We start from the raw sequence: 105153 nt of genomic DNA on the forward strand, positions 1-105153 counted from the left end.
AAACATTCTGTCAGTGCAGTATCATCATATTTAGGGAAATCTAAATACTTTACTGAATGGCAATTGGGAAAAATGGATCACTCAAAGGAATAAGCTTGCATAATTTATATGTTTGACTATCTTTCAATTACTAATTAATAATTAATTCATGCTCTAGATTTGATCGTTCGATTGGTTCGTTTCTAAAAAATCATTCCAATCGTCCAGAAAAAAAATGAAAGGAGCGATCAAAAATGTTCATTTTATTTTTGAAAATTGACGATTCATGATTAAGTATTTATTAATACCATCCGCACCGACAGTAAATTGTTGCTGTATGTCTAGCAACACGGTTCCAGTGAGCGAATCACATTCATTTCTCCTCCACTGCAGGAGACTGCGTGCAGCACGAATCGCGATTGCGGCCGACTGGAGCCAGTTGAGGATGCTGCCGAGCACGTGCACCAGTTTCGCTCTTGGTAAATCGATAAGGGCGTGAAACTGGTGTGAATAAGAATGGCCAAACTTATTTTCGGTACCAGTAGAAATTGTTCGCCAAAAATAGCCCTATGTGTACTCTATAAATAAAGCTGACACCGCTAACGTGCTAACGAATTAAAGACGTGAACGAATTGACTAGTCAAGCAAAAATGTACTTCGCAAGGTGTCCATATTGGAAGAAATTTAAAGTTGGTTCTGCATTTCATGCCAACAATAAAGCGTTGTTCGATCTTTGAACATTGCAAAAGAAAATGAAACTATCGTTAATTTAACATTAAGCAATATAATTAAGTATGAATTATTGCACATTCGGACATGATCGCCAAAATTATCTTCAGTCGTCGGTCTTCACACTGCTACAAGAAAAAGACATTATTCCGGCTTGATCATTGCCATTACTTGCGGTTAGTTTTTTATGTCTGCATAACTATAATGAGGTAATCCTGATTTGTGTATACTGTACATTGCAAGCCGGTTTAAAGAGTAGCTCACCATAAATGGAAACAAAATACGTTCGTGCTATTCATGCTGAAGGTATCTTACGCGTAATGTTAATCATACTCCTGTAAGCCACAAAACCATTTACGGAATTGAAAGTAGGGGCTTTGGCTCATTAATACACTCATCGGTAGGCTCTGGAAACAGATGTTCTGAAGAATTGCATTAATAGCAATCATATTTTTTATTTCAAGCAGCTACGAAACATTCGAGGAAGCTCTAAGGAAGAACGCATGAAAATTCGATTCATTAGTAATATATTGGATTTATTTGCGTGATCTTGAAAATCAATCTAAATACTCGATCATTCGAAGTATTTCTTGCCACTGTGTTACTGTCTTTTTCGTGCACATGAGTTACTGCACAGATTCAAGAAGAGAAGAAATTTCTCAGCTCAGGTTTTAGTGGCTTATGCTTTATGGCAGTTTAAAACAAATTGCTTTCTCCAGATATGTTAGGTTCAAATATAATATGTGTTCCACAGATTCTGAATATACTAACCACATTTAAAAAGTGACACACACAGATTTCTGAAAACAACCACAGACTGACAATGAGTTCCTAAAAGTCTTCAAATTTCTAGGGTAAATAAAGTGTCCTACAGAGCGTTCAAAAGTGGTGGAACCTTTTTTTTTGCTGACTGATTTTTGGTTCGAACACAAACATGACCTGACATCCTTGGCTGTCTCAGTTGCAACGTTGAACGTTTTATTGAGTACATTATTAACAGATTTGCTCGACGTGCAAAGCGTCGAATTCTTCTATTGTATCGATGATACGAAAGGAGTTCAATAAAAAAAAATCCCATCCAAAAGTATATCGTTATTTCAATGTGTTGAAAAGCACAAACGAATATCCATTCCTCAATCTTTAGTTTTCACTTACAACGAACAGTTACATCTGATATCATATCATATAATCAGTGCACAACCCGTACATTTCGTCACAAGATGCCACTGCCTGCAGGAAAAACGGCTACAACACACCTATAAACACGACAAAGTAATTTAGCAACGTGACAATGCTCGCCCACATGTTGAACAGTTAGTAAAAACATACTCAGAACCGCTCAAATGGGAGATCCTCTCGCACCCGTCGTACAGTCTAGATATTGTTCCATCCGATTACTATTTGTTCGGTCGATGCAGCATTACCGAACTGACCAGCAAAGCAAAGTCTTGGTATTATATTCCTTTTGTGGAATTTAGCCTTTCTATTTCAAACAGACTTTTCAGCCGTTTCAAAGCGTACAGAATCATTGCATGGCTAGTACTGCGATCCTACTGACACTAGGAATCCTTCCAGGTCGGGACTCGAACATACGACTACTGGCTAGTAATACCAGCGATCTATGCATTGAATTTCCAATCCGACCTTACCAGCACTTCTCCAATAATAATGAATTCAAAAAATCTATCAATTCGTTGATTGTCAGAAAGGTGGTAAAATAGTGACTAGCGATGGGCAATATTTTAAATATTGAATTTGTTATGTTATTTTTGTCAATAAAGATTCAAATTCTGAAAAAAATATTAGAAATGCATAAATCGTCAAAATCTAGTGTCATTTTGAAAAAAATTAATTTTGCAAAAAAAAAATCGACTCTGGAACAGGTAAAATTTTTGTATTTTGATAGTACTGGCTTGTACTGGCCAATTCTATGTCAGACTAATCCAGTTCCTGATTCGACTGATTTTGCTAATTCAGTTTAAACAATAAGGAGCATAAAAGTTCTTGTTGGGCCAAAGTATAAGAAAATCAAAGCCGTGTTGAACAAAATGTACACTTTCAATTCGTCATAAGGTTCTAATGCAAAATATTAATTGTATTTAATTTCTTGAAATTTTCTAATAAATACTATTACTATATAATTAAAGTATCCCCCTTATGGAACAAGTTTACTTTTACATTCTTATTGCATACACTTGCTTTTAGATATGTAGATTGAATTCATTTTCATTGCAACTGTTGGATTTACAATTGGATTAACATATAAAAATGGTGCTGATTTTTTTTTTTACTTGAATAAATGTATATGAACATATCTCAACCGTTGCGTGTAGTAGCCCTTACACGAAAGACTCAGGTTCTACACGATTACGACAAAAATGAATCGAGTTCATCTTTGGCAGCTGCCGGTGTTTTGTTTCGTTTTGCAACTGCAAATTAAAAATTTAAAAATGACGAAAAAGTGCCTGTTAAAGACGTGTTACACAGTAAAAAGAACTTAAAAGATTGCCGTATGAAGAAGATTGTATGCGTTTCCAGCATCAAGGAGCGATATTTGTATAAATCTGCTTAGTGTGAGGCGGCTTGCAATTTTTAAATTCAAACGATGAACTTCTAATGATCTCTTAAACTGTAAACAAACCACCGGCGGTTGTCAAAAAAAGTTCATTCTGTTCATTTTGTGAGGTTTTGTCATATTCGTGTAAAAACTAATATTTTTGTCAACTCAAAGACATTATGAAAAGAAAAAACTTTCGCAGGGCACGCGAGCAATGATGCCAAGTATGAAGAAAATCAGATAAGTTTCATAAAATTTATAATTTTGGTTCATCAATAAAAATGAACATATTCAAAGAAAGTTTTTTCAACCTCATCTGTAATAAATATTTGTAGTCGAAGACTGCGTAGTTACAATCAGCATCAAGTCGTTTTTCTTTTTAGCGAATCAAAGTGTTATCAGAAGAGATCTGGTAAATTATTGGTAATTCGAAAGTGTGTTTATTTTTACGAGGAGAATGAAGTGTTGTTGTCGCATTAAGCATTTCTTTTCAAACTTGACTTTTTTCTGGCATTTCTTTTCAAACTTGACTTGGGTCTGATTTCGCGTCCAACATGAAAGAGAGATATTTCGCAGGAACGAGAATTTGTGGCGTAAGTCACTGTAGGAATGTTGATGAAATATAATAACTAGGTTTTTTAAGTTGTATTTTCCAAATAAAAAAAAAAATCTGATGGTTTTTTTTAATGTTCCATCGATAAATATATTATATTATATGGTGATTAATACGATGAGGTGAAAAAAATAGACAACAATTTATTACTATCTTCTATGCCTGAGACTGTTCGAATAATGAATCTTCCTTTGAAAACCAAATTTAACATTCTTTAATCAAGCGATTTGTAGCTTTTCGTTTGAAGACATAAGAGCATAAAAAACAACACAAAAAAAAATCAACAGCAGAAGTATTTTCAATTCTGTTGTTTTCAACGTTAATTAATAATAAACAAAAACACGTTCATCAAAACATTTTTTACGTTTCTTTCAAATCAAAAACCGAGTCTAAAAATTAAAAAAAAATCAATATTTTTTCTCAACATAAAAAGTTATTAAAAAATCTGTAAACATGGCAACACTGTTGCCGATACGTAAACAGGCAGTTGGTATTTATTCAACAGGGCGAAAAAGACGAGAAAGATGATTCGGAAGGAAGAATATTATACGATTCAGACAGTCTGTCTCCTTCCGTTACGTGTGAATATCTCCATAAGGATGCATTTAACTAATTTTGACGGTGACGCTGACAAAGGTTGACGGTTACGGACCGTCTGAATCATACTTAAGAGAAACCAGTTGTCAGGTCTTGTCTTAGGCGGCCCCTTACATGACCATTAGAAGTTTCATTACTAAAAAGTAATGTCATTTATAATGAACGTGTAAGGGCAGTAATGACGAATTCTTCATACAAAATTTGAATGACATTACTTAGTAATCATTGAAAATGACATCAATAAATCTCGTATAGGGGCCGCTTTACACGATCATTGAAAGTGTCATTACTAAAAAGTAATGTCATTTTTAATGAACGTGTAAGGGCAGTAATGATGAATTCTTCATAAAAAATTAGAATGTCATTCTTTAGTAATCAAGAAAATTTTCTCGTCCTGGAGTGAATCCGTGTTACGACGCCGCGAAACTGTCATCGGGAGTCACTGTAAAACCCTTTACAATCGAAAATAATAACATAATCGAACACATAACCTAACAATAAACGGGCGAGATAGATCTTTATAGGTTCCAGCCCTATCGAGTTGAAATCCAAAAAAATAGTTTTTCACACATTCTTATTTGTCAATTTTTAATCGTAACGCCCTTTAAAAGGTTGACGGTTTTTAGAAATGTTCTATTCAGTTTGTCAAGATCACAAATCTCTCTCGTTTTTTTTCAAACGGAAGGAAAAGTTTAAACCAAAATATTTCGGTATTTCGCGAAATTTTAGATCCAAAAATGTTCGATTCGTTTCGAAAGTTTAGAAGAAAAAAATCATAAGCCTCCTGTCCTCAAAAAATTGCATATTTCGTTTACCAACCTTACAGATAAAGCATCATACACATTTCGTCACATTCACATTAGGTTTTTTACCGTCACTGCTAACCTCAATCAAATGAACACATTTTGACAGTTCAGCAGTACTGTTTGTAAACATAGATTTTTTGGTTTTTCTGTTGACAAATTGGATGAGACCATTTACAGTCCATATCGCCTAAATAGAGTTTTAAAACAATTGTTCACGATTAGATACGGGTTGTTTTTGAGATTTATTAAATGAAAGTCACTAGTTGCAAAATGTAAAGATGATTGTTTGAGATGTGTTCTTCGATTTTTGTTTAAGTTTGTTTGTAAACAGTACCGCTGAACTGTCAAGGATGAATTCTTGTTCATTTGTGACGTCACGATAAAAAATCTAATAGGGACTGTAATAGCATAACACCTTTTGGTGTGTTACTACGGGACTCTAAAAAAAGGCCGAAATACGAAAGTCGGCCCCACGCAAGCAAACCGTTTGCCCGGTCTGCCCGTTGAAAGAATCGTTTCGGCTTTCTGAGTTTCGGCCTTCTGAGGTTCGGCTTTCTATGACGTACGCCTTTTTGTGTTTTCGGCTTTTCGTTTTTCGACCTTTTGTAGTACTCCCGTTACTACACAGTTTATTGAAGGTAACGCGATGCTTTATGGTTACCAAATGGTTGTTTTTAGAAAGTTATTAATATTGAACACAATTTATTCACATATTTGTTGTGCAATAATTTTTATTCGCTACATTATAAACCTATACACTGTACAGGTTTGCCAGGTAGACGCGACTCCACTGGGTTCTTTCCTGAAACATGGGGAAAATGAGCTCAGTACCATATCGCATTACCGAACTGCGGTTCAGATCGTTGCAGGGTTTCTCACGCGTATCGCGTAGAGATTAAAAGAGAAAGAAAACTAGAGAAAAGCAACTGGCCTTTCTAATGAAGTGAATGTAATTACCACTGTTCTTTCGTTATAATTCTGGATGGATTCATATAATTAGATGTATCTGTAGCTTTAGGTTCTGCTGTGTAAAAGTAAAACGTGGCATATCAAAGGCTTCCGCGTAGCTTTGACTGACCATCAATGGGTTTGAATTTGTTTATATCATAGTTACTATGAATTGTTGCAATGTATTCTTTATATTTGTACCAGTACTCTCTTCTTGATTCTGATTGATCCGAAGAACATATTCTTTTCCGTATACTACTACAAATATTAAGAATTAAAAACGATGTTTCAGTTTTTCGGCTACAGTTCAAATAATAACATATCAGCATAGAAAAGACTCTAATGTATCTCTTAAAAATTGGTAAAGAGCATACAAAACTGGTCTGGTATCCTGTCAAACGCTCTAAACAATCACTCGAAGTTGGATGGATTTTCAACATTGTATTTTCTTTTTAAAAGCGTATTTCATTGTGCTTCAAATAGGACTATGCAACAAATTCCCAAAACGCAATATATCATAAGATATCGAAGATTTTATTCAGTTATCAAATCACAACCAAATTATTTGCACGACTTTAAAATCGTATGTTCAATCCACACTGTTCAACGTCGTTTTGATACACGTAGTTCGAACAGATGGTGTGTCACAGGATGACGTTACTTATTAAAATTGCAACTCTTCGATAGCACGTAATACCTTAGATTGAGCAACTGCAATTTATTATAAAATTAAAACCAATCACCATATCATCATACTATTTCGATAGGTATGTCATTTATTCATCAGCTAATTCGAATCAGCAAGATGCACTTTTTGCTTGTATTCAATTGAGTGACGTTATAGAAAAACGCAGCTGAGCATTATATGGGTGGGGTTAACCATCAGAAGCAGAGTTGTAACATAATCTCTTGTTAATTGTACTCAAAATTGTTCCATTTCAATGTCACTGTTCAACTTACGAACTAATTTACTAGATCGTTGTCTATTTACTAACTGACTTCCACCAAAGCTATTGCATCTGACTCATCGTACTAAAAAAGATGAATCATAGGACAACGTCGAAGAGTGATCATCATACAAACAGCTCACCTTGAATCAAAATTTATATTTATTCTTTTTGATGATGGAACTAGTATCATTCTTAACGTATTACATGTTTCCTACGAAACACCGGCCGTCAAAACAAAACGTTAGACAAAGAATAGTGGAAACGTAGTGGCATAACGCCAGCGAAACATTTTATCCAGCTGAACATGGTAATAAGAGATTCACTTACCACTGGATTTATTGCGATCCGGATGGCTTGCTCGTTCCGCACTGTTTCAAATTGGTGCACACTAATAACAAAGTACAATGAATTATCACAATTTCACAAACAAATGCGTATTAAATTTTCGTGAAATTCTACAAAGTATGCACAAAACGGTAACCTGTCTTCACCGACTCTCTGGAAGGAATCCTGCTTTTGCTGTAAAAAACTGCTTCTTCCTTTCTTCTCTTTTGTGTTGGATCTTTATTCACCAACACATCACTACAAGCCGAATATTTTATGACATTTTATTTGTCAGTAACGCCAGTGAGGGGTATGAATGCGATGAAAAATATTTCCTTTAAAGTTATAATGGAATGGACACGATCCGAGTAGAATGCCGAATCTTGAGTGCTTTTCTTCTAGTAGACTGGTTGAGTACCAGAACCCAAATCACAGACTAACAGACAGGACACTCAAATTAGATTCTTCAATCATTTTAACGGTCATTTCGAATATTCCTTTATTTGGGACAGTACTCACATGTGTCATGATTCTTCTTCTTCTTCTTCTTCCTTTCTGGTTGGCGTCACCTCACTTGAGATGACGCCGAATTGATGGCACAGCAACTAAGGCTATATTGCCAGTTAATTTTCGTTTATAGTCCAGTGGACTTTCTTTTCACTTGACTACAAGCGAAAATCTCGCTGTGTGGCTGCGTCGAATCGTCAAAGTACGGCTGAAAATCCTTTCTTTCTTGCGAAATACTCGAATTTTCCCCGGACTAACACGATGCAACGTGCTCACCCGTTGAGAGTTTCACCGGAAGTGCATGTGTCATGATGGCGCCACGTTACCCTATCAAAAACATCCTGTCTGTCATCTAGACTGTGTTTATTTTTTTCATTTATCAACAGAGTTGCCATTCATACAGAATTACCTGTATTGTATACGTCCATGCGAATTTCATGCAGGATACAGATTTAATACATAATTGTGCCTACTTCTCATCCTTCAACGCAATACAAAATCGAACCCGTTTTGTTACAATATTTACTTGCTTCTGGTCTGCCCAACCCATACACAACCTGACAGAAATAAGCCTGTTTCATATGTGTTCCACTAAATTCAGGACGGCACTAGTGTACCTAAACAATACGGGTGCAATGAATTACGAAACAAAAAGATTACAAGAGAAAAAAGTACTTCATTACGTTATTTACGTTCACTGTGTATGCGTCCAGCAATATATTTAAAAGGAGTTTAATTTTCATATTGTGACTCACGCAAGAACTCCTGAATGAAATGAAAATATTGCGATTTTTTCTAACAGCGCTGCATTACACCAAACTCATTAATAACACACGTCATAAATCTCCAAACATGCGTATTTTCTAATCTTTCTATCTTTTAATTTACTCTGCGCAACATCTTCCCTTTGGTCTAAAAAGATAACTATTAATAGTAATTGATAGAGTTAGAAATGAACTGTTTTTTGAAATGTGGTGTGTGGCTAAAGAGTATCTAACGTATTTAGTCTTGTCAATTAAAACGCAAGGAATTAGTAGCCATTTGTAGGAGTATTTGTTATCATTGGATGATCTTCTAACGACTCGAATGCAGATAAGGGAACCATAGATTTAAGCTTGGTTTGCAAAATAGTAGTATTGTTCCTCAGGATTCAGTAGAATACATTACTTTATGTTCATTGTTCATTGAAATGTGATGAACTACTGTTAAACCTTCTATTGATGAAAAGAGAAAAATTATACTTATGCTAAACCATAGTAACTTATCATCATAATTATTTTATTGGTATCAGGAAATGCTAGCAAAATTTATTTTACTTATTTAAATATTAAAATTATTATACTCGAAAAAACAGATACGTTATTTCCAAATATTATTCTATTTACGACGTCATTGTGGAACCAGAGAACCAAAAGTTTTACTTATATTCTCGATGTATGGGAGCTGTCAAGTTGTCCACTGGTTGGGTCTGCCGCCACTTAATTTCGGGTGAAACTACCAACACAATGAAAAATAGTCTAGATGAACAACGTTGAGTCAAATAAATGGTTACCTTCCAACATCGCGAAAATGTTAAATATATTATCAACGTAATCCAATATTTTATTGTGACGATTCATTTTCAAATATTTTGATGAAATCAGGCATCCCTGCAAGCAGCTGATCGGTGTTGACAAACGAGGGGAATCCAACTAGTAAAAAACTTTTACATAATACAAGGGGTGTACAGATAGTGAATAGTTCGCGCAGTACAATATAGGTGGAACTAGTGCATCACGAAAAATTATTTTTATAAGAATTCATTCATACTGTCATGTCTGTTAGTCTGTGCCCAAATTATCAGATCCGAATGAATTCCGAATCGGCGAGAAATTCTCATTCGGAATTCGATGTGGAAATCATAATAAATTCCAACTCCAGGCAACAATCGATTCCGAACGAATTTCGCCTACAACCGGTTGATTCGGAAACCTGTCAGAATAGAGTGAAAAGATGCGGACTGAATTGTCAATTCGTTTTCTTCTTATTCTTCCCGGTTTTTTACGTTTTCGTGCTGATTAATACCGTTTTCATGAGTTGTTGTTTAGGGCGCGTACCACGTGTTTGTTTTACTCGGAGTCAAAGTCGCCCGCGTCTTGGTTTAAAAACGAAAATGGTATAAGTCGCCTGACTTTTACACTAACACATTCATAAAATGAGCGAATATTCAATGACATTTATAATGTCACTGTCAATTGGGTTGATCGAGAATCCAACTCAGGCAAATATTCTAGCACTGAACCGATCGAGCACTGAAAAATCATGGAGTCGATTAAAAATTCATTGCTGATTCCGTCAATGTGGAAATGTGGGAAGAAGTCGATTATTTCGATAGTTTCACGACAAAAGAACCTGCTAATGAAAGCCTCTCTTTAGCGGCCCTTACACGAGTCATTAAAAATGTCATTACTAAAAAATAATATCATTTTAATGAAGTGTAATGGTGCAGTAATGACGAGATTTCTATAGCGGCCCTTACACGTGACAATATTATTGTCAATCCAAAGTATTGTCAATACCCTCAATCCAATTGACTTGGAACTTGAGTCTGCATTTTTCGAACAAATCAAGCGTTTGAAGCTTCAAATATTGCAAATGAACATGGAAACATTGAGAGAAGAGTTCATTGCACATATTTGACAGTATTGTCGGATTGATGAGTAGTTTTGATTTTTTGACAATATTTTCGTCAATCCAATGAAGTTTCCATTACACGATCAAAAGTATTGTCAATACTCCTTGTATTGACAATAATATTGTCTCGTGTAAGGGCCGCTTATCAAATTTGAAATACATCATTACTTATGTCGTTTTCGTTTTTAAATTGCGCTACACTGGTGTAGCGAAAGCTGCACTGAAATCGTTCGTTTTTACCAATTGCACTACACCAATGCTACACTTTTTCTGCACCGATACCACTGGTGTAGCACTCATCAAAAGTTTGGTGTAGCTCTGTGCAATGGAATCGTTTATTGTAGTCAATGGTTACTGTTTATGTTTTCGTCATTTTTGTTCGTTTATTGATGCCTCAGTGCAGCACTGCACCGGTGTAGTGCAAATTAAAAACGAAAACGCCATTAGTCATCATTAAAAATGACAAAAATAATGATCGTGTAAGGGCCGCTTTTGTTTACTTTCTCTTTTGATTGTCACGGAGCCATTACTGCAATTTCATGATAGTTTCCAATATAAATCGAAAGCGTGTGGTCTTAACTTGAAAGCTCTGTTAGGGATAAGTCGATGATAGACCAATCATCCAATTGAAAAGTTGATGAAAAATACCGAATTCTCCTTAGTATGCAGTGAAGATATTCTGAATAATAATTTGTAGGGAAGTATGGTAACAGGAATGTAGATATAAATAATTAGAAAGTAATATCACATTTTTATTCGTCATTCTTCGCTGTTTTGATCTTTGCCGAAAAATGCTTACCACAGTAACATAGCTTCCCAGCAGGATGTAGGAATTCTTTTTTTCTCGCGAAACACTCAAAATTTCACCGTACTGAATTCGAAACGACGTGTCCATTGATTGATTAAACTGACCAATTTTTCATACACCTTAATACAAAATAATTAGAATATTTTTTTCGTTAGTTCGCTTTCACATCTCAACCAAGTCAGTCGATAAAACAATACCGCTTACGTTTGGGACGGAAGAAACCAAGTACAGTATTGTGAAGTAATCGCTTTCGAGAACAATCTCGAAACGAGTGAGCCAAACGAACAAAAGCTACCGCCGCTACGGAAGAATACAATTACTGTTGATTTCAGGCAGTGCAAAATTCGACCTTCGATACGAGAACTTGAAGGTTTGCTTAAGGAGCAAATGCAACTTGACATTAAACATGTGCATTTACTTCAATGCAATAAGACAAATAATGTAGTTTACATCCAGTTTTATAAAGAGTTGGATGAAATTTAATTCCCAAAATATAATAACAATGTGCCCTATGTGGAGCACGAAAACATTAAGTACAACATTGCAGTATATATGGAAGATAGTGCTATAGAAGTGCGTGTGCATGATTTTCCCTCAAGCGTCATCGATCCATATATTCGCAAAATTATGTCTCAATACGGAGAGATTCTCTCTATTGAAAAATGAAGGTGGAAGAACTTTTTTCCCGGTATTCTAAATGGCGTACGTTTGTTACGCATGCGCTTGAAGAGGGCTATACCTTCTTATGTGACTTTCGGTTAGGATACAAGAATTCCGTTCAAATTACTTGTTACCTATGACAATCAGATGGCCACATGTCATATTGCCAAAAAGCTGTTCACTACGGTTACCCATGCGATAAACTGGACAAGGAGACAACTACACCAAAGGACAACGGTGTTTCCTTCACACCAACCCCAGTACTCCTGCGACAGCCACCAACAACAATGAAGCATCCCCCTCAACGAAACCATCAGTATCCCCTATAGAACAAAGTACACCAGCTGCAGTTTACAACATACCCAACACCTGTGAAATAAGCAACGATTGTTCCGCCAATAACAGTGATGCCGAACAAATGGACCGGAGCGTGAATAGTGAATCACTGGCCCTTATTCTGCGAGTCGAGTGAGGTGAGATAAGTCGAGTCACCCGAGTCACGCGATTCTGACAGTCGAATGAAGTGACAAAAGTCACCAGGATGAACTCTCACCGTATTCCTGCAGTCGAATATGGGTGACAAAAGTCACCAGGGGTGAGTTTCAGAGTCGATACCTGTGAGTTAAGTGACAGCAGAAACGAAAAATCGAGATTTTCAAAATTTCTGCTAGAAAAAGGTGAATGATGTACGGAAAAGGATTTAATTGTTTTTTTTTTTTTCAGGCAGAAAAACCGAAATTGGTAATCTTTCTAGCTATTCTCAAAATATGAGCTCGATCGGAATCGCTTGCCTAAATCGACTAATTCAAGTCAAATAACATATTTGACTGGATATTCTGAGAGGAGGAGTATTAACTATTCCCATTTTGTTATGAATAAAAAACGGCTATCAATTCAATTTTGTTTTATTTGCAATGTCCCAACAAAATAGAATGTATTATGTATTGCCATTGAATTTTATTGATAAGCTTTGTAGTTATACCTGACTATCCTTGTTCGCTTATTTGTGATAGTCAAGTTTGGTATATTTTTGCCTTTCTCATACAGAATGGCTATGTAATCACTTTGAAAACCGACTCAGAAATCTTGAAATTTCAAAGTCGATATCAGTAGGTCTAGTACGAAAAGATATTTTGAAGAAAAAGATTTATGCTAAAACGTATGAAGATTTGATTCGAAAAAAGATTTTGGGTTCTATATCGGAAATAAAAAAATTGATATCCATTTATATTCAAAAATAGAATAAAATATAAAAAAAAAAATGTTTGAACCTATCAACTAAAATGTGTGTTAAATTCACACTTCTACTTTATATCACATGATAATTGTTAATTTAAGTGTGAGGTAAATTCAATGAATTTTATTTTGAATTTTTAAATACACTGCATAATTATTGTCAATTGTAATTTATGTTTTAATGATAAAACATAAAGTTCTAATTGGTCATTGAAAAACAACTCATGTTACTCATCGCCAACTGTTTTATGTAAACTTTATATGGCGTAATAACGTACGGAATAACTTAGTAACTGGTGATGCGGTTACAGGTTTATAATTTTTGCCTTTCTCACATATTTAAGGGCTATACAATCAATGTGAAAATGGGCCTTTCAACCAAATTCCATATACCATTCGATTCAGCTCAAAGATCTAAGCAAATGTCTGTGTGTGTGACAAATATTGTCACTCAATTTTCTCAGTCACAATAGTGAGATTTGGACACACACATAAAAACGACGCAGAGAATCCAAACTAGGCGTACTTTGATATTGATATATTAAGATTAAAAAGTACTTTTTTACATTGTCTTTCAGAACGGAACATAGATCCGGATGCGATACAATAGCAGGCTATATTGAACCATGAGACTTTTCATGATATCCAACATTTGTGGAAATCAATTCAAAAGTATTCATGCAAATTGAGTCCTAATGTGATTTTATTATACATTGATCTAGTGAATCAAAAACCATTTTGATCTAGATTCAATTTAACAGTACACTATGTTACTACACGATCTTATCATTTTATTCATAAATATTTTTGGAATACTTATGATTATTAATATCAAGACCATTAGTATTATTTCATGCAAATAACAAATCCTGCAAAAATATAAAGATTTTCATTGAATAAGTTTCAATCGAAATAAATAATTTATTTACCTCACAAAAGGTGATTCTTCAATTGTTTTGACGTCATTTCAATTGCTTTGACGTTTGGGAAATGAATCGTTTGTCGCTTGAGGTACAGCTTCTCACTCACCATGGAATGAACCTCTCACGTCACCCGAGTCGACTCGTAGAATAGGGTGACTACAGTCACGTGACAGCGAGGTGAGATTTGTCGAGTCACCTCACTCGACTCGCAGAATAAGGGCCACTGCTCCCTCTTCATTCGCTAGAAAACAGTGAAAGTGCCTCTCCTCCAAGGAAAAAAATTACAAAATCCAGCAAAAAAAAACTATTTTTTTATTGTAAAACGGCCACGTTAAGCTTAAGTGCAAAAGAGCCAAATAAAAAAGAAAACTATAAAAAAATATATTATTTCCGTTAATCTTATTAATGATTTCAATTTATTTCATAATGAATGTATATCTAGTGTTAAGTTTTTAGTTATAGAAAGGATTATACGTAACCCAATGAGCTCTCTTCTGATCCTGTTCACTTTCATGGGTTGTGAAGAGTGATTTATAAACTGCAGTAGCGCTGGGGTCCTTCGCTACACTGTAATCTTGTTTAGATTTTTTGAATAAAGGCCCATCACCTATTTTATCGCTTATTAGTGCTCGCTTATTCAATACTATTGGTTTCTTGGACGTACATCCTGGCATACCAGCAACTACTGCTTTCGACGGTCCCGCTTCTGCTTCAGTTGCATCCGAAACTGCAGCAGCTGCAGTTGGAAGTGCTTTCGATTTTCTTTCTGACTTGGACTTCTTTTCCGCTTTAAGACGTGCTGCACGATGCTCCATTCGGGTACGCATCAAATCGATATCCTCGTCTGAACCATTCAAAATTATTACATCTTGATCAGTGAATGGTTTTTGGCACTAAATATTGACGAAAAGCATTAAAATAAAAAAATATGCTGTTACGTAAAACGTATGTAAAACTTACCACTGAACAAACTTTGTCCTTGATTTCTTTTAGTGCACGCTCCGAAAACACACATCCACATGTCCAAAGGGCAACGAACCGAAACTGACCACTCATCTCCAATCCAATTAAAGCACAAATGAATTCAGAGCTCTTCCCATCTTGGCGCTCCTCATAAACTGGGTTTGCAGTCAAGTTCAGATCCTTAATATCTTTGAGCGATTTGATGTGTGCACTTGACTCAGGCATTTTACTTTTTTCCAGTAGATGTTCGATAACATTCTGCTTCGAATAAAGTCTACCAAGGCCGCACATAACTATAGGCTTTTGTAAACGTTCTTGAGTAAGTGTACAATGTTTCCAACGGAACTGTCTTTCTGCATCTTTGTCTTTCTGAAAATAAATGCTTTTAAGTGTCGTTTTCATAGATTTATATTGTTCTGAGCGAAACTCAATTACCTGTTCCGGTTTCTTTTTTAACCGAACTAATTCGTCCCGTCGAGGAATAGTTCCACCGTCGCATCCCATGTTATATTTTAATGAAAATAGTTAGAATTTAGCAAATTGAAACCAAATGGAGTTCATGAAAACAAAACTTTCTCGTATTCTGACGTTTTAACTTTAACCAGCGCACTGACAAAATGTATTTAACCAGCCCACTGACAAATGTAAGTATGAAATATGACATATATAATTTTCTTTAGATTCTGAACAAACGAAGTGTACAATTCCTAGTCGATCATTGATTATATCTGACATTTTTGTAAGTTTTCCTTAATAAAATCAAATCAACAAATGAAAATTTATGTAGTCTGTTGTTTTTATATGAAACTAAATTATTATTTAGGGTAAATACAATTATTGTATAACTGTCGGCCAGTTGGTTTTGACAGCAGATTCTAGACAAGGATGCTAGCCGTTTTTATCATGTGCAAGTACCGCGATTACACGTTAATCATTTATTCAAATAACAAAACGATAAGTAATCTACGCCTGTACCCAATACCAAAATATTTTTAAACTCTTCTTCCAAATGTTTATATTCTTGAGCGCCTGAATTAAAATAAATGGGTAATAAAACATAGGTATTGTAGCTCTATAAAAATCGAACATTAGCAACTAAAACTGACTGATGCTAAAGAATAATGATTTGAAATGAATCCAGTAAATAGTTTTGTGTATCCGGATATCCCCGATGATCTGAAGTAAGTGGTAAAATTTATGGAAGGCATTTGTTTGTTGAATAATCTTTTTTTTAGAAAAATTATCTTCAGAGATGACAAACAACGAATGGTTGTCGGTGTTATAGGTAAATCATCGACTCCAGATTGCAATAAACTTGTTGGATTCAATTTACTTACCATTCATCCGGCTCTAACGGATTCGAAATGTTGCGAGGTATTCTCTGGTTTTGTGCATAAAACATATATACTAATACGTCATGTCCATAGGGCCGAATCAAATTTTATTTCGAGAACGAAGGCAACATTCTGTTCTTGCATTTCGAAACTACTTTCGACCAGTATGTAATGGGAGACCTTTTGATGAAAGCTGCACAGAGTGGGAGTGACTATAACTTTGTAAGTTTCAACAGTCGTATAAGAACACGATTCGCACGTATGCTACTGTTTGCGATTCAGGTATGCCACATGATTGTTTTAGTAGAGCCAACATCCGTGTTCGACTCGAGTTATTTATCAATTTTCAAATCATTGAAAATCATTCGCGAGAAGTACGTGCTAAAGTTTCTACCCAAACTACTGAAAAATTCTAGCGTTGGAAATTATATGGGCAAAGAAGTTCGATTGTGTAGTCCGCGATTTTTATTTTTCTTCGAGGGAACTAACGATATAAAACCGGAAGATGTTGAAAAGTTGGATGCATTGGAAAATTCTATTGAGAATGAAATTTTTAGAATGCTGAGAAATGAATTTATTATTACAAATAATAGTGCAATGTCACTGTTTTCGATACCGAGAAGCAAAAAGTTTGTTTTCTTCAATAGCGACAGTGGAGCAAAAACAGATCCATTGAATGAATCGATAGATTTGTTGACGCAGTACTTAGATAAACCATCTGGGCAGACTGAAGCGGATGATGAAGAGCTGATGAGTAGATTAAGACCGTATGATGGTTACGGAATGTCCGCGTGGAGCGTGGGAGTCAGTAAAAATAATAATCATAAGAGAAGCATATTAAAGCTTTTGAAAGAGCACGTCGCAGAGGCATTTGAACATGGTTTTGACGATAGTATGTCGAAGTACAGAGGCAGAAGTCATTTTGTTGTAAGCCTAACAACATTTGAAAATCAAGATGAACAAGTTGTAATTGGTTTGTACTATATTCTCATTATAGATCCCGGACATTAATACTTGGTTCGAGGGTTTCAAGTTGTTACATAAAATTTTCATTGAAAATCCTGATAACAGTAGCTACGAACCAGATGATGCGGATTACGTAAGTTATCCATTCTTTCTAGAAACCATTCTCTCTCTCTAACGAGGTTTTTATTCCAGAGGGCATATTTGGAAAATTTCCACAAGATTATAGACATCGATGAACGGTTTTTCTTCGAAACTTGTGAGCATGGTTTGGAGCTAGCCATGGTTAGTTACAAAGAAATGTTACCTCATCATTATAGTAGTACTTTTCACGAAAAGAAATACCAACAATCCCATGAATTGTTCATGGAATATGCGAGAGGACCTGAGGTAGAAAGACATGAAAGAAAACTAAGGGATTATTGCGATTCTATTTGGTTGAATGGCAAACAGCAGTGCGAGTACCCTAGTTTACGAGGAAATCCGTGTGCTTTGGGTAAACACAAGGCCAATGATCCAACGGAACACTCCAGTGAAGTAGTGTTTGTGTCTGCTTGTAATTGTGGTCGTACACAAGGTCATCGTGAAGATCCGTATACGATTCGACAAGCCAACTACGAATTCTACCAGATCATTGCAAAAATTTGCAGTAATTGCAATGTTCTAGAAAGAATAAAATTCCCGATTTTCGAACCTTCGAGTAATGATTTCAGAGCGGCGGAATTTGTCAACAAGAATTTCTCGAATCTTATGTCATTCGAGAACTCCAACAAAACCCCCGACACATGTACGCATCCGCCATTGACAAACGATCAATCCCCACATCTTTCTGGGAGCCAGAAAAGTCAAGACGGAGCTTCAAATCTCACTTTCAGTTTAGACGATAAAGACGAGGAAGAGAATAGTCCGAAAACATACACAAGTGAAACTGAGCAAGAAGATGCATTGCAACAAGAATCAATTAATGAAATCGTCATTAAAGTAGGAGAGCATACCACAGAGATGGAGAAAACTATTCTCAGACAGCCTTCTACAACGGAATACCTTCCCGGCATGCTTCATGCTGCAAGTCCCGCTGGATTACTTCCACAGTTCCCATCGTGGTCTTTGGTATGTCTAGGACCCAGTTCAATATATACTCATAATAGTGGCATGCCAGAGCATATACAAAGTGGATTCCTGTCTGGAACTAATTTCTTGCTCCCATGGGATGTCAGTGTTCGCCTCGAACATGCTCAGTCATGGGCAGCATCATATGAAAAAATAAGAAATCGAAAAAAGAATCCTTCTCAAGCGAAATCGATTGAGACCAGTAACAATTTTACATTGAAAATCTTTATCGGAATTGAATACGAGTGCCTTCGAGGGCATCGTTTCATTATGAGTGGCCCTGATAGTGTACTGCGGGGCGGTTCCGGTATCGTTCGGGACAGCGGCAGCAAAGTCGTTTTCAATGATATGCCAATTTATTTTCCTTGTCCGTGTCGCAGTTCCAACGTAGCTCAACTTATGCGTATCCACATTGTGACACCCAAGGCGCCGGTGAATGTAATTCTAGAACCAAAGGTCAAAATTTTTCAAAATCATATGCAAAATAGTCTCACATTCACCACTGGCCTGCCGGAGCCGATCAAACTTAGCCAAAGTGCGTACTGGATTCTACGATTGCCATTCATCTACGAGGGTGAAAATGGACCGTTAATGCCTCCAACAGAGGTGAGTCCGACCAATTCTGCGATCCATGGTGTTCTATTAGCGGGAGTGTACGGAATACGCGAGAGTGAAATCAACGAAGATTTACCCTAAAAACTGTTGGCATCTGTGTGTGACACCGTGTTGAATAAATCTATGTTACTCATGAAATCATACGTACTCACTAAAAATTCCGAAATTTTTCCAAGCTTCTACCAAGATTCTATAATTTATCGGAGAAGAATTATTATTCGTTGGCTTGTCATTATCAGATACCAAATGTTTTTCCCCAAGTGCACTTGGGATCGATCCAGATTTCAAGATATTTGAAAGCCATGGTTTGTACAATAATTGTTCATTTCCGACAACTGAACCTGAGCGGGATCATGCTTTCTTGGAAAGACAACTACAAATTATCCAAGGTATCTTGCAATGGCTTTTGTAAATTGCTAGCTTCGGATCCAGATGCAAAACACACACCATAGAGAACATGTTAGGCCTTGTTGATTATTATAAAAGGACAGTTGTAAGTTTCAAGAAATTGTCAGTGCTATGGACGGCGGACGTGCTACAATAAGCGGTAGTAAGCACATGTGAACAGTGGCTTCAATATGAATCATCAGAATAAATGAAATGTAAAGCATTCTTGAAATTATTTATTTATTTATCTCTTGAACAACATTATTTGTATTTGCTAACAATACGCTTTAAAAAAAACTGATTTACTATTGAAGTTAACTGTTTTTCTTCTCCGTGATCTTATGTAATCATACAATTAAATATGTACAACAAAGATGATTTGCTTCTCCAGAGAATCATTTTAATTGCATTTTATTCATTTTCACTCATTTGGACAATTTAAAAGTATAACTACGGAAGGTCTACAACTAAATATCCGTTTGTGCGAGGAAGTAGAATGTTAAATGGTCTATTCCATTAGAATTCTAGTACTGCTTCAATACTCAAAAGTCGATGCTTTTGTGATATAACATACATATATACATGCTTGACAAGTTTGACAAAGGTTTGTTTTGGTAAATATACAAAACGCCGGTTCACAGTAGTGCAATAGAAGAACATTCGAATCGAAGGTTCCTTTTCATTTGATTTACTCTCAGTGCAATGGTTGATAAAGTATTATTACGTTCGAAATTTCGGGGAACCCTTCTCGGCTCCTTAATTGGTGATTGTTGTGGAGCCCCGTTTGAAGGTCAATTGATGGACAGTGGATCAAAATTGGTGTTGAAGAAAAACCTTGATACGTTAGAAGGACCGTTTTTCAAAGGTTATACATATTTTTATTTGTTTTCCTTATATTGACATAATTTTATTTTAGCCCCGTACAAAAAATTCACTGACGATACTGCAATGACAAGATGTGTGGCGAATACTTTGCTGGATCCAAATGGTTTCTCCCAGAAGCTTCTGGCGAAAAATTTTGTTAAAGAATATTACAAAGATCCTAAGCGTGGTTATGGAGCAGCAGTTGTGGACGTATTTGCTAAACTTCGCATGAGTAAGCTTTCCGATCCACTTGGACCAGCCCAAGCACAGTTTGGTGGAACAGGATCATATGGTAATGGGGCAGCGATGAGAGTCGCACCTATGGCATTATTCTGTGTAAAACACGAGAAAAATCAATTAGTGGAATTAGTACAGCAGTCATCTTCAGTGACTCATACACATATACTTGGAATCAACGGAGCAATTTTGCAAGCATTAGCTATCAAACAGTGCCTTCTACTAGATCCACGAGAAAATCTGAATAAAAAGGTATTTCTTTCATCTTTGAAGAAGGACATAAAAGAGTTGGAACAAGTCAACGATCCTGATTTAGATGACAATTGTAATGCCTATGAAAAGCAACTTAATGCAATTGAACAACTACTGGACGGAAAAATCGATCCTAGTGATGAAAATGTGTTGAATATGCTTGGCCACAACGTTCAAGCCTTATACTCGGTTCCCACTGCAGTCTTTTGTTTTTTGAAGTGCACAGCAGAAACATTGGAAGATGTAAGTATAAATTCACCAACACTTTGCGAGTGAAGTGATTTTTACACCCATTATTATAATAATTAACAAATAATTAGTAGAGTCGTCATGTTATTTTGTCCATTACTCAACTTTCAATCAATGAATGATGATAAAATCGGATACAGAATTATTTCTTTGGTCCTAAGAAGCGATATGACAGAAGAAACTTAAACATTGTGCAATAGTACTGTTATAGCGGTTATAGCGACACAAATGCTCGAAGTGAATGCACCTATTTTCATCTTATCCTTAAAGTCATTATATCGAACACCTAAAGCAGATCTCACTTTAACTAATGATATGAAATGACTGCTGGAGCAGAAATTTTTTAAACGTATTGTTTAATGCAATATGAATTTAATTTGAATTGTTAAGATTTAAGTTGGGTGTTCAATCACAAGTGATGACTTTTCAGCCCTATTATATACATGATTTGGTTATTACCATTAGGACATCATATGCCTCCGCAATTTTGCGTAGGGAGAGTTGTAAACGTACTTGTAATATGTAATGGGAAAAGAAACTTTGTGAATCGATTCAATTGAAGATTGCATTGATTTTTATAGAAATTTGCTTATAAAATTTTCTATATTTTTACACAGACTATTGCAAGTAAGTGAAAAAAGTCAATACGAAAGTTTTGACAATTGTTGTTTTATTGGATCGAGAATGTTCAAACAAACACACTGGTGATCAAGAGAAGCATATTTATGCCCTTGTCAAACTCTGGTGCATTTATAATAAAAGATACTCGACTTTTTCGTTAATAATTTGGTTACTACAAAGAAATGTGTCGCCTGGGTAACATGATGGAGGGAACCTATGACCCGGTTTCCAGCAACGTTTCTAGGGTTATTTGGATGTCGTAGTCTAGTTCGCTTGGTATGGAATAATAATAATAACGAATTCCAGGCATTCTTTGGAAGAGATGTTGTTTGAGAGCAAGCAATTGTTTGAGATTTTGCAATCCAATTGATTGTACCAAATTTTGAAAGTCGTCAACAAATGTTTTATTTTTATAGCGTTTAAGTTATCCATGAATGCAAACTTTCCTGATCCTTTTACTGAACAATATCCCGTAGATGTTTTACGATCCTTTGGAGCAATTTGTCTATGGGTGTGATCCAGGCATGCCTGATAATAGGAAAAACCCAAAAAGAAATTCATCGGTGAGGATAACATCCAAATCAATTAAATTGTCTTCGAACATTTTCGTATGATAAGTTTACAGGGTCCGGCACTCGAAGTGTAACCAATTAAAAAGGCCATAAATTCAGTTTGGAAAATTACTTTTACTTAATTCAAAGTACAAAATGTGTAAAAATAATACAAAATTCAGAATCAATTCACTTTTGCTCGATATGACCACCTTTTGCCTTGACTTGATGACTTGAGAGAGCGAAGGAGTTGCTTCGTTTGGCCGAATGTGACTTGCAGGTATTTTGGCCCACTCGCGGACAATAACTTTTTTCAGCGCCTCGAGACTGGTGTATCTTTTAGTTCGGACTTTGCTCTCCAAAATGGCCCAAAGAGAACCCTATCGTTTTGAGAGTTTACGAATTGCTCAATTGGAAAAATTTTCTCGTCAGAAAATACAATGTTCGGAAATTGACCGCTTTCGGCAAAACGAAGCAACTCCTTCGCTCTCTCAAGTCATCAAGTCAAGGCAAAAGGTGGTCATATCGAGCAAAAGTGAATTGATTCTGAATTTTTATTATTTTTACACATTTTGTACTTTGAATTAAGTAAAAGTATCAAATTTTTCAGACTTAAGCTTTAAATTCGAAATTATTTACTATAACTAGAGCATTTCCGCTAATTAATATTGAATTATTGCAAATACCTGTGCAACTGAGGCAAGCCACAACTTGTCGTTTCTAAATGTTGAGATTTTGGGTGTAAGTTTCTCCATGTTTCCATTTGGCTACGTGTTTGTGATGTAAAAGCAATCGATCCTTGAGCTTTTTTAGTACTCTTGAGACGGTTGAATTAGTCCTTTTCTCGAAGTGTGATGGAACATTTACGAATTATCTATACGGGCGTACAAAATTTTTCACACATCTCTACTTGTATTCAGGTCGGCTCAGCAATATTATCCATGCCAATTCAAATACACAAATTACATTCTAATGTCACACGAAGCTATAAATATAATCTGAATACATTTACCATTTAATTTATTTGCAGACTGACCAAAACTCTTTCCGCAATACACTAGAGTACGCTATTTCCTTAGGAGGGGATACTGACACAATCGCTAGTATGGCATGCGCCATCAGTGGAGCTTATTTTGGAAGTACTGTTATATCAGAAAATCTTATCCGACATTGCGAAGATTCAGAAGGAATAATTAAATTAGCTGACCAACTACTAGAGTTATGAATGTAGCATTTTTTATAGTTATAGTAATGAAATATATTGAATATCGTTAGATTACGGATTGTTTTAGTATAACTACCTAAAATGTTCCTGACAACGTTAGTATTAGTACAGCATATTGCAAATTTTAATCTGATTTGTCTAATATGTAATTTAAAAAATCTTTTTTAATCCACCTAGTGGTGTAATATTACTTATATTTTCAAAAATATCACTACAAGATTCTGTCAAGAATTTTTTTTCAATCTTGAATCAAATAAGAAACTTTCTTTAGGTATGAACTAACATAACCATTTCATTTTTTAAACAGTTATGTCAAGGTTATAAAAATTTTTCTTTATTTTGCATCGTCGCACTGAATGATTAAACACACTTAACTCTATAGTTTTGGAACCGGAAGTCGGACCCAGACGATATTAAACAGCAACCTATGCGACTATGGGAACTTTTATTTGAGCCTAAGTTTGTGGTAATCGATCATATCATCTCTGAGAAAATTGATTCTCGTTTATGATCGGTACTTATGGAACCGGGAACTGGAAACCAGAATAGCCGAATTCGGTTCGTTTAGTAAGTAACTAATATAGCCTACAAATTAAATCTGTTTTGAGCCAAATCTAGAAGAATTTTATCCTTTTTTGCATCATCGCTCTAAATAACGGTGTGCAATTTTAAACCTACTTTACCCTATGAAAGCAAGATGAAATCCAATAACAACCTATGGAACTTTGAGATTATTATTAGTATGGGAAAGTGACATTTTTTATTTCATGAGTGACATTATTTGACATTTTACCTGAAAAAACCTGAAATGTGAATGTGGCAACGCTGCACGAATTACGAAACTGGACAAAGCATACTGTGAACGGATCAAAGCCGGTGGTGTTTTCTTCTTTCGTACCGCACGTACCGACGCGTACCAGTTTTGCACCGTCATTTTGAATGACGATTTTAATGTTTTGAGACTCATCGCCCTATAATTTCGGAACCGGAAGTCGGATCTGGATGAAATTGTACAGTATCTTCTAAGACAACGAGAGCTTCAATTTGAATCATGAGTCATGAAAATCGGCTTAACCGTTGTTGAGAAATGGAAGTAAATTCGTAAATTTGGAGCTTTTCTTCATTACTATCAGTGCTTTCGGAAGCGGAAACCGGGGAATAGTGGTTCTAAAATAGTTTTATATATTCACTAACTAACAAGATCTGCCAACTAGATGAATTTACCTGGAAGTTTTATAAAAATGTACACCTCGTTCTGCCATCGTTTGTGAAAAAAATCTCATGAAATTGAAAGTTTTCGCTATTAGCACTGTAATATCGGAACCGGAAGACGGATCTGGATAAACTTTTCGGGGACTTTTTAAAGAATTTCAAGACTTTATTTGCTTCATAATTTATAAAATCGGTTAAGAAATTTTCGAGAAAATAGAGTGCGCATTTTGATGTGGAACACATCTTTATTTTCTATATAGGGGTGCAAATCAGAAACTCTAAGAAAAATACACGTAGAAATATGGTCATGTTTTAAACACTTACAGCTCAGTATATTTTGTATAAATTTTTAATATTATTTTATTGGAAATATTTCTAAGATTCGATTTGAATGTATCAAGCCACGTATTTTCAATTATAAATGATTGAAATTTTGATTAGTAGTGAGCAGTATCGTATTTTGTCTGCTAAAAATCTCCGGCATATCGGATTTCCCTGCTATTTATGACGGTTTTGAAGAAGTAAGCGATATATCAAAGGGAATGCATCGCTCTGATTGGTCAATCGATGCAAAAGTGAAGCCGTTGGAAGCACGCGAATCTATAAATAGAAGCGAAATTATAGCTAACGTTTCAGTCCTACGCGTAGCATGCTAGAGGTAGGTTGTTGCTAGACAGCAAGACAAAAAGTGCCATAAAACGATTTGAAATTTTAATTGGTATGCTCTGATCTTGTGTCACGCAAGCTCGGATGAAATTACATGTTATGTCGTTTCGCCTGAGAAATTGACAACTACTCCACGGTAAATTTTGAGTGCTTAAGATTAATTTCTAATTTATATAAAGTGAACTCGATTGATAATGAGAAAATGTTTATTGCTTCAACCGAAATCGCAGAATGGTAGAGAAACTTAATGCTATAAAAATAACTGCTTTCATACAAAACTTGAACACAAGCTTGGCGAAAAGAAGCCTAAATATCAAAATCGTATCGCAAGTATGGTCTAAGATACAATTGCATACTTGGATATTGGTGTAATTTCGTCGGCCATAAAACAAACAATGTTTTTTATTTTATTTTATTGCAGATTCAAAAGTGTGACGATTGATTAAACTGTTTGATTGTAGATCATTAGAAATTTTGGTTGCCTTGTTCCACATCAATGGCTCGAACAACCCTATGGGGCTAATCCTTGTAGTTTTTTTTTTATAAATTTGCACATATTTCCTTGTAATTCTGGAACCGGAAGTCGAATCCAAATGAAATTCAGGAACTTTGTTTGGGGCCATAAGACTTTTCATTTGAATCTAAGTTTGTGAAAATCGTTTCAACCATCTCTGAGAAACGTGTGTGACTATTTCTTTCCTTTTTTGGCCCATATCACTTTGTAATTCCGGAACCGGAAGTCAGATCGGGATAAAATTTAATAGTAGTTTATGGAACCATGAGACCTTTCATTTCAATCTGAGTTTGTGAAAATCGGTGCAGCCATCTCTGAGAAAATTGACTGACATTATTTGTCACATACACACCTGCATACACACACAGACATTTTGTGATCTCGGCGAACTAAGTCGAATGGTATATGACAGGCCCCCCGGGCCTCGGTTGTAAATTCGGTTTCCACAGTGATTGCATAGTCTTTCTATATGAATAGAAAAAAAGTGGTTTGTCGATTACGTTACCTCCGGAAAATAAAGGGTCAGCAATTTGACCTTCCGGCATGATTAGTGACCCGATAGTAGTCTTCGAACGAGCGTCTGAGGTTGTTGAAATCGGTTTGAACATTTCCAAAAAATCTGAACGGATAAAAAAGTGTAAAACAGAACACATACTCATACCGATATTTTCATATCTCGTCGAGCTGAGTCGAATGCTATACAACACAAGGGGCTGGTGATTACATGAGGTACGAATACGAGTCCCGTTTCTGGTGATAGAAAATAAGGATAACTTCATTTATATGGGGGCTTGAGCTTGAATGACCACGCCCTGGTTGCTACTCCGTTACTGATCGGGACTAACAGAAATTGTACAGGGGTTTTCTAGATGATCATACCTAGGAACTGGCAAATCATCATTCAATGCACTTACTGCTTACCTCAGAATTCATTGTACGTAGATTGTGTAAGGGATGGAAAGGGATGTTAGTCAAACACTTGTTATTACTAGAGGCCGTATATACTACTGCGCACTCCACAAGTGTCAAGGGAGCAGGATACTTGTTGGAATAAATTTCAGCTATGGTAGTATTCGCACGCGACTCCGGTTTTAAGGTGCGCGGATGCACCTCACAATCAGTGGCTCATCTAGAAGGAGGTGAAGGGGGTACTCGCCCTGGGAGCAACTTTTTAGAGGGTGGTAAACCAATCCTTTGAACCTTTTTTTGGTCGACCAAGTCATCTTTCCGGAGATGGAGTTCAGCTTTTTTTGCTCACTAAACCAACGAAGGGAGCGGCAAATCTTATTTTGCCCCGGGTGCCACAGTCTTCATTCACTGTTCTTATTCGTGGAAACTGAAGGAAAATGTTAAACGCTATCGCGGAGCGAATAAAAAGTTTCCTAAATTTTGTCGTGAATACGACTTACTTTACTATGGGGTGCCTTTTCAAAATTAGCCATATGAAAGAATGGGCAGAAGTTAATCGTGAATATCTCGACTTGTATTAATGGTAACAACATAATTCTTTCACCATTTCATCAAAAATATGATCAGGAATTTAGAAAAATATTTTGAACAGTGTGCGATAACCACAAACAACTCAAAACTTGAAAACAACGCGGAAAACTCTTTACTTTCGCTTGGGTTTTTCGCGCAAGGACGACGATTTTGAGCTAGTCAGGCACATATTTTCAACTGAATGCGTATAAAAAAGGAACCGTGGTCGAAAGTCATTTCTTTATGTGCGTTGGATGGAAGCAGACGTCGTGGGAATGATTTAATCATCCAGCAGCGACGGAGAGTGCACCTTATGCGTGGTTAAAACCTCAAACGCTCAGGTCGCAACTCTCATTCGCTTGCTGGCTATCAGAGCGAGAAGACTGCCGCCGAGGGACCGAAATAATTATCCACCAGCAGCGACGGAGAGTGCACTTTTTGCGTGGTTAAAACCTCAAACGCTCAGGTCGTAACTTTCATTCGCTTGCTGGCCATCAGAGCGAGAAGACTGCCGTTGAGGGAGTGCAAAACCAGCAAAATTCATAACCTGCGTACTGAAACTGGATTCTGGAAAAAGATTCCGGAACTGATTTCAGTTTCGAAATTGTAGATCTAAAACTAAAATCCAACTGAATTCCGAGTCTGTTCTAAGTTCTGAATTTAGTTCGTGAACTCGGGTCTAGTTCCTAATTTCAGAATTCTTCAAATCGGTTCTTTTTAGAGCCATAATAATACTCTAAAAGAATTATACGAAAGGTTACTTTACTGTACTCTATACAGCCCATTTTTATTATAAAGAACTCTCTAGTTATTTCATAATATTTAATTGCGTTTCAGAATGTTTAATGTAACTAATCTGTAATTTAGTCTAGGCGCATCGTTTAAAATTCTAGTAGTGAAAAAGGGGAAAGTTGCACAATTCACACAAACGATCAACTACCAATTCGAATTAGGAAGTTTAAAGAAAGCGTGTCAGTTTTATTCGTATTCACGACATCCAGTTATGTCTCTGACATTACACACCCGTACTTTTTTTAATTGAAATTGATGTTCGACTTATACGGTATAAACCAGTGATGAGGATTTGAACAAGATAGTTGATTCATTATAGTTACATATTGAAATCAACTGAAACCTCTATTGTAACTGATGGCCGGCTAGCCTCGTCACGAGACCCTTCTCGTTGTCACAGGGTCGGCAACCGCGATAGGGAAACTTACGAAGACACTCCAATCTCAACTTGGCCACGACTCGACAGCAATCGTACGGGACACGCAAGAAATGTGGCAACAGGACAATATTACGTACCGTTGAATTTAAGAATTTATTCAGGATATATGAAGCAATTAAAGAAATAAAGAAATTATAAAAACTTGACTCACTGGTCGTCGCGTCGATGATGGTGGATTCCTCGTGATAATGTCGAAGAGGCTCAATGGCTGCCGACTACCTCTGGTCGGACTCCTCGTGGTTTTTCACCTAGCACTATCTCCGATGGAAACGGTCGCGGATGGAGAGACTCACTTTAGAGCGGGTTTCACTATTGGCCCGGATTATAAATCTCGCGTTTCCGCACTTTAATTCCGTACTTCCCGGCGTTAACAAAGGCACTTTTATCGCGACTTTTATCGGATACCCGTCTCTGGGGTGACGCTTCTGTACACCCAATGTTATCCCGCACTTCCGAGCTTTTTTTCACCGGACAGAACGATGGCACTTACGAGGTGTTGTTTTATTTGAGATCACTAACGATCGACCTCCGCGAAGAATCACACACTTATTTTTTCAAATAAACGGCGCCTTTAGCAGTCGGACTTTTAGGGTTTCACTTAATTGACTTACTTTCAATTGGTCTCCAGGAAAAAACAGGACGCGAATTAGGCAGAACAGGGCTTTAATACCCAGTGAGTTTGCCCTTCGGATGTTGGGCCGACACAATAGCCCTCGCTCGGCAAACAAAATTTTATTTTTCGGCAGATCATGCGATCATCCGAATTGCCGCTCGGTCGTATATTTCGGCCCGCGTATCGTACAGGTTGGAATCTTCGATGTTCTCAATACGTCTCAAACCAGAGAGTCCCCTACCGTCCCTAATCTTACAGCTTCGAAATTCGAAGTTAGTTACTCACCTAACTAGCTCCTGATTGGCTGTTGGTATGAGCAAATGGTCCCACTTGACGACACATGGAATATTTTTGCCGCTCTGCTTGCATTCAATTTTTCTCGAACTAGCATGATAACGAAATACTTATACCAACGCCGTATGCTTTAGATCGTATGAATGGTCTTACTAGACGGTACAACAGTTCTTTTTACCGTTCTGTCTGCAATTTGGATCTATTGTTATTATTTTTTTCCAAATGCGACGCTACGACGACTTACACGTTCTCGAGCAGATATCAAAATTTAATTCAAAATAAATTGATACTTTGTCTTGAATTTTATCTTTATATAAGACTAACTTGCGTGAAATTTACATTTGCCAAGAATAATTTTGTTTAGCGAAACTGACACCCGGTCAATTGCTATAGGGTGGAACCTTGCCAAAGGTTACACTATTTAACAAATAAAGAACGTGTATTAAATATTTTATCAAATCATTTAAAATTGCCCAACATAGGTCAACAAATTTCACGCGTGTCTTGTTTATTAATATCACTATTCACCACGAAAAATGGGTAATTAATTACATTGGTTGTTCTGGCAGCCGGATATCGAAAAAACCTGTTTTAATCCACCTTGTGGTGTAATGATGCCTTTCTCATATCAATCATACTATCATATATAATACTGTGGTATTCTTCAAAATAATTTTCTTCGATTCTTAAAAGAATAACCGAAATCGGTTTGTTTGACCGTCTACTGATAAAAACTATCAATTGGACAAGATTTGAGGTCGATTTAGAAATTTTTTTAAGGTTTTTCCCCATTTTCAGTGATGGTATACAATTTTTAGCCCACTTTACCCTATATTTCCGGATCCGGAAGTCGGATCCGCATGAAATTCCATGACCATAGGACCTTTCATTTGAATCTAAGTTTGTGAAAATCGGTTCAGCCATCTACGAGAAAAGTTAGCGCAAAAAAACGTTACACACACACACACACACACACACACACACACACACAGAGAGAGAGAGAGAGAGAGAGAGAGAGAGAGAGAGAGAGAGAGACGTACTGCGTACTCGACGAACTGAGTCGAATGGTATATGAAACTCGGCCTCGGTTCAAAAGTCGGTTTTCACAGTGATTGCATAACCTGTCTATATGAGAAAGGCAAAAATATATAAATTCATTTACTTTAGTTCTAGAGGGTGACACGTAACCTCTTATCGGTTATCAGGAGTCAGGTGATCAAACATTTATGGGTGATCAAACAAACAAGTATTTTTCTACTATTAATTCAATATACGTTATTTCTGTTATTAATATTGTACTATTAACGGATTTTCGCAATATTTGAATTTGATATCATACAATTTATAATTTTGAATGACAACCAATAACTTGCAAGAAACATAATGACAAATAAGATAAGATAGATAGAGATAGATCAGAACCCATTTTGTTGTAAAATTATGAGAAAATATTTTTGAAAATTTTTTGTTGAATGAAGACGTAATTAAGTAAAGTAGAGCGACCAGATGTAAATCGTTGAAAAAATCTGATAACAGAAGAAAAAACGCAACTCCGCAACTAGTCTATTCTTTGCATATCCTTCTAATAAACGTATCCGCAAAATTCCATAGCGATCGCTCAATTATTGAACATTGTAAAGGTTTCACGAGCACAACCAGCTACCGCTGACGGGCCGACTTGGTTCCCCTCAACTGTTTTTTGCATTCGACTTAATTTTGAATTTTTACATTTTTAAAAACCTTACCTAATGACAGTGCAAAATTTAAGCTGCGTTGAATGAGAGCAACCGTTAAAATAATCTACAAGCAACGAATTCCTATCGCAATGTTTTGTTTCGTCCAACATACAAGAAGAAAAGATCGAACTGAGATCATGTTTTCAACAGTTTCATACATGCCGTTTAACTTGACACTGACATATCGTTTAGTTCACCGTTGATCGAGATTCAGACAGTTTTTCATCAATTAGGAAACTTTGTAGATTCCAAAAGTATTTCAATATGTCAAATCTGACATATAGTTGACCTGTCCCGGAACTGAATCTGGAATTCTAGTCGGGTGAAATTCGAGTTTAAAAATTTGCATACCTGACCATATCTACTAGTCCATTGGTGAATTACTGCCTTTTTTTTGAAATTATCAATATAATTATAATTATTTTAAAATCACATCATCAAATTGACATTAGAGTATGACAATTTCTTGGCGAAAAGTTATCAATAGGATTTGAAGTTATCCTACTTGAGAGAATCTTATTTATAGTAAGATGTTAAACCTCTCGACAATATCTGTGATTCATAATGCTCTTCAGAATGAATAGATTCGTTTGAGGCCCCGTTTTGGGCGTTATGTAGTTCAATAGGTGATCGCAGATAAGTTTCGCACAAAATAATTTGTTCAACATAGGGGAGAGTTGGAAAAGAGGATTTTTTGTTTGTTTGCAATTTAGTTAATCAAAAACTACATTTATCTCCCGTACTCATGAAATTGCATTTTAAATTAATGATATTAAGGCACAAGGGAATGACTGCTAATTAAATTCCGCGATAACTGATGATAACTTTTTTCTAAGTGAAGGTACGGTTGTAGGAAAATGAGAAGATGAAAACCTGAAACACATGATTTTTCGAGCCCACCTGTCGAATCGCGTCTAATTGCAATTATCGAAAACAAAGTTTTCATTTCATTTCTATCATGTTGGAAACACCTGTAAATAGAAATTCCTTACTCGAAAACACCACCTAGTGCACTCTGCAATAAAATTTCTAATCATATTTCGTTGTTTTCATTCATGCTACATGATGCGATTTTTTCTGTCATAGCTGACTTCATGAAAAAATGGCCAATATAGCAAAATAGGCGTTGGTGATCACCTTATACAGAACATCGTGCTTCGAAATATTGTATAATATGTATGTACATTTTTTCATTATTGGATTACAAACGTGTTCATAATTTCAAATTGATGAAAACGTTTGAAAAGCTGTATGTATTTGGATTTGTGATTTAAAGTATTCATACATTTACTATTAGTTTGATTTGAACTAAAGCACCGTCAAGGATCATACGTGCCTACTCTCTCCTAGCATTAATATTAAATAATATAGGTATTGATAATGATAATGCCTCTTATTAAATAATATTGTGTCGAAGTCGTATCACAGTCCTGTCAGTCACCAAAGCCGTCTACAGAAGAGTAGTCTAAAATCTGGGTGTGCGCTCGAAATTGGGAAATAATTTTAAATTCTATTGTAGATGTTAAGATCTGTTTGAAGTGCCGCGATCCGGTGTTGTATTTGGAAAGTGCCAACATGGCTGTATATGAGTCATTGAAGTCAGCTGCAAAAACATCGTTGTTCTTTGCATTATTCTGTGCGCTACTGCCAGTGTTCCTTATCAGTTATGCAAGTGAGTTTTCGGTAGTTTGTTTACAAGCAATCCAAATCAAGCAATACAGTTGGTAGTGATTCTGATGTGATTGTTACGTCTCAGCGTGTGATCAGACGACACGTTTAATCTATGAAGGACGATCAGCAGCATCGGTGTTTTATATGAATCACGTCAATGGGCATGGGTGATGTCAGATGAATCCGTAGCGTGCACCTATGAATATGCTACGTCCGAAGTATCAACGAAGGACATATAAAGAGAATTGAGCTAGATAAACTTTCTCGAACCGTAAGCATCGATAGAATGCTAACCAATGCAGTACATAGTGAACGATACTGATTCTTGTTTGAAGAAATGTACAAGTCGCGCGCAAAAGGTGTTCTGTGTCTGAACTGAAACAAAGTAGGGTAACGGCTCTAGTAGTCATCCCATATATGCACATAAACCATTAGTTTTAGTGAGATCTACTGTCGATACAACTGCAGTATTGAACAATTTTAGAACTATATTTTCTGCGGTTTTGCTTCTTAGAGCCGAAGCAAAGATATTGTATCCAATTATATCACAATTCACTGATTAAAAGTCGAGTAATCGGCAAAATAATATGGTCACTCTACTAATGAGATGACTATTGGTACAAAAGCCCTATATCATCCTAAGGCAATTCAATATCGAATCGATTTGAATATTCCCGGCTTTCAATATCGTTGTTTCGGTTGTATATATAATTATATATTTCTGATATTACATCTTTTAAGATTTTATCTGATCAACAATTCTTCTCCATGTAACTCGATCCATGGCTGCTTGCCTCCAACCACGTCGGCGCCCGATACTATCCAGGTTTCGCTCCACTTGGTCCAGCCACCGTGAACGCTGCGCTCCTCTTTGTCTTGTACCTGCCGGATTAGAGGTGAACACCAACTTGGTGGGGCTGTTGTCCGGCATTCTCACGACATGCCCCGCCCACCGTACCCTTCCAGCCTGGGCTACTTTCCGGATACTTGGCTCACCGTAGAGTTGCGCTAGTTCGTGGTTCATTCTTCTTCTCCACACTCCATTCTCCTGCACACCACCGAAGATCGTTCTCAGCACCCTCCTTTCGAAGACTTCGAGTGCTTGCAGGTCCTCCTCGAGCATTGTCCACGTTTCGTGCCCGTAGAGAACCACCGGTCTTACCAGTGATTTGTACATGGTGCACTTCGTGCGGGGGTGAAGTTTCCTGGATCTCAATGTTTTGTGGAGTCCATAGTAGGCACGACTTCCGGATATAATGCGCCTCCTGATCTCCCGGCTGGTGTCGTTGTCCGCAGTCACCATTGAGCCAAGATAGATGAACTCGTCAACCACCTCGAACTCGTCGCCGTCGATCGTAATACTGCTGCCCAGACGTTGCCTATCGCGTTCAGTTCCGCCAGCCAGCATGTACTTTGTCTTAGACACATTTATCCTCAGTCCTACTCGTGCCGCTTCGCGCTTTAGTCGGGTATACAGATCTGCTACCGTCTCCTTGTTTCTACCGATTATATCCACGTCATCAGCGAAGCACACGAATTGTCCGGACCTCGTGAAAATCGTGCCCCGCATGTTGAACCGCGCTCTTCGCATAACTCCTTCAAGTGCGATGTTGAACAGCAGGCAGGACAACCCATCACCTTGTCTTAATCCCCTACGTGATTCGAACGGTTCAGAGAAACCGCCCGCAATCTTGACACAACACTGTACACCATCCATCGTAGCCTTAATCAGTCTTGTCAGCTTCCCAGGGAAGCCGTTCTCGTCCATAATTTTCCATAGCTCTACACGGTCAACCGTGTCGTATGCGGCTTTGAAGTCGATGAACAGATGATGCGTCGGGACCCGGTATTCACGGCATTTTTGGAGGATTTGCCGTATAGTGAAGATTTGGTCGTTTGTTGATCTGCCGTTGATGAACCCGGCCTGATAACTCCCGACAAATCCATTTACCAGTGGTGATAGGCGCCGGAACAGGATCTGGGATAACACTTTGTAGGCGGCATTTGACACTGTGATTGCCCTGTAGTTTGCACAGTCCAATTTGTCACCTTTCTTGTATATCGGGGTGATGACCCCTTCCTTCCACTCCTCCGGTAGCTGTTCTCTGTCCCAGATCTCTTCGATTATTCGGTGCATGCATTCCGTCAGTTTCTCCGGTCCCCTTTTGAAGAGTTCTGCTCCTAGACCATCCTTACCAGCTGCTTTGTTATTCTTGAGCTGTTGGATAGCCTCCTTGACCTCGTTCATAGTGGGCACTGGTACATCTCCGTCGGCTGCAACACTGACATAATCTTCCTCCTCCAACGCCTGATTGTCCGCCTGTGCACTATTCAGATGTTCATCGTAGTGCTGCTTCCACCTTTCGATCACCTCACGTTCGTCCGTCAGGATGCCACCTTCCTTGTCTCTACACATTTCGGCTCGCGGCATGAAGCCGTTGCGAGAGTCATTCAGCTTCCTGTAGAACGCCCGTGTATCCTGAGAACGATATAGCATCTCCATCTCCTCTCTCTCCGACTCTTCCAGGCGGCGCTTTTTGTCCCGGAAAAGGCGAGTTTGCTGCTTTCGTCTCTGTCGATACGATTCCACGTTCTGACGGGTGGCTTGACGCAACATCGCTGCGCGTGCTGCATTCTTCTCGTCCAATATCTCCTGGCATTCGCCGTCGAACCATTCGTTCCGTCGACTCCTTGGCACGTATCCCAGGACGCTCTCCGCAGCATTGCTGATGGCTGCTTTAGTTCTGGTCCAGCAGTCCTCCAGGGGAGCATCATTGAACTCCTCCTCCGCTAGCAACGCTGCTTCGAGATGCCGCGCGTAGGCAGTCGCGACCTCGGTGTCCCTCAGTCGGTCCAGATTATACCGCGGCGGGCACCGGTACCGTACGTTATTCACAACGGACAGTTTTGGACGCAGCTTAACCATCACAAGGTAGTGGTCCGAGTCGATGTTAGCGCCCCGATAGGTTCGTACATCGATAATGTCCGAGAAATGCCGTCCATCAATCAGGACGTGATCGATTTGTGTCTCCGTTTGCATGGGTGATCTCCAGGTGTATCGGTGCAAGAGGCGGTGCTGGAAAAAGGTGCTTTTTATGGCCATGTTCTTGGAGGTGGCAAAGTCGATGAGTCTTAGGCCGTTCTCGTTCGTTTGCTGGTGGGCGCTGAACCTTCCAACTACCGGTCTGAACTCCACCTCCTGGCCAACCTGAGCATTGAAATCGCCGATGACGATCTTGATGTCATGTCTTGGGCAGCGATCGTATTCACGTTCCAGCTGCGCGTAGAATTCGTCTTTGTCGTCATCGCTACTTCCGAGGTGGGGACTATGCACGTTAATTATGCTGATATTGAAGAACCGGCCCTTGATCCTCAACCTGCACATTCTGTCGCTGACCGGCCACCATCCGATCACACGCTTTTGCATCTCCCCCACAACCATAAAAGCTGTTCCCAGCTCGTGTGTGTTGCCGCAGCTCTGGTATATGGTGTGGTTCCCGCGAAAGACCCGCACCGTAGACCCCTTCCAACACACCTCCTGCAGCGCTACGATGTCGAACTTGCGGTCTTTCACTATATCGGATAGTATACGCGTGCTTCCGATGAAGTTGAGAGACTTACAGTTCCACGTACCGAGTTTCCAATCTCTTGTCCGTTTTCGTCGCAAAGGTCTGAGCCGATTAGATCCATCCGAATTTTCTTGTTGAACTTCCTGAGCAAGTCCTTTTTATGGGCGGCTAGCTAGGCCTGCGCCAACCTTGCAGTAACGCTGAAGGACCGCGAGAAGAGAGAGATTTGGGCCAGGTGCATATTGAAAGGCGGCGCCAACTCGCCTTGTCAGGGCCAACTACTTTAGGTCTTGTGGTTTTTAGGCCTAGAACGTGTAGGGCCCACTACCTCGTCCTACCCACACCTGCAGTCAGCCCCCGCTACATGGTTCGGGTCGCGAGTCACAACGAGTTGCTATCGCGACTAAGCATTATCCACCACCTATGACCCGCCCGGTTGCTTGCAGCTCAGCTTCCCTCATAGTGCTCCTCCTCCACCACAGGGCCCGTTTGTTTCGGTTGTACATCTGTCGTATTGGACTCTAAAGTGTGATTATGAATTTCTGCAGTTGATGGTCTACATCGCATTTTGAACTTAAACATATTCGAACAATTTTTGTGTCCCGATATCAAAAATTTTCCGGTCAAAATGAACTCTTTCACTGAAGATAGCACGAGTGGAAATTCTTCGATATCAAGGTTGTGTAAATCCTCCAATCAATACATCATCAGGTCATATGAAACGGCGTTCGATCCATTGATCTTAAGATGTCGGTAACTGAAAATACTATGAGAAGATTATTAGTCATTATTACAGGGAATCAGGGATAGTCATCCATATGTAAGCCGATAGTGAATAACTCAAACATAGAGATGAATTCAGCATGCAGAAAGAAGTGTCATTTTATTCATGCACAACATTGCCATATAGAAGAGGTCGCCATATATAATATTTTATCAGTTATCATCATGAAGACAATTTCGTACTGAAAAATGAATTTCCTGATTTCGGCATTGGAAAGAGTTTCGTAATACAACGATATATACATATTCATATGAGGCTCTTGAATGTTCATGTGGAATGCTCCGACACAAGTAGGTATAAACTTATTTCAATAGTCCTCGAGGAGATATGTATAGTCATTATTCCAAAATAAGTGCTAAGTACGCAAACCTGTCGAAAACGTATTTCTCTGCAAACTACAAATCAATGGTACACTGCTTGTTAATCTTCCTGGTTGTTGAAAAATGCCTTCCTCTCGTCGTCTAAACAGTCCGATTATAACATATTTTTAATTTAGATAATTTTAGACAAAAATTTAGATAGGTCCAATAATTTCCAGATTGATTCGGGTAGTTCACAAAATTGCGCTTCAAATTGGTAAAACTCTCGGATCAACAACCCCTCTGTAGCTTTCAAACGAACCCTAGTATGACGAAATCGATCAGTATGATTAGTCAGTTGCGTCCTTTTTTCAGTTATAACTACGAAGCCGCAAGTATCTGCCATGATCAATTGTCACTGGATCCGTGGTCACATTGTAGCTTGCAAACAAATCTACAATTGTCAAAAAATGTGTGGACAGGTCTTGCGCTGTCAACTTCATCATTCAATATTTTTGCGACAAATCCTACCTGTTGGATACAACGACGCCGTTGAAGGATCTCCATAAATGCTCATTTTCAGCAATTGGCATACGGTAGAAGGTTTTTATTGGCCAAAGTAGGATCCGTAATGCAAATTTGATAAACTTACACTCCTACCCTCAAGCTCCAGGTCAATTGATTAGTATGACAAGCAATTGAAGCATTCTCCAGTATTGGCCGAAAGAGTGAACTTTCAAATAGGGCCAGGGAAATTTTTCGATATCTTCTTGATAAACCCAAATTTTCGGTTATTTTTTTGTGACAATCGTAAGGCAGATCAATACAACTTGAGCTTTTGGTTGAGCAGCACAAGCAGCTCACTAAATTGATGAGTTCTTTGTAGAACTTCACCAACAATACAGTCGAACTTTATTGGCTGTTTGATACGGATTAAGACAAGACAATGCATTTGAGAACATTCGCTGTCAGCATTTTTCGATGAAATCGACGCACGTATCCAATATTGTTTGAAAGTATGCTCACTTAGAGTCCCTTCATGAAATTTTTTCAACTCACGCGCGTCCAATCGATGAAATTTTAATCGTTGGAGACTTAAATTTTCCCAGAATCAAATGGCAAGGAACTTCCGGAGGATTCTTTTTCGCCGATCCCACGCTTTCAACATTCCATGTTGGCATTACGACCTTGCTCGATGGTTATAGTGTGAATTTACTTCGCCAATCGAATCCTGTTGCCAACGAAAACGACCGAATGCTGGATCTATGCTTCTCGAGCAGAGCAGATGTTGCACCTATAATTAGTGCCTCACCGTTTCCTTTGGTCAAATCTGTTCGACATCACCCGCCACTTCATATTGTGCTCAACTCTAATCTCCCACCAGATGGCTACAACACGACCGACATCATCAGCTATAATTTTAATAAAGCTGACTACACTAAAATGACCGACTTTCTAATACATATTGACTGGGAGGAAATTCTCGACAATGATGATGTCAACGCTGCTGTACAAACGTTCTCTAACGTCATGAGCTACGCGATTGACTTTTTTGTACCAAAAAGATCCAAACGGCTGTCCCTGCATCCACCATGGCAGACCACCGTAGTGAGACAACTGAAAACGACTAAAAGAGCCGCCCTAAAACGGTATTCAAAACACGGAGGATACACACTGCGTAATCAAAGAAAACTGTCAAGCGTTGTCATGTCAACTACTTGAAAAATGTACAACGGAAATTGAAATCCAATCCGAAGTCTTTTTGGAAACACGTGAACGAGCAAAGGAAGGAGTCTGAGTTACCTTCTATAATGAAGTTTGGAGAGTTTACTGGTTCGTGTAAGCGGGAAATCTGCCAGCTTTTTTCGGAAAAATTTTCTCGTGCCTTTACAAACGAAGCCCGCAACAAATTACACTCGCCGCGCTCAACGTTCCAGAATCTAATAATTCTTTAAATCTCATTCATATTGACGAGGATTCGATTCGGACGGCAATCGCTTGCATGAAGTCGTCTACCTCTGGCCCTGACGGCTTACCGGCAGTTATATTGAAAAATTGCTCGACTGGTGTAATTGCTCCCCTTTGTCGACTATTTCGGATGTCACTCTCTAAAGAAGTTTTTCCCAACTTATGGAAATCTACTTTTATGTTCCCAGTGTATAAGAAAGGTGACAAAAAAGACGTGAACAATTACCGTGGCATCACATCGCTTAGTGCAGTTCCTAAACTGTTTGAAAAGGTTATTCTGGCACCGATTTTCAACCACTGCAAGCAATATATTTTTAACACTCAACATGGTTTTATGCCCAAGCGCTCCACAACCATCAACCTATTGTCATTCATGTGCTACGTGACTGATGGTATGTCAAAAGGTTTACAAACAGACGCTATTTACACCGATCTCTCTGCTGCCTTCGATATAATAAATCACAATATAACAATTGCTAAACTGGAAAGATTTGGATTCGGCTCTAACATCCTTCGGTGGCTGCAGTCATATCTTATAGATCGTCGTTTAGCAGTGAAAATCGGCGTTCACGTTTCCAATGAGTTTATCGCTTCGTCCGGAATTCCGCAGGGTAGTCATCTCGGGCCTTTAATATTTTTACTGTATTTCAACGACGGAAACTTCACTCTAGAGGGCCCTCGTTTATCGTTTGCCGATGACGTTAAGATCTACTATTACATTCGTAGCCCAGAAGATGCAGGTTTTCTTCAACGACAGTTGTTGAGCTTCGTCGAGTGGTGTAAAGTAAACCGTATGAAATTGAATCCTGACAAATGCTCGACCATCACGTTCTCTAAGAAGAAAGAGCCATTTCATTTTGATTACTTTCTGGAAGGATCCCCTATAGTCAGAACGACGTGTGTTGAAGACCTTGGTGTCTTCCTCGATGAGCAACTGACATTCAAGCAACACATCAGCTATATCGTTTCTAAAGCTTCTCGCAACCTAGAATTTGTAATGAAGATGGCTAAACATTTTACAGACACGTGCACTGTTTAAAATCTCTGTTTTGCTCGCTTGTTCGTTCATCCTTGGAGTACTGTTCTGTCGTTTGGAACCCTCACTACATATACGGAGCTCATAGAATCGAATCGATACAACGCAGATTCATTCGCTTTGCCCTACGGCGCTTACCGTGGAACAATCCTCACCAACTACCAAGCTACGAAAGTCGCGGGTTATTAATTAATTAATTACACTACAAGTTCGTCGAGATGTTGCACGTGCTTTATTGATAGCAGATGTTCTGACCGATAGGATTGACTGCCCTGCTTTGCTCCGCGAAATTAATATCAACGTCCGACCCCGGGCCCTTCGCAACAGTGCATTTCTTCTACTTCCTTTACGACGAACTAACTACGGTGCTATCAATGCTATTATTGGCTTGCAGAGATCATTCAACCGCGTTTCATCAGCATTTGACTTCAATTTATCACGCAGTAGGATACTTGGAAATTTTTTATATATTACTAGAAATTATCATTAGGACCATATTGTGTCTGTTGATTATACCTAAATAAATAAATAAATAGTAAATCCAGTCATCAATGAATCGAACAATAACGTAGATCTGCAGATCATCAGCATACACTAATTCACATCCAGGCATCAGAACATACAATATATCGTTGAAATATAAAATGAACAACAGCAGACCAAAATGACTTCCCTGGAGTACTCTGGGTGCGCTAGTGAAGCTTAATAATGTTGCTGAACTAAGCTTAATATGTAAAGTTCTATCAGTCAAATAATCGTGATCAATCGTATAAATCTGTATAAATAACATCAACATGCGCTCCGTATTCGTTGTGTTCAAGTTGTAGAGAATTGGAGAAGATTTGTGGTATCTGATGGCCCAGCCAGACATGAATCCATGTTGATCATTCGAAATATAGGATTTGACTTTTTGAGAAAGAACACTTACAAAAATTATATTTTTTCTATCCACCTAGTGGTGAAATGATGCACTTCTCGTGTTTTTAATAATATTACCGTGGCATTTTAAAAAAACTGCTTATTGAATAGAAACGGGAAAACTAAAAAACGCCTGAACACATAATAGTTATATCATGTTAGTTGCTTCGTATAGCCGGCAACTAAAATGACCTATAAATTGGAATATTTTTGAGCCAATTTAGAAGAATTTTTCCTTTTTCTGCATCATCGTTCTATACCACGGCTTGAAATTTCAAACACTCATCACCTTGCAATTCCGGAACCGATACACGAAAATCGGTGGAATTTTTTATCACAATTCGGGTACTTCGAAGCCGAATTCCGAGGACCGGTATATCTGATGTGAGTTTGGGTGGCCATCAACTTACAAAACCTGTGAACTAGAGGAGTTTATTTACTATTTTTGAAAAATTAGCTTTACAACTTTTTCTATTAGAGCAAACTATTGAATTTGCGGTTTTTTCACTAATCATATTGTAATTCCGGAACTTCTATTGGGCAAGGGTGCTTTTTATTTGAGCATAACTTTGTGAAAATCTGTTCAGCAATCTCGGAAATAGACCAAAATTACGTGATCTCGACATACTGATCCAAATGGCATAAGACACTCGGTCCTCCGGGTCTCGGTTCAAAAATAGGTTTTCACAGTATTGCATAACTTTTATGAGAAAGGCATATAGTAAATGTGGCTGAGATACAGCGGTAATTTGTAATATTTCATTATTTTGAGCAGGAATCATACAGGATTGCTTTCGTTTTGCCAGACCTCAAGATTCGATAAACGATTGGTTTTATTTTCTGCAAGAACTCTAACGTTACGGGAAAATATTACTGAACGTACACTGTTATGACCGGGCGTGCAAGTACCTTTAAGTTCCCGGTTAACACAAAACCCAAAAGAAATCTTTGAAACAAACACGGTTCGATTCATCTGTAAACTCCAGAGCAGTTTCACGGTACGAAAAAGGTACCGAATATACGATCCTCGAGAAATACTTCGTTTTGAATGATCTGATAATTTAATAAAATACTGACTTAATGCAACTAACATAATGTTTGAGGAAATATCAAGGTTCTCAAATTTTATAATGTAATATAAACAAAATGTATTTTATTTTTCCAGTTTCCGTAATTAACGCAATTAATAAAGTCTCTATTTTCAATAGTTGTTTCAACGACAAGGAAATTATGGATTGCGTTTTTGGCAAATCGATATCCCTACCTTAAATTCGCTAAAACAAACAACATTCGAAGTTTAGTTGACACCTCACGGAATCCAGGAGTATTCCACGTACTATTACAAGTTGAAGGAAAGTATTACTATAATTTTTATTGTGACATAGGCCGTAAACAAAAGTTTAAAATATATTTAAATAGGATATTGCGATACACATGCGATCAAAGCGAAGTTCATCGATCACGTGCTTGGTAGACGAGACCAAGCCAATCGTTTGTGCTTTCCACGGTTGAAATTTCCACTTATTTCTTGCTGGGGACAATACGCGTTTGTAAAGAAGACTAAGTATGCTTCAAGTAAACTTAACTCACTAACAGATTTTCTAGTATTAAGTAATTGTAGAGATTTCAACATCGACAATCACATAATTCTGTCTCCATCTTTACATCGAGGTAGACCGCTAACGGAAGCGAATTTGCAGGATTATGTGAGCGAGATCATTTCTAAGTACATGCCGCCGGATATTCCACCATGGCAGATATTCTGCATTCCTATGATTTCTGGAAATCCTGCTAGTGGTTCAGCAGAGTGTGACAGTGGAGCCCCCTATTATTATCTCCTTTATAGAATACACCATTTACTTTTGGAAGAACAGAACAGTCTCAGGATTTCGGATCTGCTACTAATCGATGCTCATAACAGTTTCGGAGTAAATGAAGGAACAGTTTCGGAATGTAATTCGATATTCGCTAATTTGATGGAAGGACCTGTTCATTTACAACGAATTTGGAGAGATTTATGCAGTACGATTACTAACAGATGGAATGAATTCGTGTACCAACATGATCCATTGGAATCACCGGACATTGAACGCAAACATATTGCCGGTATCAAACAACTGATTTCGGTTATATTGATAGGTGCGGTGAACGTGGTTTCTGATTTTTGGAAAGTTTTTTGGAAGATCTCGGATAGTCCTTTAATGAAAATTGATATCTTAAAATCATTAATCGATCGTGAAATTCAAAAAAGAAATCTCAATCTAGGCACAATTTGGAATGCCATCATTCTTTCGTTAGATCCTATCAATGTGATAAAGGAGTTGACATTTATCATATGGAAAATTGGAGCTACACTGACGCTTATGGTGCCGTGGTACGTGTTTAGAGAAATCGAAGCAGCAAGGATATATATTTTGATGAAGAAACTCAAACGGAACACTCTGGTTGGATTTCTTCTCGAATATGTGCCATTTTTTTGTGGCGGATTAATGGAATATTGGAAAGGATGTAAACTATTGTACACAGCTCCCAAGATTGTATACGAAGAATTATTCGAGTACCGATCTAGTATAGAACATTATCTACAGAATGTATCACTTTGTGGAAGAAAAGTTGTCTCGTGGTCCGAAAAGATAAAAACCGATGATCTCAGAGTGAACTTTGTAGAACAAGTAACAACCAAAAAATCAGGTAAAATTTATCTTTTAGAATCATATATAAATTTTTAACGAATTCGTTCTCAGGAACAACACACCAGAAAGTTATATCCCGACCACCCAGTGAAACCGAAATTCTTTTAGCCATCATGTCGAAATCGTTACATGCGCTATGCCAGGAAGGTGATGGAAAAACTCCTGCTCAGGTCCAAATTAGTGCCCGTTGCATGGTGGAGGATTATTTACTTGGATCTACGCATTATTTTGCCGGAAACAGTGGATTTGTCTCGTTAAATTTGCCCATGGTGATGGACAACAGGAAACTTCTCCGAGCAATTCGAACATCTATAACAAAGATGCGCAAGCAGCAAGGCATGCTCAATTTTTTAACCGTAGTACAACTGAGAAACGACTTTCTGACAGATGCTCTTCCGGTGGTTGTAATGAAACTATTGATGAATTTTCTCTCCAGACGATTCGCTTTGACAGTCACGGAAGTAATCGAAAACTATCCTGCTGGCGAACGAAAGAATTTATTGGGACATACTATAAAGGATTTAATTTACTTTAGGCCACCTCAATCGAATACCAGTGTTTCCATTACGATACAAACATTCAACGGAGAAGTTCGGTTTGCATGTATGGCCGATTCAAATATAAGTCCAAAGCACCTTGCTTTGACTTCCAGTTTTCGGAAGCATTTGAATGATTTAATTTGAAAGGATTACAGAACGGATTCTTTATTTTTAAACCAATAAACAAAAAAAAACATGAATCAAACTTACTCACTAAAGAAATTAACCCGTCCGGTACATTTCGCGGCAGTTGGCCAGAAACGTGCAGAGCATATTGTGTCCTGCTACATCGAATTCTTCCTCTCCTTCAGATCCTTGGTAGGTGATAATCTGTAACAAAATGAGTGTTTGTAAATTGAGGATATTTATCCCAAAACGAATGTCTTACTTCTTTGCAGCGAACGCTATCGTTCGAACCAGCCATACCAATAACCTCAACCCAGCCGTGCAACAAACTGCTCAAAGGCTCACCCAAGAACACATTAATTGGAATTCCATCAGTCGATCGAGCTGTGAAACTACGCCCGTCCTTATCTGCTCGTTCTACGTATACATGAATGCTTATTGGTTGTCCGGAATGGCGTTTCAATAACGATCCATTCACAATTGCACGAGGTTCGAATTCCATTTTAAGACACAAATTTAGATTGATATTTTTCACACCAAGTTTTTTCTCCTGATAGGATAACGTGAAAATTCACGAAAACAAAAATCTAATGAATATTTAATTCGTTCGTGTTTGCGCGCTTTACAAAATTTTAATCGTATCGCAACTGTCATTTCGGCACACTCTCAACAAAAACACTTCCTAACTTTAGTTGAACTCAACACATATGTTTTAAATGAACTAATTTTGAGTAATGATAAATCTGAATATCAGCTGTTTTTTTAAAGAAAGACCGAACCGACGACACGACCTGCCACTCGTCTATCTAAACAGAATCGAAAATTTAACTACCCCTCAGTAACTGGTAATGTCAAAACGAAGTTGCTTGAAAATCTATTGAAACTGGCAACAAAAGTCGAAAACTGTTGATTTTATGTCGTTTTCGTTTTTAAATTGCACTACACTGGTGTAGCGAAAGCTGCACTGAAACCGTTCGTTTTTACCAATTGCACTACACCAGTGCTACACTTTTTCTGCACCGATACCACTGGTGTAGCACTCATCAAAAGTTTGGTGTAGCTCTGTGCAATGGAATCGTCTATTGTAGCCAATGGTTACTGTTTATGTTTTCGTCATTTTTGTTCGTTTATTCATACCTCAGTGTAGCACTGCACCGGTGTAGTGCAAATTAAAAACGAAAACGCCATTAGATAACAGTTACCAGAACCATGGCTACGAATGTTTTTTTTCAATGGAGCGTACTATATAAATAATCTCAAAACAAAAACAAATTGTTTCTGTGAACCAGAAGAAATGCGGATTTCTGTGAACCAAAAAAAAATAGGACGAGCTTAGCATTGACTTTCGCCCAAAACACCCTGAAAAGGCAGGACATATAGCAGCTATTTGACTAGATGTGCGTAGCGCATGGTGAACTGGCGGTAGAAAATCGGGGCGCGGATTGATTAGAAAAAAGTTGCTAGCAGGGCATATTCGCTTGTACTAGCTAAGAATCATCAATTTACCAAGGACATTAACTCTATTTTACCCTCCATTGCAGATCAAATACTTCGGTATACATTAATCCGTTGGTCTTATTTCGCTCGCCGAGAAAAGCGAAGGAATATGCGGAAAATCCCTATTCGAAACATCTGGTTATCATGACTGATCGCGAATCGCATCAGCTGATTCAAACGTATTCAACGTATTCAACGTATTCAAACCGGGAACTCAAGCGGAATTCCTGCTCCTGAAGGAAACCCTTAATTACGACTAAATAGTCGAAATGAATCACGCCGATCGATGCGTCTATCTCTTTTGAAGCCGTAGCAATCGTACACGTTCTACCCTGAATAACCGTCGTACCGGGACCTTCCCGAAATTTGAGCACCATTCTACCGAACGAGAATTGTGGCACCTATGTTTGAATCAGGGCGCGGGCTGGCCTCGATACATTCAAGAATTCAATCCACACGGAAAATAAAAACTACCTAATATTTGACTTCTTTTTACTTAATTTTGTGTACTTCCTTTCATTCGCTCCTTCAATTGTTGTCAAAATACAAAGAGCAAAACCACCCAAAAGCGAGAGTTTCGTTCAATAAGCTAAAATTAAGTAAACCGTATTAACTTGAAATTGAGTCAATATGACTCAACTATAGAGTAAATATAACTCATCTTTGAGTATTTTTTTGCCCGTGTCTTACGAAAACTACCTAGAGCCACTTTACCTAAAATTAGGTAATTGAACGAAACCCCCAAATTGGGTGGAATGTACTTGAAATTAGGTAGATTTGCGGTTCCGTGCAGACGATCGGGAACAAATTTATTTTTTATTTTTGTATCCGTATTCTACATCATTTTTTTAATTTTGTATTCGTATTCTACATCATTACCGTTAGAACATTAAAAAACGCTCGATCGATAAATTGTTTATATTTCTCGATTGTCGATAAATTGTTTATATTATATATTTGATTTCTTACGAAACCATTTGCAACTCCTGTCTTTGCGAGTCCACCACCGCATGCAGCTAGAACATGTTGACTGGTTAGGTTTCACAGTAGAAGTTACTGAAATATTGAACAAAATCTGTAAAAATGTGTACCATTCGCGTATCTTTTGCGTTTTTTTAAATTGTTTGTTTATTTACTTTGGAGCTCCTTGGTAACTATTTCGTAGCAACCAAAACAGTGTTGCTCAAGAAGATTATTTTAATCATTATCAAGGGGTCGCTATATTTGCGGTAACTGGCGGTGAATCGTTAACAGACAATTTCATTGCCAATTTTTGTTCGGAGTGCCTGGTCGTGTCGTCGACCGAACTCTCATTGATTGCAGTTAGGAAAAATCATTTATGTATGTTCTTAAATTGGTTTTAATTCCTATTAAGGAATTGTCGTATGTATTCTGATCAACATTTGATGGGTCGATATAATTGGTTTATTTTTTAAAACGTGTGTAAATTTGCCCACTTTCCATCTATTTCCAACAAAATTAAAGTTTCGCTTGTTTAAGATTTGATTATTTGTATGAACTCAATACAAGTTATTAATTTACACCATGAATCGAATAAACCTAGATTTTCCACTGTATCCCGCATACGCATGGCTGCCAGATGGCTGACTAAACGCTGCCAGCTGGAAAAATATGGCTGGCAGACATTCTGGTGACCGACTGCCTCACCGCTGCCAGATATACAACTCAAACGATACAACCGCATCCACCAGAATTTTTCCACATTGAAATAATTGACATTTCAGCGAAGGTGAGAGGATGAAAACGCTCGGCTAACTTAGATACAGGCAAAGACGTCATATTAACAAGATATCCAGCTCTCACATTTCCCGAACAAATCATTGGCAACAACATTTTTTGCGAGCATGGCGCCCTCAGGCGAGTTCGCATCGAATCTCGTACACAGAAGTAGGGAAGAGAAATGTCAAATTCGTGCGCGCCAAAATAGCAGCACTGCGCACCCATGCAATTGACATGATATGTTGAATGTGACACCGTGCGATGGCGTTGCTGAACTGAAGATTGATTTTGCTCCAAGCTGACAGGGTCTGATACAGGCGAATTTTGGGTGTAATACGACCACCGTTGCCAGGTTGCCAGATTTATCTGGCAAATGTCAGATTTTTCTCGCTTCGCCAGACACTCTATAACTGACCAGATTTTTTACCAGATTTTCCAACCGATCATCAAAACGTTGAAATGAATGCCATTTTTTTCGTCCAACAAACCCGGCAGACGTTGCCAGGTCATTTTTCCAAAAATTTGTATTCGGTGCAAAAATCTATTTGTACCATTTCGGTATCAGAATCTCGTCAACATAAGCTCACGGAAATGTCACCAAAGTTCAGTTTGGTGAGCAAAAAAAAGGACTCGTAACAGCCTGTTCTCCTGTCTACCCATGCTATCAACGAAAATCGGTATTTATCTGTACGATCCTTGAATTATCGGTATTTTGAGAGTACATATCTGTATTGCGTGTCGTATCCTTTGCGATTCGTCTCAATTTCACAAAACATCTTTCTCCGGCAACTGTTCTTGAATCACTACTCGATTTTAATTTTCCATATTTCTAATATCTCTGTCATTGTTTTCAAATATAGCTTCGATTCTCTTAGTCGAACGTAGTAAAGCTACCAAGTTTACTCCATCATAAGAATACTTAGCATTTCACATTCATTCTAATAAATTTTATAATCCTTCTGATATACACTACATTGCGGTATTGAGGTCAACTATCGATGAATCGGAATACCTGGCAACGTTGGACCACAGCAGACCCTGTCAGCTTGGAGCGATCTCAATCTTCAGTTCAGCAACGCCATCGCCCGGCGTCTCATTCAACATGTCATGTCAATTGTATGGGTGCGCAGCCCTGCTATTTTGGCGCGCACGAATTTGACATTTCTCTCCCCTACTTCTATGTATGAGATTCGATGCGGACTCACCTGAGGGCGACATGCTCGCAAAAAAGGATGTTGCCAATTATTTGTTCGGGAAATTTGAGAGCTGGATATCTTGTTAATATGATGTCTTTGACCACAGTTAACAGATATACAGGCTCGAACAGAATTTTTCAAAATTCTGTGTAAATTTCAAATTTGCTTTACGTTGGAAACACTACTGCCACCTACTCGACTGTTAGTCGCGATCTTTTATTACGTTCCGGAACGATAATAAAATCCACCTGCCTGTTATAGAAATATTCCAACTAAAACAATTTTAACACTTATCACACGATTTCCCTAAGTGTTAAAGGCAATTTTGTTGCATAAATCACACGAGAACTCGATCAGAATAAAACAAAAATAAACTTGTCATTTTAACCAACAGCAAAACAAAAATCTAGCGTAAAGTGAATGTTACACCCAAAATGGCGGCTCATGTGAAAGCGGCACCCAAATAGTGGTGACACCTCGTGTCGATCGTGGTGACATCTGCAAGTGTTCGCCACGCTGATTGAGCAAATTTTACACACAGTTCATATGTGAGCCTGTATATCTGTTATCTGTGGTTGGACAGAGGTCCATTGTTGAGCCATTTTTAATATGATGAGTTGGAGCCACGTTGGACTAGTTTAACTGGAGAATTTCTTAAGTTTTTTCCACTTATTTTGTATATTTCTTGTTCGAGGGAAAAATTTCTTGTCCTGGTGTAAGAAATTACAATAAAAAATCACAATACAATCGAAAATAATAATTTAGAAACATAACCTATCAGAATATAAATGAACAATACATGCTCAAAATAACACTCAATCGAAAGTTAAAATCAAATAAAACTATAATCTGACAATAAATGGGCAAGATGGGTCATCACTGGCCTTAGCCCGTCACGCTAGTGACACAGCAAAGAAAAAAATTCAGCACCAGCCGAAAAAGATTACTTTTCCTTTTCGTTTAGTGTTACTACTAAATTTCGGTGGTCACTTAAACCTTCAAAATTCCTGTTCAAAGAGGACATTGACGTCGGGCTTTTAAACCGTTATCACAAAAATACCCGATTTTTCAACGTTCTTTCAACCCTGATGTGTACACTTCAAATGCCAAAAACATAGCATCGATAAAACAGCGATGACTATATGAATGTAGCATAAAAGCTCACTCTGTTTATGCTTATGTATTGCTCACTGATGTTTTATGCACAGAAATATGCAAGCTCATAAAAGGATAGCTGGGAAAGCGGAACAAGGATAATTTTGACGTGTATGTAAGAAAAAAGTGTTGTGCAAGTGCAAATTGTGCAAAAAATGGGTGAGTTTTGCAAGAAAATCCCTGTTTATTTAAGTTTTCTGTTTGTTATATGCAGTTAGAAAGAATTTAGTTGATTAATTGAACAATGCGTTAAACAACATCCATGCAATGCGATTGCAAGTTGAACAAAGCATTTCCCGTGTTTTATATCGTTTCCAGGTTCAACTATGTGAGTTTAAAATGTTATGTTTTCTTTTCAGAAATTGAAAATGAGCCTCAGAAATGTACGCTCGATTTATCAAAAAAATGTCTCAAAAAGATACCCAAAACAGACGACGCCCAGCAATTCAAAGTGTTGATTTTAGATGACAATGAGCTGCAGAAAATCGACAATATCGATTCCTATCTCAAAATCGAAAAGGTGCTCAAATATATACTATAACTATGTTGTATATTTTACTAATAATTATTTATCTATTACAGTTGTCTCTGTGCAAGAATCAGCTACTGCGGATGTATGGCGTCTGTCGACTGCACTGTCTGCGAGAATTGAATCTCTCATATAATGGCATTCTTACAATTGAAGGTTTAAAAGACTTGAACCAATTGACACATTTGAATTTGGAAGGAAATAATATCAAAACAATTGAACATTTGAATACGAACACTCATTTGGAATATCTCAACTTGTCGGAGAATAGTATTGCGATAATTTCAGATATCTCATTTTTGAAAAACTTGAAGGTAAGATAATTTTATTTTTTTGAGTTTCTTGTACTTATATGGCTTGTTTTAGGAACTTTACATGAATGGAAACCGAGTAGCACATTTGAGACAGTGTGACAAATATTTGCCTCAGTCACTGGAGACACTAACCCTGTCGAAAAACAACATTTCAGATTTGAATGAAATTTGTACATTGAGCCATTTGAATAATCTCAATAGTATTACAATAGCGGACAACCCATGTGTTCAAATGACAGGAAATTCAATGTTGGTTACTGTTGATTGGTATATAGAACAAAACAACATTAATTCTGTATTTTTGCAGTGGTTTCGATTATCGTCCCTTTGTACTGAATTGGTGCATGAGTGTCAAGATGATCGATGGATTTGTTGTGACAGCGATCGAAAGTCTCAAAGCAGAATGGCTGTACAGTCAGGGTCGGGGACGTCAGTTTCGAATTGGAGATCAAACGGCCTTAGCACGATATCTGAGTACGGTCTGCCCCTTATCTGGTGAAGCTTTGGAGAACGAGAATGAACGCAAGTTAAGGTTAATTCTGAGCAAAGCACAGCAGCATCAGCGCCAACTGCAGGAACAAAATTCGAGTGGGGATGGATCCGTTACGCCGGTGAATAATTCACCATCGTCTCTGAGAAGGAAAGGTCAAAGTAGAATACAATCACCCAGAGGTAATTTTTTTGTTTCGTTTTGTATAGTGGGATTCTTTTCCTGCGATAAAAAATATATTGTGCTGTTTGATTCTAGTTACGCGTCTTAGCGGAAGGCAAAGCTCGCCTGATACTATGTCCAGCAGCTATCACGGCAATACATCTAACAATTTGATGAATTCCAGTCAGATTGATAATTCTGGTAATAGCCAGCTGTTTGAATTGACCAAATCATTGATCGATAATATTACTTCGGATAACATCATGTCTCAAAGTTTGGATCCGAATATGCTTAATAGTGGGAGTTCAGCAAACAACTCAATGAATGCATCAATGCATGAAAGCATCGTACTGTCAAAGCAGTCCAATGCAAATTTGTACAACGGTATTCAAAACACATGACTATGTATACGTTTCTTGCTAATAAGAGTTTTGGGTTTTGTGTTTTATTGCAGATCAACCACCAGCGACACCTGTAATTATGGGAGGGCCATTGGCCGCCGCTTCAAAAATGGTACCAGTGCCGGAGTCGTTGATGAGTCCTGACTGTGTACCGACGACTTCGCCAGCAACGATAGTACAGCGAAATTTGCAGCATTGCGCTAGTCAGCCACAACCGCAAACACCTCAGATTCCTAAAGCTATTAAAACCAAAGGTAAAACAAGCATTGAAACGAGCGTTAAACCAAGTTACCTTATAAACATTTGGTATTGTTTTAAATGTAAGGGGTTGTAATGTTTACTTTCCGATGAACGGAACTTTACGCTAGTACAGATTTTTCCGAAGTACTAAGTGAAATAAAGTACTGAACATAATTCAATTCCATTCTTTGCATGGGAGTTTGGTCAGAGAGTAGTTAATGGTAATAATAATTCCAAGGCTTTCGTATTGTCGACTAATGAGTTAGACATGATATTTTTGATTATCAAAATTTCTTTATAAATCCAGATTATTTGAAATTGAATTTAACCGAAAATGAAGTTTAATTTTAACTAATTCCTGTCGAATTTCGATATTTTTAGAAAAAAAATTTGATTTGCCACGTGCGGTTAGATAAAAATGTTCTGATATTAATTACCGTGTAAAACATTCAGTTGCAGTTAATTTTGTCATCTAGTGTACACCTGTCAAATTTTGTATGGAGTTGACAAAATTGAAAGCCAAAAGGTCATGTCAAAATAAATGTAACAAGGAAACATTATTTTTCCCTCGAATTTGGGATGAGCGTCATTAGAAATATTTATTTTTCGGTCACAAACGGCAAGTTCAAACGTTATGCTCTCTTTTAATATGAAAAAAAAAAAATTAATTAAATTATCAAGTGAGATTCCGAATAGTTTATAACTGAGTGTACAGAAAATTCCGTTTGTAATTTTTTTCAACAGTAGAATTATTTGTTTTTTTTTTTCAGCCAAGGCTTCCTACGTTTTTAGCGATTTTTCATTATTAGATGTTTTTTGCTAATGTCACATTATGTTTACATATACAATACCATTCAATGGTTAAACTTGAAATATTAGAATTTGTTTTGATTGATCCCATGCTTTTTTTATTACAGATAACACCCGTACTGCGGGAACTCCAGTGAGTGCCGGAAAAACATCGAGCCCACGACCAACTAAGCGTAGTACTTCGACGAACAACAGCACCAGTAACAGCGTAAGCAGCGAGCGTTCCTCTCCTTCGCTGTCACCTCGCAAAACAATGATCAACATCAGTAACAATCATTCGAGAACTCTGTCAGCCCAATCGAAACCATCGACACATGGCACTCCGCCGGATGGTTGCTCCAGCAGCGCGGTTAGTTCGGATGAGGATAGTGAAACCATCAACATTGATAAATTGAAAACTATACGTAATAAGGCAGCTCAGCAGACTGGTCATGTTTTTCCCAAAGCTAAAGAGAAAAGCAGTGTAGATGGTGCGATTAGTGTCAATAATAAAACCACCGAAAATTCTGCAATATTGATTCAAAAAATATGGCGAGGCTATCAGACAAGAAAACGTGGCCAAACTATTGCCAAAGTTTTGCAGAAGAAACGAACTCAGGATTATATTTTGAAACTAACCAAAGATATGGAAATGACTAAGACGGCATTGGAGAATGAACGCAAAATACAGCAGTTGCAAATGCAGGCCATCAATGCTCTTTGGAAAAAAGTTTCCGCTATGCAACCGACACAATCGGCAAACGGAACAACGGATACAATGAAGCTTGATGTCATCAACAATGAAAACAGCTCGGTGTTGGTGGTTCAAGATTTGACAAAGACGTGCTCGATGCTAATGAACCAAGTTCAGCAGTTACAAACATCTGTTCGTGATATTGTAAATTGTATGCAATTCTTTGCTAACGTTCCTCAAGGAGGTTTAAATATGTCGTCAACAAACGATTCCGCCGTAAATTCCAAGGATAGTTGTGAAACGCAAACTGAAATAGTAGCTGTTCACACTCCACAGGTCGAACAGCTACCTGCTTTTCCGTTTAAATCGTCGTCGGGTAAATTGACTAGACCGTCATCACTGCCGATTAGTTCTTCGGAGACTTCTCCGAAAATTACGTCGCAGGACGGTAAACCCATAATCGAGGAAGAGGATGTGGATCCGAAAGAAGATGACGTGGTGGAAGAGGTCGTTGTGGAAATAGAAGCAGACCCCGGAGATTTAGAGGAGAATGATGACGGCGAGCAGAAAGAACAGGACGAGAGGGAATTGGAAATTAAAAGTGAAGTTCTGGTAGCAACGAACTAACTGTAATGTTGTGTTAACTTGGTTGAATGAAGACACGATGTGTACGTTTTGTAAATGGCTTTTATAAGTTTAAACTCACTTTTAATTATGTTCTATTTTTGTTATTTAATTTTAAGAGGAAATGTTACACGCACTGATATTCAGTATCTTAACAAAAGTATGACTAAAACCACATTCTAAAATGAATCGCAAAGATAAACTTCTATTTGCTTTGGAAGGTTGTAAGATTTTTGCAAATATTTTCTATTTAAACCATTATTTCATCATTCCACGAACTACTAGACTACTGGCGCGTCGCTCGTCATTATGATATCGGGAGCACGAAAACAAGTCTGATCGATGCTATACTATAGAACAACAAGTCTGTGTTCTACTCATCGGTGTTATGTTATGTTTTCAGGGTAATACTTTTTCTATTGTAATGGTTCCCTACGCCAAGAACCAGTGACTCGATGTTGACGTTGCTTTATAATCGTTGGCTGTTTTATTTCACTATTGCTGACTGCATAATGGAAAAAAATATTGAAAATTCACGGAATTTCAAAGCCTTATACATTTTATTTGAGTACTGATAGAAATATTTCCACAAATATGGTAATAAACTATACTGTCGTGATTTGAGAATACATTCCGTGTACATCAGAGTTTAACCAGAAAAGGGGTGCAGTACACGACACTTTACAAAGTTTTATCTATACAGCGGCGGTAGGCTTCGAATAACAAACAAATTTTATTAAAAAACATCCCAATTTCACTCATAACAGTAATCAATGGGAGTCTCATTCTTCGTGCAATTTATTCCAAGTAGCTTTGACGTAGATAATCTATACAAAAAGTGCATTTTCTCTGTTCTTTGTAAAGCTGTTAGAAGTAGTATTGATCAATAAGCAAGAATGAAGATATATGCTTTAATAGCTTTATCAATAGTTTATTATAGTATAAAAATCAGAAAATAACGCTAGTAAAATGAACATTTCTGCATACATTTTAAAGTTTTCGAAAAATGCACGAAAAAAATCAAACATATTTTAATTATTTATTCCGACGGATTTCAACGCTATGTGATTGTAAAAAACTGAAAGAGAACTAAAATTTCTTGGTATCTGAACAAGAAATATATTTCTTATAACATATTAAACAACAGTAGATCATTCTATTTAAACTGAAAAAGAAATACCATCTCGGTTTTCTACTTCTAATCTTCCTCGTCGCTTTCCGTTCCGGTAGACTCGTCGCTGTAGCAGTCATTTTCGACAACTCTTCGATTAGTATTCCGTACCAACCCGTCGTCGTCAAGATCTTCATCGTGTTCGCGTTTCTTTGTAAAACGTTTTGGCCAGACGCCTTCCTTCTCAAAAAGCTTCATATGATCTGCGGTTAGAATGCGACAGATTTCTGCCTTTACTTTGTTGCCTTCCTCGATAGGCTCTATCAGTACAAAGTCGCCTCGTTTTATCCAAACGTTTTTGCGGTACTTCACGGGCATAGAAACCAGAAAACGTTCCTCTCCTTCGACGGCAGTTTCCACTTCGTGCAGGTTGTTACCACGACTGGCCACCACTCGCACAATCGTCTGGTTTTCCTTAGGAACATCGAACTCGTCCGCCTCTTGCTCTTTCAGGATATGCTTGATTTTGGTTACCCGCGACATTTTGAATCGTGGCTATCGTGAAAGATTAAACATCAGTATGAATGCTTTATTTTTTAGTTTCAACCAACAGATTGTTTTTTGAAGAATTGGATGCAGTGCAGCAGTAATCATAGAGTAAATTAAACATTTGTTCAAGGGAAAAGAATATGTTTGCCGAATTTCCAACTATGCGGTGCAGTATCTTTTTCTTCTTCTTCTCTGTTTGCAGCTGACATCAGGGTTACCATATTCACAGATTTTTCTTGAAAGAAATGCTATTTTTCCTATTTTGCTAAACAGATTCTGTGTCACAGATCACAAATTATATCAAAATTCAAAGATTTCTTCAGGTTTTTACGTATATTTCTTCAAAATGGCAGATTTTCAAAATGTTTTTCACTGATTATGATGAGAAATATGCAACACAGCTTTTAATATGGCAACTCTGGCTGACATCCGTCAGGCTGCTGCTGCGGAAAGGACTAGTTATCTATAGACTATATGCCCTGCTATTTTATTGATGCAGTTTTGCTTCAAATGCTTAGTTGACACTCATGCACGAAACAGCAAATCTCTTTCGACAGGTTTTCATTGTTTGGTTTTAACATTTCAATCGAGTTAGAATATTTTCAATCAAAAGAATATTCTGCGCGTACATTTTTATAACGTAGGCAGTAGAAAACACCGTACTCTGCAGTTTCAGGCTCATCACATTATCTCACAATATCAATCCTTCATTATCTACACTGATAAAAATTTGTACGATCGATTCTTATGTAAATAACACTTTAATTCAATGTGTTTTTTCATTCCAATACATAACCAAAGCGATTTGTTTCAAGATTTCATGTGCAAATTCACTAAGAAGCAAGATGAGATTATTTTTACCTTAGCTTTGATGTGTTTTTCTTTTGAATGTGATGTGTTTTGCTATTGAATCGATCTATATGTGTTAAGAACTTCATTTTCTAGTGGATATAAGTGCAGCACAAATGTACGTGCAAAACACTTGATTCGATCAACTGCGTTTCAATTGAAATCTATGTGGAAAACTATGTGACATTCACATGAAATACATATAGAGTCTAGAATCTAGAATTCTTATATTAATTCTTTAGTTGAAATAATTTCCATTGAAAAATAAACCCAAATAACTTTCCGTCCGCCAAATTTTGAAAAGGGGCCGCAGTTTTAGTTAATTCTAACTACTCGACACAAAATAACCGCTCAAGTGTCAGATTTCAACCAAAAGTTAAAATTAACCGCGAAATGGTTCACAGCCTTAGTAATCGTGTTTCTTTGTAAATGAATTTTTTTTTCGTGAAACTAAGGTTTGGTCTGGACCGTGTCCTGCAGTTGATAGTATGTTTCCCCTTTTCTTCAGCGTAGCTTTTATACCAACAATCCACCTTTTCTTTAATTTGATTTTTTATCTTCCAGATAGCATCTTTAATGGATATTTTTTTGGCAGTTCGATGGCGTTATCGCTTGTTCCGTATTTCGCTAATGTATCGGCAATGTCATTTCCTTCTACACTGAAACAAGGATCATGGTATTCGATACCATATTGAAGGGTTAAGTTGAAAAGAGTGTGACAATAAATGTTGGCAGAAAATATATCATGTTTATTTAGAGAATGATTCCTGTTACTTCTACCATGTCCATTAATATACAAGCACATGGTTGTTCTCATAATTTCATAGTACAATCGTTGTACATTTTACTACAGAGAACAGATATTCAAGTAAAAATTTTAATGTGTGTAAGAAATTTAACGGTTGTTTTAAAAAGCAATCATCAAGTAGCAATTCTCCTGTAGAGGCGCTTCGAGCAGCCCAACAGTCGCTTATGTGCTCTGGCGTTCGAACTTCCATACAATGATAATTAACGCGTGCAAAGTCGTACGCAACGGTGATTTTTTTACGGATTTTCACTTGTATTCTTTACACAGCTTTTTTGAAAAAGTTTGTACTAGCTTGGATGTCTGTTCTCTGGGTCATTACTTATGCCCCGTTTACACTTCTGCTGGCTGCCAGCATGCTGGTGTCAGTGTACTGCCCTTTTAGGAAAAAAACATTCAACGGTGGTCCTTCGTTTGTCTAATACTTTGGATCATTGGACCACAGTTGAACCGATGACACGACCTGCCACTCGTCTCTCGAAACTGTATCGCAAATTTAACTACCCCTCAGTAACTGATAATGTCAAAACGAAATCGCCTGAAAAACTATTGAAACTGGCAACACAAGTTAATTGATTATTTATTTTTAATAACAGTTGCCATAACCTTGGTTACTGCATATTGAAGACTTGGAAAATGTAAACAAAACAAACTGCTTCGAGTGGAATTATCATTTAGTTTAATCGGATAGAGGTCTTCGTTAAGGCTTGCTGGAGCTCGAACATATTAAAAATGACTTCCAGACAATTCAATATTCATGGATGTTTGTTGAAAGGTTTAACGTAACCATCCCAAGTAGCAATCCGCAACTAGTTCTGATACGACAATGTCCAAACTATGTTGCAACAAGAGCACGAATATGTTTTTTATGTTATACTGGTTAAAACAAGGTGACCGCAGTGTTTCTTTATAACGTAAACATTAAACTCACTATCATTTGTAAGTTATCGTTACTTGATTCTAACATATCTTTGATCATAGCTATGTTTTTAGCTACTAGTTGAAAAAAGGTTTATTTTCCGTTGAGAAACCATTCTAAATACATTAACGTATATGTGAATCGTTACTGTGAATTGATATAGCAATAACTTAGATATTATAAGATTATAACATATAATTTCCTCATTAATTCAGATAGTTATCGGTAAGTTTTCCCAACGTTATGATAACTAAAATGCAAACAAAACAACCTTTGTTGGCTTGAATATGACGAACACAATATGGAGTCTCAAGAAGTGTATGAAACGTAAATTAAACCTGGATATTACTTTTTTCAAAACTACTTTTTGCCGAAAATAGTGAATGGCAGAATAGTCATTTTTGTTCTATGCACTGTCATGAACACGAAGAAAATAATACAGGGATTGAACATCGATTGTAGTAATATTATAATTCTCATGATATATGAATTTAAAATGATGAGAAATCACTCTACTTGGAATAATTTTGAGCATTCTGAACATAGGGTTATTTTGTTGTTTATTTTTTATATCCTAATAAACAGATTTTGATTGAAGGCGCATAAAAAACAGTTAAGTAAAATTGAATTCCGCTCGACAATTTTTGGATCGTTGTGAAATTTGTACCTTGTATCAAGTTTGTGACTTAAAGTACTCTTCTGCTTTTTTATTGATGATAGAAAAGCATTCCGGATTCATTCAATGTTTATAATGTCGATGGTAACTAAGTTTCAACTAGTTTACTTGGAAACAAGCTATTTTCAAGTTATGAAAAGATAAGTTATTTCAGTATGGCATTACAACGTAACGACAACATATTTTTAGCCGATTTAACAACTAGTAGAAACTGCGCTTTTTGAGTCATGCAAGTGGTTAGATGTTAGTAACAATCACTCAAATATCTGGTTGCAAACTAGTCACAAACAAGCTAGCGTAACAAAAATTGTTACTTGGGATACTTAGATCTATAATGAAATCTGCTATGTAAATGAGTTTTTAAATGGTGTTAAGTTTTGCAATCATTCATTGCGAAACTTTTTATCAGTCCGATCAACAGAATTTAGTATCGAAATCATATTTGTTCTTTTATAATGTCTTTCTAAAGTATAACCATTTCAATTCGCCACTTGTTCCAAATCGTTCAGCCCTCGTTGCTAATCAGCATACATCTTGTGACAAAATGCGCTGTCATATTTTGGAAACTTCTCTACTTCTACTCTCAGGGATTTGAGGTCTTCGCAACGTGCGTGTATACTTTGATGAATATGAAAGACACTTGAACAGCACGGGAATCAAATTTCTCAGGATATTAGATCTGATCGAAATTATAGGCTTTGAAATGCACATCGAAAGCCTTCAGTGAAAACGGGTCTTTTTCAAATAATTTTATTGTTTGTGTCTCATACCGAAAACAGACTGTAACCAAATACAAATATTTGTGTTTGCTGTAACTACGGTCTACCGTAAGGCGGCTGGAACTTGTTGAAGTAGTCGAATGTGAAGAGTAGGATACAATTTAACAATGAAGTCTCATTTTCGTTTCGTGAAGACTGATACTAACTTCCGGATTGGTTGACAGTATATTAAGCAAAAATGATGTGTTTCGGAAACTCGACTGGATATTTCTAAAAAGAAAGACCGTCATCATGGATGAGTTAGATGAATACAGTGCAGATAGAGCTAATGGGTAGCTGTGGATGATATAGGACGACGCCTTTCTGTAGCAACACTACTTCTAGTACCAGATTTGGTTATTGTACTATTGTGGTCGGCGCAAATCTAAAAAGAACGTTGTAACAAAATTTAAATTTTTACAAAAATTTTAACAACTTTCTCAAATGATTTGTTTATTTATTATAGCGCTCCTTGGTAACTAGTTCATAGCAACTCAAACAGTTTTGCTCAAGAAGATTATTTTCATGATTATCGAGGGGTCGCTATATTTATGGTAACTGGCGGTAAATCACTCACGAACACTTTTTGTTCAGATTTTTCTTCGGAGTGCCTGGTCGAGTCGTCGGTTGAACGTTTTTTCCTAAGAGGGCAGTACACTGACACCAGCATGCTGGCAGCCAGCAGAAGTGTAAACGGGGCATTACACTCTCATTGAACATAACTCAAAATTGAGTGACACATCACTCAAATTCATAAAAAGTGCACGTACTCTAAACATGAGTTACCACTTATCTACTCATTTTTGCGTTAAGGGGCGAAATTGTCAAAACTTGAATAATTTTTACTCAAAATAGGAAAAAAATATTTTGTTCAAAATTTGAGTAAGTTCAATTCAAAATTTGAGTTCCTTGCTCTCAAAATGAAGAAATTTTTCTTCGTTAATTTTCATCTACAAAGTTATTCTTCTTACTCTTGAACGCGCAAAATAGTGATTCAAAACAGTTTCCTTTTGAACTTATTGGACTAAAAATTGAATTGTTTTGATATCTTTATGTTGCGGTTTTCACTAAGCATAATTGAAACCACAAAACATCTATGATTGAACTTGATTCATGTTTTTAAAACCGGATCTAGAAACGGCAATGGAAAACGACGTATTCTTGCATTCCTTATTCCGATAAGAATATTCCGAGAATGAAAACGCACTGAACTGCAAGAAGTATTTTTTTCACTAAAATGTTTAAAAACTCAACGCTTACTCTAATATATGAATAAATTCGAGAGAACTCATGACAACGAGTTTATTTTACTCAAATCCATACTCAAATTTTGACATATTGTTCCAGTTTATGAATTTGAGTAATCGCAACTCAAACGATGAGTTATGTTCAAAGAGCATGTAGTCCGTCCGGGAGACAGTACCCAGTGAAATTTTTTGACCCGCATAAGTCCGAACATCATTCCTTTCGTGACCGTCGTATCGATCGGATGGTAGTTTGCATTAGAGCAGATGTGCGTTAATCCATTCTAATCCGTTTCAAGGTCATTTAATATCAAATCTTTTGTATTCGCGAGCTTGTGCAGTAGATCAATACAGTATAAACAATAAATACAGTTAGACAGTGCCGGGTGCTATTGTGTTAAAACAATACGAACAGTGAACGGACGTTTAGTGTGGTGCCGTGAACCGGTGCTGTGTGCATATTAATTCTCAGAGGCCGTTGTAACTAACGCTTGGCCTCAGCGGCCGAGTTGCTACGGATCATTAGCTAAGTATTATTATTTTTTCCTTCGTGTCCCTTTATCGTCTTATATTTTGACTCCCCCTATAATTTGCGCGGAACCTCAACCGCGCTATGGCAAGTTCATTAAATTCTACCCTGCCCCCCGAAGATAAAATGGAAACAGATTCTAAATCTGCTCCAAATAGTAAGACTCACCGGGTTAAACAGTATCCCGAAGAGCCTTTGAAAATATCTAATGACTTGACGTCGAAATATCCAACATTGAAATTTATCTCAAAAATTCGTCCCGATAAGCTCAGGGTCTCGTTGACCAGTCTGAAACATGCTAATGAGATCGCTCGAAACGATCACTTTACGCGGGACTACCGCGTTTATATACCAGCTCGCGAAGTCGAGATAGACGGAGTGATCACGGATCCCAGTCTGACATGCGAGGACATTCTCAAACATGGGGTCGGATGTTTTAAAGATCCCTTGCTTAAGAATGTCAAGATACTGGACTGCAAACGTTTGCATTCAGTATCGATCGCCGCGGATGGGACAAAGTCTTATCCCCACTCGGACTCGTATCGGGTGACCTTCTCCGGCTCGGCTTTGCCGAAATTCGTTCTCCTGGACAGGGTTCGTCTACCTGTACGACTTTTCGTACCACGGGTAATGAATTGCACTAGTTGTCAACAACTAGGACACACAGCTTCCCATTGTGGAAATCGGCCCCGCTGCTCGAAGTGTGGAGAGAGTCATGCGGATGGCGTTTGCGACAGAGACATTGAAAAGTGTCTTTACTGTGGGGCGGCCCCGCATGATCTCACAGCATGTTCTGCGTATAAATTGCGTGGAGATCATTTGAAACGATCTCTCAAGCAACGATCAAACCGCTCGTTCGCAGAAATGCTGAAAATCGCCACACCACCTGAACAGAACCCCTACACCTGTTTGTCTGCGGACGATTGCGACTCTGACGATCCTCAAGAAGGTACATCTTCAACTGTCCCTCGTAGTTTTAGCAAAAGGAAAAATATATCATCTCCTAAACTCCCTAGAAAGGGTTCGAAGATATCTCTTGAAGGCCCTCCAAAAGTAACAGCAGAAGGAAGTGTTGGTAAAAAAAACGAAAAGAAGAAGCCAAAAGCTCCTAGTTCCGGAGACTTGAAATCGGAGAAAGAATATCCAACACTTCCGGGGACACCCAAAACCCCGAAAGTCCCCAAGGAACCAGAAAACACATCAAGTGCTGGACTTGTAAAATTCAGTGACATTGTGGACTTTATATTTTCCGTCTTCAACATTTCTGACCCCCTAAAAGGTATTTTGATGACTTTCCTGCCAAAAGTTAAAATGTTTTTGATGCAGCTGACTGCAAAATGGCCCCTCCTCTCAGCAATCGTTTCCTTCGATGGCTAATTTTTCGAACGAGGTCAAGGATTCGATCACTGTTTTACAGTGGAACTGTAGAAGTATCATCCCGAAAATAGATCCTTTTAAATACTTAGTAAATAATCTGAAATGTGACGCATTTGCATTGTGCGAAACTTGGTTAACTTCTGATGTATCACTAAACTTCCACGATTTTAACATTATTCGCCTGGATCGAGATAATCCCTACGGAGGAGTACTTTTGGGGATAAAAAAGTGCTATTCCTTCTTTCGAATTAACCTCCCCTCGATACCAGGTATTGATGTTGTCGCATGTCATGTCACAATTAAAGGCAAGGACCTTTGTATTGCTTCCATCTATATTCCCCCTAGAGCCTCAGTTGGTTACCACTGGCTCAGCAGTATCATGCCACTTCTTCCCGCACCGACGTTAGTTCTAGGAGACTTTAACTCTCACGGTACGGGATGGGGTTGTCTTCATGATGATAACAGATCAGCTATGATCCATGATATTTGCGACAACTTCAATATGACAATCTTGAATACGGGAGAAATGACACGAATTCCCGCACCACCAGCAAGACCAAGTGCGTTGGACTTATCCCTTTGCTCGACATCGCTACGGTTGGATTGCACGTGGAAGGTAATCCCTGATCCCCACGGTAGCGATCATCTGCCTATCGTAATTTCAATCGCCAGCGGATTAAGACCATCGGAAACAATCAATGTTTTGTATGACCTCACACGAAATATTGATTGGAAATGCTACGCAATATCGATATCTGAGAAACTAGAAACAACACAAGAACTTCCGGAGGAAGAGTATACGTTTATGGCTGGCTTGATTCTCGACACTGCGATTCAAGCTCAGACGAAACGTGTACCCGGCGCGAATACCAACATTCGTCCTCCCAACCCGTGGTGGGACAAAGAGTGCTCATCACTGAACGCGGAAAGATCTTTAGCATTCAAAAAGTTCAGAAAATATGGAACACCTGATAATTATAGAAATTACGCAGCACTAGATAAGCAAATGAAGAACTTAGTTAAAGCAAAGAAACTAGGTTACTGGCGACGGTTTGTTGACGGATTAACAAAAGAAACATCGATGAGCACTCTTTGGAACACAGCCCGACGAATGCGCAACCAAAACACAACGAACGAAAGCGAGGAATATTCTAACCGCTGGATATTCGATTTCGCTAAAAAAGTATGTCCTGATTCTGTTCCGGAACAGAAGATATCCCGCGCCGCGACTTCGAATACAAACGAAACACCGTTTTCGATGGTAGAGTTCTCACTTGCGCTCTTGTCGTGTAACAATAAAGCCCCGGGGTTAGACAGAATTAAATTCAACTTGTTGAAAAATCTTCCTGACTCTGCCAAAAGGCGCTTGCTGAATTTATTTAACAAGTTCCTCGAGGGTAATATTGTTCCACACGACTGGAGACAAGTGAGAGTTATCGCCATTCAAAAACCTGGGAAACCAGCTTCCGATCACAATTCGTATCGGCCGATTGCTATGCTTTCCTGTATCCGGAAGTTGTTCGAAAAAATGATTCTCTTCCGTCTAGACAATTGGGTCGAGACTAATGGTTTACTTTCAGATACACAATTCGGCTTCCGCAGGGGTAAAGGATCGAACGATTGTCTTGCGTTGCTCTCAACCGAAATTCAAATGGCATTTGCTCGTAAAGAACAAATGGCGTCAGTATTTCTAGATATCAAGGGGGCTTTTGATTCAGTTTCTATAAATATCCTATCTAAGAAGCTGCACCAGCATGGTCTTTCGCCGATTTTGAACACCTTTTTATATAATCTATTGTCCGAGAAACACATGTATTTTGCACATGGTGATTTGTCGACAATACGATTCAGTTACATGGGTCTTCCTCAGGGCTCATGCTTAAGCCCCCTTTTATACAATTTTTACGTAAACAACATTGATGAATGTATCAACACATCTTGCACGCTAAGACAACTTGCCGACGACAGCGTTGTGTCCATTATAGGATCCAAAACTGCCGATCTGCAAGGACCATTACAAGATACCCTCGACAACTTGTCGACGTGGGCTCTTCAAATGGGTATCGAGTTCTCTACGGAGAAAACTGAGCTGGTCGTATTTTCAAGAAAGCGAGATCCAGCACAATTACAGCTTCAACTAGGGGGTGAAACCATAGCTCAGGTCTTCACATTTAAATATCTCGGGGTCTGGTTCGACTCCAAAGGCACCTGGGGATGTCACATTAGGTATCTGAAACAAAAATGCCAGCAGAGAATCAATTTTCTTCGCACAATAACCGGAACTTGGTGGGGTGCCCACCCAGGAGATCTGATTAGGCTGTACCAAACAACGATATTGTCCGTAATGGAATATGGATGCTTTAGCTTCCGATCCGCCGGGAACACCCATTTCATTAAACTGGAAAGAATTCAGTATCGTTGTTTGCGTATTGCCTTAGGTTGCATGCAGTCGACTCATACGATGAGTCTCGAAGTGCTCGCGGGCGTCCTACCGTTGAAAAATCGATTCTGGGATCTCTCATATCGATTGCTAATCCGATGCGATATCTTGAATCCAATGGTGATTGAAAACTTCGAAAGGCTTATCGAGCTTAATTCTCAGACCCGTTTTATGTCCTTGTATTTTGATTACATGGCTCAGAATATTAATCCTTCTTCGTTTGTTTTCAACCGTTCTCATTTCTTGGATACTTCTGATTCTACTGTGTTTTTCGACACATCCATGAGAGAAGAAATTCGTGGAATCCCGGATCACGTACGCCCTCAAGTGGCCCCAAATATTTTTTATAATAAATTCAGAACAGTCAACTGTGAAAAGATGTTTTACACTGACGGATCAAACATCGACAGGTCCACAGGTTTCGGAATCTTCAATCAGAACATCACCGCTTCGTACAAACTCAGTGATCCGGCTTCAGTCTACGTCGCAGAATTAGCTGCTATTCAGTACACCCTTGAGATCATTGAAACCTTGCCCAAAGACCATTACTTCATTGTCACGGACAGTCTAAGTTCAATAGAAGCTCTCCGCGCAGTGAAGCCAGGAAAGTATCCCCCATATTTCCTGGGGAAAATACGGGAACACTTGCGAACTTTATCTGAACGGTCTTATTTAATATCGTTAGTCTGGGTCCCTTCGCATTGTTCCATTCCGGGCAATGAAAAGGCAGACTCATTGGCTAAGGTGGGCGCATTAGAAGGTGATATTTACGAAAGACCAATCTGCTTCAATGAATTTTTCAGTATCTCTCGTCAGAAAACTCTCGAAAGTTGGCAAACTTCATGGAGCAATGGCGAACTGGGACGATGGCTGCATTCCATTATCCCTAGGGTATCGACGAAACCTTGGTTCAGGGGGATGAACGTGAGTCGTGACTTCATTCGTGAGATGTCTCGGCTCATGTCAAACCATTACACATTCAACGCGCATCTCCGGCGTATTGGAATCGTGGAGAGCGGTCTCTGCGCTTGTGGTGACGGTTATCAGGACATCGAGCATGTCGTATGGACGTGTACGGAGTATCGTGACGCCAGGTCTTTATTAAAGGACTCCCTAAGGGCCCGCAATATTCAATTCACCGACCACTGCCGAACGCCAGCTAAAAGCTTTTTCCAAAAATTCTAGACGACATAATCTAATGATACTATTCTAGTTTTAAGTTAGTCGTTAATTAAGATTAGGAAATACCCTTGGCATCTTAGAGCTCAAGCAGTGTGCCTAAAAATATATATTATACTATTGAATAAAAAAAAAAAAGTCCGAACATCAGCCCGATTATCGGACCGATTGAGCCCGATATCGTAGCGCTTCGATCGGCCCGTCATCGGACAATTCTGCACCATTTGCATCTACTGCGTCGACCTAAAAAAGCTTTATGTTTACATTATGTATCGCTAGAGAACAGAGCGAAGGAATATCAAACAAGGCATTTTCGAGCCGACGTCTCCCCGATAGGATGTGAAAGAGTGTTAAACATTCTTTTGTTCCGATCATAGAAGCTTTAACCTTAAGGTCATTCACCTCTTAGGGCCAGAAAAACTCTGGCCCTATGTTCGGGGTGGGAAATCCAACCCCGATATATCCCATCCCTTGTGTATCAGACATCTGCTCTCTGCTTTGGTATATCTTCTCTCTTTTGTTCGTGCACGATGCGTCTGATATTCGGATTTACTGGGTAAGGGACTGCCCTTTACAGACATTTTTATTGGAAATAAATGAAAATTCGAGGAAACAAGCCACAACAATCGAAACGATTCAAAAAGCTTCTACCAGCTTTTTTGAACAGAATTCCAACAAAAGTAAAACCGTTTATAAGCGCTAGGCGAATATTTCTTCCTGAAGCGGTTGTTGTATTGTTGCTAGACTGTTATCGGTATTCAGCCAGAATGCCAGTATGTCAAAACGGTATGTTCTGGTTTCATATTTAAATGATTGCGATTTTTTTCCAGAACTATCGTTCAACAAATAAATTCAATCGTTTTGCATAATATAAAGCATCATTCTAACAACAATTTTTTTGTGTTTCTTCATGGAAAACTATTGAGAAATAAGTCGGTGAAGAGGTATTAAGGACGCTTTTTAAAAATCATGAAATCATGTCCACTGTATCTCAGCACTGACTGTTCCGAAGTCAACAAATCAAAACAGCATAGATAGTGTAGATGTTTTTCTACAACCCTATCAGGAATCAGGAATCAGAATAAAATGGCTCAAACGGCACGTTCCCCGTGTTTTTTCGGGGATTTGTGCCTAACCGAAGTAACAAACAACGAAAAGGAAAACGTTGGGGTCTAGTATTTTACATGTAGAAATTATGGTTCGGTCGAATTCTAGCTACCTTTGATTTTGCTAGCGTTATTAGGAATACGAATGAAATACCATCAAAAAAACGATACGTCGTTATTCAGAATAAGGGTGATAAACTATACTACTATAAGAAAATATAAAAAAGTAAATAATTTTTAAAAGTGTTAGGCCCTACCCGGCCCTTGAACAAGAAACATTCACGATTATTGTAATGTAGTTAGGATATAGCAAGGTTATATCCCTGGAGAGTGCATTTCACATTTCACAAAATAACACAATTGAAGAATATTCAACGATGTATGATACCATTTTATTAAATACTTTTTGTACACTTAAATACTTTCTCTTTGCCTTAATAATTAATCTATCATTTCTTCTTTTGAAGATTTAAAATTAGCAACTGCATATACTGGATGCGATAAATAATTCTATAGGAGTTGTAAACGAAATGCTACCGTTGTGTTATTAATAGTGTAGTTTACCAGCACTAGCGCATCTAGCGTTTTTGATTATATTGATGAACGGAAAAATATTTGTCATTGCGAGATAAACCACAAAATATTTTCATTATTAAGAATTCCATTCAATCGCGTCCGGACGAACTTGTCTGTTTTAACTTTTGCCACTCAAACGTTTCAAGCGCTCTTTCAGTGAGCTAGGCTTCTGTTTTCCTGTAGATGTCTGTTTGGAGTTGCTCGTTGTTGTTGGTGGTCGTCGGTTTGTTTTCTTCAGTCTTAAAAGAAAAAGTTTATTTCAGAAGATTTTATTATATTGTTACAAATACACTGAAGTCTTTTTTATGCTAGTTTACGTATCGCATAAAAAAAAACGCATAACTCTGAAAATTCGCATAAAAAAACACGCAGAAGGGAAACCGCATAACTCTGAAAATTCGCATAAAAAACCGCATAACTCTGAAACTTCGCATAAAAAAAACGCAGAAGGAAAACCGCATAACTCTGGAAATTCGCATAAAAAAGCACATAACTCTGAAACTTCGCATAAAAAAACCGCATAACTCTGAAAATTCGCATAAAAAAAGACCTCAGTGTACAGCAAACTTACAACTCATTGGATAAATTTAAAATTTCCTTTTTGAAAATGTTTTTAAAATCATGGGAAAATGAAATCCATGGTTCGAAAAATAATTCGGGTTTGCAATCTTCCAATGTTCCAGATTTTGGCGTAAATTTGTAGAAAACCATCGTTTTGATAAAAATTTCCCGACAGTCGTCCAGTCTCCGGTATTGCTTTTCAATTCTTTTTGTCGCTACTTCAATGAATGTCTCCATTTTTTCCTTGAATGGCTGAATGTTACTTTCTGCAGAGTCACTGATAACCTTTTCTGTAACGCGTCGGCATTCTAAAAATTGTTTTCAATAACAATGTTATTTGGATCTTGTAAGCAAAACACACTTTTTTCATACTAACCGTCTGTTTTGGACTTGAGCATGTTCAATTGCGTTTTGCAATCGTCAAAATCTACTAGAACAGCACGGTCCAAATCACCGGGATCGGGAACCGGAAGTTTCACGTCATGCAATAGCTGGCCACTCTTTCGGCATTGACTGATGTACGTTTTGATTATGAAATGTAGCAGAGTTATGTTGTTATCTTTTGATTTGACATCCTTCAGTTTGCCAAGAATTTCTAATCCGAATCCGTCCGCTTGACCACGTGTGCGATTACCTCCATTCATGTAATTGCCAAGAGTCAAAATAATAGAGAATAGATGCTTTAGCTGTTCATTATCAATGAGAAACTCGCAGGTGTGTTTGACCGTTTCCAGCTTTCTCGTCACTGAAATGTAGTGCTCATCAAATTCAGCCTGGAACACAATGCAGGAAATGCGTTCCGAGAAAGACGATATGTTGGAAATCCTAAGGAGAAACTGTTCTGGTGGATCCAAAGGTATATTCCCTTCAGCACATTCTTTGATTTGAGCCAACTCTTCGTCAGTTGCCTTAATTTCCATAATCTTCTGGAGAGCCTCCAGGCTTACCACCGATGTATCACAGTGATAGATCGCAAATTCTATCTCAACGAAGTCAACGTGCAAGCTTTTCGCAAAGATTCCCACGTTTTGCGATCGCTTGCTGTCCAATACTTTGATAGTTTTTTCTGGCTTTTCGACCTTTTCCTTTACTTTTGGAATTACGACCTGCCGTGAAAAGAGCTCGGTGAACTCATCCAGATTGTCGAGGTTCGTTTCTTCTAGTTCTTGCCATAAAGCAAGCTTCTGTTCCTCGGAAGTAGTGGCTTCGCAGACCGAGTCTGTTTCCGTCACCGGACTTAACTTCGGTGCTACTATTCTAGTCCAATAAAGTGGTTTCATTGGCTTCGGAGGATTGACGGCAGTCTTACGAAGTGCTGCAATGTATAACTCATGTTTAAATAAGTAAATCATGTATTCAAGCACTTAACATTAAATGTGTGTCTATATTCTAGTGAGGGTACTCAACTTTTGATTATGCTGTACATAATTTGTTGTTTCATTATCACATTTAACAGAAAGTGGTAGTTATTTTTATCACTACAAATATTTTAAGTACATACATTGAAATTACACGAAAACAGTGTTCGTGTGTTTTCGTAGATTAGCCAATTTGTTCTACCATTCACCACGCAGAGGAACATACGAATAGAGGATCTACCGTTAACAAGTGTTTTGCTACCAAGAGGAAGAAGAAATTAACCGCGCAATTTAAGTTGTGGTCTATACAGTTTTCGAAACGTCGAAGCAATTTGCGTCTCAACAAGTGTTGCTACTAGAAGTGTGAATGAAATGTTTCAAAATGACGATAAAATCAATAGTACCTGTGAAAACTGTACACAATTAAACAGCTTTCTTTTTTCAATGTGGGTTTACTTCTAATGGTTTTGCACAAGTCCGGAAAGGATATCTAGAATAATTTTCACTATAGTGACATTTTTGAAAAGCAAATAGATGAATCTGTAATACACAGGTGATCCATTCGAATTTTATGTTGAAAGCGTATGTCATTCTAAACGGTAAACTCACTAATCCGATCATGAGACGTAATTAAGGGCACCGATAGGCAAAATAAAATGTCAATCTCATCATTTCTTGAACTCATTTATTTGGTTCAAATGAAATAAATGACCAAATAGTGCCCACTTTAAAAATCGATGTTTTTGATAAGTTGCCTTCTGAAGGCCCCTTGAATGATAATGTGTTGATATTTTGACATACGGGTTTTATGAAGCAAACTTCTAGATCTGGTGCATCTGTAAACCAGCCATCTGACACCAGTATGTGAGCACCAGCCATTTGAAAGTACACCGATTACGTTGAGCCCCTCGCCTTTTGAGCCCCAAACACTCCGATGTTTTGATACTCATCGCGAATCTCAAATTGTGAAAATTACCTGCACTTGATGTCCCAAAACACAGTCTGCTGTATTTTAGCTAAACCGACAAGTTATTGTGAAAGAGTCTACTCAATATTCACTAATTTTCGTGCACTAAACGAGATAAACCGTAAAACAATTGCATTACTGATTGTTTGTTTACGTTGCAATCAGCTGATTTTGAAGTTCCGATTTTGATCTCATCAACATGGCGTCGTGACAGGAGGCCACTGTAAACGTGTATATCGACTTCCGGTGAAGCTCTCAACGGGTGAACACGTTGTATCGTGTTAGTTTGGAGAAATTTCGAATATTTTGCCAGGAAGAAAGGATTTTTATTCGTACTTTGACGACTCGACATAGCCACACAGCGAGATTTTCGCTTGTAGTCCGGTGAAAAGAAAGTCCATTGAACTATGAACGAAAATCAACTGGCAATATTAAGAAATTGAGCTTGTTTAAAATAACAAAATAGTCAGTAGATTTTTAAACATGACTTCTGTTAATTTCGAACTAGAACATGATTGTTTTGAACTAATTTCTCCCTTCTACATCAACAATTATATCTATTTGATTTGAAGCAAGATTTGGTTTGTTTCGGCAGATTTTATTGCTGAAATAAATAAGCCATTTATTACATGTCAAAAAAATTGAGTTGATGTTATTGGCAATGATTTTAACAAATAAAAACGTATGTTGAAATACTAATTATTTTAGGTTTCAGTCTTATCATTCTTTTCAACTGGCAAGTTTATAAATTCAAAGCACTAATAATATCACCTTTATCTAAAGTTAGTTCATTTTAAACTTTTTTTGAAAGTTAAATTTACTATGAAATTGTTTGTCAAGAAATTGGCAGAAACACGCAAGTAAAATATTTATTGAAACAAACTAATCCACTGAGCAAATCAAATATCTTGTTTTGTAGCTTCTAGCAACAATATTTTCTATTTCAAATAAGATTTTTTTTGTCACTATTTCAATAAAATGAATCGTTGCGTGAATCCAAAATTTACACACTTAAAACCATTTCTTGAGCTCGGCATAATAAAATGCCGAAACTGATCAGCAACACGTAAATTTGCTGATTGCTCAGTAATCAATACGCATGTTTCTGAGCTTCGTTAAATGCATTCACTGATATTTCGGTAAAATGCTCCACTTTGCCGAAATTTGGCATAATTGCTTGCTGAATTTATCAGTAAACAACAGATATGCCGACATCAGCAGAGACGTTTGCCGAGATTTCGGAATAGGCGCTAGCTGTTGCCGAGATCCAGCACGACAGCTGTCATTTATTGCCGCGTTACATTTTCGCTTCGCATTGTGCAATTATTTTCTAATGAAATTCTCGAGTGAAAAAATGGATAATCTTCGAAGAAGCGTGGAACCACTTGCAAGTAAAAATATTGAATAAATATAGTGACATGTTTCGCTTTATAAAAAGCGACTTTATCAGAGCACTCGCGATTATAAGGGAAAAACACCCAAGACGGGGCTCAAAGCGTCTTCGAGACAAAACTTTGGGGGATATGCGAAAAAATAACCCAATGCATGGAATAATTCAATAGATCAAAGTAAGTTTATTTTTTGAACAATACCGTATATGCATCATTAAATATTGAACATTTTTGTAAGCCAAAAATCAATATATATTTTTATTTTCATATTTCCAGCTCGACTCAAGGTGGCCGCCTCTGGAAACGCCGCTTTTTATTTATGCTACATGTTTTCTGGTAGGCTTTAAGCACTACTGGCAACAAATTTGTAAGCCTCCTTTAAGTGTTAATAAAATGAATTTTTTATCCTGAATGGCGTGTTTATAATGTTGAGAAAATACAAACAAAATTAATTGACTAGATTTTTAAATACTGATGATTCGGTAATTTTTTTTTTTAATTTTTTCGTTTTATTGGATTGCCGAATATTCAGAGAACGTTTCACTGAGCAAACAGTAAATCTTATGCTGACGATTTCGGCAATATTTGACGTTTGTCAAATTTTAGGATGCCGAGACGCTCAGTACTTTTATTTTTGCCGAGATGATTGCTGATTACTCGGCTGTGCGAATCTCGGCATTTTTTTGCCGAGACTCAGCTAATAAATTTAAGTGTGTAGTTACTTTTACAATATTTTTCTCTGCGTGTAGCCTAAGTTTCTGTGCCATCAAATCGGCGTCATCTCGAGTGAAGTGACGCCAACCAGAAGAAGCAGAAGTAAACGTGTATGCATTTTTAGTTGAGATTAGTTGAAAACTGAAGAACACAGAGATTTCAAAAGTAGTCACTAGAAAGTACAGTATCAGCAAAGCAGTGGTTGATGAAATTTCATCTGACACTACACACCTAATTTTTTCCCCCTGAATCAACTTTGCCGAGATTAGAACAGCCGAATGTTCTGCAATCATCTCGGCAAACTTTAAAACAACAGAAATTCTCGGTGTTTTTCATCTTTGCATTTACCGAGATATTCGGTTTCAGGAAGACTATGCATTATCGAGTTCTTCGTCGCATTTGAAAAGAAATTGCCGAAATTATCGGTGTTCATGCATGCGAGTTATTGCCGAGATTTGAAGCAATTAATTCAAATGATTCCACTGAAAACTCGTTTTCATAGATTTATTGATTTTAACATTATTAGCCTGTTCTGCCGGCGTGTGTATGTATTGGAATCCCGGATCCGGGATAAAATCCATTTGGTTGCAACCGATATTCCTCGCCGAGCTTTTTCCAGCGCCGACTGTGTGAAAAACTCGGCGAGAAATATTGGTGGCAACCAAATGGATTTTATCCCGGATCCGGGATTTCAATACATACACACGCCGGCAGCTCAGTCATCGCCGATGAGAAAAAAAAAAACGTCCCGGATAGTCCCGGATGGTCCCGTCCCGGTCATCCCGGTGTAGTGCGAACAGGCTATATATCAGATCAAGTATACGATGATCCAAATACTGTGAGGTATTTACACAGTAGAATGAGTCCCCTTTGTGTCATTGCCAGTAGGAAACACAATTTGATTCCCATAGAAAATTGATTTCCGGCTACAACGCAAGTGATGGCTCTATTAAATATTGAATATTTAGGGAACCACATCACACCGGAACCCAGTCAATAATTTCATGCAGTAGGCTAGCGTTACGAGGATCTTTATCCCGTGTACATGTTTATTGTCACGAATAATCGCGAAACATTGAACAAACATTATTTGAATATCACGAAACCTACGAAACATATCGCAATATTCGGATTCAATTTTTAGTTGCAACTAATTTCACATACACTGAAACAATAAATTCCACAATAATCCTTGAAAAGAACACATGACTCCGATTGATTCACAAACCCATTCAAATCATGTGCACTGATTGAAAATTATATGCAAAACACATAACATTTATTTGAACACTCAGATCATATTTATAGATCAATATAATCAAAGACATCTTATCAACAAGATATCCCGAAGACATCTTATCAACAAGATTTCCCGAACAAATCATTAACAACATCCTTTTTTGCGAGCATGGCGCCCTCAGGTAAGTCCGCATCGAATCTCGTACATAAAAGTAGGGGAGAGAAATGTCAGATTCATTCGCCAAAATAGCAGTCATAGTATTGATATGACATGTTGAATGTGATGCCGTGTGATGGCGTTGCTGAATTAAAGATTGATTTAGCTCCAATCTGACAGGGTCTGCATATAATAGAACCAGTGCATATACATACGATTATATTTCAATGGATTTTTCTGTTTAGTCCAATGAATTGTATGTGCTTTACAAATATGAAAAAAATGTACAGTTTTAATAAAGTGACACTGTTCTACTAATATAGATTTATCCAAAGTATTGCTAGAAGTATTAGAAGGCATGATAGATGAAAGTAACTAAGATAAAAAGTAACGAATTTTTTTCCAGAAGCTGAAATACGTTAGCGTTTCCCATCACCGGTGTTAAAATTTACTTCATTTAGGACAATGCCGATTGGGATTGTGAGGTCTGAATGGATAATATTTATTTTAGGCTAAATCGCCTTGTATTTTTGTCCACATTTTGATTTTTCTTCATTGTAATTAGTAAATAACAAATAAAATTCAAAAAGGTTGAAGCCGGAGTAGAATACACGAAAAAAAAATAATATGTAAAAATTGCCAACCAACTTTTTTTATATTAATAAAATATTACATATTGTTCAATATCAGCTCATTCTTAGTAACAATATTTTTTTCTGCGTGTATGAAGTGCCACATCCGAGGCACAGCATTGAGCAATTTGACGTCTCAGTTACTCACACCGATGCAGAGTGCGCAGATCTATTCATATACGAAATTAGAATGTGTGCGAGCCGAAGTCAAAGTTTGTTGTGGGTTCAATTTTACACTGAGGTAAAACATTTTTGACTCATATTCATACACTGGAAAAATGCATATAGATTTTCGTAAGCTATGAACTAATGAACCAAGTAGAAGACAGTTCCATTGCGTGATATAGAGTTTCATGAACGATTTTATGTCTTTCTCAACTGTTCTCTTGGCATTGCAGTGTTTTTTATTGCATATATGTCTTCAATAATTGGCACGATGCGGCTCGAAAAAATTCACTGGGTTATTTCGACATACTCACACTAGCATTAACCTTTCAACTGCCGAGAATAACTACACCAACACATTCGCACGTGGATTGGACTATGGGGGAAAAATGATTTGCTCTGGGGGTATTTCTCGTGGGATGTAGAGTTAAACCTCGTAGAAATTGGCGGGATTATGACGGCAGTTTATTACATCCACATCCAATGAGATCATTCGTAGATCCTGATGGGCGGAAGTTCGCTCTTCAGCTGGATAGCAAATAGAAGCATACTCCAAACGACCAAGTCTTTTTTTCGGTCTTTTCCCATCAAAGCAATTAAGAGACTTCGGCAAAACCCAAAGCATAACCACATCGAGAATTTGCCAGAGTTGACAAAAACTATTTTTTTCTAGTTTACAAAATTTGGTAGTGGATGGTCAAACAAATACACTTCGGCTTTACCCACTTTCTTTTCATGTTCCGGAAATAGACTCTGGAAAGAAACTCACATCGATTTTCCAGAAAAGTCTGAATCAATTCCCACAGATTTAAATTCTGTTTTAACCCACAAGGAATAGATGGATTTTTGTTTGATAGCTAAAAGCGGGTCATGAAAGATGAATATAGTAGCAACTTTACAGTATAAATTTCCAGTGAACTGGCAATACTTGTATTTACTACCACCTTTCGTAACAGTCATTGTTTGAACCCTATTTTCCTTTTGCCTAAACGGAAATTGTCAGATAAAAGCTTGTAATCAGTCTCCACATTTAAATGTGACCCGAAAATTGATTACACGGATAGCCCCGCGATCTCAATACAACTAAAATATTTGGCTTTTGGTCTGAATATGAATTGAAGATAAATAAGCTTCTTTGAATTATTTCTAAATTGAATTGTTGGAAAAACCGATTTTTATCGGATCCATGGAGACCCCTAGTGTTTTTTACCATTCGACTCAGCTCTCTATAATGATGTAGTTTGAAATGTACGATTTCACTGTGAAATTTCTTCAATTTAGAAGAGTCTTAGGTTTTAGATAGATACATTGATTTTATCGTCTTTTAAAAACCGGGTTAACATTAGGTTACTCAACACTCTACGAGAAAAATACTACTATACAGAAGGGCAACACTCTACAGAGCTCGCACTAAAGAGGGGATGTGAACAAAAACGCTTACTATTTGTCTGATACCATCCTCCGGGCGTTGGTATTGGTAATGGTAATGGTGGTGGTGGGCCAGCCGCGGCCACATGGACACTTTGAGTAGTACTTGACGGTAATTTACCTGATCCCGCGGAAACGACAGCGCCGGTGAGTGCAGGTGGTGCTGGTGCACCGTTTGTCAAGGGCATCGGTGCTGGTGGTATTGTCAATGGTGGCGGTGGTGGTGGTGGCAAGGGAGGTGCAACCGGCAGTGTGTTAGTGAAAGCTCCTGGTGGTATTGGTGGAACAGGTGGAGCAAGAGGAATGCATGCTGGTGGAGGTGGTGGAGGTGGTGGAGGAGGAGGAAGAAACGGGGGAGCTTTACATGTGGACGCTTGTAGTGGCGGAGGAGGAGGTGGTGGTGGCGGTGGAGGGGGTAATGCTGAAGATTGGGGATAGCTTGCTGGCGGTAAAACATCATTCTCTTTCTCTGGGTCGGTTTGCGTTTGCTGTGTTGTGAGATTTTTGAATTGATAGAATATGGGCTCTGAAGTACTCCCAACGAGATTGTCATTTCCGGTTGCACAGGAACCATGCTCACTTGAGACGACTGTCCGCTTACTACAGTTACGGCAAACGTACATAGCACTGGGAGTCTCGTTAGTGTTATTATTAAACACCGTGCCGTTAGTTACGTTACTATTACTAACACTAGTAGGCAAGGAACATTCTTTGCGGTTAAAAATACTGTTAGGCAAGCTCGCGTTACTGATATTGGAATCACATTCAACTGATAAATTTCCGTTAGTACGTAAAGACTCCGGTTCCGTTGCGAGACTAACGAGTGGAGGTGCTGTTGGCGGTATTTCTGCTGTGTCCGGAACTTGTGCTACATTTTTCTGGTTGATCTGATAGATTGTCACGTCGGTTTCGTTGAGCAAATCACTGAGCAAACACTTTCGATTTTTTCCTTCAACTATTTCCACTAGACTCGCGTCATCATCATCATCTTCTATTTCACTGAGAAACGTTCGAATCAGTCTTTTGACATCACTTATTGTTTCACAATTGGTCACTTTGTTTTTCAGATCTTCCACGTGTGAGTCGGCCTTGCTTTTAGTTACTTTAGGTGTGCTAGTTTGGACCGTGATTTTAGAGTTTTCGGTCTCGGTTGCCTCCGGAGGACCAGTAGTGGAGTGAGCAGCCGATTTGGTAGCGGTTTCAGTGGAAGGAACGATATGCGGCCAAACTACGTGTGGTTCTAGTCTACCAGGTGTCAATGGTGCAGGTGATGGCACTTCCGTGTGGGTCCACTGGTACATGAGGTTTGGCTGGTTGTTGCATTGAAATGAAAGAAACAAGAATATTTGTTACATTATTAAAACTATTCTGAGAATAATGGGATAACTCAGTGAATGGAACGTACACTGTTTCGGTATTAATCAACTGACCGATTTCAAACTGAAGCGGTTGAACTGTGTCGCGCAATTTGGCTTAATTTGATCAACAGCTTGCCGCAATGCGTGCTACGTCGGGTGCTGGTTTTCGAAATAGTTTTTGATCATGAATAGTTGAGTAGAGAGTGAGCCTTGTCTGGCAAGAAAATAGTGCACCCCTGATTTCATCAGATCCGTATGTTGGCAGGTTAATACAAATCGTCAAGGGTATCAAATTATCAAATTGAAATAAAGTTTAACGTAAATATTGTTTGGTCACTTTCTAGTAGTAGTGTCAAAAACTTGCTGGATCGAAACTTCCTCGATTTTGTCAGTCATAGGATTGGGGTTGATATTAAATTTAAGACACTTTGCCAAAAATCTCCGAACTCTAAAAAAACATAGAGCTAAAAATAGACAACTTTTCGATCCAGTTGTACTATTTCGCGATTACGTTTGATAGATTTATTTTGGCATTTTTTAAAACAATGGTTATTGATTTCTGTTAGGACTCTGCGTTTGCCTAGATTCAGCACCTTCGCAGATAATTGCCACGAATGATAATTCATTCAATTCTATAGTCTGTGTCAGAAGCAACACGATTTTTAAGCATGAGAAATATCTCCGTTCTTCATACGTAATATGACGGATGGTAACGGTGCCAATATAAATTGTTTCTATTATTCTTCGAGCGATCAAAATATGAAAATGGATCCAATTTATCATTTCAGTTGGTAGCCAAATTAATAGAAAAAAACTTAAACAGCACCAGAACAAAACACCAGGGATGCCAGGTCATTTTTTCAAAAATCTGAAGCCTCATGCTTGACTGATTAAGAGCAAATTCAGCAGCTGAAAATTTTATATGGGAGATCTTTAATAAAACTTGAATATGTCCACCGTTTATTTCTATATTTGAAACACGAGTAAAACACTGCTGGAGTTGCCAGTTTTTCTTGTTAATATTTCCAGATGTATATTTTAAAACTAGCATAAATTATGCGTCTAGAACTAAGGGTGAAGCCAGAGTGTGCGCGACACGCGACGCGAAGCGATTCGATGCGATCATTAAAGTTCTGTGTTTCGTTTATTTGTTTACAGCAAGAAATTAACAAGTATTTCAGAGTAAACACTAGGCGTTGCGCAGTGACAAGCGATTTTCAGTACGACAAACAACAAAGCAGCACGTGCACAGTTTCTCATGCGATGAACGAGCGAACAGAGGTTGAATTGAGTTTTGTCATGGCGGAACAAGATAATTCGATTGTTGTTGAAGCGATAATCGGTGCTGTTTTAAAACGAAATGCACTCTGGGATCAACAATATCGTAATTACCGGAAACAGGTTCCTGTGAAGAAGTTTTGCAAATATTAGGAGCTACTGGTTAGTATAGTCATGAAATTTTCAAGTTTCGCATCGCTTCTCTTCGCGTCGCTTGTCGCTTTCTCTCTGGCTTGCGATCTGTCAAGTTTCTCATCGCTTCGCTTGTCTCTTTCTTTCTGGCTTCACCCTAAGGTTCATTCGCGACACCTCTAAAATCCATATCTCTGGCAATAGTTTATCAACGCTTGATTAGTATAGTCATGAAATTTTCAAGTTTCGCATCGCTTCTCTTCGCGTCGCTTGTCGCTTTCTCTCTGGCTTGCGATCTGTCAAGTTTCTCATCGCTTCGCTTGTCTCTTTCTTTCTGGCTTCACCCTAAGGTTCATTCGCGACACCTCTAAAATCCATATCTCTGGCAATAGTTTATCAACGCTTGAAATATTTCGCAAACTGATTAACGTTAGAGTGCCTATAATCAGAGTGACGACAGCTGTTCGTTTGGAATGACAGCTTTCAGTTCCAAACGGAAAAATCACAATGTAAAACTGACGATATTGCCAACATTTCGGAATAAATGTTTTGAATTGTTTCCAGCATTACGGATGAGAAGGCGTCACTCTGGTTATAGGCACTCTAATTAACGTATGTCTGTTCATAGTGTAAAATAATTTTTTGGTGATACTACACTGAAAATCATTTCTACCTATTTTTTGAGGAGAAATCACTCGTTGTCAAGCTCTAAGCTACCCAAAATTAGGTCGATATCTACTCAAACTTTGAGTTCATGGGTAAAAATTAGTAGCGTGCTTTGTTATGGCAACACTTATACTAAACTTACACTTGACCAAAAATTAGGTAGCGGATGGTAAGAGTGTACATGCTTTTAGATGGCGACGAAAGAACAGCAAATGCGAAAAGCAATTGTGTGTAATCGCAATGAACTTCGGATGTGTCAGTAAGAAAACTTAGTTTTCCTACAAGCATTGTCCATAACGTTCTCAAACCTTTTGATACAAGTTTGACAATAGCCAGGAAAGCTGGGAGCGGACTACCAGAAGGACGCAAAGGTGAAACAATTATTGCAGTAGCTCTTTCGGTGCATACTGTAACTAGAAAAAATAATAATGTCTCCAACTTTCGTGCACCGGCAAGGTATGGAGTCGTTCAAGGTGAAAGCTGTATTAAACCGTAATGATAAACAAAATGTGACGACTAAACCCTGGGCTCGCAAGTTGCATAGCGAATCTTTACCGAAGTTTTCCGCGGTAATAATGAACGATGAAACTTATGTTCTGGAAAACTTTAAGGTTTTCCGGAATACCTGATTATACTACCATGTAACGGAACGCTGTAGAGGAGCATTTCAGGACGAAGAAAAAGGTCAAGTTTTCAAAAAAAATTGGTTTGGCAGGAAATATGCAGCTGTGGTTGAGCAAGCCAAGGCTTCATCACTACATGAACAGTAAATAACGAAATATACCGTGAAGAACGCCTAAAAGAGTGATCGCAACCATTCCCACGCAGCCATGACGCTCCAACGTTATTTTGGCCTAATTTGGCATCTTATCATTACACCAAAGATTGTTAATAATTTCTGCTTGCCTATCCCCCGTATCTTCACCCTCTTGATGTCAATTAATTAGATATTTTGCCGACTCAAATCATTTCGCTTCCTCACCCCTGTTTCAATCCCGTTGATACAACATTTACTTTCTCTGTTTTCCTTCTTCTCTTCCACAAAATTCACCGCCCAAGGAAAGCCGCTCCAGTCGATTACCAACATGTGGTTCATCCGCCTGGTCTTAGTGGCCCTGGAGTGTTTCCCGCGAACCCACATCAAAACATACATGCGACCATCGAAAAGTACCAACGTCAATTTTGGACAAAAGCAGTTGAGTCGGTTGCAGAGATGTCTGCACAGACCCTAATGGCTGGAGTTAACTCAAAACTTCGTAGTTTCTTCATGCAGCCTAATTAAGTAGCTGTAATTATTTTTAAGATGACTAATAATGCACAATTAAATTAATAAAAAATGGGTGGATAATATCAGAGACATATCTGGATGACGTGAATACGAATAAAACTAACACGTTTCTTCATACTTCTGATTATCTAAAATCGTTCTCATAAGTTTATATAATTGAACTGTGAATTGTGCAAGATTTCATTTCTTAATTTCCACAACTGTAATTATGTACCTATACTAAAGTACGACGAATTCATGACACACTTATTATACACATTATTATACACACAAATTAATAAGACAGGGCAAAGAAGCGTATAAAATTCTTTTCCTTCGAAAGTACACACGGTACGAAATACAACAATAATTCAAATGAGAAAATATCAAAAAATTCTTCAATAATAAATTTACTGATATTAAAAATCAACTGCGCAGGTTAGAATGAATGAAACGTTTCAATTTTTACATTTTATACCTACCCAGTTGGTAATTCGAAAACCTAATGTCTCTTTAATACTCGTTGAAACATTTTAGAAAATGTTCATTTGTGGTTATTTCTTACTACTGAAAATATTAAAAAAAATAAGTTGTTGGTTCAAGTACAACAAAATATATTCACGATTAAGTCCTACCCATTCTTCTACTGGGTAATAGTAAAGTAAGCCTTATTTACGACAAAAATGTGTCTTGGATTGAACAAACAACAAATTTGTTTTATTCAAAATTTAATCTTTCCAGATTTTGTCGCAAACAAGCCATATACAACTGCTAAACATGCCCTAAGAGTAGAATATGAGTAAGTACTAACATTACTTAACGGTATTTACAATAATCGAAAGTGAAAACTATTAAAATGTTGCCATCTTTGGGTTAGGATCAAAATCAAGCAAACAAGATGGTCAAAATTATTATCAGTCAAAGGGTGACTCCAAATACCTCAGTGTCTAGCGAGAACTTGGAAAGGAAAAAAGAAAATAACGCCATGAGAATGGCTTTAAACTCCAGACGCCAACCCGATTGAGAATGTGTGTGAGCTACGAAGTCTCGATTCGCGGAAATACTAGTGCACGATTTAAAGCAGTGCACAGTGGGAAAAAATCTTTGAAAACCCGCAAAGAATTCTGTAACTTATGAATTAATTGAGATAGGTCAACAAACTAAAGCGTTTCTTATGTAAAAATGTCCAATGAATTCAATGGAACGGTTTACAATGGCCGCACGAATCGAAATCCTGCTCGTTTTACCCCAAATTCTGGAATAGCCTACTTTTATGTAAAAAAATTCTGAAGAATCGAATGGAAGAACCTACACTGGCCGCACGAAACGTTTTGATGACTATTTTACCCCATTTCATCTATTTTATGGTATTTTAATGTAAATCGGTCTTAAATCATAATAAAACTTATTGAAAGATTACTAAATCTAGCTTATCTTATGTAAAAAAGTCTTTAGAATCGAATGCTAGAACTTATACTGGCCGCACGAAACGTTTTCGTGTCTATTTTACCCCAATTCCTCCAATATGGGAAATTTTCATCTAAATCACCCTTAAGTCTTAAGCGAACCACGTTGAAAGCATACGAAAACTATTTTATATTATGTAAAAAAGTCTGGAGAATCGAATGGAAGAATCAACACTGGCCGCACGAAACGTTCTGGTGACTAATTTACCCCAACTCATCTATTTCATGATATCTTATTGTAAATCGCCCTTAAATCTCGATAAAACTTATTGGAAGTTTACTAAATCCAACTTATCTTTTATAAAAAAGTCTGTAGAACCGAATCGAAGAATCTACACTGACCGCACGAAACCTTTTTATTTACGTGACTATTTTACCGAGATTCAAGGACGATTTACAATAAGATATCATATAATGGAGGAAATGGGGTAAAATAGCCACCAAAACGTTTCGTGCGGTCAGTGTACACTCTTTCATTCGATTCTCCAGACATTTTTACATAAAATCAAGCTACTTCAGTAGACCGCATTCGATTTCTTTTCAACTTACAGAACAAATACTAAATAAAACCCTAAAACTGCTGGGCTTTTGAGGTAAAACGAGAAGAAGGTGATTCGTGCGGCCATTAAAAACCATTCCATTGAATTTCTTGGATTTTTTTACATAAGAAACACTCTTGTTTGTTGCCTTTTTCAATGGTTCCCGATTTCTTTGCGGGCTTCCTGTTTTTTCCCTATTGTGCAGTGTCACGAAAAATCCGAGAAATGCTGAAAACATTTAAAAACGAATAGATATTATAGACAATTAATTGTATTTTTGATTTATGTTTATTCGAATTTGTTTATGCGTCAACCATGGAAATTTCATCGTTACATACTTTAACTTCATTTTTGGAAGTAAAAACCTCGAAAGGCCCGCAAACCACAGTTTGAAAATAGCTGTAGCCCAACATTGAAGCGTAATAACATGCTCATCCCATCCAATGAATTGTGACAGTGTATAAAATCCTCAAAAGGGTATATTTTTATTATTTTAATATTGTTTTAACGCATCTTTTTTGTCTAACTGTTTCAATAATCAAATGAAATCAGACGGAAGCATATTGAATACTATATAAGAAGGAAATCCGATAACCTTCTTGGAGTGATTTTATTGTTTCAAGGTACGAATTGAATCCATGTACACTGAGGTCTTTTTAAATGCGGTTAACTCTCTGAATCTGAAATTTTTCTACGTTTCATGCATTTCTAAAACATTTGTTTTTTATTTTTGCGAGTTTTTCTATGCGAATTTCTAAAGTTACTTGTTTTTTTTTCACGCGGATTTTCGAAGTTACATGGTTTTTAACGTGGATTTTCGAAGTAACGCGGTTTTTTACGCGAATTTTCAGTTATTCGGTTCTCTAGTTTTACCTTAGAAATGCATGAAACGTCGAGATCTGGTGTTATCACAAATATTTTTTTTTAAGTAAACTCTCTGACTCTGAAGTTTTTCGACATTTCATGACATTTGGAATACAATTTTTTTATTAGTTTTGCTGTTTCCGAAGTTACGCGTTTTTACGCGGTACGTATCCCCCACGTAAAAAGAGACCTCAGTGTAATCTAATTTGGCTCCAATTACCCAAGCCATAGTTCATAAGACGAAATGCGCTTCACTTGTACTCACCCGAAATGTTTCCTGCATTGGTGCCAGTTTATCCGGAATCTGCTTGATCACACCGGCCACCATCAAGTTGGTGCAGTATTGCAGCATAACCGTATGCAGCTCATGCTCGTTAACCCTCACATTCGTCGACAAAAGTGTCGATGTAAGCCAGTTCATCAGCATTTGACCTGAAGGAATATACAGAAATGAATATCGTTGATAGTCTCTTAATTTTTTCTAGCATATGGTGACGCAAAACACATACTGTATTCTATCGTCACGGCAATGCTATCTGTATACAACAAAGATTGATAAGGTGCAGTACTACAGGACCGAAACCATTTTCGTCGGTGCCACCGGTAACTCGGATATTTGTCATCAAACACTAAAAACAGTTCACGTGTCTCGTAGATCAAGTAAAGCCAAATCTGACAGCGTTCGAAGAATAACTTTTGACGGTAGGGCACTAGTTTGATTAGAGCATTATAAAATTTGCATTCGAGTTTGTTTGTTTTCCACTCCAGTTGCGGTTTCACGTTAGATTTCATTTTTAATCTTCTGCGGTTTTGATGGTATTTTAGTGAAAGCTCGAATTTTCGAATGTCATTTTCACTGGCGTTTTCAAAATTAATAGTATAGAAATACTTTCTTCTCGAAAAAAGTGTTTTCTTGTATCGGGTTTGGTCAAATGTTTCAATGGTTCTCATCTAGTAACTCTCAAGTAGTGAAGCAAATAAGCTGCAAAATATACCAGCACTTCAGTGCCAGAGATATGAATTACGACTGATAGAATTATAAGTTGACGATTGCGTTTGTGTCCCCATAAATAAAGCAAACAGGTGTTAAGTGGGGGAAAGGTAGGGATATATGTTGATGTTTCTATTGTATGTTATAACGGCGGTCATTCTTGTTTTATTTTTTTCTCATACAGAATGGCTATAAAATCACTGTGAGAATCGATTTTTGAACCGGAGGGCCTAATGCCACATACTATTCGACTCAATTCGTTGAGATCACAATATGTCTCTGTGCGAATCTGTGTATGTGCGTGAGTGTATGTATGAGTGTATTTTACAGAAATATGACCTCGAGGAGATGGCTGGGTCGACTTTTACAATAATAGATTCAAATAATAGGACTAGGTGGTTCCATAGACTGCTATTGAATTTTAGGCGTGTTCGGCTTAGAATTCTGGAGTTGTTTTTGGATTTTATCTGGTTCTGACTTCCGGTTTCGAAAGATGCAGGTCAATGAGTTCAATTGATCTGCATCTTCAAATAGAAGTGCCATAGACGTGACAATACAAAAAGAGAACAGAATGTTCAAAACAGGTATACAATCTATTAAAGTTTGCAGATCTTATTAATTTATGGCCTGTTTGTGACTTTACCGGTTAAAAGACGCCAGAATGTAACTCACACAGATAACTAAGAGATGGCTGAACCGATTCCCCCCGTTATAAAAAAAATAAGTGAAGCAATCTTAATTGTTTTGTTTGGTTGGATGCTGCACATGCACTAATGAAGCGTGTATAAAGCGTCTTCTGAAAAATAAAACAAGTGATTTTTAGAGCTGACCTCCTTAATTAAAAATTTTGAAAATGTTTTTCGCGTTCATTCAAAAATGAACGTGTCTGTTCCAATGCTCATATCATAAGTCGAACTACCAAGTATTCTTACAGATTACTTGAGTTATAATTACCGGATTGTAATTAGCACCAACATCTTGAAATATATCAGCAAAATTGGTATGAAATATATCAGCAAAATTTATATGAAAAATGTGCAATACCTTTGTTATGGCAGCGTGAAATTTCGAAATCGTAAATACGTTTCCACATTCGTTTCACGTTGGTTTTTGGCATTAAAAATGTCTTACTCTTCGTTATACGAGGCTGGGTGTCAATTTCAAAAACGCAAAACTAACCGCGTAACCTTTTTCTGTGATAATTTTGAACGCTTATAATTCAGTCATTTGTTGATGGATTTAACAACCAATCGATTCGGAAACATTCAACTCATGAGGTAACGTCGTTTAAATATTTCATTTCCATACCATTGAAAAATTGGTTTGAATGGAGTTGTGTTTTCACGAGCCAATCACAGTGCGTCAATGATGCCATCCTCTCGTCCGATTTGCGAAGTATGAACTATCGCACATTTCTGCATTACTTTACCCCTGGCTGTGAGCGAGCATTTCTCGTAGGCCGGTGCAGGTGTTTGAGTACTGAGTGGATGAAAGTCACATCCATTCGCTCGCTGGATGCGCTTTTGCATGTGTGCGATGTGTTTAGTATAGTACAGTACTATTTTATTTTGATTCTCCGGTAACTAGCAGGCCAATTTAGAACTATCGACAATAGATTGTTCGGAATCAAGTTGTCAATTTTATCATTCACAACAAATCTAAGCGCTTAAAGTAGAATAAATTTGTAATTTGTCACAGTTTAGTGCATCCACCATCATCTATATTTTTGTAGGGGCTGGGGTCCACTAGAAGATTGAAAGTACTTATTATCTTTCTGCGGACTGTACCAGTCTAGATGCCGTGTGGAATCCGGCGGAAAAAGAATTTAACCAAGAATAGTGGGTTCCTGCTTCCATGTCGTAAAAGGCAACAATTACAGGAGTTTCTTTTTCCCTTCAGTTATCAGCTTTTTTCAACGTTTCATATCTGATTACCAGATCGGCTGAAAACTACGTATCGTTTCTATGAGAGGGCGCCACTAGAATTAAATCCATACCATTTTCAGTTAGTACCAACCTTCAAAAGATACGTGTATAAATTTGACAGCTGTCTGATTATTAGTTTGTGAGATATTGCATTTTGAGTGAAGCTACTTTTGTTATTGTGAAAAAAAATGGAAAAAAAAGGAATTTCGTGTGTTGATGAAACACTACTTTTTGATGAAAAAAAGTGCCGCCGATACCAAAAAATGGCTTGATGAGTGTTATCCAGACTCTGCACCTGGCGAAGCAACAATTTGTAAGTGGTTTGCAAACTTTCATACTGGTCATATGAGCACCGAAGACGATGAACGCAGTGGACGTCCAAAAGAGGCTGTTACCGATGAAAACGTGAAAAAAATCCACAAAATGATTTTCAATGACCGTAAAGTGAAGTTGATCGAGATAGCTGACACCCTAAAGATATCAAAGGAACGTGTTGGACATATTATTCACGAATATTTGGATATGAGAAAGCTTTGTGCGAAATGGGTGCCGCGTGAGCTCACAATCGATCAAAAACAACAACGAATTGATGATTCTGAGCAGTGTTTGGAGCTGTTATATCGAAATAAAACCGATTTTTTTCGTCGATATATAACAATGGACGAAACATGGCTCCATCACTTCACAACGGAGTCCAATCGACAGTCAGCTGAGTGGACTGCACGCGATGAACCGAACCCAAAGCGTGGAAAGACTCAACAATCGGCCGGTAAGGTTATGGCGTCTGAATTTTGGGATTCGCATGGTATAATTTTCATCGACTACCTTGAAAAGGGAAAAACCATCAACAGTGACTATTATACAGCGTTATTAGAGTGTTTGAAGGACGAAATTAAAAAAAAAACGGCCTCATTTGAAGAAGAAAAAAGTTTTGTTTCATCAAGACAATGCACCGTGTCGATGAAAACCATGCTGAAATTGAACGAATTGGGCTTCGAATTGCTCCCTCATCCACCGTATTCTCCAGATTTGGCCCCCAGTGACTTTTTCCTGTTCTCAGACCTCAAGAGAATGCTCGCTGGTAAAAAATTTAGAAGCAATGAAGAGGTAATCGCTGAAACTGAGGCCTATTTTGAGGCAAAGGACAAATCGTACTACAAAAATGGTATCGAAAAGTTGGAAGATCGCTATAATCGCTGTATCGCCTCTGATGGCAATTATGTTGAATAATAGAAACGAATTTTGGCAAAAAAATGAGTGTTTCTATTAAACGATACGAACTTTTCAGCCGAACTGTTACCAGAAGATTGAAGGATGATTTGCCAGTCAAAGGTAGGATTATCTAGATATTCCCTGTACAATTTCAGTTGATCCCGATCAGTAACGGAGTAGTAACCAGGGGTGGTCGCTCAAGCTCAACCTTGAACCCGAAGCCCATCCATTCTAGTATACATCAGAATGGAATTCACTAAACTTTCTCAGAAACAGCTGAACGACTTTCACTGACTTATATTCGGATGAAGGGGATATGGGACTGACCTGACTCCGGTTATAGAACTACAGGGTGAATTTGAAATTTCAATTCTTCATTCAGAGCGACGATACAGAAAAACGTAATATATCATTTAAATGTGATTCGGAACAATTTCTTTTTGTAGTTTATACTGCTTGATTGCCAAACGAAGTGACTTCGTCTATATCTATACCCAGTTCCTGGTGCTGGAAGTACCGGAAATAGTAATCAAAAATTCCAAAAAGATACTTAATTTTCTCAAAAATGGCCAAACCCACTTTCATAAACTTAAGCCATTTTTTATTAGCGACATTTAAACAAACTGGTCATTCGAGTCTATCATAGATTACCTTTGAATTTTATCTGGTTCTGACATCCGGTTCCAGAATTACTGGGTAAAGTGTGTGAGTAATTTCAATTCGACATTTGGAGCGATGATTAACACTCAAACGCTCGGGTAGGGGTTTTCATCGAATTTATTTTCTCAAAAAATCATAACTATTTATACCGTTGACCAATTTTCATGCGTCCAGTGTCAAAAAAACCAGATTTTCTTCTAGTCCATGCTGACTCATACGGAACCGCAGCGGTCCAAAAACACCGGAGTTATTCCAGATCGCGTTGGGGTATGTCTGTTCTGCCGTTAGAAGTTTTTGATACATAAAATTTTATATAAGTTTGAGATTAATACGGAAATTGTATAAAATGTGAAGGACTTACTAGAGCTCATAAAATGCAATGTTCAATTCCGGTAAATCCGGATTGTGGTTCCATAGAATTGTGCTTGAAATCTGACATTGCGTTTCATCTCAGGACTTTTCAAGTTGTTAAAAGACTTTCAAAACAAATTTGGGAACTCCAGTTTAGTTGGTTTGCATATTTTCGAGATTTTGATGTAAATTCAAAGTACTTTCCACTTAGAGCTGTTTGATCAACTACTTTTTGTCACCTTCATAACATACTTCTAACGGCAGAACAGACATACCCCAACGCAATCTGGAATAACTCCGGTGTTTTTGGACCGCTGCGGTTCCGTATGAGTCAGCTTGGACTAGAAGAAAATCTGTTTTTTGACACTGAACGTATCGAAATTGATCAACGGTATAAAGAGTTGATTTTTTGAAAAAATGAATTCGTTGAAAATCCCTACCCGAGCGTTTGAGTGTTAATTTCGCTTAGATCTGTTTCTTTTTGTAGGTTATGTCATGTCCAAATAAATCGACATGATTGCACCACTAGGTGGATTAAAACAGGGGTCTTAAAGTATTTCGAATATTAACCTGAGATTCTACTAAATTAATCCGAATTAAATCAGATTAGAGTGTTAAGCATTAGTGACTGTCAGTGAAACATTCAGATACGTGTTAGCATATTGCTTACAAACGAGATTCAGGTCTTTTCTGTTTAAGAACAAGTGCAAAACTGTTCAAATTAAGAACATCGGGTAGTTAGGGCTGATCAACGTGAAAGAGCATTTCTCTCCTACTGCGATAAAGATAAATTGCTTAATTTACTACCAATTATGTATTACTAAAACATACACACCTTCGAATTTTTCGTACGCAGAAAAGTTCAATTTCTCCGGAACAAATGTTGGACGGGAGATTCTGCTGACGGGAGTACTTTCGCTGACTTTTCCGGTTGACAGTGAAACTACCTTGCGAAGAACATTGCCCTCGCCTATTGGCAGTTTTGGGGTTGCCCATTGTTGATCGTTAGAACTTGTCCGCGCTGGATCTAAAGATTGAGGCAACGGCACTGAAATTATGTAAATTTCAACCGAAGGTTTACCAAGGGTCACACCTTGTGCAACTTACATGGAGTGGCGTATAGCGAGCTGGGCGTCTTGATCTCGGCGAGCTCTACTTTCTTAACACGTGAGATATTGAATAAGCATTTTTCTTTGACTTCGTCCGTTGGCGTCGCGCGATCATCGGCATTTTGGATGTGGACTGTGGCGCTAGGAGTAGTGGTGTTACGAATATTGAATGCCATTTCCACACTTTCGTTGTCTTGCGGAATCGCTGGAATTACATTTTCTTCTTCAAACGCACACTGACCATCTAAACTGATGCTGTTCACATTTTCCACACTACACCGTTCAAGCCATTGATCACTGCTGCTTTTGACATTGACACTGGACACATTAGAAACCGTTAATTTTTCTCTCCACTCGTCGCACTTTAATTGATTTGAATCCAAATCAATCGGGTCGATTTTATGAACACTTAGTTGCTGAAGTTTTAGTGCCGTTACAGTTTGGTCCTTTTTGACTGGAGTCCGATCTTCGTCCTCTTGCGTTTCAAGTAGATCCTCTTCGGAGTAGTAGGCCTGGTTGATCTCTGTTGCGAAAGCACCCAGCGGTGTAGATGGATCGGTAAAAATTGAGTCCGAGCTGGATGAGGTGGTGTGCTCAAGCAAGTGGATGACTTTATTGCTACGATCTGCATTTTAAGTACAAGAGAAAAGGTAAGATATTGTGATTAGAATAAGAGTACGAAGACAAATTTGTTGTAGTAATTATACGACATTTTAGCATGGTTTGTTGAAAACATTGTGATCATGGGAATATCATCGTATCAAGAAATGGTACAATGCTACCATTCAGTTTATTTATTTATTTGGAGTAAGGAAAAACCCACTAGAGTTAGTTTATGTTATACTTAATCTCGAAAAGGCATAAAACCTCCTCATCTTTTGCATCAACAGATGATTGTCCAAATGATACATTTTCCTTAAATCTAGTACTACAGAAAATAAAACTAATTAAGCAGTAACCCGAGGAACGATTTCTTGATAACATTACGCTCGAAATGAAAGTCGAAACTATTGAAACAGTTGTTACATCCATAATTGGTTCTAGCATAGGGAATCCGAAGAAACAAAATAGGTTCGAGGAATACGGCATCGAATACCCAATTTTAACAGCTCCGGAGTAATTCCGGAACTTCAGGAATAGGTAATCGGAAACCAATGAATTCAACAGAGCTTCAGTCAATCGCCTATCGTCAAGACCTACAAATCGAAGCAATCGACTCTCTAGTTGATATTTCTAGCCGACTCAAACCTTCGGAAACCGTAGTCGGATTTTAACAAAATTCAATAGCAGTTATTGTACTAACCCATATTTCACCTTTCATTTAAGGGGGAAAGGGCCCAATAGGTTATTGGTTATCTATTATTTTTCTCCGAATTGCAGGAGTTGCTCCTTTTCTACTTTCATTTATCAGAACACTATCACTTCGAAAGAATTTTTTTATCTATTCCCTCGAGTAATTAAGAACAATCTAATCAAAATTGTTTTCCAACTTTTATGTCGATTTTCGTTCGGGAATACAATCCATACGCGTTTCTCAACGCTTTCGCTATTCTCATGTGGTTATTCGATAGCAGAGCTTTTATTGAAATTGTTCCGCCTTTTTGTTACTAGTTTTTTTTTATTTTTTTTTCTTATTTCACACGCTATTTTTACTAACTTAATTTAAGAATTCAGTTTTCTAATGCATATTGTTAGTCTTTGGTGGTGAGCTTAGTTTGTTCGCGTTCCTTTTTCGAATACGACTATTCGTCAGCAAGAAAATTGTTCCACTAATCTAATTGGCCTTCACATAAAATGACTCCATATTTAACTCTCAGTATCCGGCTGTCAAGAGATTGAGGAAAAAACTATAGGTTTGAAAACTAACAACTCGTTACAAATTTAACAATGCATGTCGGCTATTATGAATCGCACGGCTATTGTGAAAAAGATGTCATTTCCAAATGTCATTGATATCATGTTTCGAGGTAGGATTGGGAATTCGGTTGGTTTTAAATTGATTGACAACCGTCCTCAGAATTTAAACTGTACATGGTTCATTCCATTTTTAAATATTGCATTATTTAAATATTGCGGGGTTACGCGTCGTTGTGAATCGGTAATTTGCCAATTGATTCGTATTATTTACTCATTTTAAGACCGGTTACAAATTAGCGTTAAGGTTACGAACATCGCGTGTAGGTTTTCAAACAATAAAATCAATTTATCTACCAAGATAAATCCTGATCGTTTCCTCGGCCCACTAATACCACTCCATCCTGTGTGGCGATGCAGAGAATTCTTTGATCAATAGTAGTAGCAAGTGTTGAAGTAACATTCCTTGATCACTTCATGCTCTAAGTCGGGTAATGTTGCACGCACTATGAGCATGATTTACTTCTCTCTAGTATCATGCATTTGATTCAATATGCAATTGCAACTGATTTCTGATCAATCATTAGAAACTCATGGGCGGTTAACTAACCTGAGCTATCTCATTGCACGGCTGGTGCTACGATCCTACTGACCAGCGCCCGAGGCACCAACCCGCACGCATTCTCTTACCTTAGGTTTATTTCGAAAATTTGTTTTCACACGTTAGCACTATTTTCGAATACTAAGTCACATGTGAAAACCGAAAGTTCAAATTAAAAACAAATACTGTAGTAGTCGAAATAAATCTTCCGTGACGTGACGTTTTACTATGCCCCCTCCCCCACTTGTCACAATATTTGAAACCCCCTTCCCCCATTAAAACGTGACGTTATTTGTGCATGACGCCTTACCGCAGGTGCAACGATTGATCTTAAAGTTTGTAATACTAAAATAGAACTGATAAATTCATGAAACTGGAGGCAATTGCACAACTTTGTACTGCCATTTTTTGAAAAGGCAACGTTTTAAGTTTAAATTTCTACGAATCAGATCTGACCGGTAGGAATTCAACGAATGTCACAATTGGGTATCGTTCATAATCGGGCGCACATTTTCCTGCATAAACCACATTAAAATTCAGCAAAAACACTAAAACTCGGTTATGCTACACTGCTCTTACTTTATGCACCATTACTTCTCGGCCGTTCGAAACGACTGGACGGAAGGATTGAAAATAAAAAAAAATAACTGCATTGGCGACCTATTGTAAGCAACCGTGAATTTTATAGCCAGTCAATCACACGAAACTGATAACAAATTTGAATATTGAAAATAGATGCACAATCGAAAGCAAACCATCTAACCAAAACTACTATCAAGACCCGTACAAACCATGAGCTCGATGTGTAAAATCGTGTAGGTTGCTGACGATGAAGTGCTAAGAGGGTGGTATGAAACGATCAAGGTTGATACGGCATTAAAGCAATTTCGTGCTACAATTTGATTTCCTCTCACTCTTTCACAACGTCGAGCCGTGTGTTGTAACCGTTAACTGTGCCATAGGATAAATTATGGAGTAAGCGATGGAATGGGGCTTTTTTAGAATTAGGTTAAGTATATTTACAATTGCATGTAAAATGCCCGAACATGGAGGAACAATCACACAAAAAGACTTGATCATCTGAATAAACAAAGTTTGAACTACTTACCTTTACCTTGCTCTACCGATCCATGAACTGTGGTAACGTTTTCACTCAGTAATTGGGCCCGTTTCCAGGAGTCCGTGGTAACTACGATCGATCCAGATGAGGGATCGCAGTTGTAGACATTCGTTGTACCTTCACCCAGAACCAGTTTGCTACTGAGGCTGTTTGGGTTCGGCTTTGTTGCCATAGTAGCGGATAAAACCGGCAATTTGTTGCCTACTATTTCCTGAGGCGTTTGTGTTGGTGGTGTTTTGGTGCAGTTGTTTGCTTGTGCTAGTGGTACTGATTGATTGCCACTGGTCGCGATGCTGCCGGTGCCGTTGAAGAAGGTCAGCGACTCGTTTGTGCCGTCTTCAGTGGGATGTGACTGTGCTTTGTTGTTAATGTCTGTACATATTTGTGTCGTCATCGTTGCTGAATTACTGGCTTCTGGCGGGGGTGCGACGGTTGCGTCTCGGGCCATAGCTATGCCAGTCGCACTATCGGTGTCTAGCGGTGCCGCGATAGGGCCACTATCTTTGATATTCTGCGCTTCATGTGCTCCTGTTCGGTGAAAAAACAACGTGGAAAAAAGAGTGAAGATGATCGTGTAGGGGAAAAGAAATGGTAGAAAAGTTAAGTTTTATGGGTGCATGTCATGTTTGATGATGTTTCTTTCTATGCTTTATCATGAATACATTTTCGATGCTTATGTTGTTTGAGCCTTTTTAAGTCAACAATGCTTGCGTTTGTTATCGTATTATCTTAAAGAGAAGTTTCACAATCGATTTTTATACACGGAACGACCGAAATTAGTTCTGTGCCTAATTCGTATTACTGTTTTTGAATTAGTTGATTTTAACAACAAAATTTCCAAAATAACTATGAAATTAGTTAAAATTGAAAATTTACTTTGCTGGAAAAAACTATTATTTTTAGAGAATGAGTTTAGTTGGCGAATCAGAAAATTTGTTTCTATTTTCTATCACCATCATTACTGAAGGACAGCACAAAGAACACAACAATGAAATTGGTTTAATCAACAAGTTTATTAGCCAAAAACCCATGAGAAGTGTCAAATCAAAACAATTCATTAAAAAGCTAAAAAGGACAGTCTTGTTGAAACTGCTTGGAAATTGTTTTGATGTTTTTCGCATGTGTTACGATATATCCATATATAAATTTCTGATTCGATTTGTAAAAATGACGTAAACTCTTAGTGGAAAGTGTATTTATTCAGAATTTGTGCGCATTTGAAGCGATTGTGCGAAATAATGTTTTTACGCGAAACAGTGAAGTGAGTTTCGAATGTTGCACTCTAATTGTATATGTCAAATGATGTTTTTTGTATCTTCCAACCTTCCGGGCTACGCCGTCCGGTGTATTACTTGTATTCGGTTTTTGTTTTCCGAGTACTCAAAGTTTTCAGTGAGAGAGTCGATTTCGCGAAGTCGAATGAAGAAGGCAGCGATTTAGAAGAAAAATTTTTAAAAAAAAGTTTATGTTTCGCTTATGTCTTTTTCTCCAATACAACATCGTATTTTCAGTTCGTGCTGGCATCTCATCAGACACAGTCGACAATTGCTTACGGTCGAGACGATAGAAACAAAGACAATACAGTGTAGTGAACAATAGATTGTACGAAATGGGCAAATACGATTTAACAAAGCCTGAAACTTGGCCTACAAGGCCAAATTCAATTTTTATTGATTTCAAGCGCTGCAAAGTTAGACCAGCAGCAACCGAAATTGAAATCTTGCTTAAGGAACGAATGCATCTAAACGTTACTGATGTAAGTGAGATTCAATTCAACAAGGCGTCTAACTGTGTGTACATTATGTTCAAACGTGAAAAAGATGCAATTGCATTTGCTTCGGTTAATAACGGGGTGCACAGTATTGATCATGACAATGTTAAATATAAAATCCCTGTGTACATGGTGGATAATGCCATAGAAGTACGCGTGCATGACCTTCCCCCGCAGACCAGCGAGGGGTATGTTCGGGAATGTATGTCGCAGTACGGTGAAGTTCTTTCCATCGAAAGGGAAGTATGGCGGAATTTTTTTCCGGGTATCCGGAATGACGTGCGAGTAGTACGTATGCAACTACGTAAAGCAATTCCATCTTACATCATTTGTGATCAAGACGGGATACATCCGTGTAAAACGCTGATTACGTATGAAAATCAACTGGTTACATGTCAGTTTTGTGAACAACCTGCACACTACGGCAAACCTTGCACTGGAACTGCAAAAAGGACATCTTTAAACAAAAAAAAGGACAACCGCCCAACAACGGAAACTAGTGAGCGCAGTACTCCTGTTGTACCATCAAACCCACCAACAACTGCAATTAATGCACAACAAGGCGCGTCTACAGCAACTAACAACCAACCCAAGAATGCGAATTACAAGGAAAACGAAGAAAAAACGGAAACCAACAACGATACCACCGATGCGGCAATGGAGGACGAGACGAGCCACGAACAAAGTGCCCCTCACTCATCGCAAGATAAAAATGGAAGCTCCTCTCCCCCTAGAAAAAGGGTGACAACGAGATCCAACGGTAAAAAAATTATTTTATCTAATAAAAATATGGCTCATTCGGCCACGTAAAGCTTGTACGCAATTGGCCTGAATAAAAAATTTTTTATAAAAAAAAAAAACATCGTATTTATACCTGCCAATATAGAAAAGATTACCGCGACTGAAATATTTTTCGGCAGTAGTGTGCCATCTAGTGACTAGTAGTCATTACGGTGTTAACGTTTTTTTCGGTGACAGTGCGCCACATAGCTGCAAATTGCCGAAGCCAATTCAACCATTTATGTTGGCTGAAAACAACGTTTTATTTCTCTAATTCAACTAAAAAATTAGTTGAATGGAAGTAAAGTGTGCCTTAGCTAAGAAATAACAGCACGTTGAATTGGAGAATTCAACTAAAAAAATAGCCATTTCAACAAATATTTTATTATTATTAAGGGAATCAGAAATAAAAAATCTAAATCAGCAAAAGTAAGATTTTTTTTGTTATCTCAAAAAATAACTAACTAAAATCAGAAAATTAACTAATTTTTTCGCCAAAATGCTGATTTCGGTCTTTCCGTGTATGCTTTTATAACTAACATTTTGACCATATTATTTTAGAAAGTTTCACAATTCATTTTTCCAAGTGCACAGGAGCATAAAAAAGTAATATAAACTCACTTGATAAGTTGTACTATACTAATCGTACAATTTAGCAAGTGATAAGTGAATCACGATTTGCCAAATATTAAAATCCACTTGAAAAAGATGAGTTTAACAGAAGTAGGACGAAAACAAAATACATCGGTGGTGGTTAGCTTACTTCGTCCGCGTCCCTTATCGTCATTTTGTTTTCAAGTAGCGATTTGTCAGCAATGCTATCGCTTTCTATCAGTTCATTACTCATTACAAACTTAAATTGTTTTGTAATGTTGTCATTAACTGCATTTTTTATGTCGTATGTACGCAAAAGCGATGACATTGTAAGAGAACACGTATCCAACGGGTGACACCAATCGAGTCTACACATTGTCTTACTAAACAGGCTGTTTTGATACTTCGGTCTCCCCTAAACCGTTAAAATATACTACATTTTACGCGCGTAAATTAAATAAAACATTGCGCATTTTCATTTTTACCTTTTTTATATATATATAAAACCTTTTTTTATATATTAGAAAAATTTTCCGAGGCCCGGAGGGCCGAATGTCATATACCAATCGATTCAGCTCGACAAACTGAGCAAATGTCCGCGCGCGCGTGTGTGTGTGTGTGTGTGTGTGTGTCTGTATGTCTGTTGTGAACTAAGAGGTCGAGATCTCAGGGATGGCTGGACCGATTTTGATCAAACTAGTCGCAAATGAAAGGTCTCCCGTCACCCAGAACGCTATTGAATGGTTTTGAGATCGGATGTTTACTTTTTGAGTTATACGAAGTATTATGTCAAAATTTTCAGACTTAGATTCCGCACGGTAATACCTATCCAACAAGCCATAGATTGTTTAAATCTATCCATTTTTAACGGAGATATCGAAATTTTTGTGTAAGCGACTTTTTCCCCTATTCCAGCAGTAGAAGTTATGAGCGCTGTCTGGCAAAGAAATGCTTGGGAGCAACATAAAACACAATTTTTTATTACATACATTTGTTTCTAAGTACCCAAAAGACTGTGTACAGCATAATATTTTGCCACGGACCGATTTTACAACGAATCGTTTTTGGCAACATAATCGTTCGAATATGACATATGAAAACCAGATGATGGCAGAATTTTCGAGTTTAAAGCAATTCCATAATTATATTGATTTAAACTACTCACAGCAATAAATGCTGGAAGAACATAACACCCATATACCATTCGAATCAGTTCGTCGAGATCAGCAAATGCGTGTGTGACAAATAATTTCACTCAATTTTTTCGGAGATGACTAAACCGTTTTCTACAAACTCAGATTCATACGAAAAGTCGTATACTCCTGTGTAACTCATTTTTCTCGTAGATGACTGAACCGATCTAAGATTCAAATGAAATCTAAGAATCATCTAAGATTCAAATGAAAAATTTTAAGATTCTATAAAACATCTTGTTTTTCAGTCAGATCCAACTTCCGGTTTCGGAGATACAGGGTAATTAGTATAAAAATGTCTATTTCATATAAATTAATCAGGTTTATCGAGTTAGCAGATTTGGATAGTCGATAACCAAATAAACTTTCACTTTCATTTTTGGTTGTGTTCAGTTTCCGTTTCGGAAGGCAACCAAAAATTTTATTGGCACTACGATTCCTCAAAGATGTCTACATTGATTTTCAAACATTTTGAAACAAATGTAAACTATACAGCTACTCAGGTGAATTTATCTGACATCGGCCATACCGATTTTAGAATTCCATTTCTCAAAGCTCAGTCGTTTTCTCAAAAAAGCCTAATCGAAACAAAAGTTAAAATTAAAATAAATCCAATTTTATCCAATTCTGACTTCCGATTCTCGAATTGTAGGATGATGAATTTTTAAAATTCAAAGCGATATAGAAGATGACAATCCCGAAAAGCTTCAAAGTTGGACTCAAAAATATTGCAATTTATTCGTCATATGGTCATACGAATCGGTTTGGGTTATGCTGGTTCCTGAATATCGGCTCTGCAAGTACCTTAAAGTACCGTAACTCTAAAGTGGAACTTACTTCGACACAGGCCCGTACCCAGGATTTCGTTTCGGGATTTAAGGTACTAGCAATTTAAGTAAATATGTAATCACATATTTCGGATTCGACAATGAGAGATTAAAGCAAGAAGTTCTATGGAAAGCTGAGTGATGAGTATTCAAACCTTCAATTCCAATGGTGTGTTCTTATAAGCCACGATGTAAAAAGGAACAAATATTTCGAAACTATTCAGTAAGCTCTTCTAGTTTGCAAAATTTGTGGATTATTTGTCAAACAGATGGTCAAACCGATTTTATCAAATTTATATTCAAATGAAGTGCCTTATAATAACACATGATCCGATTTAATTTCATCTAGTCAACTTCCGTGTCTGGATCAGAGATCCCAGACCCGCAGATTTATAAAATAAGCTGTAGACATGTTTCAGTTGCCGACTTTTTTGTAGACTTTTGAAAATCACGTTTTTAGTAGACGTTTGTAAAAATTTACCGATTTTTGAAATTGCCGCGGTCTTTTTTTTTTGTTCGCTATACCAATTCCATGCTCCATTCTTTGAAAAAAACTTGGAGTTCGCAGACTTTTTTCGAATTAAATTTTTTGAATATATTTGAAACTTTAAGGGGAAGATGCCAGACCCGCAGATTTGAAATTTTACAGGATGATGAGTATAAAAATTTAAATTCGTCATTGGGAGTGATTTCAAATTTTCTTAGTAGCATTCAAAAACTCAAAAACGGAACTCACATAAATTTTTCAGAGCTCACACCGATTTTAAATCGCTCCAATAATGCACACATATTTATATTTTCGAAAATCCAGTAATTTTCTGTTTTCTGGCGTAAAACCATGGATCTAGACTTCGTCACCAGTAACTAACCGACACCATCATCATCAGCATAGGCGAACATGCTTCCGAAGTGTGCTCGCGTTCATCTTTTTAATCCTGAGTATGCAAGTGCAACAACCAGCGGCAGGCCTTTTCTTTCATTCGCAAAATTTAGCTAAAACTATGATATGTTTATTATTTTTACGTTTCGTCTTTGACACATCAGTGCATGATATGTTTGCTCAGCACTAATCTTCATGGCACTTCCTGATCATCCAGTTACTTTAATTCTTACATTGATTGTAATCACTGTGAAACCCGACTTTTAAGCCTCGAAAATAAATTCGATTGCAAAAAGAAGCGGGTTATTTAAAACTGGTTGGTACAATCTTCTAATTAGCACATCTTGTTAGTTGATGGCCAAAAACTCTTTTCTGTTCCTGATTCCGGAAATAGTGGTTAAAAATCCCAAAATGGAAATTACTTTACTTCGATTTCGGGAGGGGCCCGGGCCCCTTGGGCCCCCCCTCTGGGTACGTGCCTGCTTCGACATATCATGGAATGTTTAATCGATTGTTACACTTTTAGATTCAAATTCGATCCGATTTGCAGTTTCGACATTACAGAATAATGAGTGATTAAAATCTCAAATTGCCACTTAAAACGACTGACATTAGAATAATGTCATGAAAACTGAAACACCGAAAAATATTCATGCAAAAAACACATGCGGATTGATAAAAAAAGGTATCATCTCACTGCTAGGTGGATTAAGCACGTTTTTCGCGTAAAAAATGATTTTTTCTCTTCCATTCAACTTTAGTATAAATGACATAAAAAATCTAATTACGTTCATACACCAAAGCCTCTAGGAACATCCGAGTATATTCTAAGACTATGATAATTTGTAAGAGATATTACATGATCCAAGAACTACTTGGAATATTGTCCTTAGAGACTACACTGTGCCACAGCAGGAACTACAATGGTTAATGTCTATTGATTGTTTGGTGTTCATTTTGTTAGAACTACACATTACTTACTTGTGTATTTATAACTGTTTCAGATACGTTCTCAGTAGTCCAACAACTTCAGTGGAAACAGGAGTTAAGAGCTGCACGAGCAATCAGCAGTTTATGAATATTTTGTCAATGCAGTTCGTGGTCATGGAGCAACATAATCTGATAAGTTCCAGGCATGTTGAGGGTTGTTACGAAAAATTTCAAAATCAAAACACGCCAATTCCGCGCGATATTGGTGCGAAGCGTTTACACCACTATTTTTATGCAGGTAATACTTACCGCAGTACTTGAAAATCCGCTTTATTATAATCTAAAAATCTGCAAAAGTTTTTCATATAAACACAATACATAAGTCCGCTTACATCACGTCACTTTGAGAAACCCCTTATGAAAACGATTTCATTTTAATTCTCCATATTTTTTATGTCCTTAGTTAATATAAACTGATGGCCATACCGAAAACTGAATATAAAAAATGTTTCGAGGATTGGATCAAGGGCTGGCATAAGTGTCTTGCAGTCGATGGGGAGTACTTTGAAGGAGACAATGTCGATTTTGATGAATAAATTCCGGGAACTTTTTGCTCAAGGTAGTAAATAAAAGTTTCCTTCATTAGGCAAAAACGACTTTCGCGAAAATTATTTAAAAAATCACGTCATTTTAAATATAACGCGTAAAAAAGCAGCGTAAATTAAATTGATGTAAATAAAGTTGATGTAAATTGAGGTTTTAGTACTGCAATCTAATGCTCTTTCTAAATAGAAACCGGTTGATCAAAAGGCTATTTATCCGAAGTAGCGGCTCTTGCGTTTTGTTATAAATACAATAACAATACACATCTTTGTGTTCGTGTGCACATACTAATGCCGTTTTCGATTGAACCAAACCCTGGTTAGTAATGAACCAAACCCCTTAAAACTAACAATTATGACAGAACTGAGTTAAATTTGTGTGATTTGAAACCAGATTCGAATTTAACCCGATTTCCTATACAAAGACTACGAATCTTCCTGATTTAGAGTCCGGTTTCAAGTTAATACTGAAATTGATTGCAAAATATAATAAATTCTCACAACTCACATGCACCGTCACTATCACACTTCAAACTGTATGCAGCTTGACTTACCCGTTTCAGTTTTGATGCATTTCTGGAAGCATTCATTTTTCGAGACGAACTCGTAGTCCCGTTTTGCGACAGCGTCTTCCACCAGCAGTGAATCAGCTGATTTGGACAGATGTTGACCTTGACTGCTGGAGGCTGCTGTCGCCGTAATGCCATCATCAATCAATATATGCGAAAATCCATCTTCGTTTTCAGCATCCACTTCCGATTTTGTGCTGCACTCAAAGGCCACCGTAGAGGTCCCGTCATGGTCCACCAGAAGTTGCTTTTTCTTTCCAAATTTCATAAAACTGCGACCTTTTACTAGATTTTGTTTGGGCAGTTTTTGGACGTTGCTGTCTTTGCCTTCGTTGGCAGCTTGTGTGTTTCCCATGGCGCTGGATTCGTTACTGAGCTACAACTTTGGCGGAGAGTAATCTTCGAAACCCGTAGTTATCGGTAGAATGAAACTTCTTCTGGATGCTATTTTTAACACTAAGTCTGCATTCATTAATGCATTTGTATGCGCTGTTTTCGTTTCCAAACCGTGGGGTTCACATAATTCCACACACTTTGCTGGAGTGAGTTGGATTGTTTCGGTGATATTTGATGTATGCTTTAACAGTCGTCACTGCGTGAGTCATCGGTTAATCTGATTGAACGTTAGAGCAGAAGATGAGAGATAAGAACGTAAAAGCACAACATACTTTTGTGTAGAAACGCATCTCAATCGATAAGGTTCTAGTGCACGACAAAATATAAACAGTGTTTTTTGACTTTTGTTCTCATTTCCGTAAATATACTAAAACGACGCCTGCGCGTTTCCTATTTCACTGCACTGCCGATTCAATGGAATTGTAAGCGCGCAATTTTCCCACCTCGATTGGTTGATTGCTTGGAGCAGAAAAGTACACATGCTTCCATTCACGTTAGCAACTGCATTATTTTTAAAAGACTGAACTCTCAGGCCACAAATCTGAAGTTACCGGTAAAATTTTCATTGATGTTGGCTCCCTCTTCACGCGTGCTGTTTAAGAGCGCACTCGACTCATGTATAATTTTTCCTTCGTCGATTTGAATGTGTGTGTATAATTTTCCAAGCACTGCTTGTGGATCGAAATTGGTATAAAGTGATCGTCTGTTTTTCATCTTTTTCCAAGGTAATTGTGTCTGTTTTGGAGAAAAATTCTCACCTCATTGTTACGTGTTGAAATTGTGAGCTATAAGCCGTTATTGATACGGTTTCATTTAGTCAGGTGCTAGTTATGTTAGTGATTCATAAAAAAAATATAAAAGAAGGTTGAACCGTTTACAATATTTCGTCGATTTGATCCACTGAATCATTTAAGACCAATCGTAATATTTGTAAATTTCTCTAAATATCTCTAAGTCCAGATAGATTTTTGATTTATCCTAAACGTAGTGGAAAACTTGCGTGCTAGGAAAACGGATTCGGTGGTCAAATCAACGTACTTAGCCAAAACTTGTCTTTGGTAACAAAAAGTATGACTACGTTTTCAGTCACCGAGAGATAAACAAAAGGCGGGTGGGTAATGTCAGAGACATAAAGTGAGGACGTGAATAGGAATGAAACTATCATGCTTTTTTCACCCTTCTGAATATCAAGAATCGTTCGTAATCGTAGCGAATTTTTAAACATTCACTGTTTTGCTTGCAGAACTGTAACGGTACACTTATCGACGACAAATATTCTCTACAACACAAACGATTTTGAACAAACGAGAGTATAATACTGTTACAATTGTTTTACAGTAGATTTACATACTCAGTGAAGAAAAACTTTGCATAGTTCTTGGGGAATATTTTTATTATTTCAACAAAGAGCCGATTCGTAAAATTTATCCGATGTTTACAACTGTCAAGTACTAGATTGTAGTTCTAGAATTCTGGATCTTTTTTATTTATTTTTTATTTTCAAGTTATTTTATTCAGGCCTATTTGCGTACAAGCTTTACGTGGCCGATTTAGCTGAGTTCTTACATAATTTTTTTGTATTGGATCTCGTTGTCATCCTTTTTCTAGGGGGAGAGGAGCTTCCATTT

General features: G+C 37.7%; 8 protein-coding genes across 13 annotated transcripts; 4 read left to right on the top strand and 4 right to left on the bottom strand.

The window, feature by feature from the left end:
* Positions 1-14703: 14703 nt before the first annotated feature.
* On the bottom strand, positions 14704-15874 carry LOC131427182 (replication termination factor 2). Of its 2 annotated transcripts, none has more exons than XM_058590153.1 (3): positions 15709-15874; positions 15271-15642; positions 14704-15203 (listed from the first exon to the last, which is right to left on the bottom strand). In XM_058590153.1, the coding sequence occupies exons 1-3, from the start codon at positions 15775-15777 to the stop codon at positions 14763-14765; spliced, it is 882 nt and encodes a 293-aa protein (XP_058446136.1). In that variant the 5' UTR covers positions 15778-15874; the 3' UTR covers positions 14704-14762. The 2 variants fall into 2 exon arrangements, with proteins under 2 accessions (XP_058446136.1, XP_058446137.1); XM_058590154.1 differs by having other exon boundaries at positions 15271-15638; positions 15709-15845.
* Positions 15875-16201: 327 nt separating this feature from the next.
* On the top strand, positions 16202-19433 carry LOC131427183 (nonsense-mediated mRNA decay factor SMG8). 2 transcript variants are annotated; one of them, XM_058590155.1, is made up of 5 exons: positions 16202-16454; positions 16509-16647; positions 16701-17534; positions 17605-17706; positions 17766-19433. In XM_058590155.1, exons 1-5 carry the CDS (start codon positions 16405-16407, stop codon positions 19374-19376), a joined length of 2736 nt encoding a protein of 911 aa, XP_058446138.1. In that variant the 5' UTR covers positions 16202-16404; the 3' UTR covers positions 19377-19433. The 2 variants fall into 2 exon arrangements, with proteins under 2 accessions (XP_058446138.1, XP_058446139.1); XM_058590156.1 differs by having other exon boundaries at positions 16526-16647.
* An 848-nt stretch (positions 19434-20281) lies between these two features.
* Positions 20282-23705, top strand: LOC131432165 (ADP-ribosylhydrolase ARH3-like). The gene is made up of 3 exons (XM_058598277.1): positions 20282-20547; positions 20599-21278; positions 23487-23705. Exons 1-3 carry the CDS (start codon positions 20385-20387, stop codon positions 23679-23681), a joined length of 1038 nt encoding a protein of 345 aa, XP_058454260.1. The 5' UTR covers positions 20282-20384; the 3' UTR covers positions 23682-23705.
* Positions 23706-32879: 9174 nt separating this feature from the next.
* On the top strand, positions 32880-45092 carry LOC131427186 (uncharacterized). The gene is given in 5 exon segments (XM_058590158.1): positions 32880-33098; positions 42880-43027; positions 43071-43235; positions 43293-44362; positions 44416-45092. Coding segments are annotated over 5 exon segments (2112 nt in total). The 5' UTR covers positions 32880-33001; the 3' UTR covers positions 45048-45092.
* Positions 45053-45681, bottom strand: LOC131427185 (uncharacterized). Its single transcript, XM_058590157.1, has 2 exons — positions 45292-45681; positions 45053-45233 (listed from the first exon to the last, which is right to left on the bottom strand). The coding sequence occupies exons 1-2, from the start codon at positions 45529-45531 to the stop codon at positions 45126-45128; spliced, it is 348 nt and encodes a 115-aa protein (XP_058446140.1). The 5' UTR covers positions 45532-45681; the 3' UTR covers positions 45053-45125.
* Positions 45682-50621: 4940 nt separating this feature from the next.
* On the top strand, positions 50622-55908 carry LOC131427187 (centrosomal protein of 97 kDa). Its single transcript, XM_058590159.1, has 8 exons — positions 50622-50776; positions 50977-51137; positions 51200-51460; positions 51513-51709; positions 51768-52132; positions 52209-52496; positions 52567-52767; positions 53671-55908. Exons 1-8 carry the CDS (start codon positions 50773-50775, stop codon positions 54861-54863), a joined length of 2670 nt encoding a protein of 889 aa, XP_058446142.1. The 5' UTR covers positions 50622-50772; the 3' UTR covers positions 54864-55908.
* A 47-nt stretch (positions 55909-55955) lies between these two features.
* On the bottom strand, positions 55956-56764 carry LOC131427188 (probable RNA-binding protein EIF1AD). Its single transcript, XM_058590160.1, has one exon. The coding sequence runs from the start codon at positions 56512-56514 to the stop codon at positions 56059-56061; it is 456 nt and encodes a 151-aa protein (XP_058446143.1). The 5' UTR covers positions 56515-56764; the 3' UTR covers positions 55956-56058.
* A 12008-nt stretch (positions 56765-68772) lies between these two features.
* On the bottom strand, positions 68773-103918 carry LOC131427189 (protein cappuccino). 4 transcript variants are annotated; one of them, XM_058590161.1, is made up of 10 exons: positions 103798-103918; positions 103115-103742; positions 94972-95511; positions 91407-92033; positions 91135-91347; positions 85426-85592; positions 77604-78900; positions 69916-70854; positions 69550-69847; positions 68773-69217 (listed from the first exon to the last, which is right to left on the bottom strand). In XM_058590161.1, exons 2-10 carry the CDS (start codon positions 103482-103484, stop codon positions 69097-69099), a joined length of 4572 nt encoding a protein of 1523 aa, XP_058446144.1. In that variant the 5' UTR covers positions 103485-103742; positions 103798-103918; the 3' UTR covers positions 68773-69096. The 4 variants fall into 4 exon arrangements, with proteins under 4 accessions (XP_058446144.1, XP_058446145.1, XP_058446146.1 ...); XM_058590162.1 differs by having other exon boundaries at positions 91135-91326; positions 103115-103877; XM_058590163.1 differs by having other exon boundaries at positions 77712-78900; positions 103115-103877.
* Positions 103919-105153: the final 1235 nt, after the last annotated feature.

The sequence above is a fragment of the Malaya genurostris genome, chromosome 2, assembly GCF_030247185.1.
Source record: "Malaya genurostris strain Urasoe2022 chromosome 2, Malgen_1.1, whole genome shotgun sequence".
In the NCBI taxonomy this organism is placed as follows: domain Eukaryota; kingdom Metazoa; phylum Arthropoda; class Insecta; order Diptera; family Culicidae; genus Malaya; species Malaya genurostris.

Coding starts and splice junctions, on each gene's coding strand:
- LOC131427183 (XM_058590155.1), top strand. CDS start 16,405: ATGAATCCAGTAAATAGTTTTGTGTATCCGGATATCCCCGATGATCTG. Junction 16,455..16,508: donor GATATCCCCGATGATCTGAA/GTAAGTGGTAAA, acceptor TCTTTTTTTTAG/AAAAATTATCTTCAGAGATG. Junction 17,707..17,765: donor AACCAGATGATGCGGATTAC/GTAAGTTATCCA, acceptor TTTTTATTCCAG/AGGGCATATTTGGAAAATTT.
- LOC131432165 (XM_058598277.1), top strand. CDS start 20,385: ATGGTTGATAAAGTATTATTACGTTCGAAATTTCGGGGAACCCTTCTC. Junction 20,548..20,598: donor AGAAGGACCGTTTTTCAAAG/GTTATACATATT, acceptor ATTTTATTTTAG/CCCCGTACAAAAAATTCACT. Junction 21,279..23,486: donor CAGCAGAAACATTGGAAGAT/GTAAGTATAAAT, acceptor ATTTATTTGCAG/ACTGACCAAAACTCTTTCCG.
- LOC131427185 (XM_058590157.1), bottom strand. CDS start 45,531: ATGGAATTCGAACCTCGTGCAATTGTGAATGGATCGTTATTGAAACGC. Junction 45,234..45,291: donor ATAGCGTTCGCTGCAAAGAA/GTAAGACATTCG, acceptor ATTTTGTTACAG/ATTATCACCTACCAAGGATC.
- LOC131427182 (XM_058590153.1), bottom strand. CDS start 15,777: ATGGGATGCGACGGTGGAACTATTCCTCGACGGGACGAATTAGTTCGG. Junction 15,643..15,708: donor TAAAAAAGAAACCGGAACAG/GTAATTGAGTTT, acceptor ATTTATTTTCAG/AAAGACAAAGATGCAGAAAG. Junction 15,204..15,270: donor AGGACAAAGTTTGTTCAGTG/GTAAGTTTTACA, acceptor GTCAATATTTAG/TGCCAAAAACCATTCACTGA.
- LOC131427189 (XM_058590161.1), bottom strand. CDS start 103,484: ATGGGAAACACACAAGCTGCCAACGAAGGCAAAGACAGCAACGTCCAA. Junction 78,901..85,425: donor CAATGCAGGAAACATTTCGG/GTGAGTACAAGT, acceptor TGCAACAACCAG/CCAAACCTCATGTACCAGTG. Junction 69,848..69,915: donor GCTCAAGTCCAAAACAGACG/GTTAGTATGAAA, acceptor AACAATTTTTAG/AATGCCGACGCGTTACAGAA.
- LOC131427188 (XM_058590160.1), bottom strand. CDS start 56,514: ATGTCGCGGGTAACCAAAATCAAGCATATCCTGAAAGAGCAAGAGGCG.
- LOC131427187 (XM_058590159.1), top strand. Junction 51,138..51,199: donor CCTATCTCAAAATCGAAAAG/GTGCTCAAATAT, acceptor TATCTATTACAG/TTGTCTCTGTGCAAGAATCA. Junction 52,497..52,566: donor CAATGCAAATTTGTACAACG/GTATTCAAAACA, acceptor GTTTTATTGCAG/ATCAACCACCAGCGACACCT.